Below are 121,896 nucleotides of genomic sequence, written 5' to 3'. Positions count from 1 at the left end.
GATTTTGCAGTGCACTACCAGAGTTACATGCTAAATAAGCGAAACATCTTGTGAAAAACCGCAAAAATCTGCTTGGAAGCCACATTTCTTAATTTCAAGCTCTCATCTCGTTTTTTCTCATTTTCATTTAATGTTTATTTTTTTATCTTCATTTGAATCTATTTTTGTTTTTAATGAGAATTTTACATGAAGTCTGTGTTTATGATTTATTCTGTTTTAATCATCTAATTTTCTGTTAAGGTTTTTTTTTTTTAATTTCTTTGTTTTATTTAAAAGTCGACCGGCTGAGTTTTAAGTAAAACGTTTAATGTATACTAAGGATTTAATTAATTTATAAATGGATTAGATTTCCGCAACTTCTACTCACGTAAATTTGTTCATTACCATGATGCAAAAATTTCCATTTGTCCGCAAAGAAGTGACTTGATTTGTACGCATCAAAAACATTTTCACGGCAGTATTGGTATAAAGTTATGCAGTGAAGCATTTAGTTTGAATATATAATTAAATCTACTTTTTTTTTTCTAAATAAAATCATTTTCTTTTTTCTAATGTGGGACCTCTTGAATTTTGCCTCATGTCATACTTCTTACTATTGTTTTATTAACATAATATACAGTAATCAAAAATACATCATTCTTTATTTAATGTGGAGTTGTTGATTTTTGCTGCCATGGTTCATCACACCAGTACATTTTTCTAACACGCTTTACGTCACTATCACTCAGTCCAGGTTTGTCATAGGTCTCATAGAGCTTTACACCAGTACGGGCCACCATAGTGTTGGACTTTCCGTCTTTGGAAAATGCCGTGTTACCATAAAGCATGACAGAATTATAATCAAACGTGTCTAAAAGCTGGTTTTGATGTCTTTGTAGCTTAGTGAATTGATCTTCAAGTCCTGTAAACAAAAAAAAAATAATTTGTGATTTTTCCATGTACTTTGTTCAGTTAATTGAATGTTTTTCGCTTAACTAGAGAAGAAAACCGTTAATCCCAAAATTATATTTTTTCTTTAAGCTTCTACATAAAATTGCTATGATTTTCGTTAAATGTTGTTTTTATTTTGAATGAATGTCAATAAAATTTTGTTTCTTTAATTTCTTGTAGTCTTATTTCGTTAATGAATACACTATTTTCAGTTCAAATAAAAATTTAATACTTTAGCTCCAAAAACGTATACTTGTTAATGAAAGTAAAAACTAAACTTTGGAGGTTAATCAACTTTGTTTTTCCATTTATATAAATTCAAAAAGCGTTGGAGGTTTTACCATAGGAGAATATTGCACTCACTCTATATTTTTCATACTTTATCTAGTTGATGAATAGAAATTGACATCCTGTTACACTAACTCCCACATTTTTTGAGACTTAGTGCCATTTTTGGAAGCTACTAAAAAGAAGAGTCAATGTGAAATCACATATGATATCATTTTCAACCAGAAAAAAAATCGCTTCAAGCTCTTCTCTACTGTACAGTCCAGTCATTAATATCTATCGGAATAAGTTGAATTTTTTGCGTACACTAAAAAGTTCTTCTGTACGATTGAGTTGCAAATAAAATTCCAAGATTCACTTCTCTTGCTAACCTAGAACACTAAATTGAAGAATTCGTACAACCTGGCAATTAAAACTCTTTATAGGTTGCCACTGGAATCTGGAATCAACACAAACTATAGGCTGTTTGGCACATTATGAAGTTAAAGGTTAAAATAGTGAGAAATTCCAATTACCTTCTTTAATGTTATCCCAGTAAATTATAAGAAAATCGTCTCTATCGGATCGATTTTGCTCATGGTAAAAACCTAATGCATGGCCAAGTTCATGCACAATGGTACCTTTGAAGATGCATCCGGGTCCAAGTGAAACAGGTTGCTGTCCTCCAATCATTCCAACATTGGAATAGCATCTGAAATATTTAGAAATTTGGGTGATTCCTGTTGATTTATTTACCTTTTTTGTGTCTTTTTCCACCAAAACATATCACTGTAAGAGTGAAGAGGAATGGCTTTTACGCTGATCATGTTTAAAATTAAATCTTAAAGCTCTGTATATTTCGTTTATCACTTTCTCTCATCCCGTTTTGCACGGGTTACCGACTGTATAATCATCACAAAATTCTGACACATTTCAAATTTTCCTCTCTTTGCCAAAAAATTAACATTTTAAAATTATTAATAGCTTTACATTGGCGATTGCTGAAAGTTAACAGCGATGACGCTGAAAAATCATTGTGCTCTGTCGGTTATGCTGATTTTCGCAGAACGGCTACATTTGAGACCTGCTGGATCCACTGAGCTGTATGATTAACTGCAATGTTGATTGTGGTAATACTATAATTGGAGTTGACAGTCTGAGAAACCCTCTTATCAAAATAGCTGTGAATTCGATAGTAGGAAAGAGTGAGCACAGTAAGACAGAGAGAATAGCAATTCATTTTCTGCTTAGATAAATTCGAGACTGGTAAAGCTTTTGAAAAGTCAAGTCGACATGTGGTAACGGCACTAGTAACAGACAAGGGTCCAGTAACAGACAGTCGTAAGCTTGGATTTAAATAATAAGAATTTTAGGCGGTTAAAACTGATGTTACTGCAACCCATAAATACGGTGCAACAGTCTAGTGTCATCAAAGTGAATTTTATCAGCCAGTTGGTATTTACAAGGCAGTGGTGGAAAGTTATGAACAGCCAACACGAGGTCAGCCGGTGTTTCGTTTTCATTTGTATTTAACAAAGTTTTAGATCTAAAAAATACATCGAAAAAAAAATAGCTCCATTGATTGTTGCACTGTTTCTAAACTGTTAGATAAACTTTATAGACTGGTGTTATTAATCTTACATTAGCTTATGAAATAACATTTATTTTAGCCGTAGAATGATGTTGCTACTTTTCTTTGTCTGAGAATTTGTTGATCATGGCTCCTACGGCCCTTTTATATTGAACTAGCTGCATTGCCTGGCTTTGCCCGATCTATCTTGGAAAAAAAAGCCCATTGTGTCAAGTAAAGTATCTTCAATAACCAGGATTAAGTGAAAGAAAAAAAAATCATGCAAAATTTTCTCGCCAAACAATGACCACAGACACTAAAATACTTTTAAGAAATTAAAATAAAATGAGAAAGATGGATTTAAAAGGTATAAGCAAACACAAAATAAAATAAGTTTAATAATTGAAAATAAGAAAGATGGAAATAAACAATGGATTCAAAAAGTGTTACCGTTTAAACGCAAAATAAAATGGTTAAAAACTGTAATAGAGAACAGATTTTTGAACTTCATTTAATTCGCTTGTAACTTTTTTTATAATGGAGATGGGGGGTTTAAACTTTCGACCTTAGGTCGAGTTAGGTCTGGAGTAAAAAAAGCAGCTCTTTCCAATGCTGTCAAAAAGAAAACTGTAGGACAATTGCTTCACTTTTTATTGATGGATTTAATGAAGAAAGTTGTGCCTAAATTTCAGCTAAGCCGAAAAAAATTCGTGCTAAAAACGTAAAAAACTCCCGCCGCAATTAAGTTGGAGCATTGGAACAAATTGCGTAGAACGCGGAAAATTCTTCCCTTTCTAACGATTTACTATTTGCGAGTAATTTTTCACCCCCATATTCGGGAATTAATGTGAAAGTTGGACCTAAATTGGAATAAAAAAAGAACTATTCATCGAATTGCTTTCGAACTGGTCCGCAAACCTTCTCAGGACTTAAAGGAACAAACTGTGAAAATTTCAGCAAAATCGGCTGGGTAGTTCTCGAGTTTTGCGAGTTCAAACACACAGACGCTTTTTGGAGACTTCATTTTATACGTTGTAGAGATGTGAAGAAATTATACTTTGAGTTAAATTTCTCACAACTAGTCTATTGATGCAAATAACAATAGAACAAGTTTGAAAGCCTTGCGCCAACAGAATAAGGATACTTAAATGGAATTATGACTTTTTAATCTATATAATATCATATAAATATTTCCATGTGTTACTTAGTCTATTTGAATTCATGATTTTTATTTTTTCACTGCAATATGCCAAATGCAATAATATTAATTCTTGATTCAATATTTCAACATGCCTACAAAAAAAGAAAGAAAGAAATCAGATAAGGTATTTTGAAGATTTTCTGAAATAGATAAGAAAGAAGATGATGTCCTAGTGATAGATAAAGGCTACAATGAAAGCATTCTTATCAAGTGCTTCATCACAAGATGACACAAACGGCAACAATCACTTCCATTTTTCCAGGCAAATTGAGATTCTTTCAAAGTTTGCTAAACCAAAATATATGTGTCTCCCACTTACTGGGGGAACAGTGAGACAAAATTGCACTTTTTTTTAATGTGTCTCCCACTTACTGGGGGAACAGTGAGACAAAATTGCACTTTTTTTATGTGTCTCCCACTTACTAGGGAAACAGTGAGACAAAATTGCACTTTTTTATGTGTCTCCCATTTACTGGGGGAACAGTGAGACGAAATTGAACTTTTTTTTATGTGTCTCCCACTTGCTAGGGGAACAGTGAGACAAAATTGCATTTTTTATGTGTCTCCCATTTACTGGGGGAACAGTGAGACAAAATTGCACTTTTTTTATGTCTCCCATTTACTAGGGGAACAGTGAGACAAAATTACACTTTTTTTATTTGTCTCCCACTTACTGGGGGAACAGTGAGACAAAATTGCACTTTTTTATGTGTCCCCTATTTACTAGGGGAACAGTGAGACAAAATTGCACTTTTTTTTATGTGTCTCCCATTTACTGGGGGAACAGTGAGACAAAATTGCACTTTTTTTATGTGTCTCCCATTTACTGGGGGAATAGTGAGACAAAATTGCCTTTGGTTTTTTTCCGTTTGTGTGAATTCATAGATTTTTCTAGATCCACCTTTATTTTACCTATTGCAGCGACAAATATTATACCATTTGAAAGAATATGATTTCTGTGTTTTTTAATAATAGAAAATGTAATTGCATTTTTGTGTCCCATTCTACCCACTCTTCCTCTATATAACTTCGCGTTTCGTCCATTCAGTTTAGAACAGAACTGAAAATGAACTTTTTTTTTTTCATTAAACTTCAATAAATAGTGAAGTTGTGCTCTTTTGTGCTCTATACGGCGATTCCAATCCTTAAATGCAAGAAAATGAGCCACAATTTTTTTACGAAAGATATTTTGCGTGATTTAACTAAGAATATTTAATGCGCTACTATATTCGTTTTAATGCCATTTTTTGAGTTTAAAATGAATTTCCACCCAAAATTTGTGTGAACTCTCTTTTTCGTTTTATAGTGCATTGAAAAGGCACGATAACAGCTCGGTTTATTCTTTTAGTATTTGAATTACTTTTTACGAGCAAAGTTAAGTTTTTAACGAAAAATGAGTTAAACTTTTTTTTTTCTATCAGAACCTATTTATAAAATGATGTGGAATAGTTATGCATTTTTACTGAATTCTTACCCTTTTCCTGAAAATATTCTTATGTAATTCCTTTCCAAAGTTCTTTTTTTGAAAACAACGCAGGATTTCTCTTCATAGTGTTTCATGGCATCTAAAATTTTATCTGTATGCTGCGCTAAATTCAAAAAAAAAAAAATAATAATAATAATAATAATAATAATAATAATAATAATAAAAGATTTCAGTAGGCATTATTTTTGAAGAAACTATAAACGTAAAATACGAACAGAGAGATTTTCACCAACCAAAATATTTTACCTACCTACAGAAGGATCTATCTCGTATGCTACTTCCCCTGCGGGCCATCTTAATTGAAATCCGGGTATAGCATTCCGGTCCTAAAAGAAAAAATGTTGGTGTATAATGCAAATGTACCGCAATAACTTGGGAAAACAAAAACTGTGATGCAACTTTCGTTACTTTTAAATAGCTTATCTATATACACATCAAAGCTGAGAGATTTTAGCTATAATCTTGTTTTGACAGACATAATCGAATAAAAGAAAGACAATTTAGGTTATTAACTTTAGTTAATAACTTTAGTTAAGTGCGCATGCTCAGTAGGGTAGTTCTAAAAAAGTTTATTCAGCAAGAGTCAGGACACCCCTTATTTTTTTAGACCTACTAATAGTATTAATCTGTAAAAGTTTCAGCTTGTTACTCAAATCTTAAGAGGGTGCTCAATGACCCCTCCATTTAACATTGGCCGTCCGTAGCTTAGAAAATGTCACAAATTTAAAAACATTCAATCTCACCAGCTTTTTTTTTTTTTTTTTTTTTTTGTAAATACTTATTTTTTGTCATGTCTGTGCATATACTCGTGTATATTATAATATGTAGCATTAATTTTTCAGTTCATTGTATTTTTTAACCCCCTTCCCATACTTATGAAGTTTGGGGGAGGGGGTTCAGCACTCTATTTCAGTTGAAAAAGGAAGCTAAAATTCTTCCAGTATACTGATATCTACAAGTCTAAAAATATTGAAGGGTGCCCTGTTATCTAGGAGATTTTTTTTTTTTAATTTTTTTTTTGAACCACCCTAATGTTCAGTTTGTTGCTCAGTTTTCGTCTCCGTTCTTCCGACGAAGATATTAGCTGTTTGAAAATATTTGTAGCAAGTATAATTTTAAAAGTTTTGGTGCAAACTATCGAATGTAATACGAATGCAGTTACGTTCTCATCATTAAGTAACTTATTAAAATGAAATGCTACCACTGAAAAATCAGTTTAAAAACTGCCATGATTCTTTTGTATTCTCTAATTAATCATCAGAATCTGAATCGAAACGAAAGCAATAAATGCATCCCAGTGTCCCAGGATCGTGAAATTCCGTGAAGCGGGCAAATACGCTATCACTAGTAAGGACTCTTCGTTCGAATTATTTTTTTCACATTAAAAAGGTTAAATGCTACGTTGCTTGCCTAAACTCTGCACCTCAAAGCCAGATTTTCGAAAGTCATATTACATTACTTTTCAGGAGAGCGCAAAAATGTTTGTCTGATGCATACAAAGATTGCAACTCACGCTCTTATCACGCTGGTAAATAATAATAAAGGAGTCATTTTCGAAGAATAACGCCCTTATGGCTCAATGCGAAATAGGATTCTGCAACTCTACATACCTTGCAGTTATAACTGGAAAATCGACATTTTTGGATTTAAGTTAGTCAAGCGTTGAGGTACAGTTGTTCAAACGTAGTCTAAAGTTCATTTTAAAAAGCAAAGTACTAGGACAAAAGCTGTAATTAAAACTTCAGAATATTGCTTCGAGGTTTAAATGAACCCTTGTTTTGTTGAGGGCTCCATTTTTACGAAAAATATGTTACTAAAATAGTAGCTATTCATTTGAGAGTTGAATAAATACCTTTGTGCTTGAAAAGTAAAATAAAAAATAACAACATTCAATTGCAAAAAATTGCAGATTATTGCAGATACGTGTTTTGGAGTTATAAGAAATGCGATTTTCAATGCAAAAAAAGTAAGCTTATGGATAAAAAGATATGCGACAGAATCAGACATGCGGACAGAAGCAACGAGGCAGAGATATTCTTTTGGTCTGTATCGATACAAAATCAACAGCGTATAGTTTAAATTTATACAACATTTTTAAAACACTGAATTTTATTTTCTTAACTGCCTGCGAAGACATTTTTTATCAAGCTTACATAAAAATAATTGCGTTTGGTGTTGCCTAATAAACAAAAAAAATTTAACACTCACTTTGAAATCTATTCCCACCATGTCACCTCCAAAGAGGTCTGGATTTTCAAGAGGATCTGAAATAAAGAAAACAATTTCCTCAAATCTTTATAAATATCATATGAGTCCATGATTTAACTGAAATCGTCAGTTTGTTCCAATTGGAGAAAGGCGTATTTATGTAATGATTTAAATGGAATCTTATCAGAAAAACAGTTACGTTTATAGGTTTAAGCTTAATGTAATTTCAGGACTTACCCTACCTCCCCCCCCCCCTTCTCAAATTTAAGTGTCCCAATTTAAACATCATTCACTAAAATCATTTTGTTCCTAATAGCCTCATATGTTGTGACCATGTATGGTGATACAATGAATGGTGGTACTGGTACACTTCTAGTACGTGTATACTAGAAGATACGTCATTATCGTTTCGGTGACATAAAAAAACGTTGCTCATTTTATCTCACTCAGATCACATTTTAAGCACTTTAATTATAAATCATAAATATATTTAATTTATTTACACATTTATTTATTAATATATTTAAGAGCTTTAACTTAATTTTACTTATAGGATCCCTTTATCAGAAGTAAATTTTAATAATTATCATTTGAATGCGTTAAGGTCTAAATTAGTAACTTCATACCTGTACATACATCTATTATCGAGTTAAAACGAACTCAAAAATACATATATTTAATTTTCAAATCAAATTTTCACCTCGTCTCTTTGGATCACTTTAATTGCGTAATCGGTAAGAAGTCATTCTAAAAAACTAAAATGGTTTTTTAAAAAATATTATTTTAATATAATAGATAATAATAACATTGCATTACTTTTTCTAAAATTAAAAAAGTTTTTACTTATAAATTCATCAATCACATCTTCTTCTGGAAATTCATCATCGATTCCCGCTTTTGCTGATCCTGTAAGAAAGAAAAAATAAGGCATGACAGATTAAGACACTGTTAACGCATCGACTAATTCCGCAACTTATTCTTCAGCAAACGCATCTTCATCGATTTAATACTTCATTACTTTTTCCTAATCCGTGATTGTTGTTGAATTAACTATCCAAAAGTACCAAAATATTTATGAATTCGTCAATCAAATCTTCATCCAGAAATTCTTCATCAATTCCCGCTTTTGCTTCATCGGTTTAATACTTCAATGTTTTTTCCTAATCCGTGATTATTGTTGAATTAACTATCCCAAAAGTACCAAAATACTTACTTATGAATTCATCAATCAAATCTTTGTCCGGAAATTCTTCATCAATTCCCGCTTTTGCTGCTCGTATTAAAAAAAAAAAATCATAGCTCAAGACATTAGTAGCACCTAAGTTAAATCTGCATGTTATCATTTTAGTAAATATGGCATTGATATCTTCTACTATTCTGTGATTATTATTCAACTTAGTTTCTAGGAATCACAAATGACTTATAAATTCTTCGATCAAATCGTCGTCTGAAAATTAAGCGTCAATTCTCGCTTTTGTTGCTCCTAGCAAAAGGAAAATGTAAGCCATGACAACTCAGGACATTGTTAACGCAAAAAATAAATCCTGCAAGTCATCATTTCTGCAAATATACCTTTATCGACTTCATAGTTCAATCACTGTACCTATTTAGTGATTCATGTTGAGTTAACTTTTAAAATTTGAAAAATACTTACTTGGTACAAATTCGTCGATCAAATCTTCATCAGGAAATTCATCGTCAATTCCCACTTTTGCTGCTCCTAAAAAACAATTAAACCATGACAACTCAAAACATTGCCACGTATAAAGTAAAGCTACACGTAATCATGTAAGCAAATATACCTTTATTAGCTTCATAAGTTAATTACTTTACCTATTTCGTGATTATTATTGTTTTCACTTTCCAAATTCGTAAAACACTTACTAGGTATAAACTCGTCGATCAAATCTTCGTCTGGAAATTCATCGTCAATGCCAGCTTTTACTGCTCCTAAAACAAGTAAAAGACAAACCTAAGCATCTGGAGACTGTGTTAACGCGTAGAATAAATCTGCAAGTCATCATTTCGGCAAATATGCCTCTATTGACATTACAGTACAATAACCTTACCTGTTTCGCGATCAATATACAATTAACTTTCAAAATTCGAAAAAAAAAAAACATACTTGGTATAAATTCATCTATCAAATCTTCTTCCGGAAATTCATCGTCGGCTCCTGCTTTTGCTGTTTCTGAAAGAAGTAAAAAACAAGCTATGCAGCTGGAGACATTGTTAACGAGTAAAACAAATCTGCTAGTATCATTTCTGCAGATATACCTTTATCAGATTTATAGTTCCATCATAATTCCTATTCTGTGATTAATTATGAATTAACTTACTCAAGACTTACAAAATACTTACTTATGAATTCATCAATCAAATCTTCGTCCGGAAATTCATCGTCGATTGCCGCTATGGCAGTCCCTAAAAGGAGGAAAAGATAAACCAAGACAACCCGGGACATTGTTACCGCATAAAAGTAAATCTGCCAGTCGCCATCTCAACAGATGTGACTTTATCGGTTTTATATTTCAATCACTTTTTTCAATTTTGTGATTGCATGAGAAAATCACACCTGCCAACAACTTTCGGTTTAGCTGATGATGCTAATAAATGTGCCCCCTTTTTTTAAAGTTATGTATTCGTGTGTAAAATGTCACATACGCTATGAAATAATATTCTTGATTTGTTTCTTACCATCTTAATGCTATTTATGAGGGACAATTTTCTTCGATAATGTTTTTTCATCGATCAAGCTCAAAGATCATAACAACTCAAAGTAGCTTTAAAAATAAAGCTTCAGTTCCGCTTGTTTAAGAATAAACAATTGAATCAACTATTATTATTATTATTATTACAGTTAAATCTCTATTTAACGACTTTCAAGGGACCACAAAAAATCGTCCTTAAATAGAATGCCCTTGAAACCACAGTAGAGCATCCGGGACGGTGAAAAGACGTTCTTAAATAGAGAAAGTCGTTAAATAGAGCGACGTTAAACAGACAGTCAACTGTATTATTATCACTATCACTGAAGTCTTACTTCCGTGATGAACTCTTGACCAGTGTGACAAAAAACTTTAAGATTCTGGCACTGGTTAAACAATTGGCTCTGGAGACCATCCAAGAAATTTCGCATTCTTCTTTGAAGATCTATACAGAGATGGTGGCAGGGGTGATGGGGAAATTTCGGTGAATTAAGTGTACATACCGATTTCTACCAGAGCTTTGGAAATCAAAATTAAAAACCCAGAAATTTGCTCAGTGTTTAGATCAGACCTTATTGCTATCAGGAAAGGCTTGCAGTTTGCAGTTCAGATGGAAGATAGATACCAGGACAACTGGGTTTTGACTCGATTCAGCATCTCCATAATTGGGATTTGGTTGGTGATCAGACTAGTCTGGACATCTTGAATCTTCTTCAGAGACTTTCATCCGAACACAGCATTCATTTCCAGTAGATTCCTTCACATGTCGGTGTTGAAGGCAATGAAAGAGCAGACTCCCTGGCTAGTTCTGCAGCTGAGGTTGGGGGGAGTCCTCCTGGAGATCTCACCCTTCGAGAGATTTCCACCATGTCAAAAATAGAGTTAAATAGAAAAATGAAAACTCCTCCAACCCACTCATGGCATTTTGTAAAATGCCCAGGTGAATCTTTCAGACTCAAACATAGATTCCACCAGACCACCCACTCCAACTTTTTGAGTGTACATACGAGAGCCCTCAGGTTTTGTGAGGATCATGAGACCGCTCCAGAATGTCACTGGTGTTCTGCTAAGTACTCCTCACCTGCTTACATTTTAGTTTGCTTGGGATTTGTAAAGGATCAGGTCCTTTTGCAATCCACAATTATTTTTAGACTTTTGAAACATATTTGAATTCATAGGGATTGTCTAGCCCTGCAAGACAATTTTGAGACAAGGCAAACAAAACTGCCGTTTTCATTATTATTGTTATGACTATTATTTTCATCATCATCATCATCATCATCATTACATCCTAATTTGCTCCTTCATCAAAACTGTGTTAAATATTGTGTTGATTCTTTCAAAAAAGCCTAGTAGAATGGCGCTTCATTTAAGAAAGACATTGCTGAACATATGAGAAGAATGAACCAAGCAAAATTTGTTTTAAAAAACATGTTTTTTTTTTACTTACTTTAAATGAAGTGTTCACTAGCTGAGTAACTTTCATCAATACAAACTGGTTATATTAGATATTGATGCAGAGGAAAACTAATATGGACTTACTGCTAACGATCATTGAAACTCAATTTAATGTATAAATAGAAATTCCGTGCACAACGATTTTTTTATTTTTATCTATTTATTTATCTATTTATCTTTTTTCCTGAAAGAGAATTGCCTTGTCATTTCTCTGCAGTTATTCACTCTTGTAATCGACTCATTTTTTACGAATACCGCCTGATAAGTTTGCAATTTATGAAATCGTTTTAAACAATTGTTTTTTGCAGCGACTTACATTGAAAGAGAACTAGTAATGTGCTTAAAAAATAGTTGTAAAAGAAATACAAATCGTAAAGAAAAGTGTAGATCTACGACTCCTAACTAAAAAAAATCAAGCAAAATGTTCTGCCTGAAATATATTTACTGTTATTGTCTAAAAAGAAATAGTTAAGAGAAAGGCAAATTATATCTGTGCTTTAAGCCTTGTTTTAGCTGCTCTTGAGATTTTTTTCTTTTAATTTTAAATTTCTCTTAAACAATTTTTGGATACTTCCTTTGATTCCTGCCATAGAAAGCATCATTTTGTACCTCACATCGAACGCTAATCTGATTTGGCGCAAAACAAATGGGTGTTTCCCATTGTATTTTCATTATTTTACTAGTTAGTTTCTTCGGCAAATTTTCAATTTTATCATTCCCCCTCCCCCCACCCTCTTTGTGTGTTGGAGCCTCGGGTTATTTCTCTTCGCCTCCACTTGCATATAGATAGTAGATAATTATAGCAGACAGAAAAAAAACTTCCAGAAAAAATGCTGGCATGTGGTGCTCAATTACTGAATAAGTATGTACATAAACAAAGACAGTGAGTCACAAAGTAAGTCAAACCTTCCCAATGGTCGAATATCATGTGTTACCCTTCGCAAAAGGCTGCTCATCAAAAATGAAAAAAGAAAAAGTGTTTTTTTATAACGCCAAAAAGTTTTCAAGGAAAAAGATATCAGAAATTTATAGATTTCCTTGATAGTTTAGGGCGTCCTCCTCCCTTTTTTTTGGAGGAAAATTTCCCACCACATGCAGCAACTTCATAAACCTGAATGCAAAAGCAGAACAAACGCACAAAGCTGGGAGATGACTGTTAAGGAATCGGTAAAAAATACTGAACTACATTGTTGAAAAGCTATACACAAGAAAATAACAAGCAAAGCAACTGCAGATTATTTCATGTTTTATTTGAAACTAGTGGTACCGGCACGGTTTTGCCCCTAGTAGAAAATTGAAAGGTCATTTGGTTCGCCTGTATATTTACAAATAATGGATGATGAATTTCTCGCCAATTTGCCATATTCATTTGCTTGCCCATGTACGGTTCCACGTTATGATAATTTCGTAATTTATTCGTCCACGTTGTGATAATTTGCTCGGTAAAATTTTCTTAAAACCGGAATAGAAAAAGAACAAAATCGAATTTTCGAAAAAACGCTTCAAGGTGCACACCCTCATGCTATAAACTAATTCTGTGCCAAATTTTATGAAAATCAGCTGAACGGTCTAGGCGTTATGTGCATCACAGAGAGAGACAGAGACTGACAGAGAGAGATCCAGACATCCAGACAGAGAGAGAGAGAGAGAGAGAGAGATCCAGACATACAGACAGAAAGAGAGAGATCCAGTCATCCAGACAGAGAGAGAGAGATCCAGACATCCAACCAGAGAGAGAGAGATCCAGACAGATTTTCAGCTTTATTATTAGTAAAGATAATTGAGGCTGATTTTTCGAGATTGATTTTGAAAAGAATTATGTAACACCTTGAATGATTATCCAAGGTTGTTTAGCATCTCATACTTGCATTTAGCGTAATTAAAAGTACAAAACTGCAAATTAGGCAAGAGAAAGCAAAATAAACATTAACTTGTGCATTAAACAATGCTAAATAAAAATTTTACCTTTTATCTTTGTTATTGGTTTTTAACAGTACAATCTCGTTCATCAACAGGAACCAAATCCAGTCCAAATAAACGAAAATCCGGATAATAAACAGAACACATTCTCAAATAAGCAGGCTAATCTTTTATTGCAGCAAAAAACACTGATTTTCAACAGAATTACATAGTACCGTTTGTCGCGAATTCTTTATGATTTATAGTTCAGCTGCAGTGGTGTCAGACTGTCGCTCCAAGTACGTCATATTGTTTGTTGAATTAGTACTATACTTTATTGTTCGCTTTATGCAAGAGTTGTACAATCAAAGCAAGATCCGAATATTTGGCGCTTTTACAGGTCCGTTTTTGCTATCAAAATATAGAATTACCTATTATTTTAGTGAATAATCTTTTTTAACTCTACATATTTGATTCGGATAAACCTGAATTTCGGATAGCCGGAGCCGGATAAACGAGGTTCTACTGTGTTATTATTAGCAATATGGACCAATATCAGTGGCGCACACAAGGAAGGGGTCCGGGGAGTCTGGACTCCTCCCTTAGGTTTTGCTTTATTCTCGATTTATTACGTTTCTATGTATATTTTGTTCGTAGAATAATTTCAAACAGAGGTAAAAATAATTTCAGTTCGAAAAAGTGAAAAAATAAAATCCTCATGTTAAAAGATTTTTTTAAATATTGTGCACTTTTCCTATGACAGATTGTCTATAAGAAGCAGAAAGGGTGATTATAAATGAATACACAATAATAACCATATTTTTAGTGTTTTTTTTTTTTTTTTTTTTTTTTTTTTTTTTTATTATGAGATAAGTAAAAGCATAAATTATTTTGATTTTTCTTTTTGGTTATTTATTTAAGTACTATATTTTATTACATTATATACTTAAATAAATAAATTACTTATTCAATTCTTTATTTCTTACTGCTTTTCGTTCTTGGGAATCGAAAAAATCAAGACACTATGTTTGACGACGCATTGGGATATGATATGAGAATGAGACTTTCGAGCTTGGACCCTCCCCTTGCAAAATTCCTGTGCGCGCCACTGATCAACATAAAACTATCCGATGCCTAAACATTGATCTGAATTATTTAAGGGTCATAATATCGTACAGTGCAAATAAATAACGAATCTATGGTGAGTTTTTAATTAATATAAATAGTCACATATGAACACGTGACAATAGTGATAAGCTGATCTAGATCGTGTAGATGGTGAATTTAGTGCGTATCAGCAATGCGTATTAAGTCTATAGTTGAAGTTTAAAGCTATGATGAGTGAAGACAATAATGCTCAAATCATTATTTTTGAAAACAAGTACTGCAGCAAACAAATTCGATATTTTTGTCTCATCTTATTGTATTTTTGAATTATTTCATTTATTAATTTTAGGACTCGACCGATGCATCGGCGCCGATGGCTCAACAATTTAGCCATCGGCATCGGCATCAGGAACTTGCAGGAAACATGGCCCATCGGCCTTAAAATACATCGAAAAGCCGATGGAATTGGCCGATGTTTTTGAAAAAAAAAGGACCTTTGCTGTTTTACTTTTTAATACAAAGTAAAGAGAGTTATTGTTTTCATATAAAATTGTTTACTTAAATTTCAGTATGAATTTCTATTTTAGTCACCCCTGAAAGAGTTTTTAATACTGCATTCAGATACCAAACAAGTTAATTATTGCGTTGTTTCTTGCAGCTGGATGTACGTACAGTCGAGTCCCAACTTACGCGAGGATGCGTTCCAAGACACCTCGCGTAAGTCGAATTTCGCGTTGTGGAACCAAGTATGTTTAGTAATTTTTTTATAAGCACACCCAATTGTTTCAGACGTTTGTAAAAACCCTTCATATTGTTTCAAACCATTTATTATCTATATATTGGAGTATCTTTTACAAAGAACAGACTTTTTCTGTATTTTAGAAAAAGCGTTATTATTTGACATAAAATTCTGTAATTTAGCACAAAATCAATGATTAATGGAGGAGAGAAACTTAAAATAAAGCAGTATGGTACTTACAGTGTGTACACTACAGCATTATTATAGCACTTAACAATATCGATATAGTAAATATATTTGTAATTTAAAAAATGAAGAAGGTTTATGCAGCGCGATCAGACTGTTATCACCGTTCAACGTATTTTATCAACGTTTACATGTAAAATGAAAAAAAAAAAAAAAGAAAGGTTAAGAATCGGAGTGGTTATTTGTATGAACTAAAGAAAAGCGTTGTTTAGACTAATACAGTGGGTGAACTTCCGCTTTCAGTGATGCTAAAAGGATGAAAGTCCATTCCCAAAACCAATATTAAGTGTCAACGAAGCCCATTCTAACTCTCCGACGCTCTTTTCCAAAAAATTTCATGTTGCAGGCGAGTAATTTGTGTCCGCATTAAAAAATTCATTACTCATGAAAAACTCGCGTTATAGCCATTTCACGTAAGTCGGATCGCGTTGTAGCGGGATCCGACTGTATATATCTCTCATAAGTCATAACTCTAAGATGGTAAGCTGTAGAAGGTTAAGTTTTCGCATGTGGGGTGTGCGTACATGCCAGTTGTGCACTTCCTTTTTTGTTTTCGATCGGGTGTTCTGAAAAGCCGGTTTACTCACTTTTTGTAGCTATTAATTACTTATTTCAATGCAAAACTAATCTAGCGTCTCAGACTGACAATCATTTGGTGATATATTGCCGAATTGGAGATCATGGAAACAAATATGAGATAGTGAAACCGGTTTTTGTGTCATTTTGGTAGATTCCTGTTGAACCGACGGTAATTTTTAATTTTTCAATACTTGTAATATGAATCACAGTAATGCAGTCTTTTCTGTATCGCTTCGGCGGAGTTACAAGTTTAGGGCCCGTCGAAATACATTTTGGGGCCCTATTTCTCTATCTCAGAAGTTGTGAAACATTTATCATAAGCATTTTTGTAACTCCTACGGTGCCCCGATGGGGCCTCTTGTGCAATTGCAACATTTGCTATATTTTAAATCTGCCACTGCACGTCAAAACAAACTCGGGTGCAAGTTTTAAAAAAATTTTCTGCTCCATGTTTATGATTATTTTGAACTCTATTTTTACGACTATTTTTTGAATTTCCGAGAACACTCCGCCCCTCCTCCCACTCCCTCAATTTGTGAAATTAAACTCTAGTTATATTTCTGAGCTCATTAAATTAACACCATTCATAAAATTAGAGATTTTTTTTCAAACTTAATTTATTGTTTAGAAATAATTTAGAGCATTAATGTAAGAAATTAATTAAAGACGTTTTGAATGGTGACATAATTCGAAAATCAAAGGGACTTTTGAATTTTTTTCTTCAGAAGTGCTGAAGTAGATTCAGAAACTCTTCCGAGGCGTTGGTGGTAGCGGTTCTGTACTAAAAAAATGAGGCCGAAGTGTGAGTTACTCCAAAATCAGAGGGTTACCCCTCCCCCCTTAACCCTCCCTCGTCGTTTCAAGCATTTCTTAAATATTTATAGCGATTATTTATTTTGGTCAAGAAATGTCATTTTGCGTATTTGTCATACTTGTTTCACCTATATTTTGTAATGCGCCATCTTTTTTGCATCATTAATAGTGATCGATGTTTTTTCTGTTGTAAGTAAATATTTTTATGTATTTATATAAAATCAATGAATAAGGTATTTTCGTTTTTATAGAAACGTTTCAAAGATTTTCTATTATGCATTTTTTTAAATTTCAGAAAATTATTCTTAAATTTTAAAAATTAATTTGAACTTGTTTGTAAAGCTTCATAAAAGATTAAACAATCACATTTTTCAATATTATGTGTGCAAACATCAGATCAAGTAGTATATTTATTCAGTTATTAACTTGGTGTAAATATTGAGTTTGTTTATTGTAGCTGCGTTTTAAGAACCTCGCTCTTTTTACGACTATTTTTTTTTCAGCAAAATGTATGTCACTGTTATAGCTTTCATGAAAAATGCAAACTTTTCTTTTCATAAATTTTAAATAAGTACAAAAATATTCCTATTATGATTTAACATTGTAATTTACCTCTTACCTTTTTTGTTTAATTTGATGACTGAAAAATGTCTACGTGCAATCTTTCCACTTTAATTGCGTAATTTGTTGACGGCTTCATAATTTTATTCTTTTTTTTTTTTTTTTTTTTTGAATGATTAAACAACATAATTTAATGTTTTTAAACTATTTTTAGTGTACCTAAATCCATACATTATTACAATATTACTGAAATCTTAGTTATATGTTCAATTAAAAAGAAAAACAAAAAACAAAACAAATCAATTGGTTATTAAACAGTCTCTTTGCTTTTCTTCCTTTCTTTTTTTTTTTTTCTTTGGCTGTTGTTCTTGCTCTTTCATCATACAGCAGTCAAAGAAGGAGAAGCATAACTACAGCCTATACATATTGTACGTAGTACGATCCAAAAGTTCGGGGACAAGCTGTATAGAATCGTACCCAGAATAGTTCACATTACCGAAACACATCCACCTTTAAAAGGTCATAGAGTAAGAGCCCATGGGTGCCAGACATACGTCAAGGCCCAAAATTTTCCTGCGTAAGCGCACTGGAGCAGGTATGAAGGGTTTGCTATTAGTTAAGCTGACTCGCGCTGGCTTTGGCGGGCAAGAGGTAGCAAAGGCGCGAAAAAATGGTTTACAAAAACATCATAGTATAACGCGTGATTTTTTAATATTTTATTAGGGGTAATTAGGGGTACTATTACGAGTTAAACCTTACGAAGCCAGACACTTAGCACGCTGGCTTTGCGCAGCCAGACACTTCAAAGCAGGGAAAAAATGGTGCACAAAAACATCATAGTATAAAGCGCGACTTTTTTATATATTGTAAGGGGTGCTACTAGGAGTTACGCCTTACAATGCCAGACACTTCGCACGCTGGCCTTGCGCAGCCAGACACTTCAAAGTTGGGGAAAATCGTGTCCAAAAACATCATAGTATAAAGCGTGATTTTTTTTATATTTTGTAAGGGGTGCTACTAGGAGTTACGCCTTACAATGCCAGACACTTCGCACCCTGGCCTTGCGCAGCCAGACACTTCAAAGTTGGGAAAAATCGTGTCCAAAAACATCATAGTATAAAGCGTGATTTTTTTTTATATTTTGTAAGGGGTGCTACTAGGAGTTACGCCTTACATTGCCAGACACTTCGCACGCTGGCCTTGAGCAGCCAGACACTTCAAAGTAAATCGTGTTCAAAAACATCATAGTATAAAGCGTGATTTTTTTTTTATTTTGTAAGGGGTGCTACTAGGAGTTACGCCTTACAATGCCAGACACTTCGCACGCTGGCCTTGCACAGCCAGACACTTCAAAGTAAATGGTGTCTAAAAACATCATAGTATAAAGCGTGAATTTTTTATTTTTTGTAAAGAGTGCTACTATTAGTTACGCCTTACAATGCCAGACACTTCGCACGCTGGCTTTTGCAGCCAGACGCTTCAAAGTGGGGAAAAATAGCGTCCAAAACATAATAGTATAAAGCGTGATTTTCTTTATATTTTGTAAGGGTTGCTACTAGGAGTTACGCCTTACAATGTCAGACACTTCGCTCGCTGGTTTTGCGCAGCCAGACACTTCAAAATTGGGAAAAAAGTGAGCAACTTTATGTATTTTTATGAAATGTGATAATAACACCTTTTATTTCTTGGCATCAATACATTACATATTTAATCCTGTTCTAATTTGCGTGAAGAGTGCAATTACTGAGTATCTTTTTTAGTTATATAGGTACGGCTTCTGTCGTACAGGGTCGTTCCTCAATTTGTCGCACTTTTATTTAGACCTACATAGACTCTTTATCACATTTACGAGGAGCAGACATGAAAAATCGTATTACTGGTCAACCTTTTCGTCAGTGGCGGATACAAGGGGGGGGGGCCTTGGGGGTCAAGACCCCCCCAAACCCATGACAGTTTTTGAATGTTTGCTTGAAAAAATAAAAAAAATAATCGAAATAAAAAATTTCAAATTCAATTTTTTTGGGCAGAACAATGAAGGGAAGTGGATACAAGGAGCGGGGGGGGGGGGGGTCATGACGGTCGCGACCCTTTCCCTTAATCTGCGACAATACTTTGCAATCATTACAAGGTTCATTGAATTTGACACCATTTATTTTAAGTGTCTGGCTGCGCAAGGCCAGCGTGCGAAGTGTCTGGCATTGTAAGGCGTAACTCCCAGTAGCACCCCTTACAAAATATAAAAAAATCACGCTTTATATTATGATGTTTTTAGACACCATTTATTTTAAGTGTCTGGCTGCGCAAGGCCAGCGTGCGAAGTGTCTGGCATTGTAAGGCGTAACTCCTAGTAGCACCCCTTACAAAATATAAAAAAATCACGCTTTATACTATGATGTTTTTGGACACGATTTTTCCCAACTTTGAAGTGTCTGGCTGCGCAAGGCCAGCGTGCGAAGTGTCTGGCATTGTAAGGCGTAACTCCTAGTAGCACCCCTTACAATATATAAAAAAATCGCGCTTTATACTATGATGTTTTTGTGCACCATTTTTTCCCTGCTTTGAAGTGTCTGGCTGCGCAAAGCCAGCGTGCTAAGTGTCTGGCTTCGTAAGGTTTAACTCGTAATAGTACCCCTAATAAAATATTAAAAAATCACGCGTTATACTATGATGTTTTTGTTCACCATTTTTTCGCGCCTTCGCTACCTCTTGCTCGCCAAAGCCAGCGCGAGTCAGCTTAACTAATAGCGAACCCTTCATACCTGCTCCAGTGCGCTTACGCAGGAAAATTTTGGGCCTTTATACTATGACGTATGTCTGGCTATCATGGGCTCTTGGACTATCACCTTGAGGGACTATGTACTTCTGCCAGTGTTCCTAAAACTTTTGGAATCACTCCTGGAAGCCATTTTTCGCTACCTTCTATGATGCAGCTTTATCTTCACCTGACGGAAGAAAGCGGCGTCCATGCAAATGTTTTTTTTTTTTTTTTTTGCTGAGAACAGGTAAAAGTCACACGGAGCTAACTTCAACGAAACGTTATTTTACTTGTTTGTCATATCAGAGTATTGACCAATCGAACCGTGCATCCTCAACATGAAAGTCGCCTTCTTCCCCACGATGAAGTTAAAAGCAGCAGTGCAAGAGGCCTTACAGGAGGTTGCGTAAAATGTCTTCCAGGAGTGCTTCGAAAAGCTATACGGACGTTGGCAGAAGTGCATAGTCGTCCAAGGTGACTATTTTGTAGATAGATGTGCTTCGTTAGTGTGAATTATGCAGGGTAAGGTTGTATACAATTTGTCCTGAACTTTTAGATCATACTACGTACGTATGTGTTTTCAACTTACTATTTCATAACGTTTTTGAGTGACGCAAGTTTACGCGCATGAAGACATTACAAGATAATTTACGATAATTAACCGAGGAGGCGTTCAAAATGGATATTTCGGTCACCTATATGTTCTTAAATACATATGCATGTACAAATGTGCCGGAAAAACTGGTGAACTTTAAACCGTAAACTAGAAGTTTAGGTCGAAATCTGATTTTTTTTTTTTTTTTTTTTTTGTGATTATACGATTCCTTATTCGTAGAAAGAAAGTAAAATGAAATGAATCAGCGATCCTTTAAATCCCTGATAATCTTTCAATTTATTTCTGTTTGATTTTTTTTTTTTTTTTTTTTTTTTTGCCATCGGCCATTTGGAGGAAAACAATCGGCCATCGGCCGTCTTTGAACAATCGGCCAACAATCGGCATCGGCCCATCGGCCAAAAAATGCCATCGGTAGAGCCCTAATTAATTTTAATACGTAGAAAAAAGAACAAATTTGGAAAACATTACAACAAGCAAAATCTGACACACAAAATAGCTTATTAAATTTTTAGTGTAATATTTTAATTACGTACAGTGATATTCCTCTAACTTCGGGTTTACAATGGCGTTGCTCATATTTTAACATTCATACATTTTCTTCACTCTTCGTATATCACTTGCACTGAGCCCAGGCTTGTCGAATGTTTCATACAATTTTACGCCATCCTGTTTTGCTACCATAGTTTTGGAGCGTCCATCTTTAGAAAATGCCTTGCTGCCATACATCATAATAGAGTTGTAATCGAATTCATCCAAAAGCAAATTCTCTTCTGGTTTCATAAGAATAAATTGAGTATCCATTCCTGCAAAATTAACATCATATTTATTAATTTAAATAAAAAGTTTATAACATTCAGGTTTTTTAATATTTTAATCTATTTCGCCCAAAAATATCACTCCTTATTTTGCACGAGGAGTTTTTTTTTTTTTTTTTGATGGGAGGAAAGACAGTTTTAACTTTGACGCATTTTATCTTTGACCATTTGAACTTGTAGACAAAAAGAAACAATGTTTTGCTTCTGTTTTTACTTCTTGATGTTTATGATTCTAATAATATTACATTTAACAGGGAACGTTGTTTGCCTGCAATTAAAACGAATTATTAATTTTCAGGCAGGCAGCAACAACGCCCAACATAGAGGAAAATGTTACAGATGAGATTAAAATATTTTAAACATAATAAAATTAATCATTTTTTACATTATTTTTAAACGTCTTCACGTTAAAAATATCAATATAATCAAAATATTTTTTTTAATAATTTGAAAAACTTACAAATTGTATAACAATCAATAGAATTAAAATGCACTTGGTTTGATTGAACAAATTTTAACTGCCTTGTGTATAAGTGCGAGTCATGAAACTAATTTCATTGAGAATATAAAAGCATTTAATTTTATTTTAAAATATATCAGCTTGCTATGAAGCATAAGCAGAAAATATTGCTATCTGCTTTTAAGGGATACTTTTTTGAAATATTTCTCAGCGCTCAGATGCCTGTCATAAGGATGCACAATTGATAATTTCTGTTATGTGGATGCACAAATTTAAAATCAAAGTGCTTGTGAAATTAATTTCCAACTCTTTTGATGTGCATTATGCTCTAAATTGGGCTCCCAGGGAAGGCATATTCCGAACGAGATCACATATTGCAAGTGTATCACTATACTGCTTTGAGAAGGTAAAGCGCAGTAATTGCTAAATTGTCACTATATTCATATTTTTCTCTCAGTTTTGATATCTATTGCACTTTAGTTTTATTGTACAAGCTTGCTTATTTAGTTTCCGATGAAAATAAAGCATGAAAAAAACGTTAAAACTCCATCATTTTCCTATCGTTAGTATGGAATCCAAAACGCGTTTCTTGATCAAATATCTCAAAAAATGAATTCTGCAGTTACTGCGCTTTACCGTCCCCGGAAGCATAATTATTTGTATTTTGGCACAATATTTAACGTAACGGCATATTTTTTTCTTCTGCTGAGGAAAATAGGTTAATTATGTAGTCAACGTTCTCTAAACATCTAAACCAGAAGGCCTGACAAAATAGGGACTTCCGGAATAGCACTTGCATATTTTTCAAAGAATGGTCACAATTTGCCGTTTCGACACTATGGTTGACATACTTACCGTGCTGAATATTTTTCCAGTAAATTGTTATGTAATCGTCTCTGTCTGATCTATTATGTTCGTGGAAGAATCCGATTGCATGGCCAAGTTCGTGTATGATTGTGCCTTTGAACATGCAGCCTTGACCTAGAGACAGTGACTGTACTCCACCTATCATACCTACATTCGAAAAACACCTAGAGGTTGAGGAAAATATTAGTAAAGCCAGGCAAAAATCAAAAGATGTGCTAAAAGTAGACAATGATCAACAAGTAGAAAATAAGGTGGATTGAGAGTAGATGGCAAAAAAATGAATTGTAGACCATGTTTCTTTTGAAGTGAAGACTTCTTTAGGCGTGTTCAGCACTTGTGAGGTGTTGGGAAAAAACGATCCATTTCACGACCCCGAAAAACCATCACCTTACCAGCACCGGAATACAGAGCATGCGCGGCTTCCCTCTGCTCCTTTACGTGCGATTTTTTCGTGAAGATTAAGAGGATCAGTGGCACGATTGGCAGCGCATCAGTCTCAGGAATCGAACAAGCTGCCCATCGTGAGTTCGGTCCTCACCACTGTATAATATTTCTGAAGGGAAAACTTCTTTTGGCGCTGGGTATTTTTTGAGATGAGAAAAAACAATGTTTCTGATATCGGTGAGACATTGTGTTTTCCGTTGCCACTCTGAAAATGAACAGCAAATTGTTGTGGTTGCGGTTTATATTTCACGTGATAAGGCTTCAAGCGCAATACGAGAATTTCTGATAAAAATGTATTTATTTATTCTAAAGACGCTTTTGCATTACTTCAAGATAAAATTGGGAAGAGCTTTGATGATTTGTCAATAATTTTGAGTGGGCATTTCAAAATCAACTCTGCAGATGATAAAAATCTACCATTAATTGAATTTTTAAATGGAGAATTTAACTTAACGATGATCGATGATTGCAATCTTAGCAAAACGAGATATAAAAGTGCTCGCAGTTGACGCAGTTTTTAAACGATATTTAAACATATGCGAATCAAAGTTTTTTATTTCCTATTTTGGTTACCATAAACCTATAGTATCAGTTTTGGAATACAATAATGATGAGGATCATGATCATGGCGTAAAAAAATCATGATATTGAATACCAATGATATATATAAATTTGAAAAGTATAAAAAATGGATTTTTTTATTTAAATCATTTTTTTTTTAAATTTAAATCTGTTTTTTTTTTCTTTGAAATGAACCCCGAATTATCTGGCATGCCTCAAAATTCGAATTTTCCTGCATGCTGGTCAATCTCACGCCATATCGGCTTTTCCGCCAAATCAGCTAAAGAGCGATACTGCAGTAAATTGATTGCGAGGAAAGTTTAGTATGTGCATTGTTTGTTATTTTTATACATGGAAAACTGAATAACAAACTCAAAATTTATTTTCTAATATTTCCTATATTTGCATCAATATTTATTTTATAAACGAGCAGAAATAAACCAACCAAAATGTATTTAATTGATGCCCGTATTGCTAATAAACGTTAAAACTAGACTGTAGTTAATACTTTGAATCTACAAATTATAAAACTTTTATTTTTGAAATTGCAATTAGTTTTAAATGAAAATTAAACACACACTACACACACGCGCACGCGCGCGAGTACAAACATATCAATTTTTTTTGTATTATTAGGTTTTCACTTCTGCCGGCAGTTCCATGACTGCCTTTTTTCTTCTTCTTTTTTTTTTTTTTTTTTTCTTTTGAACAAGCAACCACGAAAAAGGTGTTGATTTATCTCAGTCGTGCCAAACCTAAGGCCCGTGAAGTTGATCCGTTTGACCTGCTGTTTCATTTAATGTTACAATTCGAAAAGTACAATTAGTGACTGAGTCACAAATTTGGAGTCAAATATTCAGAAAATGGTTTCTGAAAAGCATGCTACATGAATTTTATAAAAATAAGCATCAAGTAATGATAACAACAATTTTGTGTGTTTCCTTCCTTTTTTTTTTTTAATTTTTCCTGGGTTTTTACAATAGAAGGAACTAGGTGCTGTCCTCATGCAAAAAAGTTTGGGCACCACTGATTTGTCTTATGAGATGGAAGTTTTCTTGTTGAACACACTACATATTACATATCTGTCTTACTTTTACATGCCCATATGTATCAATAGAGCCAAAAGACTTATAAAATAAGGGATTTTGAGACTTATTCATAGAATATACTAAATCGCAAACTAGTAAAGAATATGTTAGAAGAACCGTGTGTAATGAAGAAACTCAACTTTATGCCAAGTATATTTTTAAAATATTAGCTATGTATTTCATACTTAATTTCATCATATATTTTTTTTCCACTGAATGTCTTCGTAAATATTTAATTTAGCACTTTCTTAATCATCGTAATATACTGTTGCAATAAAGTTACATGAAATATGTAACCATCTTGATTACTAAAATACAAACAGAGAAATATTGCTATGTTATTGCTTTATTAGTTTGTAAGTAAACAATTTCTTTAAAGAATGAGTTTTGAACTGCAATATCTTTTTTAAATGACTCGCTTTTATTTATGCAATATCTTCCTAAATCAGTTGTAGCAGTTTGCAAAGACAAGTAAAATTCTACAAAGTGTCTTTTTTTTCCTTTTTAATTTTTTTTTAAATTTATTATTATTTTTTTTTTATTTGCTTTGTGTTTAAATAACGTTGTAAGCATGTATTGCTCTTTTAAAACATGTTTTAAAATTCAGTTAAGAGCAATTTCACCGTCATGTTTGTGACAATTTTACACTATTTTTTCTTTTTTAAGATAATTTTCCTTAACTGAGCATCAAAAAATCAAGCATTGATTAATATTAGCTTATTTTACATATTCTTATAAAACAATTACAAATACGATATAATTATTTTCAGTGTTTTTATAATTAATTATATTTTTATCAACTTGTAACGTGTGTGATTTTAACTGAAATTTCTCGAGTTGTCACATACGTTGCAAATTTTATTGAATTAATAATTAACTTTAAAAACTTGAGAATAACTATACTGAGCATATAATTGTTTTATAAAAGTATTTAAAATAAGAAAATATTAACTGAAGCTTGATTTTTTTTTCTTTTTTTTTTTATGCTGAATTAGTAAAACATAACTTTCAAAAGAAAAAAAAAAAGTGAAAAAATTTCACCTGCCTCATAATGAATTCGCCTTTGATCTATTTTTTAAACTTAGTGGTCTTTAGCATTTGGAAACGACAGTACATTGTACAATTTTACTGTGCTCTCATATGTCACGAAATAAAAATTTAATATTAAGTTAAGAACCATATGCTTACCGAAGAGCGTAAAAAATTTTCCTGCATAAAACAATTAAACGGCGACATAAACAACATGTACGGCAAATTTTGAGAAAAAGTGGTTCATTATAATATGTTGTGTAAACTATGTGTCCATATGGTTCAAACGAGGTGCAAAGCTACATTTATTTTTCCAAAATTTAATTAATGTATCATTTAACTCAGAAATCTTAGAACGGTTAATTTCGTTACGTACATTTTATCTTCGAGTAAAAAATAAGCTTGAATAAAGGTAGAAGTATGACAATATGCATGCACATATGCGACGTTTTCAAAAGAAATTACAGAATATATTTCAAGCAATATTTCTGAAAATGTTTCAGTTGTTGTTTTCTTCTGAAGCGTTTTTTGTCCATATTAAGATTTACATGTCTCAATAACATGGAAGTCACACATAGGGTCAATGATTTGTTGGGCATCCTGCCACTAATGAGCAGGTTTATCTTGTATTGTCAATATCAAGTTTATAACCGATATTCCAGGAACACCATCAGTGAATTCTCAAAATTACATTTCGTAAAAACACTCCACAACTTGTTTTCCAACACACAAGTTTTATCTAAGTTTGGAAAAAAATTTCAAAAAGGAAAAAAATTGAATTTTCTTTCTTTTTAGCTTTTTAAGGGTGTTTTTCTTAAGATTCTGACATTGCTGTTTCTTATTACATCGCAGTTTTATTGGTACATACTCATTCCTTAGCTTTTTTTCTATCATATAGGTACATTTTTGCCATTGATTGAGATACTTAAGATCCTTTCAAGTTGTGGTGTCCATAACTATACAAGCAAAATTAAGTATTTCACTCATGGGCACATATGAGCTTATATATATAATTGATTTTTGGTCATTCTCACTCAAAATTCTTTTTTAGACTTGATGGTATAACATAAGCTAAACTTTTGGCAGTCGATAAATAAAAAATACGGCAATAGAATAGTTCAACTTATTTTTGTTGTTGTTATTGAGAAGAACCTTTCAAAAGTGCTCTGTCAGTTATCTACGTTTTAGTTTGATGTTTCTAGAATTGTCACGTTGAAATTTCATTATATTGAAAGAAAAATAAGTATTTTAATACCGTTAAATACATTTTTGTGTATTTTCTGAAAATGATTGAATTCAGCTAGCATGACCATCACTACCTTTTAGTACAGCTATAACTAAGTGACTGCGACCGTAACTGGTCAAACCAGTGTATTCCAATTTACATCAAAATATATTATACCTATATATACATAAATCTTAGTTGAAAAGGAATGAAAGTTTCAAAGCTATAAAAGTGTCATTTATAAGTTCTAACACCTTGAGAATAAGTTTATTCCATGAAATAGTACTGCAACATCACAGTTCAACAACATTCTAAACTTAAAAAACCTTAACTCTGCCCGTAACTAGTCATTTTCCCTACTGTAACAAATTATATCGTGTGGTAAATGCTACAAGTAGATAATTACAGTTCAGTTTTGTTCAGACTGCTTTGAAGAAAACCCGAGAAAGTAATGTTTCTCCATAATTTGGGGGAGGTGGAGACTTGATTTCAATGTTATTAAATTGTCATTGCTGAATTTTACGTTATTAGAAGTATTTATGTCTTTTTTCGAACAAACATTTTCAACGAAAGTGGAAAAACTTTCTGTTTTTTTTTTTTTTTCCTAATTTGCAGTAAACTAGTTGTAGCGCTCAGTCAATGATATGTATTCAATAATTTTGAAACAAAATTATGAACTTTTGAGACAAATCTGTCCCGTAGTTGTTGAAATGGGTTAACGTTAAAACTTTGAAAACTACAGTTAAGTTTTTTAATTCTTTTAAATAAAATTCCCGATAAGATAATGAATGAAAAATCAAAATATTTACCCTCTTCCAGGAAAAAGTCGAATGTAGTTCTCTTCTGAAGTTCTTTCTACAAATTGTATGCAAGTATTTTTATGATAATCATCCATTGCTTGCTTAATAAGGGACGAATACCCAGCTACGAAACAAATTTAGTCGTTGTAATAAGAAAAAAAAACATACATATTAAACAGGACATTAGAAGGAAAATGTGAGAATCGTTTTTAATAAAAATTTTAATTATGATTCTGTTTGAATGATTCAGCTAAAGATTTTTCATAGTTTATATTGATTTTAAGATTCTTTCAGAGTATGATAATGTATTCGAAACTGATTTTAAACAAAAGCTTCTAATTAAATTAAAATATTTTGTGGTCTCCTTGAGTATCGACACACTTTTGCAGGCGAGTTTTTCATGTTTAGTATGCTCCCAGAAAGTCAACAAATGAAACATCCTTCAGTGCACGCGCGCAAGCTCAGCTCAAAATGCAACGAAACATTGAACAGAGTTAAGCAGTCAAAGTTTGTTCATAAGAATAAACAGGCGGGTCGGTCAACCGAGTGCAATCAGAAATTGCCGATAATGGGAATCTTCATCATGACAATATATCCTGTCGCACCCAGTGATGTTCCCGTCAATTTTTCTGAGGGTATACTCCCAATAATCTACTATGCACAATATGTGTTTGCGATTATAAGGCGTTCAAAAGGCGTTGATTTATTAAGTGTTAAGAAATATAAATAAGGTTACCTGTAGAAAAATGTGGTTAGGATAAATATATTACTTTTGCTTCAGGAAAATTTAAAAATGCGATGATAAAACCTGCTTTTAAATGAAAATTTTTGAAGCTTGAGAGGACACGCTATTTGTCTAAAAAATGTTTAAGAGTAAACGGCGTATATGGAGTATACCCTATGGTAGCGGTACCCAACCCATAGGCCGTGGACCACTTGTGGGCTGCGAACAGCTTGTTACTGGGCCTTGTACACTGATCGAGAATCTAAACCAAAAAAAATCCCTAGGACTGAATTTCGGTTTTTTTTTTTTTTTTTTTTTTTTTTTTTTGCGAAAATTCGCTTTGTTGATGAACCGTCACTCAAAAGCTCTCCCTGGCTCACAGCCAATAAGGAACTTTAGGATTAGAATGTTTTATGCTTTTTAGGAACTTTTCCTTATAATTGAAGATGAAATCTAATGAATCAGAAACTCTTTTAAAGACCATTGTCAAAGAAACTAGTATTAGCTTCAAGTTAAAAATGCTCCTTCTTTGTTGAACTGGCATGACTAACCAGTGAATTGAGATTTTATAAGCAGTTGCCTCCCCCCCCCCCTCAGAAAGTAAATTTTGGCTACGCAAGTAATATATAGGGTTAAGTGGGTCTCAATGGTGTTTTTTGCAAAATTGATGGGCCGCAGAACTAAAAAGGTTGGGAACCGCTGCTCTATGGAAACACCACTGGTCACACCGGCTTTGTGGTTACAGAGTACCTGATGAATAATGGCATCACAGCAATTCCTCAGTCCACTTACAGCCCCGACTTTACCCCTGCAGATTTTTCAACTTTCTCAAAGTAAAGCCGCCCTCAAAAAACTCAACCACGAAGCCCTAGATATTATCAAAGTGGCTTGGGATTTATTCTCATTACTTAAAATACAGATCATTTTTTATTTAATGTTTCGTGTTACTGTTGTACTCGTATATTTCATTCCTCCAAAATAAATTTCACTCCTGTAAAAAATGTCAAGGAGTATTTTCACGCCAGGAAAAAACCCTGGTTATATTTCTGGTGCGAATGACAGTGATAGGTACAGGCCGGTCACTTCGAATTTCTCCAGGGGAAGAAAAAAGCTAAGGTGAATACTCACTGCCAATTTAATAGGAAAACAACAAACACTTGTACATAAAAGCATTAATTTTTCAAAGCCGGAGGGGCAATTGATCTCCTCAAGGATGAACTTAGCATAAGTACAGGTGGTCTTATGCTCCATCCAGAAAAAATTGTATCGACGAGCTTAAAAAGGTTTCGAGTCCATGTATGATTTTAATAATTATGATATAAGTTGTTAATAGCAATTAAAATGAATCGCAGGTTCAAGGTTTCAAAAGCTCACTTATTTCAAGTGAACACGAATTTCTCAGAAACATTTGATTGCTTCGATACAACCTCATTATTCCGTGTCTAACTATTCCTTGTCTAAGATGAAGTCGGTCGTTAGGTTAGATAAAAAAAATAATGCTTGCAGCAATGAACTGCGAAAATCGTAATTATGTGAAAAATTGAGACATCATTTACCAAGTGCTGAATCGATGATGTACGGTACTTTTTTTCCGGTCCATCTTAAATGCTGCTGAGGAATCACGTTTCTATCCTGGAATTATTTAGTTAAATGTCAGTTAAGTATAAAATTGAACAAAGTCACACTTGATTTTTTAACTTTTTTGCTGAAAAGTTAATTTTTTACGAGGAGTCAAGAATTTTAAAAAATTTTGCTTTTATCTAGCATTTACTGAATTTGAAAGTTTGCGTCACAACTCCTAGAAATATTTGACATTTGTAATGTATTGGTAATAATAATGTTCCAGTCTAAAGCATTAAACTGAAACAATTACCATTTTTTTAATGCACATCATATGAAAACCAGGCTCAAAAAGGGCTGCAATAGAGTTGTGAGAAAAAGCAATAAAATAAGAAAACATTGGGGGTCGTACATAAATGATGTCACACCTTTTTCAATATTTCTGACGTGGCTGAATTTTGCTGAATGATAAAATACGCTACGGAGTGCACACATGGACGGTGGTACACTACGGAAGTGCTTCTGATGAATAGAGACATCCGGGCACTTGAAAATTGGTACGTTGCAAATATGTCCCCAAACTTACCGAATCGTCAAACTAAATTTGCCTCCCTCCCCCTTCAAAGCGTGGCAACATTTGTGGACATCTACTTAATACACTGCTATTAGCGTAATTTATCTCCATGTCCTACTGCACACATTGACAAATCCATGATCATTTGGAAGGAATTGGAAAAGAAAATTTAATTGCATATAACATTTTTATTTCGCAATATATTTTTTTCCCTCTTGTGAATCTAATGTGTGTAGTTACTTTCCTCATAACTCCGAACACACGTGTGTGTGCAATATTCTTGTCACTTTGAATTCGAAGCACAGATGGGCAGAATTACATTTAATTATTTTCTTTATTCTGAGACCAACACCAAATTGAAACTTTGTAAATTGAAATAAATCGTGATTCAAAAGAGAGGAGGGTTGGATAACAGATTTATAGAAAACAAACAAAATGCGGATCAATCTCAAATTCAATCTGCTAAAAAATATGTTTGAAACAAAAGGGGGAGGGAGGAGAAAAGGAAAAAAAGTTCTAATTTCATCTCGGATGCGCGTCTCTAATGCTGCCATCTATTAACGACAAGACAAACTAAAACTAGGCTATTAAATACTAAAAAATCTGCAAAAATTTATTGATAAGCAGTAGTGTGCCGGATCCAACTACGGTTCGGCCGGGGGGGGGGGGGTAATGGGGCTTCTCTAGCTCGACATTTAGAATTTTTCGAGGAGAAAAATAATGAGTACACAATGCAAATTTTATCGGAAAACAACAAAAATCACACTCTCTTTTGCACGGAAAGTTTTTCCAAGCCATATAATGTCGATTAAATCATGTTCATACAATTACTTCTAACTGCCTACCGTTCGCTGAAAAATACAAATAGGTTATTGTAAATTCGGAAAAAAAATAATGTTTCACTTTGTTAAAAAAAAAATTGTTCGATAGAAAACATAAATACCTGCAATTAATAATTTTAGGAATGGTCGTTTGATAACATTCAAGAAATATGAGTTTGGATAGAAATAAAGTAAATAAAACGAAATTGCTTTATAGCATACATACTACAACTTCGACTCCCAACATGTCTCCTCCAAACAAATCAGGATTCTCCATTGGAATACCGCCAAGATTTACTGCATAATATAAAAGTGTGTTTCAAATGGATTTGTTACGGAGTTCAATTTAAACAAATGACAGTCAAAGTTACGACAAAATAACAAAATTCATGACAGAACAAATAAAAGTAAAACTAAAAGAACAATATTTTTTTTCAAATTTATAATATTAAAAGTGGAAAGGAGGCTTTATCGAAAATATGATGTAAAAGTATGGTTTAATAAATAACATATTGTGGGAAACACAATTTTTGAAATTCCAAAAATGTTTGAATGCGATTATCTTCAGCTGCTTTAAATTACTTCTTGAACTTCCGACCAAATTTCATTGAAATTATACCTGCTGTTTTAATTCAAAAAAAAAAAAAAAAATCTGGAATTTCGATAATGATCCACTTTGACAATAGTGCAATCAGTGAGTTCCAAAAACTTACATACTGCATTGATTCATTTCACTAAATTTTGCAAAGGTAGGAAACGCAAGACTATCATTGCAGTAGTTGTCGGGTTCCCCGCCCCCATTTCTAAGGATTTTTAATCTATAATAGCATTTTATTTCCATTTGTGGAACCGCTTACCTCATTAAAAGTTTTTTCAGATTTTATCATGTTATGAAAATGTTGGGCAATATTAGAAAATTGAGTTTTGAGGACCCACTGAAATCACAGAACCAAACTCAGGCTAGTTCGCCAGTCGTTTACTCTGCAAATGCAAAAAATGTTCGATGAAATGAAAATTTTCTATTTGTTCTGTGTTGAAACGTTGAAACATTTAATTATGAAGGAGCTACCACGCCTGCTCGCTATTGCCCGCCAACACCTGGGAACTGTAAGCAGTTCCATTCGGATCGCTTCCAGATCCGAAATCTGCGCTATCGTTCGCTACATACTAACAACATCCTTAAAATCCAGCAGTTGTGGGCTCAATTGTTTACTCAAAATAACCAGAATGAAAAGATTACTGCCTAAAATTTGTCAATTGCACCAAGATTTCAAGAATTAATATGTTCCCCGTCACTGGGTACTTATTTTTAACTTTAGAATGCTATTCCAGTATTCTATTGAACAACCTCATCCTCTCTTAAGTAATCTATCTTCGTCTCATTCAGTAATCCATCATCAATTCTCTTCCAGTTATCTATTGAAAGTTTAGCATTTGATCAGTTTCAGCCTTTGCTTGAAATTTTAAGTATCTATTTTGAAATTAGACCTGATACTTCTTTGTCATAACATTTCAACGAATTTTCGGCCCTATTAGAAGGGAAGAAAAAAACCTTTCAACGATTTTATTTGTTGCTGCTACACGATCATTAGGTTTTCGTCGTATTTAAGATGTATCTCACTGTTACAGAATAAAATTGATATTTTGAATGATTGAAAAACAATTCACTGCTTAATTCTTCCTACATGTTATGAGCGCTACATTTCGCCATCGTCGTTAAAAATAATCAAAGTGTACATAAAATGATAGTAATTAATAGTTTCTCTCACAATTTAATATGATTGAAAATTATTTTCTCACCGTCTAGTCTTGGAACTGCTGAAACTGCACCAAAAAGAGATAGAACCATCAATCCATACATTCTGCTTGTCATTGCAAATTACTAAATTGAGCTTCTCCGAAGAAAGGAAAAATCACTCTCTCGTTTTAAACTTGATTTCTTTTCAATCCTCAACTTTTGACTTGGGAATACTTCCATGTGCCGATGAATTAATTTCAGATAGCGTGAAAAATAGATACCTAGATTTCCTTGAGAAAATATCAATAGATTCGCTGATAACGGAGTGGCTCTGTGTAGGCGCTAAAATGTAATTTCTTGGAACTTCATGTTTTTTTAAACAATTTTGTTGCACATTTTTTTTATTAGTAGATCGATTTTTAAGCAGTAGAATAAATCACTTAAAAATTAGAATTATTTGAAATCATAATTATATGAATATTAAGAAAATATTACATCGAGTCGACAGTCACATTAAATATTTTTAGGTGCTCTCTCCACCTAGATTAATCTGTAAAATATCAAACGGATGGGAAACAGAATATAAGAATTAAATGAGGCATTTTTCGCAGCTTTGTCAAACACACAGTACATCAAAATAATGTAGGAAAGTAAAAGCATGCATTTAAAAATATATATATATATACGTGGGTTAAAAATTGCTATAAATGTTGTGGAGTCTTCATTGAGCAGAATAAGACATAACAGCATTTTATCGAATAAAATTTTCAGATTGCTGCAGAGACGTGTTTCGGAGTGCCAAGAAACCCCGTTTTCAATGCAACTTTAGGATGAAAACTCAATTGAGAAATGACTTTTGTCGGATGACTTTTCATCCTGAAACTCACATTTCGTTGCATTGAAAAGGGCATTTTTTGAAACCTCGAAACACTTGTCTGCAGTAATCTGCAAATGTTGTTCGATAAAACGTTGTTCTTGTTATACTTTATTCTAATTTTCAAGCCCAAAGGAATTTATTCAATTTTCCATTTTGAGTTCGTATTTTTTTAAAACGTATTCATTACTTTATTTTTGCCATAGAAGTTGTGTGATGAATGCGTTTCTCCAACGATTTTTTTTCTACCTCTCACTACCTTACATTTGATCCTTTTGTGTGTGTGTTTGTGTGCATGTCTGTGTATGTTTGTGTGGTTATGTGTGTGTGTGTATGTGCGTGTATATATAAATATATATATATACACTATGACCAAAAGAATCGAGACACTTTCAAAAATTCACATTTTTACGAATTTTTTGAGAAATAAGAGAACAATTGCTCTGTATTTTTTTAAATAAAAGTTATTCTGCAGCGGTGATTTTCCAATAAAAATTGAATCTACTATTCATTTAGGGGACCAGCATTAAATTGAAATAACGAAAAAACGTTTTTGATCATCCTTCATTGTAAATAGCTGGGAATAAGCTATAAATTTCAGAAATAAGTTAGCAAACTATGTAAAATGTATTTTTATATTTTCGTGAAAGTATCTTTTATACCCACGGCAAGAGCGCCTATGTGAAAAATTTTAAGGAGGGCTCAAATATTTTTCTCATGGTTTAGCAGGATAGTTTCCCCGTAGAAACCGATTTCAGTACAGATTAGAGTTATTAATATTTGACATTTTCAATTGAAATTTTTTTCTATTTTTGCACAGAAAAAAGTACTAAAATCAAGGAAGCTCTAATTTCAAAGAGGGGGGGGGGGACATGAGCCCTACTTTCCCCTCCCCCCTTCCATATGGGCGCCCTCGACCCACGGAGATATAAACATTTTTTTTTTCAAAAACACAAATTTTATTTGAAGGTTTTCGGTTCATAACACACAGAGTTTTCCGTCAAATGTTACTAAACTCTCAGAATATTTGACAACATACAAGGTAAACATAATAAAAAAAGTTTGAAGTAACTTAATTGAAAAAAAAATTGATTAAATATGAATGGTTAAAGCAATTAATTTTTCACTGAACATGCGCGAAAGATAGCAATTTATAACCTTCATAATTCAAAGCCCAGATAGGTCCTGCAACTCATAATAAAATTCCAGCGGGATATCTTTAAAATTTAAAGAGTTATCAGCGATCTAATGAAATGAATTTCAATAATTATTGGATAGGCGTTGAATCGTGAGGGATCGTTCGCAAATAATCCGTTTTTATCATGAATCGCTCTGCAGGATGACAGGAAAGTGTTGCCGGTTTGCGAACGTGAAGAGAAAAGGGGAATTCTGTCCTTTACTCATCTTTTCCTCATCATATCTGTTACTTGATATCATCAGAATTTTCGGTGTTTGTTACTGGGGGTAGGACCTTTTTTTCGAAATTGAGCAAATAAAAATCGAATTAACTAACTCAGAGGTTCCAGAAGCAGTCAAACGTTAGAAGAGATGTAGTTGTATGGGAGAAAAACAGTTTTAAAAGTCTAAATACATTAAAAGGCTCAGAAAATTGTGTTAACCTGAGAGCGATGTCTTAAGCATGTCTGTAAATGGTGCTGTTACCCTAATTCTAGTCTATGTGAAGTCGGTCGTAGTATAATATACAGTAAGCGTTACTGACGACTGGGTGGCTAGTTAATAGGTGACTGTTACTGCTTAGAGTAGTAGGTTTTAAGCGATGGTGCCCCGAACCATGAAATTCAGATCGCAGTATTGTTACTGATACGATACAGAGTTTTAAAGAAGACGTAATAATATGAGAGGAACAGATGATATGAACAGAACAAAACAGTAATGATAAAGTAATGGTCGCATTTGGTTGCCAAATTTGAATTTTTATCTTGATAACTAGGAAGCGTTCGTTGACTTCAAATAAATTTAAAACTGCAGTGTGCTTTTATGAATTGAAGGACCCGGGGCAAGAATGTGATATGCCACATGATGTGAATTTTTGAGTAAGCAAAATTCCAACTTATAAAAAATATTTGTAGAATTTTTCAAAGGTATATTCCATTCTATATTCTGCAACACTAAAACCAGATATGTTCTTCTCCAAATGACATAGTCCATTGTCATGTTTATTTCAATTTTAGTTATGAGAAACAAAAGTTTTGATCGAAAAGTTATTCCTTGGGCTTGTAAGATTTCTGCCCCGAGCCCTTCAATTTTAAACAATAGTGTGTGTATTATCTGGTAGCACCTCGCGCTTCCAGGCCGCTCAGACCCAGACTCGATTCCGGGGTTGGGCTCGGTCGACTCAGCCATTCATCCCTTCAGTGGGCCGATAAAAAGGGTTCGAAGCGTGCTTGGAAACAAAACCCTGGGACTTCCGTGTTCGGCTGATTACCTTATCGGAAAATGTGCCTTGCATCCCAGATCCTTTGGTCAGAAAAACTGAGATGGGCATAGTAGGCCTTGGCTCCCATGGGCTGTTGGGCTATAGTGTTTAAATTTAGTTAAGTTCGTGTGTGTGTGAGTTCCGTAGTATATTTTACTGCAAATTGTATATTGTTCTCTTGGTATTCAAAAGCTTTCAAAAAAGGCTAGATTTAAGTGTGAAAGCATTCATTAGTGTAGTTCTAAAAATTTCAGGTGCAAATCTTAATGCAATGTTCAGTTATAAATAAATTTTATTAATTGTTAAAACATTCAAAAGAAGTTTATGTGCAAAACCCACAACATATAACTGCTTTCAATATTTTCCTGGACATTTGTACAGGATGTTGATTCGCTTGATATCATCTTTGCTGAGGCTATATTTCCTGACTACATCTATGAGGGGTTTGTCCGAGTTTTTTCGAGACATCGTCTTCAGTACGCCCTTTTCTTTGGAGAATGTGTACTCTCCGTACAGCATAATGGAGTCGTAGTCAAACGGGGACAGAAGTTGGTTCTCTTCTGGCTTAAGCTTGAAAAATTGGTCTTCCATTCCTAGATTGGAATAGAAAGATAATAAATTTAGTGTAAAATTAATACTAAAATCGTAATTTTTCAAACTTTATTATTTCAGCTAAAGTCTTAAGATTTGTTTCGAAGTACCTGGTGTATGATATTTCTTTTCAATATTTTAAAACCTATTTACGTTATCACATACTTTAAATCTTTTAATACTGTTTTTCTTCTAGTGTTAGGCCTTGACATTTGAGTTTTTAGACTCATCACAATGCAATGATATTTGTTAATTGAATTTAGCATTTCAAATGCACATTGATTCCAAAAATCTAACTTCGCTACCAAAAAATGAAAAATAATTAAAATGAGTTTCTGCTTTTCTATAATTGTAAACTTCATCGGTACATGTGAACAATTATCCAAAACACTCCTCCATAGTTCTACTGTTCTGTTTCATAGTTCTCTTTAATTTTTATTATAATTCATTTTCTTCATTAAATTTATTACCTAAAAACAAAATCAATGTACTAAAAATGCTAAAGTATTTTTAAAAATGTAAAATACTCATTAACTAACTTTTCGAATGAGCTTCAATTTAACTTGTCTAATAAAACATACACAGGTTAAAAATTAACTTTTAAAAAATCAAACATCTAACATATTTGAAATAAGGAACTTGGTATTTATTTATTCTCAGTCTATCATTCCAACCACATGTTATTTAATTTGTGCTGGACTTGATAACTTTTGCGCTGGATGGTAATGACATGGATGGTAAGGACATTTTAAAGTATTTCACCTGACAAGACATAAATAATGGCAACCGCAGTTGAAATTTTGCACGTTTTAAGAAAAAGTTCATCTAATATGAAAACAAAAAGAACAAAATATCGCAAAAATGGCATAGTAACTCATTATGAGTAAGGAAGACAATGACAGTCTCAACTTTTCTTTCTATTTACTTTGTTGTTAATCCCCAATCAACATCCAATCAGGAAGCATAGAAATTTCAACACACAAAACTCCTATTTATGAACAAAGTTATGATTTCTGCTACTGAAACCAAAAGTTATTCGAGCTGCTTTAGTTGCACCTAGTGGTCATAAAAATCTGTAAAAACCGTTGGATGATAATGACGTAAAATGTTTCAAATTAGGTTACCTGAAGCAATGTGAAAGTCTATTTAAAAGATACATTTGACGGTTTTTTTTTTGAGCAATCACATTGCTTATTGTTCTCATTTGACTGTTTTGAATTCCTATGATTTTATTTTCCCTCCGCGTGCCTCTGCAGCACCACCGTCGACCGGCCTCACGATGCTGCTCCTATAGCGAAAACCGTCTCCAAGTTGCATCCATATCCTACACACACACGCGCATACATACATAACTACTCACACATACACAAACATACACCTACACACCCATACACACGCCTACATACACGCACACACACTCGTGATTGCGAAAAACATAATTTGAATTCCAGATGTCCAAAATTCAAATTTTTTTTTCTGTCTTGGACTGCTAGAGACAAAGAAAAGAAATGACATCTTGACACTAATATTAAGCCTCTACAGAAATAACTATTATTCAATTGCAAAAAGTTACTGTTTTTTTTTTTTTTTTTTTTTTTTTTTTTTTTTTTTTTTTTTTTTTTTTTTTTTTAAGGGACAAACAAATGATAATTTTAAAAGAAAATGGAATTCTCGAGGTAGCTATGAACCCGGAACAAGAAAATGCACCTTTCTAGAGAACTGCCCATATAGAATATTTGATGGGCAATTGGTCATGATTTTACTTAATATCATTGTAAGGCAAATCTTTTGATAAGAGATACATTAAAGCAAGGCTGTGAGTAGGAGTCGTTGTCGGATCGATTTTGGCATAAACGAACCTTAGTCCGTAGTCGGAGTCGGAACTTGGAAATTCCAAGAATCGGAATCGGAGTAGAGTACTTTCTCTCCGAGCCCGCAGCTCTCAATTCAAGTGAAGCAATCGTAACTCAACTTATTGTATAAATCAACGCTCTCCAATCTACGGCCCGCGTGTCTCAAACAGATTTTGCTGGCCCACGGGAAGCGCACTTTTTTTTAATGTGATAATATGCTTCCTGATAGACATCTAAAAAGAAAGCTAAGCTCAGGAAAAATCTCAAGAAACCACTGATGAGCGCTTTGTTAAAACAAAAACTTGATTGAAAAGAGGGGATGACGGGAGTTGGGAGTGCTAGCGCTAACATGACCTTCTGAACTGAAATATTATTGGCTTGTTGGCCCGCCTCGCCTCCAAAAATTTACAACGTGGTCCTTGAATAAAGAAAGTTGCAGACCCCTGGTCTAAATTTATGAATCAGTTCTGTACCTTCTTTGATATTCTCCCAGTAAATATTGAGATAATCGTCTCTGTCGGATCTGTTCTGCTCATGGTAAAATCCTAGTGCATGGGCAAGCTCATGAACAACTGTACCCATCCATTCGCAGCCAGGACCAAGAGATACAGGCTGTTGTCCTCCAGTTCTACCGACATGAGAATAGCATCTGAAAAAGAAAACTCAATGAATAGTAAATTTGGTTTTTTGATCACTTTCAACTCAAAAATAACCAAAAATATATATCGTCGCCAAAGCAACAATAAGACATCTAATCCCAGGAATAACAGTAAGATATCTTACGAGGCGACTATATTAAAGGATATAGGGTAAAAGTGTTAAGGACGCCATATGAGGTGAGACGCCGTACCTTCGGAAATTCAGTGATTAAGGAAGAGACGGTTATATTTCTCACTGTTTTTATTTACTCATAGACGTTTCCTTTTAAACGTGCCAGTTCTTGATCGACTGCGCTCGGGTGTGACGCGTGTATGACGAAAGGATTATTTTAGTCCGAGCATTTTTCAACGCAATTTTTGAGTCGCTGCGATTTCAATAAGTATAAAGCGTAAAACAAAGACACCGTAAGGTAAGAACCAGATTTTAAAACTTGATTAGCTTGTTATTAACTTATTTCAACTACATTTTTCAATTATTAATACTTATGTACTTTATACCGATGTGGCATCTCTTTCATATAACGAGGAGAGATGCCAAACTTTTCAAAAGTGTAAATGAAGGCATTTTTTGTTTATATTTTATTTTTCAGTTTTAGAATGTCGAGAAAATACGTAATCAGGCGGCAGTGGAGTGAAGAGAACTTAATTTTTGCTATTAAAAAGTTTTAAAAAAAAGATGCATCGAAAAATGAAACTCGAAAACTTTATGAAATGCCATGGAAAATACTACATTAGGTTTTAAAGCTTGTGGAATATTCCCACTCAAACCTTATGCTATTTTATATCATTTGTTTGCCATATCTGTTATAATTGAAGTAGCTACTCCTGACATTCCTTTTAAAAATGCTGCCATTCCAGATCTGTCTCTACAAAAATCATCAACTTCCAGATAATCATCCACTAGTAAAGAAACCCCTACAAAGATTCTTGAGAGGTCTTATCCAATACCGAAACTATCTAGCTTGACAGTGAAGTGAAAACCAGTCGCTTGTGTGCGCAGAATGGGGAAAAACTATTATTTAACAAAAAAACAAACTGACGGGAAAAATGTTTCTTATGTCAAAAATGGCTGGATGAGTCATGTGCTGTGCAATGTAAGCAGCTCAGTGTAATAATTGTGATACAGAAATAATCCGCAAGAAGTTAAAAAACAAGGAACAATAACATAAATGGCATCTCTCCCACACAGTATGGCATCTCACCCACACGTTACGGAAGCGATGGCCTGCTGTCGACTTACAATTTTTATTTTTTATTTATTTTTTATTTAAGTCTAAAATTCATTTACGGTAATTTTAATACTTAATAATAGTGTAACTTTAAACTAAAACATAAAGGGTTGATTTATGTTGCATTTTAAATTTTTTACTTAATTTCTACAAAAAGTATGGCGTTTCTCCCAATTTTACCCTAAAAGGGTGACTTTGGAATTGCGTAGAAAAAGTCATTAGGGAAAATTTTAAAAGTGCTTTAAAAATATTCTACTGTTTTCTTAATACAATCAAAAAATTATACAACCTACGCTATCTTTTTTCTTGTTCATAACATAATTTGACGCATTTAGTTCATTTGTTACTGGAATGAACCCCAGAAGATGCTATCAGCATATCTTAATTATAAGACTCAGCTGTATCAAGGATATCACCTATAGATGGTGTAAGGGTGCACCTATAGGTGGAGCAAACCTAACCAGGCAGCACCGTGGAGGCTGCTCAGATCCTAATCACAGCATTACGACGCATTCAGGTCATATTCGCCCCAACTATAGAAACATGATTCTTTTTTTACTTTATTATTGAAATGAAAACACGCTGCTTAGAGCTTAAAATTGATGGGGATCGAATTTTTTCATAAATGAATTCTTAAAATTATACATTAAATCTTTGAACTTTCACGTGAAGTATTTTTTTAAAATAGATTAAACATTCGGCATTTTGACAATAAAAATACTTTGACAGGAAAAAAAAGTATATATGCAGGAAAGTTAGCATAGTTATCACTAATTTTACCCTTGTCCTGGAAAAATTCTGATGTAATCAGTATGATTTGTACGAGGAATGAACCGAATACAAGTGTCTTTTTTGTAGTAGTAGGCAGCTCCATGAAATGTTGATTGAACTGCAAATAAAATTCGGACATAAGACTTACGTTATTCCAATCCATAAATTAGTTTAATACATGTATATTAAAATATAACAATTTTATTTGTTTAATCAGTGTTTTATTTCACGCCAATATCAACAAGAGCAAAAAAGGATGCTTCACCAGAAGAATTCCACTACTAGCTGCAATACCCTTTTGATGCTCTAATGCAGGGCTGTCCAACTGCAAAGAGCCCACGGGCCAGAATTCCGGTCATTGGTCACCTGGTGGGCCGCAGTTTGAAAAAGTTGAACAATAACCACTTACCTCTTTTACAATAACAATTAATGGCTGAATTATTAATTATAAAACAATGAAACAGAAGGATTATAAAACAATTTTCTTACATTTTAATGGGAAAACTGAAGCCGATCCGCCTTCTTTACAGTACAGGAGAGGTTTACTTCCTATCCAAAAGCTGCAAGCTTATCCGAGAACCTAACATTCCTCGAAACCAGTCAAATCAATATCATCAACATAGAAGAGCGGAGAATTGACGAGAGCAAGTTCTCAATTTCTTTTTTGAAATCAACAAAGACCGTAGAATCAGTGAGGGGGTCTTTATTTTTAACCAATTGCAGGCAAATTTTGCTTATCTGAAATGTTTCTCTCTTCCCTACCTGTCTCTCCCCGCCAACGTGAGGCAATACTATTTCTACGAATTCGTTTAAACACCAGCGTCCAGGGTGGGAAGGACCACTTGACCTTGACCTGTAGATGTCCTGTACCTTTTTCTCCCAATACAATAAAAGGAGTAAAAGAGCGCTCAAGAGGAAATTTCGGGGACCCCGGCTTGACCAAGAATGGTAGTCTCGGATGCTTCTTGATACCATAAGATGTCGAAAAAAGATATATGCTGAATAAGAAGTTGGCGGGCCGCATAATATGTGCTGGGTAGCCGCATGCGACCCGTGGGCTGCCAGTTGGACAGCCCTGCTCTAATGCTTGCCTTAGGATTTTATTGTTTAATTCGTAACTCTTCTCGAAAATCTTCAAATTCGTAAATCTTCAAATAATTTCGTAATCTTATTATCTGATACGTAGGATCTTGTCATTAGAAATATTTTTTCTATTTGCCCCAGAATAATAACTTTAGGGACACGCAGAGAATAAACCGTTAATTCAGTTAATAAACTGGGTAGGTGTTTTGCAACTTCATTCGTGTATTTATTGAATGCAACACTTTCTTTTAAATATAAATAGTCAATTATCGTTTTTAGCAAAGAAAAAATATTTACATCTCTGGCTTGGATCAATCTCGTAAGGAACTATCCCTCCAGGCCACAGTCTGTGTTCTCCTATGATTGCGCTTCGATCCTGTAGAAGAAGAACATATTAACTGATTCAAAAATCTCATTTTTTGATGATTAACTTTAGAACATTATATTCCTGCTAGGTTCTGTAAAACTATACGGAACCAGTAAAAAAGAAAACGTTCAGAAAGTAAACTAATAGGTAATATTAATAGCAATAATAATAATAATAATAATAATGATGATGAAGAAAAGGACGACGATGATGATGATGATGAGAAAACTCATTATTATATTATTATTAATTAATAAGTTTAAAACAAGAAGTTCTGTCCAAAACTAAACGAGCCTACTTTCCCGTATACCAATATCGACATTCTAGTATATGAAAAATTTTCTGAAATTCTCAAGTTATTTCAAACGTAACTTTTCAACATTTTAAACTGACTTCTGGGAAGAAAATATTCCTCGCTCATCTAAATAAATAAATGCGTAAAAAATAAATAAAGCAGTATCACCTTTTAAACAAAATAACTAAAATGATTTTCCCATTAAAAAAATTTCATCGCTTTCAAAAAGAATTTAAAATAATAAGCAAATAAAAATAAATACTTTTTATCAACAAAAAAACTGTTTGTTTCCCCCTGTTGCCAAAAAATAATTTTTAAAATAAATAACCGTAGTTTCAAAACTAAATTTAAAAAAAAACAATAAAATGAAGAATTAAAGAAATAATTTTCATTTTCAAAAAAAAAAAAATCGTCTGAGCATATCTTTATGTAAAAACACAAAGGACTCTGAATGTCTCCGCCAAAAAATGAATATATAAATTAAAATTTTTGAGTGAAAATAAAAACAAATCACATTAACAATAATAATTTCACACTAAAAACTATGACTACGGAGTCAGAGTCGGACTCAATCTAATATTGGAGTGCTTGAATCGGAGCCGGGAGTCGAAGGTTTTTAATTCAAAAACTCGAGTCGGAATCTGGAGTCTGGAACTTTCCCTCAAAGTCCGCAGCTCTGCCACTGTTTGTGGAGTCGGTGCCGGATTTATTTTGGGATGAAGGAGTCGGAGTCAAAAACTTGCAAATTACAAGAGTCGGAGTCAGTCATTTTCTCTTCGTGTCTAAATTTTTGCCGAAGCTACGGAGCAAGAGCCGGAGTCGCGGAGTTCGGAGTCTGACTAATTTTCGGGTACAGGAGTCAGAGTCGAGGGCCCTAAAATTCTAGGAGTTGGAATCAGGGGTTGATTATCAAGAGCTACTTTCAACAAAATTTGTTTGAAGTAAATCCGCCTTCTAGTTCGGAATCTATATTGACTTTTAGTTTCCCCGTAGGCGCTAATGTTAAGGGATTTGGACTGTTCAACATTGAACGGAGAATTGTTCAAATCAAAAAATATTTTATACACATGCTCTTCTTCAAAACCTTTTTCCTACAAAGTTTGTTTGCCGCAAATTCGTCTCTAAGTTCGGGATTTATATTTGCCTTGAATTTCCCCGTAGGCGCATTTTTTTTTTTTTTTTGAACTGTTCAAAGTTGAACGAAAAAATTTTCAAATCAAAAAATTAAATATGGGAATGAAGTGTCCTTGTCGAGCCCTTTCGAACGAAAAAAAAATTTGTTCGAATCGGACTATTCATTCAAAAGTTGAAAGGGTGGGACAAACAGACCGACTGACACATTTTCCCCATCTCAGTATCCCTAATTTCCAATTTTTGATTTTTCAATATTTCTTCAATTATTCTACATTTCTTTTTTGTTTTCGTAACATTTTCCCTTCACATTTCCTGCGTTAAGCCTTCTTTCATGCTTTTTTATGCTTTCTCTGACTTTTACTGGGTAAGTAGGCTAAAAAAGAAAGAAAGAATCGTTTCGTGGAAGCCATTCGCTACGACAACACTTCGGTAGCTGGAATTTCAATCACTCAGTTACAAAATTTCGATTTTCCTAGTAGTTTTAAAAGGCTCTCAACTTTTCTTTCTTTTCTTTCTCTTTCTTTTCACTATTTATTCTTGTCCCTCTCTATCTTCTTCTTAAAGTCAGATATGTACTTACATGTCTATCTACTCCCAACATATCTCCTCCAAAAAGATCAGGATTTTCTAGAGGTAAGTCACCCAGATAAACTACAAAATTAAACGTAATAATTAAAAGCAGGGTAAATTCTTACTTTCAAAAACAATCAAAAAAACATTAATGTTTGAAAAAATTTAACATTTTTCATTTTAATTTTCGAGTAACGTTGAAGAACAGTGAACCTAAAAATGACGAAAAGCAGAAGGTATTTCAGTAGGCATCAAAAAGTTTGCTATGTGGCAAATGATGTTCCATTGCTATAAGATATTAAGTGTTCTGTTTTTAACCATTTTATAGTCACAGCAGACGCTACATTCAGAGGGGTCAGGAGGGGACTGCCCCCCCCCCAGACTTTTAAAATGAATGTGTTTACATATAAGTGGGTGGGGTTTTTGTTGTTTTTTCAATATAACTGCTTTCGTTATTTTGCGATGCATTGGGTATTCCTTGCCTCCCCCCCTCTCCGAGAAAATTTTGAAATGACGGGGCTGAGTTATAGCTTTGAAGATGAAAAATAAAGATTGATAATATTATGACTTATTTTTAAAACGTTTCCACAGTCAGATAATGAAGCAATATTTTTCCTCTCAACTTTGTAGTTAACTTAAAAATCATCAACTTACAATAGTAAGTTAGAGTTTTAATGTCTTTTAGAGGGAGGTTCAAGCAGTACTTTAAGCACCGAGTGATGAAGCAATATCATCACTCGGTGGTCAATAATGCCCATTATCAGCTTGCTACCATGTTAGCATGCTTGCTAACATGGTAGAGAGTAACGTAAAGTAACAACGTCTAAAAAGCACAAATTCGCAGATTACTGCAGACATATGTTTCGGCGTTTAAGGGAACGCCTTTTTAAATGCAAAACGTAGTGAGCTTATGGATGATCTGCAGTCATATGCGAATTTGTGCTTTTTAGACGTTGTTACTTTACGTTACTTTGCTATTCAGCACAAAGGTATTTATTTATCTTATGGTAGCAAATCTTGTTTTAGTCTCCTTGTACTTTCTCGAATACGATAAGTTAGCTTCATTTTTTTACTTAATCTGCAATCTTTTTATGGGAACATTTTGTGCAATTTTCTTTTTTTCCCCTAAACGAAACGTTTACCCTAAATCGATGTTTCCCAACGTGGGACCCATCAGGGAGCGTTTCAATTTTTTCGTGGGAGCGGGGCAATCCAAAAAGAAGTTATTACTTATTTTGAATTTCTGTGATTTTCCTATTGAAATTAGCAACTTTTTTTCCTTCCTTCTTAATCTTAAAGTGAGGTTTATGATTTAGTTTTTAGTTTTAAAAAGTCTGAAAGCTTTTTTAAATTAAGTTGAGGGTTTTTTAGGTTACGCCACGTGAAAATACATTCATGATCTCATTAATGGAGCATTCCATGAAAAAGCCGCAATTTCTCCGGCACGTGATAGCTCATTCAATCTTTTTAAAAAACAATAATTTCAAAAGGTAATTAACAAAAATTTTGCCTACGAAATCACACTTAAGAGTGGGATTTCTTAAGCAGCAAAATTTTGGTAATTACCCATTTCAATTATTATTTGAAAAAATATATGTATGAGCTGCTATGTACGGAACAAAATGTTCGTTTTTTCGCGTAATGGGGCTAATACGATTAAAATATCCCGAAAGGAAGCATCTGCATTTTCAACATGGATTATGTCCAAAAAAAAAAGATTGGGAAGCAGAGCCTTAAATTAAAATAACTTATCCACCGTCCCATCACTGACCGTTTTCTTTAATCATGTACTCAAATGACTTTTAAAGTCTTTGGTAATACACCAAACTATACCCAAATGAATAGAAACACTTTTACATTTCGGAGAGAAAAAAAATACACACGTGCGCGTATTTCCTTTTTTTATTTCCTTATTTTATTTTATTTTTTTACATTTATTTTACGGATAGAATGAACTAAAACTGCTTATACAAAGATGTTTAAACATTCCTTTACGAAAAGTAAAGAATAATTTTATAACCGTAGAACATGTTTTATCCGAAAATCTTTTTTCCGAAATCATGTTGAACTGAAGTCGACTTCATTGATTTTTTTTTTTTTTTTTTTTTTTTTCGTAAAGTAAATAAACATTATCGCTTTGAGACCTGAGTTATCCGTGTATTTCTATCATTCCTGTTTTTATTTTTCTACACACCCACCATTAATTTTTTGGAACATTGTAAATATAATTCCAATTCTTTAAAGAGTTAATGAATTCAAAAGCGATCGAAGTAAAATGTTTTGCTTCATTAATGTTTTTTTTAAAAACTATGCACGTAGGTTAAAAATGAATTTTATTATTAATAGCACTATAAAGATAAAGTTTACTACGTTGTTACCAAGTGCACTGTGGATTAAAGCTAAATATCTCTTCCATGTCCGAGGAGGTTAGTGTATATATACAAATGTCTTTTTCTTTTCCTTTCTACATCCTTTGCCGAAAATTCATTTCGCTCCAACAGCATCTATTTTTCTGACTTTAACATCAAGTTCGCATAATAAACTAAAATATTCTTCCAATAATATTGTGGAACTTTAGTGTAGTTTACAGTGTTACAACATGCATGCATTTTTAAAATAAATGATTTCCTCATGATGACGAGAAAGAAAACGTTAATTATTTTTTAACTTACGTTTTGCATTGATCCCACTAATTAGTACGAATAAGTTGAAAAAAATCATATTCGAAACCATTCTTGAAAGAAATAATATCCGTCAATTTCACAAATCACACGATTACTGAATGAATGCTACATGAACCCTTCTTCTGAAATCCACCATATGTTAAGTGTGATAAATAACATCTGAGATTGAAGATAATACTCGTCTGTATTATCATTTTTCATGCTAGGTAAAGAGTTATCAACAAAAGATATATATTTCCGAAAGCAGACAGAATTTTCCAGTATGGGAGGGAGTCATAACGACCCTTGCATGTATCATGTAAATTCTAATGATGTAGCCCAATTAAACAAAATCATATTCAGGGGCAGGGGTGCCCATCCCCCCCCTCCCAAGTTTACCAAGTTAATCGGCGCTAATCCCCCCCCCCCAATTGTTCTCTACCCTCTTTCCCTTTTTTATTTTTTTATTTTTAGCTCTGTGTTTTATTTTATTTATTTTTCAAACACATATTTTATTCATTTATTTATTTTTATTATTATTTTATTAAAAAAGTTCTGTGCGACGCCAATGTTACACACTAAGTAAATAAATGAAATAAAATAAAATTAATTAATAAAATAAAATAAAATAAATTAATAAAATAAAATAAAACAATTAATTTAAATTACAAATAAATCAATCAATTTATAAATTTAAATAAAGAATTTTTTAAAAATTAAAAAATTCCCCCCAAAAATTTTGATGGCGCAACTTGCGTCATAATCCCTTTCACCCTGTGGGCACCCCTGTTCATGGGCACCACTAACTCCTACATTTCTTTTGATCACGCCCTCTTTTAGATCACCAGCTGCCTACGTGCCCTTCCATTGCTTGTGCCCTTCTCCATATTAACATTGTAATCTGGACACATTATACACAGACTAAAGCCCTAGATCATAGCTTAAGTACCGACACGTCCGCCGTTTTGGGTCTAAATGCCGCTTTCTTCTTACGCCTGTAATAATGACGTAGTGGTTTTGCTTCTTGATTGTGGTGCTTCTTAATTGTGGATTAGCATGAAGTTAAGAAACCACGTTCTAAAAGCAAAACACGCTAGTCGTCATTGCAGACATAGAAGAAAGCATCGTTTAACCCCAAGATGGCGGACGCGTCGCTACTTGTTCTACGATTCGGGGCTTAATATGTAGGGGAGAGTGGACCATAACGGGTCCGTCGCCCCAAGCGGGTAGGCAATTGTATACCGCCGCATGGTGTGCAAGCGACGATGCATACGTTATGTCGTGTTTACCCGAATACCCCCGAGTTTCAACCAGTCCCAGTAAAGCAGCGGTGAAGAGGTATGACGTAACCAGATTTTTAAAAAATATAAAAAATTATACATTTCTAAAAAAAACAGAAGGTATGTAACTTGTGATTAGTCGAAAACCAGCCTTTTTTTTATTGTCAATATTATTATGTTATTCTGACACCATAAACTAATTATTTTTTCATGTTTTATAAACAAATGTGCTGATTTAGATTTTTAATTTAAATTCGATAAGTAAAACTTTATTTTATTTTTATGTGTTTTAATGTCAGTTAGCTAGTCAATTGATTTAATCATTTAGCACTTCATATTTGAACGAAAAATGTACCAAATCACAATTAGTTAAGCTTACCCGCTTTACCCAAACGACTTACCAGCTTTAGGCTCCCTGGTAGGGCAAAGCGGATTTTTTGAGTGCTTGTAATATTTGATAAAAAATAAATATTGAGTTTGAAATATTGCAATAATCACTTTTTATATTTTGAAGTTCAATATCCTTTCTAGGAAATAAAATGAAAATTGTTACGATAAAAAACTAAAACTACGATTTTCGATCGCTCCTTGTTAATCTACCCGCTTTGCGCCACCCTCCTCTAAAGGTGCCATCTTGCTTTTCGAATATTAAGATAAGAGTCAGCTGGGATAAAGGGAAATAGAATTTCAATACATCAACTTAAGATTCTTCCCTTTCTTTTGGAGAAATTGATACATAAAAGTTTATGCATTGTGTCGAAGATTACACTCCCTGATAGTAACGGGATATGAAAAGTTTGACTGTATGACAGTTGGTTAGCGTAGGAAATCATGTTTCCTTTACACTAGAAATTATAGGGCAGATAGAAAGATACCCTTTATTTCCCCATGAAGTTGATGCAGGTAAATAATCGCGCTATGCACTGTCAGTTTAGAAGTTTAAGAAGTTTTACATCAACAATACTCATCTGTGGCTCATAGATCGCATGCGACCCCCTAATACAAAATCATTTAAAAAGAAAAATCATGCAAAAAATTGAACCATGTTCTGAATTTATGTAAAATACACACGAAAATGTAATTTACATCAAAATTGGATCTTCCAAAAATAGAGAAAATGAAAAACTTAGTTGTTTCTATTTACCCTAGAGCACAGTATGTATGGGGTAAACTGAATAGCCTAAATTTCACATCAAAAATAGCTAGGAAAATGAAGTTTATAAGTAGATGCTTTTAGTAACCTACCACATGACAAATAAAACTAGCTGAAACCAGTTACTTCGTATTTGTGAGGCTACTGGAGAGGAAAATGTAAAAAACTTAACATTAAAAAGCAACTTTCTCCGCAGGGCCACCTTCAAACTATGATGACACCTTCACAATTGTTCGGAAGCAAATGGAACTAGAAGAATTTTATCTGTATGTTACCTACTCTTTCATTTACCTACAGTTGAGTATCAAAAATTGCCTATAGTAATAAGTTTACCTCCAGTTTTCTCGTGTTTTCTTTTACTCATCTACCCCATTTGTATGTAGAATAAAATTTTTGAAAGATGAGCTTCTTTGTTACCTTGAGTTGAGGCTTCTTTAATACCCCGAAAGAAAGTTCTGAAGAATGTTTAGTGTGTCTGCTAATTGAATCGCGTAAAAAGCATTTCTGACTTTTTCGTCGAGATAAAAAGCCTGACCTTAAGATTTAGCTATGGAACATCATTTAAACTTATTTTTTGACTTACAACACTAGAAAGATGAAGGGGCCTGTGTGGCCCCTCGCGTAGTTTGTTGTTCAATAACTCGATTAATATCTTAACGGAGCTTAATGGAACTTTCTGACTTTTCATTATATGTCACTATTTGAATGATTGTTTAATCGTTTAATGATTCGCCTCCTAGTACTGTAAATATTGACCCTTATACCAAGAAAGACGGGAGGGGCCGCAGCGGCCCTAAGCTATTTTACGATAGGAATAGATATTTTTTTTACCTAATTGTTGTAGTATTAAAAAAAGGCTATTCACTCTAGTTTAACATGTAACTTTCTCTTAATGCTACCAGTTGGATATCCAAGTGCTATAAACTAACGATTGCTTACTAGCCAAACTGTAGCCATTGGTCTTAGAAAGATAAACTAGTTTTACCTTTTGTCAAGTAAAGACAGAAAAGCTGTGTGGACGAACCCTTAAAAGAAAATGTAAACATGTCATTAAATGTTCAATTTGATGTAGTCTATACACACTTTAATAAGTGTCGGATTTTAAATGGAAACTACGGAGCCACAATAATATTGAAAATTATTTCATATTTCAAGATCGTAAAAGAAGGAAGAGGTTGAAAATATAAAAGTTCAGTTTACATGGAAACTTAATCTTGTTATTGTAATCACTAGAAAATCCCTCGTCAAGGTATGACGGATGAAAATTGCTTCTCCATTTGAGCGAAGCAATTGCCTGTTTGATGATATTTTGATAGTTGAAATTTTAACCCTAATTCCAGTGAATTAACCCTAACTCCTGTAGATGGCGTCCATTGTTGACCACTTTTTGGTTTCTTCATTCCCCTGAAATGATACAGTCTTACCAGTAAAAACAGTTAAGTGACCGGATCGAGTTCAGCCTTGTTAAAATAAAGCCTTTCTCTGCATGTTAAACATTTTATTAAATTATCATGCCGTTCTGCTTGTTTCATTGTTGATGATGTCAGGAGCGTTACTCGATCATTGACTATTATATGTATGAGGATTCTTAAGCCACAGAGTAACCGAAAGAATGCGTGCAACAACACGATGGAGTGAGTGGGCTTGTTACTGTAAGCACTTTTTAACCAGTAAAAGAATGTATGGAGCAACAAAATGAGGTTCCAGGCATTTTTGATACAAATATTTAATGATGAAAAATCTGTTCTGCCCATCTGATAAGATAATCTTTTTATCACAAACATTTTTAAATTGGAAAATATAACATGAAAGGATTGGAGCAACAGAGTTTACTTCATAATCTTAAAATTAGAAAGACTGAACGTCAGGATGAATTTTTAAAAGCATTCACCCAAGAAATGGGTATTGCCCATTTAATCTTTCTAGGTATACAGAAACGTTTAGTCTTTCTAGTGTTAAGATTATGAAGTATATAGGAAATATTGGAGAAAGGTTCAAATATGTTGAAAGAGTGACGCAATTTTTGGAAAGCGCCTAAACTGCAGTTTCAATAGATACGGCATTCAACCTCTGATATTGAAAGGGTTACGAAACATTGAAATAGACAGAGTTTTAACTTTGAATTGAATGTATCACAAATGTTATTTATTCTATTTTTGCTTTTCACAGTTGTACAGCATGTTCACTCTTTTAACATCACTCTTGCTCAAGAAGTACTTCCACACAGGATCTTTCAAGACACGATTGTCTTTTCCGACCATCGTCTTCAAGTTTTGCCGGTCCTTGGAGAAAGTGTAAGAGCCATACAACATGATGGAATCATAATCGAATGTTGTCAACAACCGGTTTTGATCTGGGCCTAATTTAAAAAACTGATCTTCCATTCCTGAAAAGAAAAGAACTCTGATTAAACTAAATATGTCAGATTAAATGAAGTTCTGTAATCTTGAACCACATCTGAGCCTCGTACGAAGTGTTGAGTTTCAGGTAGGCCAGAGTGCATATTCTTTTTAAATTGCATCTCTTAATTTAAAATGCAATTTGACAATTTACCAAGATATTTAAAAATCTTTGACTTATAAACTTTTTTGAATAACCTAGTTAACTTTGTTTCAAGAAATTGTTTTGTGATCATTATCGTTGTTTCTGCTATTATTTTTAAATATTTTTAAACGATCAGATTTTTTAACAGAATTAAATTAAAAAAACTTTTTTTAGTTATATCACTTTGGCTCACAACGCCTCATTTTGATAATTCAAGTAAAGCTATATGCTATGAAGTAGCTTCACTATTTTAATTTGAGTGGCTAAGGTAGTTCAAGGGTACCTCCAAATTGTTTGTTTAAAAAACTCACTTTTTATCTTCTTTCATTTTATTTTATTTTCTCGTTTAATTCTCAATTTAATTATTTATTTACCTAATTATTTTTGAAGACATGTGAAGGGAGGACAGCGTCTGGCCCATGGAAATTTGCTGTTTTTAACTGATACTTGTTATCTAAATGGAATTTTAAATTGGGTTCGAATACTTATACATATCTTTAAAAATATTTCTTGAAGAAAACATAATTAGGAAAAACAATATTAATAATGTTTAGAAAGTAATAAATAATCTAATAAATAACATTTAATAAATGTTATTTCCTAGATTTAATCCTTTATTTCATTTTGTTTTCATCATTTATTTATCCTTTTGTTTATTTATTTATTTATTTGTTTTTAAGACAGGGGAAAGTGGTCGATAACATCTGGCTCATGAAAATTTGATGTTTTTTAACTGATACTTGGTATTTAAATCCTTTAAAACTAGGTAAGAATAATCAGTAATAAGTTTAAAAATAGTTTTTAAGGAAAGCATTATTGTGAAAAAAAAAAAAACCCTCAATTTTCTAAAGATTGGTATTAAAAATTTCGGAATTTTCAGTTAATATACGGGATAGATACTATTTATATTGAACTTCAAATGTATACATCTACAGTAACATATCCACGTTCTATTTATTTGCTAGACCTTCGGATTTTTTTTTCCAAAGAAGTGCTAAATAAAACACTCCAAATAAGTTGTGTGATCCATATTAAAATTTATTTGTGTTGCGAAAAACGTTGTCAAGCTATCATTTTCGATAGAATATGAAATACAAAGATTTTACCTTTAGTCTTATAAACTAAAACTTGTATCTTTGAGTCAGAACAATCAAAGACTTTAATGTTTGTCATGAACCAGTGAACTTTGAGAAAATAATGGGGTCGTTTCCAATATTTTAAAAGTATTTTTTTCTGAAAGAGCATGCTTAAAGACATAGGATCTGACCATTTTTTAAATAATTTATTTAAGTTTAATATTTAAAAAAAATACTTTAATCGGTGCGCTTTCATTGTTTACGCTTCTGCCGATGACATCACAAGTAATGAAATGCCATTCACTGTTGCCATTCACAGAGCAAAATATTTATTTCGCATCTTTACTCACGTGTATTGGCAACGATATGGTTGATAGCAAGCGTAGAGCACAATTTTAATTTGCTTCTTGATTATCATAACGTGGAAACACGATAGAAAGATGCGAAAATAGAAAGAATCTTTGCAATTCTATTCTTTCAGAGAATTTTCGCCGTAAAAACAAATTTATTTACAAATTTTTCAGACTTCTAAATTTACAAACTGAAAAGAATATTTTTTTTTTTATTTTTTTCCATCCGAAATTCCTGAAAATCTAAATTGAAATATTAGATATGAGTTTAACTCCAGATTACTATCGGAAGATTTTACAAAATATTTTCGATAAGATTCGTTGTTAGAACATGCATATAAATTTGTTTAATGCATTTTTACATGATTGCATATAATTCTCTTGCCGCACAAGAAGGTACAGTTAAAATGGAGCAACAGGCTCAAATGCAATAAAAATTTCTTAATTAGTTGTATTTTATATTTGAGTCTTTCCCTCATATTTGATGCCCGATTAAGATATTTGGGGGTCCTACGCAAAATTCGGAGCCCATATTGTCAAATATTACAATTTCAGTCATTGGTCCAACTACTTTTAGCAATATCCCCCACATTGCTAATGGAGGGGGGGGGGCTAGGGCCTCTACCTAGACCATGGCTTAGTTGGTCTACTCAGAAGTCAGACGGGTCAAGTTTCTGTATCGCTCTTTGTAATACTTATTTGCTCTTAATTGGAGCTCCATTGTGGTGGATTTTAGAGCAACTTCATCAACCAAGTTTAGATTTTGTGTTGACTTGGTTTTATTGGCTTTCATAGTCCTTTAAAATAAGCATTTACCCTGTTGATGGATTATAAAACAGACAAAAAAATGGAATAGGAGTTTTAGCAAGAAGCTTCCAGAACTAAATTAATCTGGTTTCCCGTGCAATAGTCTTCACTTAGTAAGATCACCAGAACCTCTTAAGTGTTTGCGTATTTTTTAACAACAGCCAAGTAATTGCACTGTATCTCATCACTATGCGTTACTGTCTCACTCAGGGTTGGATACAGACTAATATTTTAGGGGGAGGGGCCATGACGAGGAATATAGTGTTTTGGGTACGACAAATTTCTGAAACTGCTTGGATGTCAATAAAAGCAACAAATCAGCCAAGAATAAGGTACCTAGAATGGTTAAGTGTTACTAATCAATTTGCCTGCCTTGTCTAGTGGTCAGAGAATTCTGACTGTGACAGAAAGGTCCGGGTTCGAATCCCGGCTCGGGCATGGACGTACTTTCTCTCTCCTGTCCTTGTCCTTTCTTTGTGCGAATGTGTTGTTGTGCTGTGAATGGTTGCCTACCCTATAAACGGGTTCTTATGGCATGCGTGTACTGTAGAAGACGAACTTCGCACCAAATTACGGTACAGTTGGAAAAGTGAAGCAGCGCACCCCAAATTGTCAGCCTAGCTGGCACACGACAACAACAACAACATTAAGCGAAGAAACGTTTTATAAAAATTTCATAAGAAAGGAAGCAGTATTTGAAAGATTTACTCCTAAAAATACTTAAGAAATTAAAAAGCTGACTCCCATTACCTTCCGTTCGTATCGTGGTCTCACATTAACTAACCAATGAACTCATCATCCATAATTTTATCTATTTTACGCATGAATTAAAATAAAAATGAGAACTGGATCATACCTTCTTTTACGTTCTCCCAAAATATAGTTAAATAATCATCTCTGTCTGAACGGTTTTGCTCGTGGAAGAACCCCAAAGCATGTCCGAGTTCGTGAACCATGGTTCCCATCCACTCACAACCATTGCCTAAAGACAACGGCTGTTGATTTCCAGTTCTTCCCACGTGGGAGTAACACCTGCAATTAGAAATTAGACAAAATATGGACAAGGAGATATCTTTCAACGACCTAAATACTTTTTATAAATAACGTTATATTTTTTAATAATGAATTAAAGCACATTACCACTACTTTAGTGTGACAAAAAAAACCCTAAGTTTTGCGATTCCCATGCTGCCTCCTTTCTTTGACGACATGCCTAGTTTTTATTTTAAGCATTTTAAATCATGTCTGAACAAAATCACTTCATGCACATATTTTATTGTTATTATTATTATTATCACTGATTTGACCATTTTGTCCTTCGCTGTGGTCTTCCAAAAGCATGAGTCCTTATCACGCAACCAGGGATCGAATTCTGGTGGAGACAATTTTCTTGGATTTCTGGAACTTCACTTTCCAGTCAGAAAATTTTAGATCTTGCCCATAGTCACCGGACCCTGCAGAATACAGAAGGCAACTGCTTAACAAGATCGATACAGGAACCTGGAAGTTAGGGAAGAACTGAACCCCCAGTACTTCAAGAGACATTGAAAGCAGTGAATGTTACTGTGGTGAGTGTGGTGGCTCTTATTAATATGATACTGGTGATCAGAAGGTTCCATGATACTTGTTTACAAAAAGGCTATCAAACCCAGTTTGCATGCAACAAATGCTCATATAGTAAAAGGGAAAGTGGTTGTATTACTGTATTGCTAGTGTTTGTTTAGTCCGTCAATCTTTTGGTTCTCCTGTGTATTGTTAATATTTGTTTTTCCAGAACTCATTGCTTAAAACTCCTCCTCCTACCACTCTGTAAACGTCTGTCAAGATCTATCTGGTCTATTAAAGAGGAAGTAGATATTTGGCTTTGGTATATTTGAATGTATTTATGTGATTTCTGGGGTTGTTAGACAAAACTAAACTTTCACAGTGCGTGAATATATGAAGAAACATGTTAAGGAACAAAAAGTTATTAAATCCACAGATAACTAACTAGTTATTCATATTTACCCTTAAGATTTCGAGAATGAAATTACTACACGCTTAGTTCTTAGGTTCGTACTCACCCAACTCCAGGAAATATTCTAATGTAGTCCTTCTCTGTGGTTCTCTTTACAAACTTGATACATGTTTGTCGCTCATACTGGTTAAAAGCTCCACTCAGTATTACTCTGACTGAAATTATAGAAAATTCACAAATGTTGACGTCATCAGTTTAATAAAACTGTTAAAATTTCATGTAAAGTAATGAAGTATGAAAGTAACGAATACTGTATCAAACTTCAATTCAAAGTTGGTACTTAGAAATGTAAGAATGATTGATTAGTGGGCAATTTGTCCAATTTATTGGTGCTAGAATCTAACACTACATAACGATCTTCCAAAGTTTTGAAGCATCTGTTTATTTATATTAAAAAAGAGGGAGGGAGGAACTGCTGTTAATCTTTCCTCTTTAGTAAAGTATTTGATGCATTTTGTAATAAAAAGCAAGGAGCGGAATGATTGGCAAAAATCAACAGTAGCCAAATTTAAAAAGTGTATTCGTGGCTATCGGGAATAAATGACGGATACCCAACCATTTAGATAGATGTTAAAACTGTATTTCTAAAACTTCAATTCAGCTTTTTTTGTCGTAAAATTACTTTTAAAAGCAAATCGCAAGTGGTGTTAAGGAAACTATGAAAAGAAAATACCGCAAGTTTTATTCATTTAATTAAAATACACCCAAAAATACTATAATAAAGCATAAGAATTAAAATATTCAAAAGGTAATAAATGAAAAATCAAAACCAAGTGAACCTCTAAGCCGTAAAGTAATACATTATGGGTTGAATTGATGTATCACATCGTTACTGACCAACTTAAAACCATGAATTTAACCGAATGGGAAACATAAATGACGTAAAGTTCTATTTTTTATTCTTAATTCTACGTCTTTATTAAATTTCCTATGGATTTAGCATTAAAACCACTTGTCTATTTAATACCGTTTCTTTTGTTTTAAACAAAAAGTTATTTTGCCATGGATCTTTGTTTAAAAAAAAGGGGGGGGGGGGGGCCGAAATGCAAGAAGAACCAAAACACATACAATTTTGAGCATTTTTCAACAGTTCAACTTTTGCTAAGCTTACTTATTTTTGTGAGCAACTTGAAGCAGATACAAATACTTACAGGATGTATAATTTAGAGCGGGATCTTGTTCATACGGAACAATTCCATTAGGCCAAATCTGCCTTGAATCAACAATGGCATTCCTATCCTGAAAATGTATGTTTCATTAACTGAATGTTAATATGAGTTATTAATTTAATACCTATTCTAATCCAAATAAAACCAGTATCATAGCAAGGGAATATGGGACAAAGTGAAAGAGTCAAATATTTACTCTGCTTTTAGTTCCCCCTATGTGGTATTATTTTAACTATGTAATACCATATGTAATCTATTTCAGTCAGGAAAAAAATACCGCCGAAGATTAAAGTACTTGGTAATACAGGCAGGTTTAAAAAATTGATACTTATATTGTAATATTTTGTTGCAAGTTAAATATTATTTTTGTTATCATAAAATGATGAAGTTCTTGTTATTAACATTTTAAGTATTAATTGAGACCTCCTAATACTCAATGCAGAATTAATTTAGTTAATATTAGCTTATTTGTATTTTAAATAAATTGTACAATTAGTCAAGTACATACGGGGCAAAGTGGCTGGGGCAGAGTAAAATAGCTTGTTTCATTCTCTCACTCAATCATTTAATATAAATCATTTACCTTTTAATTTATTAATTAATTCATTTGCATTCCTTCATTTAATAATTCATTATATTTATTCATTCATTCACTTATTTTCTTTTTCATTCTTTTACTCGCTCATTTATTTTTCTTCATATATTAATTGATTTACTCATTAATTATTAGCTTAGTGCTCCATTATCTTTTCATTTACTCATTCAAGCATTTGTTTACTGATTATTTTGATGAAAAATATGATTTATAATCGAATAGAAAATATTTCGTTCGTAAAATATTTTATTTTTCACTTTGCCCCAAGAAAAAAAAAAGTGAAAAATATCCACTTTTTTTTTTTTTTTTTTTTTTTGAAGACTCAAATTTACTACCAAAAATTTAAATTTACGTTTCAACGCAAATTTTATTATAAAATGCAATGTTATTTCTTTACGTACTGTTATTTTCAAAACAAATTTTCGATTTGTCATTTTGAAAACACACAGTCATCTTAACCATTTCAAATTGCTCCACATACCCCTACATAATATGGTTATTCATTACTGTTGTACTTGGAAATGTAGGGCAAGTTCCTATCTTTCATTGCTACTCCATCAAAATTAGTACAATCTGCAACAGCTTAAAACAGTTCATGAAAATTTTTCATAGATACAATTAAACTAACTTAAATTGAAATAAGATAGGGACAATCGATTAATTTTACTTTAAAGGAATGCCAATTAGAACCTTCATAAAATGTTTTTGCACAAAAGGTTTCTGGTTCAATGTTATTGATACACAGATAAACTTAGGTCAATACAAACAATTTGTCTTTTCATTGTGTGATATTCTACAGAAGCTTGGTTATGCATTAAGGACAAAATAACTTCACTTACTGCAAAATCATCTTCAATTAACATGTCACCACCAAGTAAATCCGGATGTTCCATTGGAAGGTGTCCCAAGAAACCTTTGAAAATGTTTAAAGAATTAATGAAGTATGTGAAAACAGGCAAGAAACCTGCTATTGTTGTTTTACGAACTTTGCAGGTGCTTTAAAGCTGTAATGTAAGGCAAAAACCGAAAAGATATGACAATTTTTTCAATTAGATGTTCTGAAGTTTAAATAAATGAGAATTAGGAATCACACAGTGACTCTGATATTTAAAAATCTTTTAAACTAACGGAAATGGTTGAAAGTTACAGGTTACGCAACTGAAAACAAAAAATGAGTCTGTAAAACGGTTTCAGGTATCGATAAAATTCAATAAACAAAGAACATTGCGGGCATAAACAATTTTTTTTTTCTTTCCGCTTCTTAATTAAATGAAAGTAGACCTAAAGTTATATTGAATAGTAGATTATTTTAAATGGAACTCTCGGAGCAAAAGCCATCAGTGAATTGTAAACTATTGGTAAATGTAGAAATATAGTTGCCTAGTGAACGTTAAAACTTTAAGCACAAAAGTGTCCAAAAAAGAGGATTAAGAATAAAAATTTTCAAATTATGCATGAATACAAAGTTTCAAAGGTTTTTTTTTTTTTAAATTGAAAAATTTTTTAGCTACGTTATACGTTTTAGGTTTGGCAAGTGAATTGCATAATTAATCTGAATAAATTATAAAAGACAACAAATGAAACATTAAAATTCTCCAAAGGAAGGAACAAGTTTTCAAGCAGACTTGTTTACTTTAGAACTTCAATAAACAAATAAGTCAACATTTGGCAAACGAAAAAAGAAGAAAAGAAATATGACTAGGGTTTTACAACTCAGCGGTTGAAAAAAGTTTCAAAATCTTTTGTTTTTTGTCGCCTAAATACAAATATTGATAATTATGAACATAATACATTATTTGAACTATCCATAACAAATATATGATAATTTTGCATGTTATAAAAAGTCAGACTGAACAAATTGTTAGAAATAATCAAAACCGTTTTAAAGTTGATAAACGTTTCAAAATAGGAACTAAATAATTGCCTAAACAATGAAAGCAAGCATACTTTTCAAAGTAGTAGCCACATCTAGCAAAAAATAAACTAAAAGATCTCTTATAAATTAGCCTTGCTTGCCGTCATAGTGAAAAGTGAAACACATTACTTGAATCACCCATTAATACAGGATTATTTGCACGTTAAATGTAAATCAGTAATTGAGTTTAAGTAAATAAATGTTTCGGAATCAAAAATAAATAATTGCTTAAGCAATGAAAGCTTGCGTATTTTTTGAAGCAGTAGCCACACCTAGCCAAAATTAATTAAAAATATCCCTCGTAAATCGGCCATGCTTGCCGTCATAGCGAAAGGTGAGACACATTACTTAAATCATCCATAACGTATATTATTACTTGCATGTTGAATGGAAATCAAACTAAATAAATTGCTACAGTAATCAGTGTCGTTTTCAAGTAGATAAATGTTTCGAAATCGGAAATTAATAATTCCCTAAGCAAATAAATAATTGCCTAAATATAAGTCAATATCGAGTTTAAGTAGATAAATGTTTCGGAATTAAAAATAAATAATCGCTTAAGCAATGAAAGCTTGCGTACTTTTTGAAGCAGTAGCCCCACCGAGCAAAAAATAATTAAATAGATCTCTCGTAAAATCAGCCATGCTTGCCATCATAGTGAATTATGAAACACATTACTTGAACTATCCATAACATGTTTGATTATTTGCTTGTTTAATGTAAATTAAACTAAATAAATTGGATAAGTAATCAGTGACATTTTTGAGTAGATAAATGTTTCGAAATCGGAAATAAATAATTGCCTAAGCAATGAAAGCAGCGTACTTTTTGAAGTAGTAACCACACCGAGCAAAAAATAATTAAATACATCTTTTGTAAATCAGCCATGCTTGCCACCATAGTAAAAAGTAAAACACATTACTTGAACTATCCATAACATATGTGATTACTTCCATGTTAAATGTAAATCAAACTAAATAAATTGGGAAAGTAATCAGTGGCATTTTTGAGTAGATAAATGATTCGAAATAAAAAATTAATAGTTGTGTAAGAAATGAAAGCATGTGTACTTTTTGATGCAATAGCCACACCGAGCAAAACATAATTAAAAAGATCCCCCGTAAATCATCCATCCATAGTGAAAAGTGAAACACTTTACTTGAATTATCCATGACATTTATGATTGCTTGCATGTTAAATATAAATCAAAACCAATAAATTGTTATAGTAATTCGTGATATTCTTCATTAGATAAATGTTTTGAAAAGAAAAATTACATAAATGATTGCCTGAATAATGAAAGCATACGTACTTTTCGAAGCAATAGCCCCACCCAGAAACAAAATAACTAAAAAGATCCCTCGTAACTCCACCATGCTTGCCGTCATAGTGAAAAGTAAAATTTCATCGAAAAAAGTTACTATACGCATCACTCATAAATGTAGTTCTTTGAAAGTACCAAAGCTTATCTTGGAATATACAGGTGTTAACACCCTTTTAAATTCTCACGCTTACTGATTTCTTTTTAAAACATTACAAGATAAAATTCAAGCCTTTACTTGTTTGTCCTGACGGGCCTTCGGGTCCATATTGTTTCATGTGTCCTTTTCTCATTTGGTAAAAGTCATTTGGAGTTAAATGTTGCTTTTACATGAAAACGGTCACTACCATTGTTGAAAAGAACATTAAATTCAATCTTTCAATTTATTAACTGTCATGTTTTTTTTTTTTTTTTTTTTTTTTTTTTTTTTTTTCAGGTGATTTTATACACCATGCTATAAAGTTTGTTCTACCTATAGAGAAATGTTGGAATTAAACGACTTTTTCCGTCTTTTTTGAACGGGAACCAAATACGCAATGTTGTACGATAAAGCTAACGTACAATGGATGTCAGAAATGCAAAAATGGACTTCCAACATCCATTTGAATTTTGACATCTTGAATTCAAATTATGTTTTTCGCGATCACGAAATACGATAAGTCCTTACTCGTTGAGTTTCCTGTTGCTACAAATGGAATAGAACGGAAATGGTTCGACTCTTTTTAATGCTGAATATCAAAAATTAATCTCACTGTTAACAATTCAAAAAACAAAAACTTCATGCCGGCAATTCTTTAAGAGATTCTTGGTGTTGGTTGAGTCTCGAGAATAACAGAAAATCATTTGGAAACGGTCCCTGAGATATTATAATTACCACAAATGTTTCTCGCGACTGCCGCGCGGGGGCGTTCGCGACAAGAAACGGGTCAGTAGGGCCTTTTTTTCCCGCGTTTCCCCCCACACACACCTAACACGGAACCGTTCTGTCTGACAGTAAAAGAGCGCTACAATGGATGCTCAAACACAGGTAAGTTTTATGATTTTTTTCAAGTCGTGACTTTGGAAAAAGAAAAATAATAACTCTAACAGAATTTTTTTCTTCCCTCGCACGTTTTCGCTTATCTAAATCTGGAATTTTATTATTTTTTTTCATGATTACTGTTTTTGATTGAAAATGGACGTGAGAAAAGAAAAAAATACACTGTTAAACGCACGTGTTCTTAGTTTATCCTTAGGTTGATATTCATTACGATAAAATTTCATTCTCTTTCGAAAATATCATTTCTTTTATTTTCCTACAAAAAATAAAAAAGTAACAAAAATTCTTCAATTTTTTAGCGCAAGTAAAAAATATTCATCTTTTTTCATTCATGTCATGAAAAAACTATTTCTTTTCGGTCTTGATGAACTTTCATCTAATTTAAAATGCAAAGATCACTCTTTTCCTCTGAACGACAAATTCCTTTTTTTATTGCAGACTTTTTCACACGATGTGCTTCAGGGGCGCATAAAAAAAGGAAAGATTTGAGGGTATACCCCCCCCCCCCGGAACTCAAAATATTTCCTTTTTTGACCATAGTAATGGAACAAAACTTACCCTATCCCCGTCGATGTTTTTTTTTTTCTGACTTCGTCATTAGCTGTCACATTACCGAAATCACTTTTAGCTCAGTGCATAAATTTTTAGCTATCGCTTCATTTTCTGTAAGAAGCAGAAAAAGTCATTTATATATTTCTCTAAAAAGTAAAAAGTAAAATATTTGGACAAGCTTCAATAGTACATCTGACAATTTCAAGCAGTGGCAGCGTTTCGGGGGGCCCAATTTTTACGGTTAATTTACTTATTTTATTTTCCAATTTAGAAACCAATACTAAAAAGTTTTTAAAAAAAGGCAGAAATGTCAAAATTTTCATAACAAAACTATTTGTTTTACTTTGCTATATATCTGTTTACGAAACATTTTTTAGCAAAAGCAATGACTTTCAGTATATGTATTCATTGTTAAGATATTAGTATGTATATCATGTTTTTTACTTAAACGTGCCACACCTGTTTAATAAAATTATTACCAAGTGTTTGACACCTCAAAATATTTCTGGGTAAATAATGTAAGTCTAATTGATGTCTAACGTAAATGTTTCGTCATGGAAAGTTATTGTATACAAAATTCATCAAAATCGTATGGAAAACGTAAGTTAAGTTGTTATACTTGCATCAATTTCCACTTATCTGCTTCAATATTGTCAAAATCAGCCATAACAAAGTTTTGAACATTTTTTAAATTTTTTGTTACTGCTGAAAGTCCCATGGCTTTCAGTAGTCTTTTTTTTTTTTTTTTTTTTGCACCTTTACTTCTAAGTCCCAATCGCCGCCACTGATTCCATAAACCCGTTGCCAAGAACTGTCCAAAACAATCAGTAGTTTTTTTTTTTTTTTTTTCAATAATCCTATTATTCCTCTTTTCCTACTCCTTTTGACATAAATACTTTTGTTGTTTGTATGAATATGAAAATAAAATTACACGAAAACAGCTTCATGTCATTTATTAAGCAAATAAAAAGGAGAAAAGTTCGATCCGAACATGTGAATACAATCTGTGCGTATCTACAGAGATATTAATATCACATAAGAAAGAATAACTATGAAGAAAATTCATTCAGCTTTTTTTTTTTTTTTGTCTGACGCATGTCACGACGTGACGTCTCTTTTTTTCATAAAGTTAAAATAGTTCTTCCTTGAAAACTTGGTTTGAATATCTTGTTTCTTTATATATTTTGCAATTAATCCTGATTGTTAAATCTTTGGTATTTATTATGAGTTTGACATTGGCAGAAAAATGCTGTTAATTGTTAATTTTTATTTACGCTGTTGTATTAGAAAATCAGGATATCCTAAATATTTGATTTTAATTTTTTCCCAAAAATCAATATTATGAATGTGAGCACGCCAAATCAGTAGATTAAATTTATATATTTCAAGTTCATGGGAATATTACTTATGCATGATAAATGAGAAACCGTGATTTAACTAATTTTATTTGTCGTTTAATACCCCTGTATAGCTTGAAAGCAGTGGTTGGAAGTAGCGCGCTACAAGTAGCGACGCTACTGTAGTAGCTACATTTTTTAGTAGTTTGTATTGTAGGGCACTACTTTTAAAAAAAGTAGAGTAGCGAGTAGTTCGCTACAAAAAAAAGTAGTTTGTAGCGATTTCTGAAAACTACTTTTGAATAAAGTTTCAAAAAAAAGAGGTTTCTCAAACTCTGACTGGTGCAAATCTTACGCGAGTAAAATTTGAATCAATCAGATTCGTAAGACTCTAAAAAATACGAGCTGACATTAACATATTTTGACACCATTCGTTCTACCTGTTAGTGCTATACGGCATTAGTTTGTTTAGCATCGAAATGTTCACATTTCCCCAATATTTGCCTTCAGTAGAGCATTGCTTAGAAAGAAAAGAATAAGCGATAACTGCCAAGTAGTACCTCGTTTGTGTTTTCTGTCAGCAGAGAATGTCTCGTGGATGAACATTTTAGGCGTCAATAAGATTATTGTGCAAATATCCACCTAATACGGAAGCTACTGTAAAGTTAGAGAAGAGGATGACACTCTGAACTGCACTGATCGGCTAATAATAAAAATCTCAGTGTCATAGAAATGTATGATAACGGAAATGTTTCCCTATCGTGCAAAATGTGCCCGTTTACGCGAGGGAAGCGTTCCAAGGTCCTCCCCACTTAAGTTGAAATTTTGCGTTAAGGAAACGAGTATCTATTCGATTTTTTTAAAATGAACATACCGATTATTTTAGACATTTGTAGACACCCCTCACACACAAACTATTTTAACCCATTTCTTAACTTCATTTTTCTGAATTTAAACGTAGAGATCTGACATTGTACTGTATTTAAAAAGAAGCTGTGTTATTGAATAAAAATACGGTTAGGGTGCACAAAATCAATGGGAGAGAATGGCATAAAATGAAACAGTACGGTACGTATAATGTGTAGCAATAATAAAATGCATCACTACAATAGTACTGCACAGTAGATACCGTAATTATGTTCGACGGACCTTTTAATTGTTCAAAAATATCGAAAATCTTTAAATTTCTTTAGTCGTCAGAAACTTTTTTTTTCCTTTTAAAACTTTAGATAGACAGCACTCTTATGTGAAATAATGTTTCATCAACTTAATATTTAGAATGAAAAAGATGCGGAGTGGCGAATTGTAAATTAACAAAGCGATGTTTAGACTTGTGCGGTGAGGTGTACTTTTGCTTTCAGTGATGCTAAAAAGCAAGTTAATTCCCCAAACTAATATTTCGTACCCAATAAAGAAGGTGATACTTAAGCCTTGCGATTCCCTTCCGAAAAATGTCGTGTTACGGGGTGAGGAATTCGCGCTTGCTCCAAAATTCGTTATTCTAGGAAAGCTCGCTATTTAGCCATTTCGAGATAGTCGACACTTGCACACTGAAGTAAAGTAAGTATTCTTATAGATATGTGTCATATTTCGGATATTTATTAATATTTGATTATAAGTACGCGTACCGTTCGGCATTTTTCTTTTTTACTGATTGAGTGTCGATATATCTATAAAATAAAAGCCAATTATTAAATACTGCAAGTTTTCGAGGTCACTTGGTTTAAAATTGAAAAATGCTCTTATTTCATTTTATCAGTAACGTAAGAAAGGAGATGGTGTCCAGGTCCGGACCCCTAGCTTGAAACTCAAAATCAATTAACTAGTTCCTACAAAATATAAGTACCTATAAAATTAACTCCTATACGGAAAATTAAAGTTTTTCTCTTTTGTTTAAAATCTGTTTTTCACCATCTAAATCAATTTAATGTACATATATCTATGTCAATTTTAATCAAATTACGTGTATAAAATTTTAATCAAATTGTAACTGCATCTAGTATTTACATATTCAAGTAGCCGAGTTGCACTTTTTGAATGAAATATTCACTGTCAGGAAAGGGTTAAAAACTTGAAGGTTGAATTCCTTCAACTTTTTAAATCCTTTCTTGCAGCAAATATTCGTAAAAATCGTAAAAAATATTTGAAATGACAAATTATCTCGGTAAAAGAATGGAACAATAAATAATTCTTAATAATATTCCATTTTCAAATGAGCCAATTTGTTAATCTAAACCAGTTTTTTAGTTTTTTCGTTCAATCCTCAAACAGTGTGCATGTGTATGCTTTTTATTTATTTATTTTTTAAAAAGTAGCGAAGTAGCGACTACTTTTCAAAAGTAGTTTGTAGTTGCTACATTTCGGAAAAAGTAGTTGTAGTTGTAGTTGTAGTTCGCTACAAAAAAAAAGTAGTTTTTCCAACCACTGCTTGAAAGTGACGCTATTTGTTGCAAAGTTACAAATATTAGTTAACGATACTCAACTAAGAGAAAATATTTTAAAAACATTTGGTTTGAAACTATTATTGTTTTCAACGTATAGCTTAAGCCTTGCACTACTTTTACCGAACTTCGTAGTGAACTTTATACTCAACTAAGAGAAAATATTTTTAAAACTTATGATTAGAAACTATTGTTGTTTTCAACCTATATAGCTTAAGCATTGCACTACTTTTACAGAACTTCGTAGTTAACGATACTCAACGAAGAGAAAATATTTTAAAAACTTTTGGTTTGAAACTATTGTTGTTTTCAACGTATATCTTAAGCATTGCAATACTTTTACAGGACTTTTAGTGGGAGGAAAAAAAATTCTGTTTGAATTAAACATGCAACAACTTAAAATTATATGGCTAAAAATACACACTAAATGATTCATAAACTTCAATTAATCTTTTATAGGGACTCTTTTCTCATTGTGCTGTATTAAAATATTTTTTAAATTGAGAATAATTTTAATACAGAAATTCATTGCCCATTTTTTTCAATGCAGAAAGTTGTGAGCTTATTCATGTAAAGTCATTCAGCAAAAAGGGTTAATTGAAACTACAAAACACGTGTCTGCATTTTTTGGGGGGGAAGGGGGGAACTATTTGCTGATAGCATCGTTTAATGTTATTATCGCACAAGATTTGTTTCTCGAATAATGCTGATGAAATATAAAAAATCATTATTTGACATAGTATACAGCACGGAAATTTGATATATTACCAATAGGAATTAAAACTAAATTTATTTTCAAATCGAAAAGCCATGGAAACAATTTCAAAAAATTAAGAGATATGCAGAAATTTAAGCTTTCACACAAGATAAGAAGCACCGTTTATACGTTTTTTAAGGGAAACAGCGTACAAATGAAAAAACGTATAATAGGTATAAGTTAGTGTGTATTAGTCCCTACAAGGACCAATTTAAAAAACGTGTAATTGATAAAAACGTATAAAAGAGAATCGTATAAACGGTGCTTAAAATTACAATAACCGAAAAGCTTTGTACTGAATATACAACGAAATGCGTGCTGTTTTCTCTTATTTAGAACAGAACAAAATGGAGCTATAAGATTTAGGAAAGATACAACTTTTCTAGTACTTTTGCTAGGAATAGGTGCTAAATATTTCTTTCGTAGATTAGTTCGTCTTCATAGTCAACGAGGAAGAATATATCATGGGCAAGCGTAACCTGGATAGATTGGGAAGGCCATCTTTGCAAACATGCGTGCAGTGACAAGATTCTGAAGAAAAAAAATAGTACAGCATGGTTTACAGCAAATGTTTAGTAAATTTCAATATGTTTAATTTTCTAAAATATTTTAAACAGAGTGAATATATTTATCGTTGGAACGTTGAGGGGTCACATTACCTGCAAAAATATTTTTTTTAAATTTTAGTAAAGTATATTACTTTTTGAAACCTTAATATGCATACTTATTTGGCAATCAATAATTTATTTTCAAAATTATCATATATGTAATAGCCAATGATCGAGTAACACTGACGTCATTCACAAAGAAACTGGCACCACGACAAGATAATTTGATAAAAATTTTTGGTAATATTTGACATGCAGGAAATGCTTCATTTTGACAGGGCTGAACTGAATCCGACAACTTAACTGTCTTACTGATAAGACTGTAGACGAAAATGTGGTTAACAATGAACGCTATCTACTGGAATTAAGGGTTAATCCACCGGAGTTAGGGTTAAAATGTCAACCATCAAAATATCACCAAACAGGCAATGCCTTCGTTCAAATGTAGAAGCAATTTTCACCCGTCATACCTTGACGAGCGATTTTCCAGTTTTAAAATATTGCCTACATTTTTTAAAAATTCAAAAAACTTAGGAAATTTTCAATTTATTAAAATTCCTAAGGTTTTTCTGTTTTTGCACTTATTAAAAGATTTTTTCTTAACGATCACACAATAATCATCTCTGAAAATTTGTGTATTCATTTGCTTATTATATTAGATAATTTTCTGGTTTTAATTATGTAAAAAATCGTATTTTTTTAAATTTCGTTTTTAAATGTGCTCTAAACATTTTAGTAATTTATAAAATGCTTATCTAATGTGAAGCTTTGTTAAATATATTATCCGGACTGCAAAAAGTATTACTTTAAAGCTGTATCTTTTATAGAAAAACATCCTTAAGGATTCCGGTACCATGAAAACACAAAAAAAAACTATCACCGAGGAAAAGCAACTTAAAGGTTTTCTTTTGCATAAGAACACATAGCGAACATGTCCTAAAACCCATCATAACTTTTTAAACATTTGAACTAAAGCGTTGAAACTTTTCCCCTGTGTTTAGAATAGTGTATAGCTTTGAAATAAACAATAAAACATTTTTTGATCATTTGATCATTCTTGAGATAACCACCTTTTGTTCATATTAGCATTGCACCTCATTAGAAGCAGAATGCATCTAAAAAAAGTGCACAATAAGCTTTTTGCTGCACTGAGAAAAATGAAGTTTTCGAAAATGAGTACATTCATGCTTTCAAATTTTCTTGAAACTTTTTGTTTCAAATATGAGTACGCATGTTTTCAAATAGTGTGCTGAATCACTTCAAACTCAAAAATGAGCAGATAACTCGGTTAATACTCAATTTTAAAATTTACACATTCGAAAATGAGCACAAGCACCTCAAAAATTAGCACACGTTGATTTGAGTATTTGTTGAGCATTTGAATGTTTCAAATTTGAATACCACTTAGTCGGAGCCATTTTGACTCTGCGATATGTTCAATTTTGAATACTTTTTTGTCATTTTTGAAATTGTTGTTTATAGAGTGTATTTCGTATCTTGTGTAAGGTCACTTTAATTTTTGCTATAACTGATTTATCTTCAGTTTGCAAATTAGTTTTGATCCTTTTTTCTGTGGTTTATATTTGATGTTCGGAAAGGATTTATGTTCATTTTTAACTTCTGAAATATGATGATCAGTACGCTATTATCTCTCTAGAATGAATGATTCTAAAAGTTTCCTTCAATGTCAACATAAAGCTGACGATAGTCGTTTTGGTGAAAAATTATAACATTAAATATCGTGTATAAATTGAAAGAACAAAGCATGAAAAATTGAATAAAGAAATAACGAAAAAAAAAGGATGGCTCCAAATGGCTACTGACTTTTCAAGGAATGTCTCCCATACTTTCTTGTTTCGCGAACTCTCTGTGTAGCGTTTTAATTTCTTCTATAATTGGTTGAGGTAGTGTAATATTTATATTCGAGTGCTCCAAAACAGAATAAATCAGAGGCAAAAGTTTAACTCAAGTGTGTTTTTAGATCTTCAGACAAAATACAAAAATTACAAGGAAGAAATTTTAAATTTTCTCAACAAGGGGAAAGAAAATTAAAAGAAAAAAAAGCATTAATTCCTACTTTCATTAACTAAAACAGCACAAACTGCAAATCTGGCAAGTAATTACATGAAAAAGTAGGCAAAAAAGAGAACATTTTAAATAGCAAGTGTGAATTTGGTGCTTTGTTGGTAATATGTTGGTAATATGGATGGTACATTTTTAATATTTGATATCAAATTTGTCAGATCGCATTACCCTCATAATAGTTTTTGCACCCTTTGAATGCAAGCTTATTCAGCAATCAATAGTTTATCTTCAAAGATTGATAACTTTTAATAACTTTTAATTAAATTAACTTTTAATTTATGACCACTTTTTTTCATTCAAAAAAAATTGTAATTTAAAAATAATCCTAACACTCATTCAATTTTGCACATATTTCTTGAAAATAATTTGTTACTGGCAAAATAATTGTTTTGCTAAATAATCACTTCCACAAATTTGTGCATTCATTTATTTATATATGTGATAAAAAAATATTCTGTGGTCAGCTACGTTAAAATTCAAGAACATATTTCCGCAACGTAAGTGCGCCAAATAAGGTCATCAAAAGGCTCATGACTTGAAATCATTTACGATTTAATTGACTCTAAATTTTGTACATTCATCACATGACTCATAAAAACTATGAAAAAAACTCCATATGAGCAGTTTTGAAAAAGAAAGGCAATGTGACTTTTATAAGAGCACGGTTCCCTCATTAGAACAACTCTGAAAAGAACATCATAAAGTACTATCAATTTTTTTTTCAAAAATGGAAAAATTCTTTACTATTAACAAAAAAAATAACCACATTTTATAAAACCCAAAAGACAATCAAAAACTTGGGGGCGATTTTTTTTTTTTTTTTTTTTTTGCCCAGTTTGTACCAGAGTTGGCAAGAGTTTTTGATAGTTGGTGGTTTTATTCGGTTTTAACGACGGTCTTCACCGTCGCGTTGAAAAATCCTTTTTGACATGGTTTTTGACTAAAGGTGTTAAAAACATAAATTTCTGCCCAAAACCTGTCTAAAACTAATACCGACAACAAAATTACTCTTACAAGTGATTCTTATTAGTTTTATAAATTCTGTTTACAGACACAAAAGGAAACTTTTAAGCTGTTTTAGATTTTAAAAATAAAAAATTCCAAACCCAAGTTTGATTTAATGAGCTGCTTGTCTGTAGAATAAAAGAGATGAATAAAAAGGGATATTATTATCATAATATTTCTTTTTATCCTACACCCGTCTGCGGCATTTCTGGTATTAATCGCCGAGCAACCGAATAAGATGAAGAAGAAAAATGTGAATAAAATTTACCGTCTTTAGAGTTGTGCAAAAACTTTGAAATAATGGGGCCGTTCCTGAGATGATCACCATCCATCTCACCCCAGCTGCACAGAGGACAATTGGGCGAATCCTTCACTGTACAATTCTAAGCAGACTTTTTGCAAATATGTAGTCATGTCCAGTGATTCCACGAAAAAAAGCCACTCCAACAGACTGAGGAAGATTGTCATAAAATTAAAAGTACACTGACAGCAGTATATTGGAATGAAATTGAAATTATTCAGTTAATTTGCAAAGCTGAAAGTACAGGGTCATTTGTCTGGTTTAATTTGCAAAAAAAAAAAAAACACCTTTAGCTAACATTAACATGTTATGTTTACCAACATTCTAGCGTGGTTAAACAAACCATAAACGTGATCATTCGCTAAATTTTGCACTTTATTGCATGTGCTTCTATCTTTCTCTTCATTGTTAATAGTTTACGGGTGGTTCACCCCTCAAGAGTTGGTAGCTGCTTGCTACCAGCAAGCAGTTAGCTAGCTGCGCCTTAGGTCAGCGGTTTTTAATTTCTTTGACAAATAAGTGTATCCTTTTCTAAAGTCTGCTTTTTTTTCTCTTATTCATCTTCTCTTATCTTCTCTTTGCATCTTATTTTAAATCAAAATTATTTTGATAAAGTTCTTGCTAATATCATTTGAAATATTAATTGAGACATACTAATATTCTGTGTAATATTTATTTGTTTAATATTCGTTATTTGTATTTTAAATGTTTTGTACAGTTAGTCAAGTGTATGAGAAGCAAAGCGGATGGGGCAAAGTGCAATAGCTCTTTTCATTTATTTATTGAGTCTTTTAACAAATCACTTTCGTATTAATTTATTAATTGGTTCATCTTCATTCCTTCATTGTGAATAATTCCCTCATTCATTTATTCCTTCATTTACTTACTTTTAATTAACTCTTTTATTCACTCATTTGTTTTTTCTCCCATGTTAACTTATTGATTTATTTATGTATTCGTTTATTGTTATACTTCCTTTTTATTTATTTATTCATTATTTTATTTACTCATTTAATCAAATTCAAAAATATCTTTATTGATCGAATAGAAAATATTTCATTTTTCATTTGCCCCATGGGAAAAAAGTGAAAAATTTCTAACTTTTTTTGGAGGTACAAACTTTTTGTAAAAAATAAAAAAATATGTTTCAATGCAAGTTTTATTGCAAAATACATTTCTCTTTCTTTATGCATCGTAATTTTCAGAATAAACGTTCAACTTGTTCATTTTGAAACAAGCAAATTATCATCTTAAGAATTTCACTTTGCCCCACATTCTCCTACTTATTTTTGTCACTGAGGTTATACTTAATATTAGGCTCTATGAATGAACCCAGGTCCGCACAAAAATGGCAAAAGTACCATCCCCGACTATCGTCACTGTTCAGAATATTTATCTTTTTACCTGCATCAGATTACAATAACGGCACCAATTTAAACATCTGAGTTTGCAAGGATGAATCAGATGTGATCGCAGTCAAAGTTTTGCGTTCGGTAAGTGAGATAGTCGATGGTAACTTGTACAATTAATTGGTTTTTAATCCGCAATTAATTTTGTTAATTTCTTCTGCTGTTTACTAGGAAAATACTGATTAAAAGCAATACTTAATCCTTGTCGAATTTTTTGGTGACTAATTTGAACAGTATATATGAAAATATGGAACAAAAGCTTTGCGGAACCCTTGAGTAGCCTCCATGGAAAACAATTTAAGAACCGCTGCCCAAAACAATTCCCATTGAAAAAGGAATGAAAATTTCAAAATTGCTAATATGTATTTTTCGCATTGTTGGGGAGAGATTTTATGAATTGTTTTCTGGATTCATACCCATTATATCAAACATTATATCATTATACGTGATATATTGTTGTTTTCTAAGTTCAGGTCCATTATGATCAAGCATTATATCCTTACATGTGTGACATTTTTTACAGAAGCAATTGCAACAGTACGATATTTTTCAAAACAATATCATAACAGTGATTTATCACTTCTAAAGAACATTTCTGTCAGACTATCCGCAATTCGAATTTCCAAAACAGATAAAACTTTCCTATCAAATCTGATATACAGCGGAACTCGCAATTGTTACATGTATTAGCATCTTAATCTGTTCTTATAATGGCTTCAACTGCGTTCTTCGATAATGATGCATTAATATACAGAACACAAAGAAAATATTTCTCAATCATAATGCCTCGAATCAAGGTCAAAGATGCGGCTGAACGCAATTTCACTTTCTCCACGCTAATGCAGCTTATCACGAATGTAAATGACATCATGGATAATAAAATCCTGTCTGCATTTGGTTTTCGTGGATTGTAGTCAATCAATCTTTTTTTTTTCCTCGCACTGAACCAAAATATAATTTTTGACTAAGTTCTTTGAAAAATGAAAAATATTTTTTTTTAACGAATAAGTTACCTTTTTCACTTATAAACTCGGATTGATTTCGTTCCTTTCATCAGGGATATTTGCGAAAAAATAATTAATTAATCAAATAAACGTATTATTATTACACTTTTTTTTAATGTCTCTAAAGAAAATCACAAAAAAAGCAAGTGTTGCGTTGTTACATTTCCTGAATACCAAGAGTAAAAAGTGATAAAAAAGAAAAAAGTTAAAACACCATACTTCTCCAATTTTCCAAGAACACGATGATTTCCTAAAACATACGTTGAACTATATCTCATTCTTATTTATTTACTTATTTATTTTTTATTTGTTTTAAAATTGCAGTCGGTAGGAGGTTTTTTTTTTTTTCTTTCTTTTTTTCAAATACTGGTAGTCGAATTATTTTTTTTTCTTCGGCCCTAATTGGTTATCGCGTAATTACGTAATAAAGTCGATTCTATGAACTTGGCAGGCGATCGAACGGTGTACGGTCCACGTTCTATCTATTCTTCTTCAGATGGTTGGGTCAGAAAATTGTTAATTAGAAAATTTGTAACTCCTTTTCCTTAAGCATTCACAAGCGCAGGAGTAATCCAATTAACAAGGGAAAAACCCATTGGGATAGCAAGCAAGAATATAACATTAATAAACATTAAAAACTTTGACCCACGTTTTTTGCCAAAGTTTCAGAATGCGTAACCCACATGATCTTGTCGACACATGATACAACCTCCCCTCCAACTTAACCCTATTATTTCAAGAGTCCCGATGTGAATATTTCCGACACGTCCCATTCTATTTTTTCCTCAACATAAGCCACTATCATCAAAAAGCAGAAGTCAAATAGAGGCAGAACAGCTGCATCAGCATCTGCATTCTATAACAACCTACTCCCCATATCAAAAAGAGGAACAAAAAACCAATTGAGAGATAATGCAAACTAGCAAGAACCAGGCGGCTCCATTACAACAAAAGAATTCGAACGTTTGAAGTTTTTCAATTGTTTAAACCACCTGTTCCATGTAACCCGACTTTTCGATATAATTCTCTATTTAATAGTTTTCATTAAATATTTTGTTTGGCGATAAAAGAAAAGTTCTTATTTTTGCAAGTGACAGTTCTATTGTTATTGTCTACGCTCATGGAGATTTGGGAATTTTTATCTAAAACCAGTTAAGAGATAGATGAGAATATGTAAATGATATTTCATATTCCCTCCTCTCGTTTACATTTTGAAGTGCATTTTCCATTAGCTTATTCAGTTTCAAAGAACGAAATAAAAGATTAGAATATAAAATGTAAAAAATGAAAAAAATATATGTATATAATTTCTTCTAGAAAATCGCTACGCTATTATTCAGTTTTCTCGGTCTTATATAGCGAATTTCAAGTGACGTTTTTAGCTCTCTATTCTATACTTGCAATATAATCTTCAGTCATCAAAGATTTTTACCTTCCTATCTATTGCGGTGCCGTCATTGGACACCTCAGACGCCAGTGAAAGGACTATAACATATTAAGGTAGCGAACAAATAATAAGCAACTAATGATCCTCTCGAAAAAACTGTAGACGAAATGTAAAACTTTTTATAGTCATAGTAGCTTAATATAAGTATCAAAACAATTTTAAATAATTGTTTAGTAACCAGAAACATATGTCAAGTTAAATCTCAATAAGCAGGACCTGATTAGTATTAAAATTTTAAAAATATTATGTTTTTAAATCTTTACAAAATGTACTTTATTTCCAACGTCTAAAACATGCTGTGTGTGAAATATTTATTAAAATATTTTCTTTTCTTTTTTTCTTCTCAATTTGAATGAATTAATTTTCATGTTCTACTCATCTTGCTATAAAACGGTTTCTATTTTTGCTCTGATATTTCTGATGAAAATAATGTTTCTGCTTCAAAACGTTCTTTGTTCAACACCAACCCACGAAAAACACCAACCTCCCTTAAGTCTTTCTCTTATCATTTTTACTGTCATTACTATTTTTTAGTTTTTATCTCTAACTGTTGTTACTATTAATATTATTATTACTATTACAATATATCTATTATTACTATTATTTATATATATATATATATATATATATATATATATATATATATCTTAAAAAATTCCAGCGATTTTAACTCAGACTGAGTAAATTTTCACTCCCTTCCAGTGTCGAAAACGCACTTTCCTTATAAGAGTGAATTTCATTCCTTTTGCGGAGCGGTTATTTTCACTCCTTTTGGATAAGCTAATTTCACTCCCTTTTGATAAGTGTTTTTCACTCTTTTTAAGACCAAATTAATATCCTAAATGAGTGGTTGCTTTCCGTTTTGGAAAGCCGCTATTTTACTCTTTTTTTAGAATAAAATAGGTAAAATCATTTCACTCTCCTTTGGTGAAATTGTTTTTTAAACGTGTTTTCATGTGCTTATGCTGTGTATTTGAATTTAAAACTGTTTTTAAAACTTATTTCATTTGAAAAAAAAATTAGTTTTTCAATTTAAAAAATGAAAAAAAAAAATGTTTTTAGTGTTTTAGAAGAGGATGCACAAGAACTGTATGGTAAGTACGAAGAATTTTCTTTTTTATTAAAACTTTAACTGGTAATATTTCTTGAACTACTCGTATATCGTTACAAATCACCCACGTGCAGTATTACGTACATTTCCGAATCTAAAGATTGAAATAAAACTAAAAAACCCACACAGTTCCAAATAAAAAGATTTAAAATTTTGAAACTCTATATTGATATTCTCGTGTGCCTTTTAATATTAATAATGTTTTAAAAGTTACATCAGTTCAAATTAATTTAAAAAGTCACTCATAAATTGTGACAAGATACGTTTGAATTCAATTTTGTTTCTTCGAGGCCATTCATTAATTACGTAAGGACAATTTTGGCAATTTTTGACCTTCCCTTCCCCCTATGTAAGGGTATGTAAGACTCCCCCCCCCCCCCATCTTACGTAAGATTCTTTTTTTTCTTCACAATAATAACAAATATTACATCACTGGGATTGTTCTTAAATTAACTATCATTTTTTTTTTAATTTTTTCAAAAACATTTTTGAGTAAAGAAATGTTTACTGTAAGGAATCTAGACCGAACGTTTTTCGACAAATAATTTTTGTATATGATGCGATAATAATTAAAAATAACACATGCAAAACACAGTGCGATTCTTTTATTATATTTTACACGTTTCAATCTTTGAAACACAAGTAAAAAACAGCTCATCCTATAATACATACTTTTACCTTCCTGAAGCAAATGAAATATAATATTTGCCAAACCACTTGACCGCAGATTTCTAATATAAAATATCGGCTTGGAAAATATCACGTAAGAATGGATCCACCAACCCCCCTCTCCAAGCAAGGGTATGTAGAGAATTCCCCCCCCCCTCCCCCTCAGGACCCTGAATTAATGAATGGCCCGTTACACATATGAATGAGTGTATTATACAAAGTTTATGATACTCTTTAAAGTTTATTATACACAAAAACAATGTTTGATTAATTTAAAATATACGCAGTGGTTGGAGCTCCGACCATCGGGAGCGGATTCGGTATCCGACCTATAGATTTGCGCATGGTCGGGTCTGTAACACCTACCTGAAATATATATACAGTACACACACACCAAAGATGGTAACGACTGTTTCAAATGTCATATTTTTTATTCGATGACCGAAATAAAATTGTTGATAACAGTTTCATTAATTTGGAAGAAAAAGTTACAAAAAGTTCGCCGTAACATTGCACGTGGATGATTTGTAACGATATAGCAGTTCAAGAAATATTAACAGTTACAAGTTTTAATAAAAAAGAAAATTCTTCGCACTTACCATTCAGTTTTTGTGCATTTCCTTCAGAATCCTCATTCGGCAACAAATAGTGTTTTAATTCATTAAATGAAGACATTCAGGTAGCGACATCCACTTCGTATTCGCGACCAACGTTAGTTAAGCCTAACGTGGAGGTATAGAAGATTCTCTCTGAACAAAATCACGTGACAGAATCGAACCAATAAAAATGCTTTTGAGTCCTTCTTTTAAAGAATGTTTTTATTTTTCGCTCTTCAAAAGAGTGTTTTCGAATTTCACGCCAATAAGGAAAAGTTTTAGTCTTGGTTTTTTTCGTAAAACGTCTTTTTTCGATAAAGCTAGCACTCAGAAAGAATGAATGCACCCGCAATAGATTTCACTCTTTTTTTCGTTCTTTTGAATTAAGAGTGTGTATATATATATATATATATATATATATATATATATATATATATATATATATATATATATATATATATATTGTTATTGTTGTTATATTTGCTTAAACTTGAGAACGGGCAAGTTAGTATTAGCTTTTTCTAACGCTTTGAGAGACTGATAGCAGTAAGTTACTTTGAAACTCGTACTTTACTTTTCTGTCCTTGACGAATTTTTTAAAACATAAATTTATGTTTATTGGAAACAAAAGTATAATAAACCCTTTGCTCGAATGCTTTACATATTTTTTTTTTCACATCTACGCAGAAAATCTTGGCAAAAAGATGTTTAAACAGATACATCTACATTTTTTAGCTTTTGCAGGTTATGTTCTAAATTTATTTTAGATGCTATATAACAGTATTTGTTATTGAAGATCAAAGCCTTTTTGCCTCTAATAATAAGCATGGTAGGTCACAGTATGCAACTATTGATCCGCAAAAAAAAAACCACAGAAGAATTCCTTTATTTCTCCCTAATAAATGAGCAATTTTTTTTTTTTTTTTTTTTTTTTTTTTTTTAAACACGTGGACGCTTTTTACGAAAGGATACTTAGGTTAGACAACAGATTCTTAGGGGTCATCCAAAAATGATGTAAAACTTTTAGGGGGTTCACGAAACTATGATAGTTAGTGACAAGGAGGAGGGAGGGGGTGACAAACAGTGTGACATCAGGCATTTTTATAACAACATGCTAACCGTGACATATGACAAATGGAGAGGAGGGGTTAGGTGGAAAACTGCACTATGATGACAAAAAGTTGGAATATCATTTATGAACAGCCTCTTAGTTTTGACTCATACTTTTTGAAAGAAAAAACTTTTAGATAGCAAAACTTTTGGATCCATTGACGTTGTTGCCGGGTTCAAATGAGTTATCACTAGCTTTTAGTAACCATGCATCTCAACTAAATACTCTGGTCTTAGGATATTATACCCTTATTTGGAATGAATTAACTCTAGATCATTCATTATGCGATCGAGCTTAAAAAATAATAGGAGAATGTGGGACAGAGTGAAATAATTAAGATAACTTACTTTTTTCAAAATGAACAAATTGGAAATTTGTTTTGAAAATTACGGTACATAAAAAAAACAATGTATTTTATTATAAAACTTGCATTGAAATATTCTTTATTTTTTGCCTAATTTTTGGAAGAAAATTGCTTTTAAAGAAAAGCGTAAAATTTGAGCTTTATATTTTTATGGGGCAAAGTGAAAAATAAAATATTTTTAGTTTCTATAACAGTTCCTATTTGAAAACTAAAAATACTTTTGATAAAATGGATGCGTAAATGAAAGAATAAATGAACAAAGGAATCAGTAATGAAGCAATAAACGAATAAATGAATAAAATAACTAATCAATACATGAGAAAAAATAAATGAGTGCATAAAATAGTGAATGAATAATAAAATGAGTAAATTAAATAAGTGAACTATCAAGTGAAGGAATGAAAACAAATAAATAAATGAATACGTAATTGATTTGATAAATAAATAAGTTAACGAAATGGAATATTTCACTTTGCCCCGCATTCACTTGACTGTTTGCACAACGTCTTTAAAACAAAAAATATATTAATACTAGCTGCGTGCCTGGCGTTGCACGGGCTACTTAAAAAATGAAAGAGATGTCCAATTTATGTTTTTGTATTACTCTGACATCAGTTTCTAAAGCGCTAAGGAGTAAATAAATACGCGTAATGCAAGGTTTGCAAAACACCAGTAGAGCATATTTTTGGCAAAATCTCTTTAAAGTTAATCATAGTTATCAATAATGCAAGTTATGAGTATTTTCAATTAGCACAAAAGATGAAAATATATGCATAATCAATTATAATCTGTGCTCACTTTAAACTGAATTAAATCTGATAGACTATACCTGAAACATTTGTATGTACAATTACGATCAGCTTTTTACATAAAATGACACATACTTTTTGGTTGCTTTCGTGAAACTAAAGCACCAAGACTTAATAAATACCAATCAGCATTAATTTAATACCAAGTCATCAGATTCGAATTAAACTTTAGTTAAATCCTTAAAAACAATATTTTTGTTCAACTCTGTTTCACTTAAAGAAATCCAAACAATCTTAATTTAACATGTTCTTTTAACGATACAAACTGTATTTCAAAAATAGAAACAGGAAGGAAAAAGAGAGTTATTAATTTCGAAAAATCACACATGTGACGGGAAAAAGTCCAACAAAATAAACATAATTAGTCGCACATCCTAAATGTACCAAAATATGAGGCTGGTGAATGATAAACTTACACTACAATCAATAAACATAGCTAAAGAAACAACTTTCATATGTTGAAAGGAGTTAAGAACGTTGAATGTAAAAAATAAAAAAAGGACAGACGATAAAATAAATGCTATATCCGAATAGAGCAACCAATTTTAAACTAATTTAAAATAAAATTCTAGATGGAAACGTTGTTTTAAGATTTGGACAGCAGCCAAAAAATCTCTTTTAAAACAATTGGCAACAGGAAAGAAATAAAATTCCCGAATAACGTTATGTTAATTAACGTTTTAATTAATATCTCCGCTAATTAAAGTCGCATAATTACGAGATTGGTCCTATTGTTTTCTTTGGGAAATTTCGAATTGATCGGTCTCTCGTTTGACTCCCGATTCGCAGCGGTTCTTGAGAAGATAGAACTTCAGACAGACAGACAGACAGACGCGAACAGATTTTAATATTATATTGTTTTCTTTGGGAAATTTCGAATTGATCGGTCTCTCGTTTGACTCCCGATTCGCAGCGGTTCTTGAGAAGATAGAACTTCAGACAGACAGACAGACAGACGCGAACAGATTTTAATATTATAATAATAATAATATATTATATATAATATACTAGACCACTTAGAGACTTCAGGATTTCACTAAATGATTCGCTTAATCATAAGGTACAACTTAACGCTGAAAAATTAAAATTCTAACACAAGATAATTTCGGTTAGGATGGAAAACAGCAAATTTCATTTAATTTCTCCATTAAATGTTTAGTTTAAATATAAAACCCATTGTTACAATTTTTGTTGCCTTGTGACAGTAATATTAATAGTAATCATAATGAAAATTTTAAATCAAAGCTTCTCTGGACATAAAAAATTTGTTTGAAAACGAAAAACTTTAAAATAACAGATTTTTTAAAAACAACTAGCCTGCGTGCCCGGCGTTGCACGGGCTACTTAAAAAATAAAAGAGATGTCCAATTGATGTTTTTGTATTACTCTGACATCAGTTTCTAAAGCGCTAAGAAGTAAATAAATACGCGTAATGCAAGGTTTGTAAAACACCAGTAGAGCATATTTTTGTCAAAATTCTCTTTAACGTTAATCATAGTTATCAATGATACAAGTTATGAGTATTTTCAATAAGCATAAAAGATGAAAATATATGCATTATTAACTATAATTTCTGGTCACTTTAAACTGAATTAAATCTGATAGACTATATCTGAAATATTTATGTACAATTACGATCATCTTTTTACATAAAATGACACACACATTTTGATTGATTATGTGAAACTAAAGCACCAAGACTAAATAAATACCAATAAGCATTAATTAAATACCAAGTCATCAGATTCCAAGATAGCTTTAGTTAAAATCCTTAAAAACAATTTTTTTGTTCAACTCTGTTTCACTTAAAGAAATCCAAACAATCTTAATTTAACATGTTCTTTTAACGATACAAACTGTATTTCAAAAATAGAAACAGGAAAGAAAAAGAAAGTTATTGCAATTCGAAAACTCACCCATGTAACGGGAAAAAGTTCAACAAAATAAACATAATTAGTCGCACATCCTAATGCATCAAAATATGAGGCCGGTGAATGATAAACTTACACTACAATCAATAAACATAGCTAAAGAAACAACTTTTATATGAGGAAAAGAGTTAAGAACGTTGAATGTAAAAAATAAAAAAAGGACAGACGATAAAATAAAGGCTATATCCGAATAGAGCAACCAATTTTAAACTAATTTGAAATGAAATTCTAGATGGAAACGTTGTTTTAAGATTTGGACAGCAGCCAAAAAAATCTCTTTTAAAACAATTATTAGAATTTTATTTGCTCATTCGCAAAATGGCAACAGGAAAGAAATAAAAATTCCTGAATAACGTTATGTTAATTAACGTTTTAATTAATATCTCCGCTAATTAAAGTCGTACAATTACGAGATTGGTTCTATTGTTTTCTTTGGAAAATTTCGAATTGATCGGTATCTCGTTCGACTCTCGATTCGCAGCGGTTCTCGAGGAGATCGATCTTCAGACAGACAGGCGGACGCGAACAGATTTTAATATTATAGTGGAAGTGGATGGATTAAATAAATCAATACTGCACTGAAAAACTGTAAATCTCAACTAATATTTGAACTGTCAATAATGAGAACTTTATCATTTAAAAAAAAAGTAATTTTTGACTATCAACAAAATATTACAAATGGGTATCAATTTTTGAAAATAGCTTTTATTGTCGTGTGCTTTGATTTTCAGGGACAACTTTTTCCTGACTGGAATCTCATTCATAGCTGAAATATGACCAGACAGGTAGCACTGAAAACAGAGTCAATATTTCACCATTTCACTTCTCCCAGCTATTTCATTTTGTCCCCACATTCCCTTACTTTAAGAGATCTTTTTAAAAAAAAGGCTTCATCTAAAAATCCGACGCCGGAAAGAATAAGCCGTGATGCCGTTGCATTTTTTCCTGTACATATTTCTTTCTTACGTAAGTAGTCTTGTGAGAGAGAAGACATCCTTCAAAGATAAACGTGATGCCGGCAATGGGGTCGTTTTCAAAATTTTAAAAGTATTTTTTTCTAAAAGAGCATGCTTTAAAACATAAGCTCTGACCATTTTTTTATACATTTGTTTGCGTTTAATGTTTAAAAAGAAAATTAATTTGAATTCTGAAATTTTGAATCCAAATTATGTTTTTCGCAATCACGAACTGAGACAGGACCCTACTCATTGGAGTTATTGTTTCTAGAAACGGCTCCTGTCCCCCCCAAGCCTGTCTCTCCTCCTGGGCGGTTACGTGTGCATAGTTGTGTGTGTGCGTAGACCTGTGTGTATGCACGTAGACGTGTGTGAGTGTATGTGTGTGAAGTCGTGTGTGTGTATGTGTGTGAACGTGCGTGTGTGTAGGACATGGACGCCTCCGACCAGGAGATCGGATAGCTCAAAACCGGAGCAGCCGCGCCGTGCCGCCAGCAGAGGACGGTGGGTGGTGGTGCTGCAAAGGCTTCTGGTCCAAGTTGAAAAAGGCACGGACACCAAAAACGGTCAAATGAGAACAATAAGTAATCGTTGCTTTAAAAAAAATACTTAAATCGGAGCGCTTTCATTGTTTACGGCTTCTGCCGATGACATCACAAATGATGAAATGCCATTCACAGTGCAAAATATTTAATTCGCATCTTTACTCTCGTGTATTGGCGACGATATGGTTGATAGAAAGCGTGGAGCGCAATTTTAATTCGCTGCTTGATTATCATAACGTGGAAACGTAGTATAAAAATGTGGCAAAGTGCATCATTTGTGACGTCATCAAGACCACGCCTTGTTTGAAAAATCGGACATTTTAAAAAATAATTTTAAAAAAAACTGTTGAGGAAAAAAATTATTTTTTGGGTCCATGTTTTTTTTTTTTTTTTTTGCTCATTCTATCCATTTCAATGACTAAAAGTAGTACTTTTGACTGAAAGAAACCACCCCATTCCGCAAGTGAGAGAATCCAACGAATCAAATTTGGCCTGCACGCGTTGGATTTAGGGGCTCCCCGATGGGAGGTCACGGGAAGTCACTATGACCTTCCAAAAATTTCCTTATTCGCCAAAATTTGGAGTTTCATTCGGCGAAATTTGGATTTCTATTCGGCAAATTGAAAATTTCTGCGCTCCCAAAAAGTTGGGAGAATCTTTAAACTTCTAAAACTTTCATTGTACAAAAGATAGTGGATTAATTAATAAACGAAATTTTCCTAGTTGCCTTGCGATTTTCGTACAGTCTCATTTCACAAAATCATTTTACGCTCTAAGTAGATGTTAATTATTAGTATATCTTGCTCTAATATTGTGAGGATGGAGTAAAAAGTATAGGAGCATTGTATTTTAAAACATAAATATATGATTTGGTCTCAGCTTTGATATAAGTTAATGGTAAACATTTTAATTTCCTTTTTTTTTTTTTCTCATTTTCATACATTCTTTTTCTTTATGCGTTTTATATACACTAGCATCTTCCATGTTACATATTTCATACAAATAATGTATGTTCGTCATATAAGGCAGATGAGATTTACCTTTTGTTGATTAAAAAAACTTTAAACAGCTAAACACATGTGTGCTTTAAAAAAGTGAAAAAAAATAGAAAAAAGAAAGAAATAACAACGTCAAATAGCACAAATTGCAGATTACTGCAGACACGTGTTTCAGCGTTACAAGGAACGCCTTTTGCAATGAAAAAGAAATGAACTTATGGATGAAAAGCCATCCGACAGAAATTGCATAATGAACTAAAGTCTATGTGATAAAGTATGTCAAGTGCTTTTGTCGGATGTCTTTTCATCCACCAGCTCATTTCTTTTGCATTGAAAAAACCGTTCCTTGTAACGCCGAAATACGTATCTGCAGTAATCTGCAATTTGCGCTATTTGACGTTGCTATTTCTTTTTTCACTTTTAAATTACACAGAGGTATTTTAACACATGTAAGGTATTTAACTTACATGTAAATGTATGCTACTTCACGAACCTGATTATCGTGGAAATTGAAAGTAAAAAAATATGTTGTAAACAACTTCAAAATTTAAGGTTGAAAATTACTTTTAGCCTAACTAACTACAGAGCATGATGCAAGAAGTCGATTAAGTTGTTGGAGGTTTCGTCGAGTGACCTTTCGTATCGTTTAAACTTGTTAGGTGGAACATTCGACTATAATACGAACATCAAGGTAACAGTTGCATAATTTATAAAACAAAAGTACTTGGTTTCCTCATAATTTTCTCTAGTATGCTAAAGTTTACCATGAGTTGGTGTTTTTATTAAGAAACAACATTGCATTGAAAGAAATGTAACATTAGTCTTACAACTTAATTGAAAATTCGCCTTTTAAAACTAAACACACTTTTAAAATGAATCGTAATATTATTTAAATTACAAATAGCAATCTTATAATTATTTTTTAATGGCTTTCTTAATGATATTTAAGACTATGTTTACTGAAACGAATGCCAGAAAGATTTTTCTAACAATAATCCACCTCATAGTTCGTTCTTGTTTTACTACATGTAGAAAATTATTTTCCGGGTACAACTATTTATGTTGTTATTCCTTACTTTTTTTTAAGAACTATGTTTTTATCTAAGGCACTTGTTGTAATTAAACTTTCTTCTCTTCCAATCATTTTCGCAATTATTGCTATGTTTTTCGTGAAGAAATTAGTTTTTAATTTTCTGTTTATCGTTTGAAATAATGTTTATCGTTTATATACAGTATTTGGTTGTTATTCAAGTAGTGTAAGAAATAATATGCTCTGCTACGTTGCGCAATGTGCGCGTCCACGCCTCATATAGCATGAGGTCATAAGAATATAACTAGTAGTCTTGATATGATGAGATAATCTTGACCGAATAGCGGGATAACAATTTTTGAAATACTTCGGGGTTGCTGTTTGGGAAAAAAAAAATTTTTTTTCGCTGCCAGAAAAAAACGGTATTTTCGTTTTTTTTTTTTTTTTTTTTTAATTTTTTTTAAATAATTTTTTTTTGGGGGGGGGGGGAGGGGAGCTTTGAGGGACAGTTATCACAACGGTAGTTTTTTATTAATACAAAGAACACGCTTGACTCATAAATTGAAGGAAGTGAAAATATTTTAGTTAAATAAAATTGTTTTTTTTTACCTCGTAGGTGGGGGAAGAGTGATAATTCCAATGATTGAAGGGACTTCCTCTTTATTCTTATCACGGACATCACCGCACAGTTACTGCTATTAAGAAAAAAATCAGTAGGCTCATTTTGGAAAAAAATATTCAATTGACGGGAAAATGCTGCCATCAGATGGTGATAAAGAACCTCAATTATTGTATTTAAAGTAAATACGTTGATACAAAAATTACTTTAAGGTTTATTGATTGCAACAGCTTTTGATAAAGCCACCAAGTAATGAAGAAAGGGACATGATTTTGCTCCAAAATTGAGGTGACGAAATAAAAAAAAATTATATACAAACAATAAATGTTAGCCAATACGAAGGTACCGAGTTCGAACCTGCTGCTCGCATATTGAATCTTTCAACTCTCTTTTATTCTACCGTAAAATCCTATTTTACTGTAAAATTTTACGGTAGCAGCAGGTTCGAACTCGGTACTTCCGTATTGGTAGGCGGCTTTGCTGACTACATACCAGTTAGGACACATCAAGTGAGAGGAAATACGATGATTTCAGTTTCGCACTGTGTGTCACGTGTTTTCGACGTTATGATGCATTCACATGCACAAAAAATGTTGATTTACCACCTAACATTTCCTCTCAAAGAACAGGGAAAAGAAAGTAATAATAGAGTTTCAACCAGAGCTCAAATAATTCTCGCACTGTTTTTCTTGTGCTGTATGTAAAGAAAGATTAACAAAGCTTTAAAAATTATGCTAGGTAATTCTAAGAATGAAAATTGATAAGAAAGAGTTAAATACATTTCCTACCCCATACTCCACGTGCTGCAGATTTTATAACAAAATGTGAAATTAAGCAACCCTTTCATATCACAAAAGGTATAAAATACGAATTTGTAAAGACATCTGAATTGCTGACACAAATTCAAAAGCCCTTCTTTCTTGAATACATTTTGTTAATGATTTCCCATTTCGCTTTTGATTAGCACTATAATTTTTGACTTGCATCAATACAGATACAAAGTAGCGATTCATTCTTTTTCTAAATCGCTCTGAGGTCAGTTACTTTCCCATACTTGTTTTCCAGTCTGCTACGTGTCAAGGTAAAATACCAAACGTGACTGAAAAATCATTAAAAAAAAAAAAATCTGAATGAAAATTTCTAAACCGTTAATTGTCTTTTGTGGATGACCCCTTGGTGCATGTTGGGACTTTCCAAATTTCCTGCAAAGGAAAAAAAAAAGACAATAACATTATTTTAAAAGGAAAGGGGGGAATGAATAATAGCCAACGAAACCACAAGCCCGTGTCTGTCTTTAACCGATAATAATAATAATGATAAATAAAAAGAAATTGCGTCTTCGGGTGTGTTCGAAAGGAAGAATGACTTCCAAAGAACATTCTTCTCATTAAGAACTGGAGGTGAACAAAGGGCACACACTTGTCAACATAGAATTATCCCGCTCGGAAGGAGTTGAGGGAATCCCCGAAATCGCGTCACGGTCCGACGACCTTTTAGATTCATTGTTTATTCTGTTCTCGCGAGCTCAAGTAGTCTGGTGTGGACACAAGAGAAGAATTAATAATGCGTCATTGAATGATGTTCGACAAATTTATAGCCGTTTATAGATGCAGCGACCTCCGATTTAGTGAATTATACTATTTAAAAGCACTTTCCTTAATTGTGCCATTTACTGAAACCACGAAGGGACAGCTTCTGTGATAGTGGGAAAACAACGGTATAAATGCTTCAAATTTGCAATAAATTGCAAACAATGTTATAAATGCACTAATTTGCTATAACGCTGATTTTCCTTCTGTTACTTTGTTGCGCGAAGGTATTTACGCATTTCCAGCATTTGTGAGTTGTAAAGGGTGACGTGATCCAAAAAACACGCAATCCGAAAAGCTATTGAATTTTGACGCGTTGGAAGCACTATATTTTTTGAAATGCCATTTTTTCTTTACATTTGAGGCAGTGAGAAGCAAAGGGGTGTAAGTGGACATTTTCAAGTTTTGAGTAAAACGCATTTAAAGATAACATCCTAGGTAGGTTCTCATCGAATTTTTTTTCTAAATCATGCTGTATATCAGCAACTACCAGGACTAGTACCATCTCTTGCCCCAAGACAGAGGAGAGGTTCCTCTACCATGTGTACTGGTTATCTCCAAATTTTTAATTTCGCCACTTACATCCCTTTGCTTTTCACTGCCTCATTTGACACTTTCTGTAGTTTTTAATATGATTGTGGTACAGATGTTTCTTTTTCTCAGGATCAAGAACTTTTGCCGAATTCAAAAGCTTTTCATGGCCGACTTATGGACCAAACATTATGTTCTCACTTCTGATAGGCTGTGGGACGAAGGCATAAAAGATGCTTAAAAACATGGTTTCGTTTGCCAACTTCGGGTACTACAAAAAGTGATATTTTTCTGAATCCTTAGTGTCTACAGATGAAAAAAACCTAATGTTCACAAAAAAATAGGGTCTCATAATTTTTTTACAGACCATTAAAGATATATAAAAAGGAGTGAAACTGACAAGCAAGAGGCAGACAAATTTTAAATACATAAAAAATATTATACATGTACATTTAAAATATTATGCATGTACGTTAAACACATTATGTATGTACATCAAAAAATAGTTTTTTTCAAGAAGCAAACTCTTCATTCTGAAGTATCATCGTCAGAATCACTGAATTCATTTATCCTGTTTTTGCGTATGGAGTTATTTTCCTCCTGAGAGTTTATACAGCTACAGTCACTAGAGGAAAATTATGTGCATGAACAATTTTACGTCTTGCATGTACTACATCTCTTCGAAGAACACCGAGTTTTCGGGCATGTACAGGAGACTAGTTTTTGAACATTATCTGATGCAATGAAAATAGTGCTAAATTGTATTTCAATACTGCCCGCATTTATAGTCCATCCAATGTTCTGATGAACTGGGAGCATTGATTAAATCAGTGGTGCTCAACCTACAGCCCGCGGATCAAATGATGACCCATGTGCCCCGTCGTTGTATTCAGTGTTAAAAAACGAAAAATATATTCTAAAACCTTCCAAACATACTAGTAATCTTCTTTCGGTGTTATGAATTTTGAAGTCAAGTAGTCATAAATTGATTTCTGAAACACAGATGCAATAAAATAAGCATGTAGTAGACAGCAATTTTGGTTTGTAATTGTCTTTTGTTTTCCTTGTTTTCCCATGCTATCTAGAAAAACTTAAATCATATAAATAAATTTGATATTTGTTCTGGTTCACGGGATTCCTATTAATGTGAGTTGTCGCCCACAGGTAAAAAAAATAAAAGGTTATTCACCACTGGATTAAATTATTCAAACATCAGCAATGAATATTTGCTTGATAGTTAGTGCACAAACGAGGGGATAGGGTAAGAGTCACAGTTCGGAATTGGTTCTTTTCCACTCCAGCTCCGCAGCCCTGGTAAAAACATTTGCGCTTTAAATTCATTTCATTTTGATTCAGTCATATTAATCTCTGACTTTCATCAATGTTAAGTCTATGAGAAATGATATTTCTACATTTATTAATAACTTTCATTTTTATTTCTTGTCACCAAAAATTGAGAATGTATTCAGAATCTACTCAATTTTGTCAATTTTTGGTGACATAAAAATTTTTTTTGCGTTGTCGTTAATGTTAAAAAAATAATAATAATTGTCGAAAAATTGCTCTTAAATGGCTAATTAAAATTTTTTTTTTTGTAAAAATATTCTCATCAAGAGCTTTTTCCAACAAAGGTTTTCTTAAACAAATCCGTCTATAAGTTCGCATTTTATATTTGCCTTAAATTTTTCCCGCAAGCGCTAATATAAATTGCTTTGAACTGTTCAAAATTGAACGAAAAAAATATTCAAATCAAAAAATGAAATACCGGAATAAGGTGTCATCGGGAAGATCTTAAAAAAAAAAAAAAAAGAAAAAAGAAACACGACTTCCTTTTACTCCAATTTAATGTAATTTTCCCATTATTGGCAATTTTAATGTGATTCAGTAGTTTACTCTCTGAATATCACCAACAGTGGAGAAAGAAACCAGATTTAAAAAAAAATCGACAAATTTGTAAACTTGGCGACCAAAAGACTGGCGATATATTGCCAAGTGTCCTCCAAATTGTAACACCACTTGAGTTTACATCGAAATCAACAATGATTTCCTTCAAAAAAGTGGCAAAAGACCCCTTTAGAAACACCCGAATGCAACCAACCAAAAGGGAAGTTGCACAACTAGACCCCACTAGGAGTCTACGTACCAAAGTTAAACTTTCTAGGACATACCGTTCTTGAGTTATGCGACACACATACGCACATACATACGTACGTACGGACGTCAAGAGAAAACTCGCTGTAATTAACTCGGGAATCGTCAAAATGGATATTTCGTACGTCTAGGCCCTTATCCACGTGAGGTCGAGTCGAAAAAAAAAAACTCAACATTCATTCGGGGCTGAGCAAAATAGAAATTGAGGTAATTTTTGAGTAAATTTTTTTTTCGCGAATACAATACTTCCTTTTGTGTAAAAGGAAGTAAAAAAATTTGTTTAAATCTAACGATTTGTTAATTTTTTTTTTGGGAAGGGGAGGGGAGCACATAGGTCGACCGACAGACACATATTTTCCCCATCTCAAACCTCTACTTTTGAATTTGATATTTATTTAATTATTGTATCTATTTTTTTGACTTATTTTTTGTACTAAGCAATATTTTTACGATACATTAACCTTAGCACAGTAAACCACCTTTTATGTCCTTTTTTATTTTATATTACTTTGACGAGAAAGTAGGCTAAAAATGAGCTCAAAATATCGTCTGTAATCAAAAAGCAATATCGTTAAAAAAGGAAAAGATAAAACATCGTGATATGAAATATACTTTTTAGTTTTCAATTTATCGTCTGCTAATGTTTAATTTTATAATATTTTTTAAACATCGATGGCATCTGTTAGAGTTGTTTATGTTCTTAAGATTTTAAACATGCAGGTCAATTATTGCTATTCGGTGATTCATTAATATCTTTTTTGTGAAGTAAAGTGCCTTCTAATTTTTTGTACTTAACAATGTCTATATGCGCTGGCTCTAGTGTAATAAACGAAATCTTGAGATGAAGATCATTCAGAGCTGCGGATTGATACAATTTTTGATTTACTTCTAGTTACAAAATTACTAAGCGAAAGTAAGTAATTTAAAACGTATTAATATATTTTGCAACGAAAAATTGAGCAAAACAGTAAAATTTCGGTTGGAAAACTGTTTATTAAATTTTTAGATTATAAATATTGTGTTTAATAGAGCCATCTAGAGACAATTTTTTTTGTGTAAGTGCTAACATTCCACGGAACATAGTTCCTATTTCAATTACTAATTAAAACTTAATGAGACAATTCCAGCTTGTGAACATTGTATTTTTCTTTTGAGTTCATCATTTATAATAGTTTTCAAGCAAGTTCACGTAGTCCCTAAGATTGGTAAACGAACTTGAACGATATTTGCACTCGGCCCATAGACTATGACATTGCCTGAGAGATAAAAAGTCTACATCTGTTAAAAAAAAAAAAAAAAAAAAAAAAAAATAGTTTTCATTTTCTTCCAAACGTTTTCAATCCATTTCTAACAATGGCTTGAACCTTGGCCATCGATAATGACCGAATCTTTTCATTTTATTGAGACCTTGAAATTCCTTAACTAGACGAATGCAGCACGCGAGCAATTTTAATTTCTTCAAAGCTCTGTAAGTATTCCCAATGATAAACTCATCTGTGATGCCAGACTACTAACAGTGTTTGAAGACGAGTTCAACATTTTTCTCTTCATATCGTCCATATCGTGCTGGCCCTCTAGAGAGATTGATGCTCACTTCTCTGGTCTCCCACATTCCCGGTTTCTCGAAAGCGGAATATTAATTGCAAGAGACTAACTGGGAACAAAGACAATCCGGATAATCCAGGTAATATGAGTGATAAGCAAAACACGTTCTCAAAGAAAGGGACTTATCTCTCATTATAGCAAAAAAAAAAAAAAAAAAATGATGCTTTGTAACAAAAATTTCATGGGATAGTTTCGCACAAGCACATTATAATATTTAGTTCAGCTGCAGTCGTGTTGACAACGCAAGTACGTCATGCTGTTTGTAGAATTGCTATAATTTAATGTAGGACCTATTCAGGAGTTGTACGTTTAATCAAAAGAAAAAGCGAATATTTACTGCATTTATAGTTCCATTCTAGGTGTCATAATTTAGAGTTATTATTAAGGGGAATATAACTCATTTTATACTCTGCAAATTTAATTCAGACGAACTGCAGATCTGGATAAACGGAGACCGAATAAACAAGTGAAACTGCTTTTTAAAATAAAATTTTTTGTAACGGGTTCGCGATATTTTACTTTCTTTATAACAGCGCAGCAGTCTCCCCACACATACAAACACACCCCGTTTGCTCGATTTCGGAGAACGTTTGTTGGTGATCGAATAACAGTTGCATTCAACTAAGAGAACCTTCTTCACTTCCATTTTTTCTCTTTGCATCGATAGCTACTTTTTTTTTAACTTCGTTTGTGTATGAACATTTTGTGCATTTTTTCGCAAAATTTTCTGGAATCAAAGCAAGACTTGGCTCATTTTGCTCCCATGCATTTCCTCTTGTAGTCATTAACTTCAATATTAAGTATTATTCAAATACTAGTTATTATATAATTCCTATATTTACATAACAGTTACAGTAGTTCTTGAATTCAAAAACATTCTACAGCAATGAAATATTGAGCATGTTTGAAGGTTATAAGTAAACGTGTCTCCGGTGTGATTCGAAACTGTAAGTGCGAAAAAATATTATGTTCAAAACAGTATCTTAATATTTTTATACTTTAATAAACTATTTCTTTGTAATCTTTAAAGACTCGGAGTAGTTTCAGGAAATCTGCAACCTGCGAAATGACAATATTAGCGTTTCAATGTCAAATGCTTAACTAATAGAATTATTATGATTGAACTTGCATCAATTTCTTCCGCGGATAATTGGTTCAATAAATCATAAAATAAGCTAAAATTGAACGCCTACTTTTACGAAAATTCAACGATATTTTTAAATATTTATCTTCAACACAACTGATAAAAAAATATTATTATTGTATCATACTAAGAGAATGCAATTGGGCGAGAAAAAGACAAAGAACACACATCACAAAAATTACCCATATTTCTTCCCTTTAATATCAAATAACAATAATTACACATTTACTAGGACAGAAATGCTTTTAAGTGATTATTACTTATACGCTAAAGAATGAATATTCATTCCCGTGGTTCAATGGAATGAGGCTTAAATATCAGTTCTAAACATCTTGAAACTGATATTCAAGATTCTGAACAGTAGGAGAAGGTAGGGTACAGTAAAATAGTAGTGCAAAGAAAAATGATGAAACATTTAATTTGTTTGTAGTACCACCTACCTGGTAATATTTTAACCATGTAGTAACACCAAGAAGAGATACCAAGGCGGCCTCTTCCTTGAGGAACCATATTTTTCGGCATTTTATTATCTTTTATTTATTTTTTAAAGTATATTTATTTACTTTTTTATTATTTATCGGCAGTGGGAGAAAAATAAAACCCGAGGCGTTTTATTTTTACGCGGAAGAAAAAGCTTAACAAATGTTTTTTTTTTCTTTTTGACGTATTTATTGTAATACGTCAAAATGTATTGTATTGTGTATTATTTTTAATTATTTTTTTTTTCTTTTTGAAAGCAAATACATATTTTTTTTCATGGGGAAAAAAGCACATTGGCTGCTTTGTTTAAAAGGTGCTTTAATTGTTGGTTTCTTCAATTTTTTTACATATCTATTTCATCAGATAAACGAGGCATATTTTGTTTCTAGAAATCAGCTTAAAATGTTTAAAAATATATTTGACATAATGTGCAGTCTTACTAGATACTAGAAAGTCGATATTGGTATACAGGAAAGTAGATTCGTTTAGTCTTGGACTAAACTTCTTGTTTATTTGGAAGAGGGAGTTTTGACGAACAGTTGTCTTTGTTATATCAGGATTTTTTTTTTCTTCATAGAATATGCTTAGAGCTAAGGTAAAATTACTTGAGCACATTTTAATTACAAAGCAGAATCTTTCATTTTATTTTGGAGTAAGAAGGAAAATTTAGATTTGTTCCAAAGAGCTTTTTTTATTATTATTTTTTATAGCACTTGCACAGCCGTGCGGGGATATATTTTTTATATTAGAGTTATTCTTTAAAACATAGTGAGGTATATATATATATATATATATATATATATATATATACCTCACTATGTATATATATATATATATATATATATATACCTCACTATGTATAAATATATATATATATATATATATATATATATATATATATATATATATATATATATATATATATATATACCTCACTATGTATATATATATATATATATATATATATATATACATTTATTTATTTAATCTTGTTCATATATGCCCCAGGCTTGTTCACATGTGTCCCTAGATGCACTCCGATGGGAAGTTACTGGAGCTTGCTGTGTACTCCCAAATATTTCCTTATTCTACAAATTACGAATCGGCGAATTTGGAGACACAATTGCAATGTTTCAACTTTTAAATGCTTCAATATCTCTTTTCATTACATGTACTTTAGTGTGCATTTTATCATACGGAAAATTTGGAGTTTTAGTCGCAAATTGAGAACATCAGTTTTCCCAAAAACTTGAATTCGCGCCCCTGCGTGCCAATTCTTCTGCGATTGGGACAACGTATAGGGTAAAATACTACCGTTAATGTAATGTGGTCATGGCGAATTTTGAAAACATTTGGTACCACAGTCTTTTGCTCTATTAAATTATGAAATTTTTGCATATAAATTATTAAGACACGAAAAACTACTAAAAGTTCCATTAAAACTTAAAATGAACCCCAAATAAATAAACAAATCATAAAAATTACATTAACAGTAATATAAAAATCGAAAACAATCTGCTAAAACCCCATAATTTAATGTTTATCTTTACGAGCGATAACGTTACCGTAGCCCAACCTATCTATGCGCAAAGCGAGTTCCAGTCGGGATCTGGGGGGCTGACGAGCAAAAGCGAGCAGAAGATTTTTCCCCCTAGTTGTTTTTTTTTTTTTAACGTTAATTCAATGAATTATATCTTATTAATATCTTCGTCTTAAAAAGTTTTGCAGTTGTTGCTTTTCGTAAAAAACAAAATTATGTTTTTTCTTTTCTTTCTCTCTCTCTTTCTCTCTTTTTCTTCTTTTTTTTTCCAGTCATAGTTTAAACTGTAACTGAATCATATTTAAAATTAATAGCCATATATTATATGTAAAATAAATTCATTTCTCTGTATAATCTTACTGATTAAATTTTACAACGTTATTGTATTTTCATAAATGATAAAAATGTTATTTACATCGGTTCCGTGCTTTTTCGTCTGAGGTTAATAGTGTTTTCAATTTTATGTTTGATAATGACTGTATTTTTACATTCAGTTGCTCATTTTGTTAATTTCATTCCACAGGTGGTTCTGTTGCTTCTCACAACATTTATTCTTCCATGCGTCATGCGGTGTAGCCCTCTTTTCCTACCAGGACCTCAAGCTTGTCATGACACCGGCAGAACCATCTGTACATACGTTGCTGATTACCCAGAGTAAGACAGTTTATGCATATTGCTTTTCTTTGCTTTCTTTATTTCTTACTCTTTTGTAATTCTAAAACTGTAAATCATTTTAAAGTGTACAATTTCAAATACAGTCGACTCGCTCTACAACGCAATTCGACCTACGCGAAATGTCTCTAACGCGAAACTTTCACGCATAACGAATTTTATAGAGCTAACTTGAATTCCTCGCCCACAACGCGAAAACTTTCGACAGAAGAATTTTGGTAGAAAGCAGAAGATTAATCCATCACTTCTTTGTCTTTTTCTTCCTCTTCTTCTGACTAGAGCTGCTATATTTGACGAGTTTTCTGACCCACATGCGGAGTCTGGGAAAGACTGATAACAATCTGATCGCGCAGCATATATCATCATCATCTTAATATTTTAAGTTATAAGTATAATTACTGTACCTACTGTGCAGTACTATTATAGTGCTGCATTTTATTAGTACTACACACTCTACATAACGTACTGTTTTATTTTATGTCTCTTTCTCGCATTGATCATTGATTTTGTGAATCGTAATAATATTTTACGTTGAATAATACAGATTTTTTAAAATACGGTGAATTCACTTCTTGATGTAAGAAATGGAAGTATATGGTTAAAAATCAGTTTCAGAGGCGTTTACAAATGCCTGAAATAACTAGGTATGTTTGCAAAAATTCGTAACACACCCTTTTCCACATCGCGAAATTTTTACTTGCGTAAGGGTCTTGGAACGATTCTCAAAGATTCAAGTACGATTCACTTCAACGAAGAATACTCCTTAAAGTACAGTCATTCAGAGTATCTTTGAGCCATAATTTCTATATTTTAAGCTGCTCCACTCTTACTTGAATAGTTTTATTACACTTTTGGTATAAATTAAAAGAAACGCGCTTAAACTATTCTGCCGTGATAAGGTAAAGCGCAATATCTGCAAATTTTCATTTTTGTTATGTATAGTATTTTAGATTTGTCGTACAAAATTAAAGCACAAAAAAAAAAAAAAAAAAAAAATTTCTAACATTTCCCAATTGTTAGTGGCATGGGCGCCCATATGTAAAATTGTAAGGGGGAGGCTCAGATATTTTAACCATGGTTTAGCAGGGTATTTTCCCCATGGAAGCTGATTTCAGGACAGATTAGAGTCATTAAAATTTGACATTTTTAATGACTTATTCATTAATGGCTGGAGAAATGTTTTTACATTATTGAAAAGAAAAACGTACTAAAAGGAAGAAAGTTCTAATTTCTAAGGGGGGGACTCGAGCCCCTTCCCCTTGTCCCCCTATATGGGCGCCCTTGGTTAGTGGGGAATCCGAAACATATTTCTTCCAATATCTCAGAAACACGTTTCTGCAGATACTGCTCTTCCTCTTTGCATGGAAGTATTGCATAGTTATCCAAAATTACGAAGGTTATTAAATTCGTTGGAAATAAATTTAATTTTTTTTTTTTTTTTTTTTTTTTTTTTTTTTTTTTTTTTTTTTTTTTGCTATTCTGCCATTTTATGTAACTTTTAGCCACGTCAGAAGAAGACATGTTGAATAAATAAATAGCTTGAAATATTTTAATAAGAGTAGTGCAACTTTAATGCAGCAAGACTAAACTTCTGAAGGTTACAAGAATCCCTCTTCGTACTTTAAAACAGTATCACATGATTTATTTTGTTTTTAATATTGCATGGAATATTGCAAAAGCACTTTCAACAATTTCAAAAATAGCTTACAAACCATAACTTCAGAATTATTGAATAGTGCGATGAGCTAATCTCCTCCTTTGAAACTACTTTTGAAGTAAGAGTGAGAGAAAAAATACATTTTTGTACAATCATAAAAGAAAAATAATATTTCTGAATATATCGATTTTCTTTTTTTCAAATTAAGGAGGAAAAAAAACTTTTTTTACTAACTTTTTTTCCAATGCCATCATTTCTTAAAAGAAATTCACTTTTGAAATTTGCTACTACATCACTCACAAAGAAAGAAAATGGAAGAAATTTCCTTAAAATTTTATTCTTATTTCAGACTGATGAACTCAATTTTAATACCTCTACACACAATGTATTTTTTCCTTCTGCTTTATTTTCCTCCTATGAAACAATATGATTCATATTTTCAAGTTCATTATTAGTTTCCTTCTGAAAGCCTGTTGTTTTTATAATTATTTATTAGAATCTCGATTGATGACGACCTGCTTTATCAATTCCTACAACAGTGGCCCCCGTTTACAGGGTGCGGAGAAAAATCCCACAATTTTATTAGATATTTCAATAGGCTGTAACTAACACATAATTCAACAAATGAACAAGTTAAAGCAATTAAAACTCTTTATTGAAACAATAATAACATCAATCAAAAAAAATTATAACAATTGCTCAAAATTGGCTCCTTGAGCTTCAATACATTTACGGAGCCGAAGTCTGAAATTGCCGACGATGCTCGCGCGCACATCCACCGTTATCTCATTCTAGGCATTATGCAGTGTTTGGACGACCACTCCGTGGACGGTCGGCAGTCCCTCTAGTCTCCTTGTAGCGTTTCACAGCGTCATAGACTATTTTGCTCTTGAATCCAGTCGTTCGAATAATATCCGCTGTTTTCATTCCCTTCTTGTGTAATTCAACGACAGTAACACGCACATTTTCATGCTTCATACCTCACTAACTCAATGAACTAACAAAGAACAAATGATTAAACCTTAAATACTTTTAATGCCAATAAACAATATGTGCCAAATAAATCGCCAACTTACGATTTTAACGCCAAAAAAAACGTTTTAAACAAAATTGGGGGAACTTTCTCCGCACCCTGTATATGAATTACGTTTGTTCTAAACAGTTTAGATCCCATAAAGCGACTGATTTAATAAAGCGGTTGATTCAATAAAGCTGGATTTTGTTCTGTTTTTGATAATTTGATTCATTAAAGCGGTTGATTCAATTAAGAACTGATTCAATTACTCTGTATACCGTCTACTGTATTAATTCACAATCTCTTTATGTATATTTTAAAACAATGCTCAAATTTTAAATCGTTAATAAAATACTTTTTACTCATCCACTCAAGTTCAAACACGCTTTTTAAACTTGTAGTGAATGGCACTTGATATTAGTACAGTTTTTTCAATTATTGATTCATTAATTAAATTAAATAAATTAATTTTAGATATATAAGGGAGAAAAAAAAATTTTCATATTATAAAATATTTATAGAAGATAAATGGAAAATTGCAAGCAAATTCGCTTTTTTTTTTTTTTTTTTTGTCACTCAATATTGATTCTCTCATATGTATTTACAAATTAATATTAATTGTAACTTTTTGACAAAAAGGAACTAAAATAAAAGAATTTCTTTGTTGACCAAAGTAGGATTTGACTTTAAAAAAATTGTTTTCATATAACTTGTTTTTCTCTTGAAATGCAAATCTTATTTGGAAAGTTGCAATTTTTTCTTCCAAAAAGCTAACTCAGTCCTTGTATTGAAGATCCCGGAATTTTTGAGGCTCAATATTTTGATTATAGTCATTTTTTCACGAGAGTATCTTCGTGCTCCTAAAATGTTATTATTTACTTGTTAACTTTGGGAATCCTAAAATATATTTTCCATTCTAAAACGAAAAACATAATTCCTGCGATATTCCAAATAAGGTGCTCCGCTTCGCAATGCCGTTAACTCCATTTCAAAAACTTCAATTTTTATTTTTATTTACGAGTTAAGAAGAAAAATAAATATTTGCAAAGGCGCAAATCTCTTACGAACACCTACAGTCAAACATATATTTGAATTAGTTCAAACATTTATGCAATAAAGAAAACTAATGTTAAGAAAAGATGTCAAACTTTGCAATAAAAAAAATGTAACGATTGGAAACACACACCAAAGAGTAAAACGGAAGAAAAACGCTCGTAAAAGCCAGTAGTAGGTGTTGAATTGGGTATAATGTATGTGCGCATAAAAAACGGGCCCGCTCTTTTTCCTTCTTATGTTTTCTAATCGCATTAATTTCTTCTAAGTTAAACTCTAAAATTTGTATGCATGCGTAGTAGAGAGGAAGCATTGAAGCATAGCACTCTTCTCTAAAAGGTTAAGACTTAAATGACATGAACATTAAAAAAAGTTTTGCGACTGACTCAAATCGGCTGGCGCCAGAATTTGACAATTTGACCTAAACTCTTCCTGCCTATTCAAAGCACATAGTGAGTCAGCGTTGTACTTCTTTTAACGTTACACAGATTGATGCCCCCTTTAAATTGTGTACAGTGTTTAACTACGGGATTATTTAATGAGCTTTCATAATCTGCTATACTTACATTTAATGTATTCTAAAAGTTTTTTTTTTTTTTTTTTCAGTCAATAATTGCTTTCAGTACGTTGTGACTGGCTTTTTTTAATTGTTTTTGGTTGATAGACAGCGAGTTCTATGATAGTGTGTGAGGATTCCTGTTCGTGAAAACTAGATTTTTGAGAGAAAACATCGCGTCGATAAATATACCACTCCTCCCTACACTTTTTTTTTTTGTGTGTGTGCATTTAAGCTGTTACACATCGATAGTTAAAGTTGTCGAATAATGTTGTTGTATTGCAAACTTATGAAAGTTAAGTTAAAAAAAATTAAATTCCTTATACATCTTACGTACGAAACGATATATGTATTTGTATATGTCATTTGAATTCGCACAGTTTTTTTTTGCTTCCAACGCAACGGTGCATTAGTTAGTAAGTTTCTGTTTTGAAAGCGAGATTTTAACTACTATAACTCTATTTTAAACTAAAATGAATTTTCCTTTTCTCATAAACGGATACAGATTTTGAAATTTCCTTGTACTTGTTATTATTTTTGCTCAGATCACGCCTGTTTACACACCAAAAGGTGTTCACCAAAAAAACTGAATGCCTTTTCACTCCCTTGTTTGTTGTGTGTATAGAACTTTTCGATTTGCTAAAGGCGTGCAATTGCAGCATTAGCCTTGAAATAGCTTTTTGCAGCATTTTCTTTATTATTTGTGCGTTATTTACTTTGTTTTTTCATTATAATCATATTACTAGTTTTTTTGTTTTCATGTTATCCCTGAAAATTTTAAATATTTACCTTAGAAAAATTTTGGTCCTAAAATTACAATGTATTCAAGCGATGACTATCATAAATCTACACAGCTTTATATAGACTTCTAAGATATTTGGGTCCATGCCTTGTTCAACGGTTTGTAAAAAGGAATGTATCCATCATTGAGTCAAGGTTAATTCATTTGGTTTGAAACAGTGTAATAGTAGTTTATATCTCGCCTTCAAGACAGGAATTAAAGAAATTATGCATTGTTGAAAGCTAACACAAAATGTGCAGATTAAAATGACGTTACAAATACATCTTTTTGTGCAAAAAGCGTGAAACATTCAATCTTTAAACGTAAGTTTCATTGGTTTGCAATACAACATTACCTCCCAACAACTTTCACAACCGATATACAACAGCTAAAGTGCAGAAATAATAAATCTGTAGATTAGCTAAATAATCTGCCCTCTAAAATAAGGAGGATCTGTTTAAAGCGTAGAACCTAGTTTCCTAGTTAAAATGTGGAAAACTCTTGATTCCGCACTTGAACCTAGTAAATCAGTTAATTTTCAGATTAACTAGGTAATCTGTATATTAACAAATTTTTAGCTTTGAGGTAACAGGTACATATAGAGTAGCTGACAGCACTCAAAATTTGTACAACTTGACTCATAGTAAAACCAATGAAATCAGTGTGGTAATTCAACAGCTATTTTGAATTTTACACGCGCATAAAATACTAATGCAAAAGTTTATAATTTCATTCAACATTTCTCTACAACTTAAGAATAACAGAATCAAGATTAATGACCTTTTGCATAAGAAACACTTTCTCAAATGTGACAACTAACAACAGCCCATTGTTTTCCTTGAGGTTCATTTTATTTTAAATAATTCTTTGCGCAACCAGTGAAGTAAACGTTAGAGAAACGCATGAACAGAACTTTACAAATGCTGCTCTTTTTATGAATTTAAATCTAGAATTTCCTGACATAAAACCCAAGACATGTGTAACAGTCATGACTTCCAGTAATTTTTTATCTTTTGTCAAGCTGACAGCTCTGTCAAAGTTTGCACTTCCGTATTACGTTTCCTTTTCTCAAGAAAAAACTTAAACTTTGCCCCCACTGTTGTTACTACTGCATAATTTGTTGAAAAAAAAATCTTCTTTAGTTGCTTATTTTTCATTCCTCCCATTAGCTCCTCAAAAGTGCCAAGAGCAAGTACCTAGATGCTATAATGACACCAATTGACTAGCTTGGTAAAAGAACAATCAGTTAGAATACACGGAAACGAAAAAAAAATGGTGAAGGCAAACGAAATGTTTTAGGGGTTACAGGCAAATTAGCTGGATCACTTGACCTGAAAACAGAGTGAGGTAAGAGATTAGCCAAATAAAAACTTCGAAGAAAATATAAAAAAAAGAATAATTAAATAAAAAAGAAGACTGAGTGTGCCAATGTTCTTGTGCTTGCCAGAAGTTCGGGAGTTTAGTAATGGAGGAGAAAGTACTAAACTGCAATGGAAAGTGGTGATGAAATAAACAAATATGAAAGGGAACCGCGACAAAGGGAGTCTGTCTTTCCTCTTCTGTCTGTGTCTGGAGCTATGGGGCGTTCTGCTGACCTGTATTCGAACAATAGAATGTAGCACAATCGGTGGAGAGAGTCTCTTCTGGCCTTCTTTTTTGGAGATGAGCATTAATTCCCTTTTTACATTGCGGAGAGACGATTTTGATACATTACTTTTTAACCTTTCTGTGGTTCATGACAAGATAGCTTGTCAGGAAAAGATGGCATACGTACAGTGCCGGCAAAAAAAATCTTCACATTTGGTTGGCAATTAAAAACTTCAAATGCAAACTTCTTGTCGTGATTTTACTTGTCATGCTCCCGAGTGATTTGGCCGAATACCGAATATTCGGTCAGATTGTTCGCCCTCATTTTATAGAAAACCGCCACTTTTGGGTCCTAAAATTGAAATTCGAACGGTTCGTTTTTTTTTTTTTTTTTTTTTTTCTCTTCTTCTTTTGGTGTTCGATCTCGGGTTTCAAAGCACCTTCCTGCCGAATTTGGTCGAGATCCGACGTTTACTGTGGATTTGTGTATGGATTATACAAACATACATACATACACACATTTTTTTAAAAAAATACACATATATTCTTTCTTTTATTTACATAGATTTACACTTATTTTTGGTAAGGAAAGAGCTGAACTCAAGTAAATTGCTTCAGTGTTTATAATGCCTGTTTTCTGGTAAATTCTTTAACCAAATTAATATCAGTTTTGTGCGAATAGTGACATAAAATTTTTTTCAGAAAAGAAAAATCATTCATTTTTGGTGCAAATCTAATACTTTATACTTTATCTAAAAACTAAACTCAATAGCGCAACAGCTCGTGGGAGCCAAGGTCTACTGTGCCCATCTCAGTTTACTCGATCGAGGGCTCAGGTATGAAAGGCAGATGTTCCGATTAGGTGATCAACCGAACGCGGAACCCCCAGGGTTTAGCTCCCATAAACGCTTGGTATCATGGGCGCTCATATGCAAAATTGTAAGGGGGGGGCTTAAAATATTTATTCATGGTTTAGCAGGATATTTTCCCCATAGAAACCATTTTCAGGACAGATTAGAGTTATTCATTAATGGATGGAGAAGAAATGTTTTTTACATTTTTGCAAAGAAAAAAGTAATAAAAGCAAGAAATTTAAAATTTCTAGGGGGGTAGAGCCCCCTTTCCCCCATATATGGACCCCTTGCTTGGTATTCATTTTATCGACCCAATAAAGAAATGTCAGGCTGAGTCGACCGGGCGCAACCCAGGAACCAAAACCGGGTTTGCGACCAGGTTTTTGCCGGGGAATCTCTACCACTGAGCCTCTGGAATTCATATTAGCGTAAAATATTTTTTTTTCTTTCAATCTTCCTTTGAACTAAATAAAAGCATTATCCCATCAATTGTATTTTGATGTTTAGCAGTATTATCGTCTAATTTGAAATTTGAAATTAGAATTTTAAATTATTTCCTAATCATGCTTTTGTTCTATTTTAAATTCTTTATCTTCATATTACTAAGTACTTCATTTCTTATCTTCAAAAAAATCTTCCCAGTTTCAGCTTTATGCGCATTAATTTTCACCAAATATTTGATATCGAAGACACCGGAAAAACCTTGAAATGGTAGTTTATCAATGGTTTACTTCATCAAAATTATAGGCGGAACTTGTTCTAGATATAATTACTTAACTATGTCATGTGTATTATTTATGTGAATGCTTTTAAACTCCTGATACACGTATTTGATTTATTTTCTGTCTAGGGAACAGATATACCAGCTGCTGATGTCAACACGGTCACAATCCTTCAACTTAAGTTCACTATTCTTAGACGAAAGAATGGGTGATGTAGAACCTAATCTTGCTCAAATAAGTCCTGCCACTGAACGATGGACCAATGATCGAGCACCTTCTCAAACACCACAACCAGAGAGGTGGAAACAAATAATTCAGACATCATACAACAGGCCCCCTACTAGAAACAACCCTCAAAACTCCAGAGCTAATGGTCAGAATTACCGAGGCAGTGACCGTCCTTTGATGGACAGCGGGCAACGTCGTTCCTCGGGAGAAAACGACAGACGCGAGTCTCGTGCACAGCATTTAGACGGGAACTCTCGACGAGACTGGAACAATCCAAACATTAGTCCCACTGGACGAATAGATCCAGGAAAAATAGACAGAATAAATGTGCAAGAACGTAGACCAATTACGAGAACTTCTTCCTACGTTCCAGATAATACTCCTTCGTACGTCAACCCGTCTAGTTTTCCACAGCACGAAAATAGGAATTTTAACAATCAAAGAACTCCTGTTGATACATCAAGATTTAAACCCAACTCACCGTCCAAGACAAGGTATAGTGAACCTGGTGATTATGTCAACCAGAGAAAAGACAGTTTTCAACCCATGGGTACTCCTGTTTATGATAGAGATTACCAATCTAAACTAAGAACTAGTTCTGCCAAAGATGGGTATTCTAACCCTCCTTATGACACCTACATACAAGATGGAGTTGCAGACAACAGAGATTATGACAACAGAGACATTGGAGTGACACAAAATGTAAGGTTAAGACAGACGGACATCAATAATATTCGTTACTCCACTATGAATGTTAGTCAAGTCTCTGTGGAACCTTTCGAGATACAACCACCACATTTGGGAGTGAAAGGAAGACCTGATGCCACCAGACGATCTCGAATGAGTGGTAATTGGAAGGGATCCCCATATGAGGGAGCTTCTTCTACTTTAGCTTCCTCGCTTCACGCAGCCAGACGAGAAAGGTATCATTCATTCTCTTGATGTGTTTTCAGCTGAATTATTTTATCTAACTCTTATCTGATTAATTATTATTATTAACTTTGTTAAGGCAAATTTATTCTGATTTAAAACTAATTTAATCTTAGTTATGCTTTAGTAATACCCATCAAATTTTATTATGCATGTCTACTTCTTTACAATATTGCCTATTTCTGTCTTAGAATAGCTACATCGGCTACGAAAAACTCAAGATAACACAGGGATATTTTTCTAAAAACTGATAAGATCAGAGAAATTGATTTTTTTTAAATTGAATTGTGAAGAATTCTGAGAAAGCAGCAAAAAAATATTGCTTTGTGGCACATGTAAATCCTGCTTTTATTTTTATGTTACATTCCATAACAGCAGCAGTATCTCTGCACAAGAAGTATGCAGTAAAAATTCATCGAATGAGCGAGTAAAATATTCATGAAAGTTTTCACTAAAATAAGTGTTTTTCTGTACTCTATGCACTTAGAAATTTTCATGTGTTCCATTTATAAAGCATTTATGACAAGATTCACAGTTTGGCTATTTGGCGTTGGTTAAGAACTGCTTTTCAGAATTTAAGTTAGAAACACCTTAATAAGATAGTAAAAACTTTTTTTTTTTGGTTCGTTAAAATACATTCAATGAATAATAAACAAAATCGACAATATTTTCAAGTATAACAAACAGATAAAAAGAAAGAGAAATAACGACTAATTTCTTCATCTGTATTTTTACTAAGACACCGCATTTGAAATTCGATGTTTCATAGAAATTAAAATTTTACTAAAAGTTTGATTTGATTAAGCACATAGGTAGTTGCGGAGCTGCTGACCAAGTCCCTGGGCAGCCTAGGCTGTTCAAAACCCTGGTTGAAGTCTTCTGTTTTAGAGCAAGAGCGGGATACTCAAAAATGTTGATCATGAGGTACAAGAAATATATTGGCCTGAGAAGAGAGCACTTGTATACTAGCCGATCGTGGGGCGATACTTTTGCCAGGACGCATAAAGGGCACGGGTGGGCAGTCACTGATGAAAATTTTTCTGCAGAAGCTCTACAGACTACTCATGTTTTCATATATAAACAGTAGCAGAGCGCGTTAGAAGTGAATCTAAAGTTTTCACAAATGACGGTTATGCAACACAAAACGCGACCTTTTCACGCGAAAAAACAATGTGATGATTGTACAAAACCGTCAATGCTTCAACTTTGGACAGCACCGCATCCTAGAAGTAATTAGCGATTTTGTATAATCATCATTTTTTTTTTCGTGTGAAAATGTCGAGTTTTACACCAAATAAGTGTTTCCGGAAAATTTAGATTTACTTATAATTTGAAAAAATCTACAGAACTTCTGCAAAATTAAGTCTTTAGAAAAATATATCTTTAGAAATTCTGTGAAGCTACTGCAGAAACCTTGTAGTCTTTATAAAGAATAAATACCTTTGTGCTGAAAAATTAAAATGTCAGTAATCCAACGTTATCAAGCACAAAACTTGCAAATGATTGCAGACACGTGTTTCGGTGTTACAAGGAACACCTTTTTCAATGCAAAGAAGTGTGAGCTTTTGGATGAAAAGTCATCCGAGTCATCTTTTCTCGGATGACTTTTCATCCAAAAGCTCACACTTCTTTGCATTGAAAAAGGTGTTCCTTGTAACACCGAAACACGTGTCTGCAATCATTTGCAAGTTTTGTGCTTAATAACGTTGGATTACTGACATTTTAACTTGTAGTCTTTGTCCATCCCTGCATCATGCCCCTTTCGTCTGTGATAGGGTGTATGAGCATTCTCTTCTCAGGCAAAAATTTTCCTTCTACTTTACAATGAACGTTTTTTTTTGGGGGGGGGGAGCTTTTGGCCCATTCGAGATGTATTTTCAACAGAAACCATGTGACATTCATTTATATTCGTCATGTATTTGCTCGAAGACTATTTCATTTATTGAGGTTCTCCCAATGCTGCGAAGAACGAGTGTTTTTTCACAAGTTACACTGTAATTCAAATGGATAATCAAATAGCATTTCATGTTATTTTTATTGCTACTTTGAACTGAACACACTCTGAAATAATGTACACATAAAATTTTGGTTGAGTAAATGTTAGCTTACAAAAATTCTTTGACTAAGTACAGGGTCTGTATAAAACGTAATGAGACTGTACTCTGTTCTAAAAATTTATTGCAGATATTAATGCTTACGCCTAAAATTCTTCAAAATAGGACCCTTGGCCTAGTACACACTTATCCCAGCGAGTCTTCTAAGCTTCAAAAGCTGCTTTGTAATCTGCTTACAGAATGTCCTTTAAAAGTCTTGTACTAGCACTTTCACGACATCCAGAGTTCAATGGTGATGCCTTTAGGATGTTTTTATCTTCGGGAATCGAAAGAAGTCTGCTGGAGCTAAATAGGGGATGTAGGTTCGCTGACGAAGCGTACCATTATTGACCAGGAAGTCTTGGAGGATTAAGCAGGTGTTTCCAGCATTTCACAAGTTCTCAGCGATGATGCTGTGAACTGTCATTTTATCAAGTCCAATTTTATCTAAAATCTTTCTCACACTTAACCGCCGGTCCGAATTTAGCACAACACCCACACGTTTCACATTTGAGTACGTTCTACTGGTTGACGGACACCCTGTTTGAGATTCATCCTCGACGCTCTCTGGGCCATCTTCGAAACACTTGTGCCACCGAAACACACGCGCCTTTGACAGACAATTATCTTTGAACACTTGCTTACACATCCCTTGAAGTCTCTGAGGCCGATCTACCAAGTTCCACACAAAGCTTAATCGCGTAATGCTGCTCAAATGTTCAATGCATTTTGAAGCTGGAACCGACGTTAGCAACAGAGGTACACTTAAATGACGATGCTGCCCGAACAAAGATTCCCAGGCGACTGCGAACCGGAGTGAGTCCCACCAGTAACCCCAACCACAGACCTAACCAGTTTGTGCGCACTTGAGAGGAATAGTCTCATCAGAAAAAAACGAGTCTCATTACTTATTATACAGACCCTGTATCAATTAAGAAATCAGCAAGTCTTTCTTTATGTGCCTCATACTCCCGTCTTCCAGAAATAAACAGTAACAAACATCATTACAAACGGGAAAGGTTTTGGAGTTTTTGACGTATGATTGTAAGATTAGAAAGTTCCCCAAACAATTTTGATATTAGCAAAGTCTATGTCAATTCAAGTTTTAAAAAAAAGTTTGATTGTTGGCAAATGATTGCAAAATCTCAATGATTTAAAATTTTTATCTGTTGCAATCTTCTATTTGTTAACGAATAGAATGTTTGAAATTAGTTTAAACACGGCTTTTAAAATAGTTTTCTGTTTTCGCCCTTCAGTTATCAACTTCTGCTTCTGTTAGAATATTTCGATAATTCGGATATTGGCATGGTCGTCAAGTTTTTGCGTGCGCAATTTTAATTTGGTAACCCTGTTGTTGGGAATATTGCTCCCTTGTTTAAACAAGCGTGGGGAGTGATCCTTTTTACCTGATACTAGGATTTCCTAGATGTTACAGCGTTTATCCCTTCATTACTAGCATTGAAATACTATTTATATGTTAATGTTCAAAACGTTGCCAAATGTATCCAAAATTGTCGGCATTTCGCGTTTTGACGCCAAAAATTATGTTAACTTGGCGATAGTTCTTAAATTTCACGCCAATCACATAAGCAAAATGTTAAATGGTGCATAGCAGACAAACTCAACTTGCAGGTAAAGGTGAGACAGATTAAGAAATGGAATGAACGCCAAATTTAACTGGATTAAAACAAATTAAGCATATGAAAACATTAAAATGATCACAAATGATAAAATTTGTAACTATATGTTTGATTCAAGAACTCATAAAACAGGTATATTCCCAGTTTCGCCGACACAAAAATTTTTCCTCCCTGTTTTTCAGTTTCAATCATACCCTTGGATATATTAAAAGGGGGAGGAAATTTTAACTGTCACCGAAACTGGGGATAAACCATAAAATAGGTACAGAAGAAAGTTCTTTGGTGGCCACAACATAATACATTTACATTGTTAACTTATTAAATTGTTAATTGGGTCCATAATTAGCCTTTTTTTTTTCAATATTCGCTGTATAAAGTAAAAATGCAATTAATATTTTAGTGCGTATTAAGCTTACTGATTGCAGAAAAAAATTCAATTTTGTCTTATTACCTTTATTTCTGTATATAGATTTTTTTGTGCCGATAAGTTTTTTTTTTATATTTTTAAATCTGTTTCAGAAGCAACATTGGTGGTGCAGCAACTGAATCTGCTTGCAGAGTCCGTTCCACATTCGTTCCTCCCCGAGCAGCTCTCAACGACCGTTCTCAGTGGAAGTTTGTGGTAAACTTGCCTGAAAGAGATCCCGCTTTTAGCCAAGTTATCAGAGTTGATCTTTGCTTGTAAGTAATCTGATCAAAGTTTTTATTTTCAATTAACATCTAAAGTAATTATTTTAACGCATCAGTAATTTTGTGTATGTGCTCAACATTTTATACATTGGCAACGATTTGTAAAGTGCTTTAGAAAATTTTTGCAACTTTTGGTAGCGTCAACGAGGAGGACTTTGCCAAGCGGGGCAAACAACTGAAAATGTCGACAATTCGCGTAATGACTATTACCAAAAGCCTTTTTTGTGCAATAAAAATATAATCGCAACTACTAACTGGTTTAGAGAACTTAGAAGAGCACCAAATATTAGTTTGGCTAAGATGTCCCATTTGGCAAAGTTGTCCCGTCTAACGTCATGTAACTGGTTTTGGAGTACACTTTCAGTTTTTACGCATCTCTTTGACTTGTATATTTTTCATTTGGCATCATGGTTTATTTTCATGATTTCAAAGTTATCTTACACGTGTGCTCACATTATTTAAATGTTTTCTGCTGCCCTTTTATAATTAAAACAGCTCTACCAGGGAAAAGGGGAGATTTTTAGGACGGATTTTATAAATTTTCTGCGACAAAGCCATGCTATTCCTCAATATGAACATACTGGGGAAAAAAATGAATACTGTTATTTTTGGTAAATCTTGTTATTGTTAATAAACAGCTCGGTGAATGGACTTTACTAATAAAATCTCTTGTTTCGTATCCATTGTTTTATGTTAAATTTGCTTCTTTTTTCCCCCCAGGAATGAAGGTGAAGCTTGCTCTTCCAGATTTTCTCTGCCTTTTGGCTTTGAAAGTCGCTGCAAGCAAAAGTATCTCAAGAAACGTCTTTTATCCCTCGACCCGGATGGCCGTGGCACCTCAGAAGACAACTTTTTTATTCCATCTTGCTGCGTCTGCCAAATTACTAGGACATTTGATAAAAAGAAGCGAAAATAACGAAAGAAAAACTAAGTTACAATATTACTTAGACGCAAAATATTGTGCAACAGTGGCATTAGTTGAGGAGTTTGAATGCAAAGAAGTATTTAAACTAAATGTAGGAAATGTTATAGGGAAAAAAAGTGGTAAACTGTGCACCTACGTATATTTTGCTCCAGCTAATAATACTAGGGGTCTTCCCTTTTAACTGAAATGTAGTGTTACATACCAACTGAGACACAGGGAACCGGAATCAATTTTTGATACAGGGTCAACATAAATAATTCATCTAGTTTCGAAACATTTTACTTTGAAATACGAGACTTGGACAGCAATCTGATCCACTAACAGGCGCAGACATGAATGTCTCATTTGCCGAAACGTTTTTTTCTTCGTAAAACGAAAAAGAGGCCATTCATTAATTACATAAGGATGACTTTGGCAATTTTCGACCCTCCCCCTTCCCCCATGTAAGGGTAAGTAAGATTTTTCAAACCCCTCCCCCCCCATATCTTACGTAAGTTTCCATTTCGTTTTCCAAAATAATATAATAACAAATCTTACATCACTGAAATCGTTATTAAATTCGCTAGCATTAACTTTTTTTGTTAAACCTTTTTATGCAAAGAAATATTTATTAAACGGAATCTAGACTGAATGTTTTTTTTGACAAATATGTTTTGAAAAGTATGATTGAAACTGTTTTCCACAGAACCCTAGGGATAAATTTTGTTACAGAAATCTAATACATATCGGGGGGCGGGGCGGTAAGAATAAAAGCCAAGATCTCTATTAATTATTTTCTTATGCTAAAGCACAAAGGATTGTGAAGGTAAAAAAGTTTTAATAGAACACAATAGGGCTTTTACTAAAAGAAACAAGGAGCTATTAAGAGGCAAAAAATCCAATATTTCAATGTAAAAAAATTAAAGGGAAAACACACACACACACATAGACACACAATCCTTTTTTGTGTCAGTTGGATGTTTGTCAAGTCTTTTAATAAAATTACCTATCTAAAACGAAAGTGGAAAATTTATTTGAAAGTTTTAGAAAATGCTTCTTCTAATGTAACCGAATTGAAAGTAACAACGAAGAATTGAGTACCCTGGTTTAGGAAAGTAATTAGTAGTTTTCTTGTGTGGTTTTCAATAATTGTTTCGAAGCACAACTGACTGGAAAAGTCACGAAATTTTTTAACAGCACTTGAAACAGCATTTCTTAGATACCAGCCTGAGCAGGAGGGCAGGGGGGGGAGAGGTGCAGTCATTGGAAGTCTTAAAGCCTGGAGGGGAGGGGTGCAGTCATTGAGAGTCTTTTGCCTTCATATTTTGTACGTTTGAGCATGCGTGCCTTTATTGATATTACAGCAGCATTTGCTGTAATTGTGCATCCTAATTATCCTAGATTAAAACACTTAAGATTTAAAAAGATTCAAAGAGACGAGTTTGATGAAAATCAAAAAAAAATTTCTTCTTTTTTTTAAACAATTTTACTGAGAATAATCAACGCAATTTATTACCTACAACGTGCAGCTAATTAACTACATGTAACAAACAGCTAGTGCCTTCCTTTAAATTTCTGTCATAATCTATTGGGAGGCAAGACCATCAAAATTCATCCAATTCTTGTCCTGATTCCATAACACAATAAATCGTGAGTTGACATCTATCTCCATACCACTGTTAAAATCTATTGCCGGGAAAGTCCAGGATTTTCCTGATTCTTGCTCCAAACACAATAAGGTGCTTGTTGACAACTGTGCTGATTTGTTTCCGATCAGTCTTAGCAAGTCTGTTGCTTGGGGCAAAATATGTTTACCATTGTTCAATAAATGATGCAAACTCGATCTCATTTTCGACAGAAGTTGGACTTTCAAGCCTTTCGATGACCCATTAACTTACCAATTTCTTCTTTGCATGGACCATGGCCTCACTAAACTACCGCTTTCGCATACGGGCCTTGACGATTTTTGACTTTTCTGTGTTAAACCGATGCAGCTCATGCATCCACTAATCAATGTCAACGTTTCAATGCAGCTCATGCATCCACCAATCACTGTCAATGTTTCAAAGTTTGTTAATTTTTGATTGGACGTCTACCATTTGGACCGCAAGAGGTGCCACAGGGAACCCCTGCATCCACCAATCAATGGCAAAGTAATGGAAACAGGAGTGCCCTGTAGCGCCCTCTTTGTTGCCATGGGTTTCAGCGATTGTCACGGCCTATAAAAATTAAGTGGGGCCATGCATGGACATATGGGAATGGTGGTTATCTCGCAAGTCTTTGTAAGCATAAAGGGGTTTTTGAGGAGACGAGGAACAACGTTCTTGAAGATAAACAAACACACAAATCAGAATGTAGGAAAAAAATAAAGATTTACCTCTATGCAGCAATAACAAATTAAAAAATTAAGGTGAAACAATAATTGTCAATAAAAACTTCATGTACGAGTTACAAGGAAGAACTTTTAAACCACATAAAAATATAAACTTCTGGATGAAAATCATTGGAATAAAGTCGCAAGAACTTTATTCGGGTGACTTTCATCCAAAAGCTCACTTCTTCATGCATTGAAAAAGGGGATTATTTATAACCTGAAGCACGTGTGTGAAATTTTACTGGTTATTTGTGCGGTTAATGTTGAGTTTCTCTTTCTCTACAATGGCATAAAATGTTATGATAGATTATTTAAAACGGTTTTCTCTCCTTCCAAATGTAATGCCACTCTCTTTAGAGTATTACAAAAATTGTTCGATAAAAATTTGATTTGTAAAAAGTGTAAATAAATTTTTGTTACTTTGTGCCTTACATCTGTTTCTTTTGTCTTATCAAGATATTCATTGACTTGTAAAATTGTTCCGTATTTAATGTTTGTTACTATTTAAACACGTTTTCTTCCTCGTTGTACCTCTCAAGATGGTTTGAAAAGATGAATATCACTTTGAACTTGGTTTCGAACTCAGTAAATTGTCTTAAAAATCCTGCTCAATATAGATTTCAATCTATGCATGCCTGCCGACTTTGGCCGCCATCATTTCTAAACCATTAAAAAATGCTACGAGGATCTTGCTAAACATCGTAGATGCAACTAATGCGTTGCAATTGCACTTATTACTCAACATATCTTCAAAATGCCTCCGTACGTATTTTGGCTTGTTGAGGAAAATCAAGTAATAAGATTCCTGTAAATATTTGTCAAAGCGTGGCTCTAGTTTACAAGTTCTCATGAGTAGTATCATGAAGAATCTGTATTGTGGTATATCGAGCACTTAGAGATAGTCTTCATATTTATAATAGTACCTGATAAAAATGCAATGCTCCTTTTTATTTGAACAATACTTACACTGGAAACAAATGAAATAAGTCCATTTATTAGCAAAACAGCCAATGAGATGTGCCGGATCGTGAAAAATGTGGATTCGTGGATACGGATCCGCATCATTAGTGTCTAGATACATGGGTACGGATAGAGACCTAAAATTATTTTTACCCAATTCAATTACCCAAGTGTAAAACTAGGTATGAAATGTTTTTCCGTCAGAGAAAAAAAAAGCCAATATTTCTTTAAAATTTCATCTACAGCGAAAACCATTTATGCTTAAATAAAATGTAAAAAATTATTTACAGCTTCTCGGTAGATGTAGGATGTAGGAGCAATTCACTAAAGCTGCTACTGAACAGGGCAAAAATAAATTTTCTCATTTTATTTCGGCATTAATGCAGCGCTGACCCATTCCTCCCGACTCGCCCACGCCAACGAAATTACAGACAGAAACATCTTTACAAACAGTAAATAGAACTTAGTCTCCCTGTTTTCGCCGAATGCCGAGAAAAACTAAAATGAGGAACAATGCAAACCCTAAATCAATAGCAAGAAATAATACTAAATTAAAAACTAAAGAAGGGAAAAAAACCCTGACCCAGAGGGTCCACATCATGCTGAGATGAATCTCTCATGGCGCACATTGTTAACAAATAGAAACTGAAAGCAGATGAAATTTTAAATCATTGAACTTTTTCTCCTAGTCTTCCAACAATGAACTTGTTGGTGCACCAACTTGTTACCAATCGCATGTATAGTATAAAGGATTAGAGTTGCATTTAAAATTTACTTAAATAAAGTTTTTACATGCAGAAGCAGTTTTATATCAGCTAAGAGTTTCACTGTATTTTAAAATTCCCTCAAAAAACGGAAAATGTACTGGCAGCAGAGTTGCCGACAGTTTTCCGTTTTTTTAAAGAAGTCATGTTTTCCGTTTTTACCACGGATGCTTTCCGTTTTTTTATACTGACACTTTCCGTTTTTATTACGAACATTTTCCGTTCTCAATCGGAATAATTTCCGTTTCATGAACTGATGTTTTCAGTTTCTAATATTGATATTTTCCATTTTATGAACTGATGTTTTCAGTTTTTAATATAGATATTTTCCGTTTCATGAACTGATGTTTTCAGTTTATAATATAAATATTTGCCGTTTTATGCACGTATATTTTCAGTTTAAAAAACTAATATTTTGAAAATATAGCTGGGCAATTAAAGCATAATGAATTAACATTTGCAGATTTTAAATGCCCATATATATTTTTTTCTTTTTTTTTGAAAAACAGCAAAAAAAAAAAAGAAGAAGAAAAGAAAATAAAGGCAGTTTTATTAGAGCATTTACACGAATTTCTTCATTAACTTCCAAAAATTTGAAACTTCCTAAAAGTGAGGAAAAACATTTTTACTATGCAGAAACTATCTTTCTCTTTTGAAGGTATAGAGGGAAGATATAACAGCCATCTGGGAATGTATTTGTTTTGCATTTTATTATATTGAAATCTTTTATCAACAAACAATTGCAAAACATATGAAATAAACGCAAATCATACCGACTGTTTTTTTCTTTTTTAAATCAGTCTTCACAAAAATACCCTCCTCTCCCCCCCCCCCTGGCAAAAAAAAAAAGTTCCTGTAGTTAACTGTGCGATGTTTTATTTAACAATAACTGCCATAAAATTTAACTTTATCAAAATTATTGAAACTTATCAATTGTGAATAGTTAACATTGTTTTCAATAAGACAAAACATTTATTACAATTACAAAATCATTTATTGCAAATCGTGTGCTACACAATTTTTAACATATTTGCTTGCACCAATGTCATATTAATAGTTTGCTTTGCTGTCATCATCAATACCATTGCTATTTCTGCACTTTTATATAGAGATCAAATCATAGGTACAACTGGGCCATTTTTCGACGATTCCAATTTTTCACAATTAATGTCACAAACCTAAATTACGAGAATAAGAGTATCAATGCATTATATCAAAAATATTTAACGCATGGACTTTTTATTGAGTAAATTACCGAGTGTCATGTTATAAACATGCAGATGAAAACATCACAATTACCTACGGTAGGATATGTCAGCGTAGGATATTACCTACGCTGACAGTAAGCTAAAAAAGTAGTCAACAGCACTGTGTCGAAATTTGGAGAGAAATAAGGCATCTTACTTTAGAAATAGTTAATTTGTAAAAACCCGTGCTATTTTTTTTTTTTTTTTTTTGAAATAATTTTTTTAATTAATATTTTCAATTTTACAAGTGGCAGTGTGGAGTAGTAGATATGTTAGAATTGAACGTGCCAGCCAATAGCTCAAAAACGATTCTCGACTAGCTATAGTTTGGGGGCGAACCTAACCTGGCAGCCAAGTAATACTGAGCTTTGGATGTGCTTTGCTTTCACAATGCTTCCAAGTTAGGTTTGCCCCAACTATAGTAAGTGTAACATTTTATTTGCTAACTCAATTTTTGTACCGAACCTCATTACTTGACTGTCAAGAAACAAAACAATACTTATGCATGAAAAAAAATTATTTTAGCAGGTTATAAGAATTGTTTCGAGCATATTAATCAGTAACTTCAAAAGAACTGTCTTGAAAGGAATCATGAATTTGTGAATCACAATAAATATAATGGAGTTGTACCTGGATGTTTTCTACTATATTCTCTCCCCCCCCCAAAAAAAAAATCATTATTTTTTTATGTTTATAATTTGTACTGTGCTTTCAATCTCCTTTTGCATTTATGTGGAAGGATGCAATAATGCACAATTCCACAAAATCGTATAAAATTGCAGCTGGTGCGAAAATAATTTTAACTACGAGAAGACAACTTTTTCAATGTATATGTTAAAGTTGAACTCAGGTCAACGAAAGCCAAGGTTAGCCCTTCTTAGTTTGGTCACCTTAACCCCTCCCCACATAAAACTGTAAAAATTATCTCATCAAAAACAACCCTGTTGTAAAAATTTCCCCGCCAAGAAAACCTTTAACTTTTCCGCACAAAAAAGAAAACCTGCATCCTAAACCCAAAAACCCTCAGCCATAAAAAGCTTTTCAAAGTGAAGTGGTTGCTTGGTGAGCAAAAAGCTTCCCGCCAAACAAGATAAACAATTTAAAAGATCTATCCATATTTCTGAGGAGTTGAAGGTGGGAGGAGGTTCTAATGGAAGTAGCTGTGATGAAAAAGGAGAAGAGGGAGGATGATAGTTTGGCAGATACTTGGCGAGCAAACTAGATATCGTAACTTTTTATGGCTGAGGGTTTTTGGGTTTAGTATGCAGGTTTTCTTTTTTGTGCGGAAAAGTTCAAGATTTTCTTGGCGGGGAAATTTTTACAACAGGGTTGTTTTTGATGAGATATCACATCTTTTTGCATTGATATTATTACTTTGTCTGCATTTTTAGAATTGAGAACATCAAGTCAAAAAATTTTCAATTGAAACAACGCTGTTTTGTGTTTTTAAGGAACAATAATGGCTAGCCTAATTTTACGTCAAGTTATTTTCTGACTATTAAGATTCTATGTTCATTTTGCGAGAATTGGGTGGTTTAAATTTTATTACAATTCTTGTATCCTCTCTCTGTTGCAAAGAAAATTTCTTGGATAATAAAATACTATATTTTAAATTATATTGCTTTCGAGTATTTTACAACTTCGCAATAAATTCTATTACAGTTTCTTTATTTGACAGATTATTCAACATTTTCATGAAGGTTTCTTTAAATGTTTTACAGCTTGAGGGCTATTTTAATCTAGCTTTTCACTTTTTATTTAATTACATTTTTTCTTAAATCGTGGATTATTTTAAGTTTTATGGGATAATTTTAATTGTTTGCTGATTTTCCTTTATCTTGATAGAAGTCTTTGTCTTGTTTAATACCTAGTTTTGTGTAAAAGTTCTTTTAAAAAACGAAATAACGCATGTTATCACCAAGCAAAAAAAAAACTAAGCCATTAAATATTTTAAATTTGATCGTGTCAGAAGATCTACACAACTTTACTTGATGTCAAATCGCGGATATCCCAAATTTGCCATAGCGAATGCGCATGTTGCGCGCGGACTAAGCTCATTAAAAGTCTTGCTTAAATTAATTGCAAAAATTTTTTCACCTAACAAATTACTGCAAAGCACGGATATCCACACACGTATTTCATATATTTTCAATTCATTATGTGTTGTTTGTGAAAAATCCATTAATTTAAAAAATAAGCAAACCAATAAAAGAGTGATAGTTTTCGCTTTCAATTAAAAAGTTATATGTGCCGTATTCATATGCGTACAGTTTCATATAATTTGTCACGTAAAATATTGTAGTGGTTTAACCCCAGTTTCATGCCGACATTTAAAATTTCTTCCCTACATAAATATATCAAAACTGGAAAACAGGGGGAAGGAAATTTTGTATCGGCAAAACTTTGGGGGGGGGGGAGGACAGCATTCTAATCTCATTCATTAATTTGTTTCTCTGCTTAAGTATAAACAAATAACATAGAATCTGAAAACAGAAAGCCCAATGAGCTAAGTCTGCGCGCATGCGCAGTCGCTGTGGCAAATTTGTGATATCCGCGATTTGACGTCTAGTTGCAACTGTTGGATATGTTTTAGTCTTGATTGAATTTCATTTCTTAAGACAACTTTAGAATAACTGTTAGATCTGTTCTAACCTTGCAATTGCAGTCCGAGATAAACAAACCCTATGAGCTGAGAGTAAGTACATAAGAATTTAGGAAAAATTAGTGATTTTCAAACATTACTCTGGCCCATGATGTCCCTGGGGGTTGAATTTTTTCATATGTACTCAATGGCCCCTCCAAGAATATGTATACAAAAAATCATTACCGTAGCCCCCCCGGGGGGCTGTGATAGAACCCCGGGAAGGTACAATTTTTGATGTAAAAACGAGGGGGGGGGAGGGGAGGGGTCAAATATGGCACAAAAGGCACATCAGTAGGGCACAAGGAATGTGTGTGCGAAATTTCAGCTTGATTCCTTCTTTCGTTTGGGCTGTAGCCCTGTCAAAGAAAGCGAAAAGGTTTTTGAACAGCGATTTTATAACTTAAATACCTCCTCCCCCTGATGGTCCAGGGGATTGTATTTTGGTTTACGGCGTCAGGCGCCACTAGAGATTGAATGTACCAAAAATCAACTCCGGGGGTCTTCATGGGGCTGAGATACAGAGGAGTGAAAAACCCAAAAAACCCCAACTTGTTCTGTCGTGTAATCTTGTTTTTGGTCGTTTTTATTTTCTTTTTCGTCTTTGGCGGTGGATTTGCTTCTGTTGGCTGCTGACGTTTGGTTTCCTTGGCGGGGCGGGACGCTCCCGCGTCCCGTGATATTATTCCAATTCTGACCGATCAGGTTGACATGGCCTCTCATCGGTGCACTGGTAAATTGAGTCCAATTTCAACTCGCATATTATACACCTGAAAAACTTTTCATGGAACTTTTTTTTTTCACAGAAAATTTATTTTTAAAACAGTAAATATAAATACATACTGAATAAATAAACGGAATAAAATAAATTAAATAATTTAAATTAAAATAAAGTTTGGCTCTCATTTTTTGAGATTTGGCTACCATTTTGTGAGGATCTGGTAGCCATTGGCTACCAATTAAAAATTTGAGTTTTGAGGTATACGACAAGTTGTTTTAGAGCAAGACTCTTCCAGAAGCTACGATTTTCCCCACTAACTCGGATATGTAATTTGTCGGTAGCCTACAATTTCTTTTTACCTCTCAAGAGTTCACAATTTTTGTTGAACTCTTGCATATGCATACTATATTCATTATACATGCATATTTATGTTTCCAAATAGGGCTGGGCATTGTAGGGATTTCTACATTGTGATGCATCGCCAACCTTACATCACGATGTTATGATGCATCAAAAATGTACATTTTTTTTCTTTCTTCATTTCACTTATAATTGCTTGTTTAAATTTAAAAAAAAAAAAAAAAAAAACATATATTCTAAATGAAAAAATATAAATGCTACAAACATGTTCTAGCACCAGCAAGAAATTGTCAAAAATGAAAAAACTGTGTGCAAGGTAGCAATAAATATTAGTCTTCTGTTTTGAAATTACAATGTACCTATTTTTTCAACACAAACAGATGCGATCTTGTGGAAGCAATATCATCTTGCATTTGGAAAGGGGTAACTCAAAGCAATAAAATTCGTGCATACAACCTTTGTTCCTATTTTGAGATTTCATTTTGCTTTTTTTTTTTGTAGAGTTATTATCTGATCAACTTTGTTCATCAATATATTTTTTGCAAAAAGGTTTTTTAAAAACAATTGCATTTACAACAAGTTTTGGGGAAAGTGAAATTTGTTTGTTCGTTTATGATACTTCTTTACAGACAACCCCGCTTTTAAATGTTTGGGAAGGAATGATTTTTTAATTTGCCGAATGATACTCTGAATATTACCCAATGATAAAATACGAACATGAACACAAACGTGCATCTAATGAAAAGAGACATTAAACATCACTATTTAAAATTTTCAAAGTTTTGCAGTGAAGTGTCCAAATTTACAGAATCATCAGAAAAAATTGTCGACTTAGAACATTTTTGGTAGGTCACAGTGACCTCCCATCAGGGTGCCGCTTCCAGTGGCATTTTGAAACAATAAAGATATTACAGCGGCAATGATCGTATACCATTGGCGCTTCGATTTGTAGTTGGTGCGGAATCAATGCATTGGTTAAGAGAAAAATTTGAAACCGATTTAACAATGCAGGATTTACACTGGTTTTTGACGATGTATCGATCCAACGCCCAGCCTTAATGCATATGTAACACAACATGTT

General features: G+C 32.8%; 3 protein-coding genes across 3 annotated transcripts; all 3 read right to left on the bottom strand.

The window, feature by feature from the left end:
* Positions 1 to 574: 574 nt before the first annotated feature.
* On the bottom strand, positions 575 to 11,239 carry LOC129220904 (astacin-like metalloprotease toxin 1). Its single transcript, XM_054855337.1, has 10 exons — positions 11,134 to 11,239; positions 10,024 to 10,086; positions 9,788 to 9,853; positions 9,547 to 9,612; positions 9,317 to 9,382; positions 7,663 to 7,718; positions 5,705 to 5,780; positions 5,443 to 5,557; positions 1,734 to 1,909; positions 575 to 901 (listed from the first exon to the last, which is right to left on the bottom strand). The coding sequence occupies exons 1-10, from the start codon at positions 11,237 to 11,239 to the stop codon at positions 645 to 647; spliced, it is 1,047 nt and encodes a 348-aa protein (XP_054711312.1). The 3' UTR covers positions 575 to 644.
* Positions 11,240 to 21,704: 10,465 nt separating this feature from the next.
* LOC129220903 (uncharacterized) lies at positions 21,705 to 48,519 on the bottom strand. The gene is made up of 12 exons (XM_054855336.1): positions 48,385 to 48,519; positions 45,723 to 45,793; positions 43,644 to 43,722; positions 42,273 to 42,381; positions 40,078 to 40,253; positions 37,532 to 37,753; positions 33,912 to 33,989; positions 32,338 to 32,408; positions 30,713 to 30,788; positions 28,442 to 28,556; positions 23,274 to 23,449; positions 21,705 to 21,946 (listed from the first exon to the last, which is right to left on the bottom strand). The coding sequence occupies exons 1-12, from the start codon at positions 48,443 to 48,445 to the stop codon at positions 21,723 to 21,725; spliced, it is 1,458 nt and encodes a 485-aa protein (XP_054711311.1). The 5' UTR covers positions 48,446 to 48,519; the 3' UTR covers positions 21,705 to 21,722.
* Positions 48,520 to 52,548: 4,029 nt separating this feature from the next.
* On the bottom strand, positions 52,549 to 62,692 carry LOC129221391 (astacin-like metalloprotease toxin 5). Its single transcript, XM_054855863.1, has 6 exons — positions 62,594 to 62,692; positions 60,206 to 60,279; positions 58,754 to 58,841; positions 57,649 to 57,757; positions 56,442 to 56,617; positions 52,549 to 53,194 (listed from the first exon to the last, which is right to left on the bottom strand). Exons 1-6 carry the CDS (start codon positions 62,667 to 62,669, stop codon positions 52,959 to 52,961), a joined length of 759 nt encoding a protein of 252 aa, XP_054711838.1. The 5' UTR covers positions 62,670 to 62,692; the 3' UTR covers positions 52,549 to 52,958.
* Between the last annotated feature and the right edge of the window lie 59,204 nt (positions 62,693 to 121,896).

Source organism: Uloborus diversus, chromosome 4, assembly GCF_026930045.1.
Source record: "Uloborus diversus isolate 005 chromosome 4, Udiv.v.3.1, whole genome shotgun sequence".
NCBI lineage: Eukaryota > Metazoa > Arthropoda > Arachnida > Araneae > Uloboridae > Uloborus > Uloborus diversus.
This window is presented reverse-complemented; position numbering and strand designations above follow the sequence as displayed.

Coding starts and splice junctions, on each gene's coding strand:
- LOC129220904 (XM_054855337.1), bottom strand. CDS start 11,239: ATGGTGGAAATCTCTCGAAGGGTGAGATCTCCAGGAGGACTCCCCCCA. Junction 9,854..10,023: donor TTTGATTGATGAATTCATAA/GTAAGTATTTTG, acceptor TACTTCTTTCAG/AAACAGCAAAAGCAGGAGCC. Junction 9,383..9,546: donor GATCGACGAGTTTATACCTA/GTAAGTGTTTTA, acceptor ATTGTTTTTTAG/GAGCAGCAAAAGTGGGAATT.
- LOC129220903 (XM_054855336.1), bottom strand. CDS start 48,445: ATGGTTTCGAATATGATTTTTTTCAACTTATTCGTACTAATTAGTGGG. Junction 32,409..33,911: donor AGCAGTTCCAAGACTAGACG/GTGAGAAAATAA, acceptor TATATTATGCAG/TAAATCTTGGCGGTATTCCA. Junction 30,789..32,337: donor TGTTGGGAGTCGAAGTTGTA/GTATGTATGCTA, acceptor AAATAATTCCAG/GATAGAAACGTGATTCCTCA.
- LOC129221391 (XM_054855863.1), bottom strand. CDS start 62,669: ATGACGGCAAGCATGGTGGAGTTACGAGGGATCTTTTTAGTTATTTTG. Junction 57,758..58,753: donor CGCTCTAAATTATACATCCT/GTAAGTATTTGT, acceptor CTATAATTTCAG/TCAGAGTAATACTGAGTGGA. Junction 53,195..56,441: donor TTGGGAGAACGTAAAAGAAG/GTATGATCCAGT, acceptor TTTTCTTTTCAG/GAATGGAAGATCAGTTTTTT.